This window comes from Budorcas taxicolor, chromosome 11, assembly GCF_023091745.1.
Source record: "Budorcas taxicolor isolate Tak-1 chromosome 11, Takin1.1, whole genome shotgun sequence".
In the NCBI taxonomy this organism is placed as follows: domain Eukaryota; kingdom Metazoa; phylum Chordata; class Mammalia; order Artiodactyla; family Bovidae; genus Budorcas; species Budorcas taxicolor.
The window spans coordinates 127,176,361-127,283,784 of NC_068920.1; the positions used below are offsets into that span (position 1 = coordinate 127,176,361).

The 107,424-nt window shown below is 38.2% G+C and overlaps 2 protein-coding genes across 2 annotated transcripts; both read right to left on the minus strand.

Annotated features, from left to right (window-relative positions):
• Window positions 1–6,187: 6,187 nt before the first annotated feature.
• Window positions 6,188–66,592, minus strand: GFPT1 (glutamine--fructose-6-phosphate transaminase 1). Its single transcript, XM_052648438.1, has 20 exons — window positions 66,503–66,592; window positions 56,031–56,138; window positions 53,693–53,800; window positions 48,194–48,319; window positions 40,544–40,602; window positions 39,459–39,593; window positions 37,956–38,017; window positions 36,378–36,457; window positions 36,125–36,178; window positions 33,174–33,279; window positions 31,102–31,265; window positions 29,963–30,058; window positions 23,957–24,054; window positions 21,879–21,999; window positions 19,274–19,431; window positions 11,071–11,185; window positions 9,745–9,872; window positions 9,004–9,171; window positions 7,468–7,629; window positions 6,188–6,314 (listed from the first exon to the last, which is right to left on the minus strand). Exons 1-20 carry the CDS (start codon window positions 66,507–66,509, stop codon window positions 6,270–6,272), a joined length of 2,100 nt encoding a protein of 699 aa, XP_052504398.1. The 5' UTR covers window positions 66,510–66,592; the 3' UTR covers window positions 6,188–6,269.
• Window positions 66,593–77,709: 11,117 nt separating this feature from the next.
• On the minus strand, window positions 77,710–106,225 carry NFU1 (NFU1 iron-sulfur cluster scaffold). Its single transcript, XM_052648895.1, has 8 exons — window positions 106,093–106,225; window positions 103,992–104,092; window positions 99,493–99,628; window positions 92,893–92,959; window positions 90,947–91,061; window positions 88,482–88,542; window positions 83,673–83,847; window positions 77,710–78,358 (listed from the first exon to the last, which is right to left on the minus strand). Exons 1-8 carry the CDS (start codon window positions 106,152–106,154, stop codon window positions 78,314–78,316), a joined length of 762 nt encoding a protein of 253 aa, XP_052504855.1. The 5' UTR covers window positions 106,155–106,225; the 3' UTR covers window positions 77,710–78,313.
• Window positions 106,226–107,424: the final 1,199 nt, after the last annotated feature.

Sequence of the window (107,424 nt, forward strand, 5' to 3'; positions counted from 1 at the left end):
TCCTTGGTTTTTCCACAGCAGCAGTAAAAGTAAATTAAGAATAAAATCAATATTGGATTTACAATTTTATTCAAAGAATGAATACAAAACAAAGAGATAAAATTCAAAGCAAACATACTCAATATTTCAGAACAGTTCTACACACAAAGCAAATAGGGGGAAAAAAACCCCACCAAAAGCCCCCATAAATCACACTAGCTAGATACATTTAAGTCTAACACAGAAAGAAACTTGAATTTAATGCAATTTTGCTTACCTAGAAACAAAGTTTTTATTGTCTCAGACTATTTTCCATCCCAGTGTGGGGCATTCTTTGAAGACAAAGTTTTCTAATGAGTCCATCTCACACTGAACTTGCCACAGTAAAACATCCTTGGCTGTTGCCACACTTGTCCTAATGCCAACAACAGTGTCACCTCATGGGGGCTGTTTGCAGAAACAAACTGTAGAGATGCTGACAGATCCAGGCCTTTGAAGCTTGGCTACGGCATGACAATCTAAAATTAACGGAAACCAACCTTTGGGTCTTACAAATTAGGAATACATTAGCTAAGAACACGTGATCATTTGCCTTTTAGGTACAATGGATCTAGAACTCTCAATGAGTGTTTACTTATATTACAAGCTTTGGGAATTCTAGCCATTTTCCTTCTAAGACCACACAGTATTTATCTCCATTTCAAAACATACAAAGCTGAGTGACAGAGGCAAAAATTAACCCCTAAAGATCCCCGGGGTGTACAACTGCTGTGAGTTCCACAATATAACTTACTTGCATTGTTGGAAATAATGCAATACTCACTATACTACTGCAATTAAAAACATATGAAACTATGCCAATTGCTTTCCTCCTAACAGTAAAAGTTTTTTACTTTTTACAAACATATATAAAGGCAGATTGATAAATGAATGGGAAGGAAATAGTTACAATTTTATCCAGACAGCACTTCTCCAATTGCTTACAAGCTCCACTTTTTATTTCATATTTCAATTACATATCCATGCTCCATATTCAAATATTTTTTGAAATATGGAAAAGGAAATCTGGCTGCATTAACAGCATTCTTTATGAAAAAATACATGTGTGAACTCTGGTGTTTTAGTCAATGAATCATGTTAATACGAAGATCACAAACATGTCTTTTCAACTGTGGGAATAATCTCCTGTATACATACTAACCAAAAAGACAGTAATAAATTTTGTTTGGTCAAATGACCCATAACCTGGCAACTTTTCTTTTATTATTACAAGATTAGTTTTGATCTCTGGGATGCTTGTTAAAGCTAGCCAATTAAGCTTCTACATCATTTTTTGAAAATGAGATAGAACAGTTTAACCATGGATAATGAGAGAAACTTAATAAAGACTTCTTTCACTCATCCAAAAAATTAAAGATTTTATTTTCCTTAAATCCACTCCAACGAAAAGTGGCCTCTTAATTTCTAGGGAAATTATTTCTTGGCCTTTAAAAGTACTCAGTAAATACTTACTGATAGTGAATTGAAGAGGATTTAAAGAAAACTTTTCACTAGAAGTACAGCTGAATTTTATGTAAATAATGTGGCCTGTGGAAAAAATGATTCATGCTGGTGTGGCAGCCCTGAGCTTTGCTGCAGAGCAACACAGAGCAAAAGAGAGATGAGAGATTGGGCTCAATTCTATGGAAAGGCAACACAGCACATCCATTCATTCAAACCACGCTGGGCATAACTCTGTCTCCTGCAAAACACAGCAAGTGCTGTAAGCATTAGGGATAGAGATTTTTAGCTTGCTGTTTATAAAAGGATCCTGTAAAAGGACTCTTTGTTCTGCAATTAACAGACTGCCAGATAGGACAGAAACTTTAGATTTGGAGTATATGCTATTTTACTATTCACCCATCCTAAACACCCTTCTTTTGCAACTATCAACAACTTACAGTTGCTGATCACTGTATACCCTGTAAATGCGCTAGAAACAACAAGTCTAAAAGACTTAAGTATAATATTTACAGAGCATAACATCAGAAAAAGTAGAGCCTTTGTTTTATCTAATGATCCTTTTTAAAGTAACTGGGAAGTTGGAGTGAAGACATGACTTTTGAATATAAATGTAATATTTCTTCTTTTTAAAAGCAACAGTAATGAATAAACTTTTAGCATCAAAAATGTTTACTGACAACTAAACATCGGCTACAATCTTAGTACAATACAATCTTTAACACAACGACAAACATGTATACACTTCAAATATTGGCAAACTGCTTAAAAATGTAATTCGCAGCAAGATTTGGGTAACTTATTCACAGTTCGGAAATACAGTCATTAGACTGAGAAGACATGAGGAAGAAATGACTAAGTGGCTCAGTAAACTAAACATTCATCTTAAAGAACAGAAAACTGAAAAAAAGCCAGGATGATTCTAAAATTTCCAGCTCAAAAGAAATATAACTTAAACGAATATGAAAAGTTTTATTTAAGCAAAAAAAAAAAAATTTCTACTGCAGAACAGTTTTAAAAGGCTAACAGAATCATTTCTATGTTCATTCTGAAAATTAGTATAGTAAGAAAGGTAATTTGAGATTTCTTAAAAAGTTCTCATGAGCCATTATTTATCATATTTTCCATAACATTGATATCAAGTTATTACAGACTCACAAGTTAATATGGCATAACTTGACAGTTTTTCTAGTTAACTATGATTTTTATTTTAACCGTGGATACTAGCAGTTCAAAGCTAGTACTATCCATCCTATTAGTTATCATCACAGATCTAAAGAGAGTTAAATTCATCAAGCTAGAGAAACACTGACATATTAACAATCTTTAAATATTGTGGGAAAAAATGATTTAATTGTTACAATTTTTAACTTGAGGCTCTAACACAAGAAAACAAAGTAATCTGAAATACATTTTCACAGGTAAAACACTACCTGGTATTCTGATATAAAAAATCTATTAAATATGTGGATATAACACTTCTTTTTTCTATTTTTACCATTCCCTTTAATTTCTTTGGCCTTCATTAATTCAATGTGAGCTGTGAATTCTTTTTAAATAAACATTTTCAATGACATTGTTCTCTTTAGAAAAATCACTTAAGCTATAGCGTATAATAATTAACCTTGTCCTTCCCTTTTACTGCTGTAGTATACAGCCTAGTTAAAAAGAGAGGGAGAGACAAAGGAAACTGACCCCAAAGGACTTCTTAAAATATGTTTGCTAAAGTCAACATTTCAGATAGTTTTCCCTCTTTCAAGAGTTACTAGAAATATGTCAAAGGAATATAATCAAGACGCTAAAGGGGTTCCTTTCCTCTCATCCTCATAATTAACTCAGGTCAAGAGATCTGAATTCAAAAGGTTAAGACAGTATCATCTCAGAAATATCTTTCTAAGAACCTTAAAGAAAATCTTTACTAGCTCTCTAACCAACAGTCTCACCTACATGTCACCTGTGTCAGTTCCCTTTTAGTTGTGATGCTTATTTTCACCTTGTATCTAACAACTGCTGTTCCTTACAGTACTACAGACACATGGATTTACAGCCTGTGATAACAGTTAACTCTGCAAAATGCACTTCACCTCTGAGAAACATGATATACACCAAAACCTGAACCATCATTTAAATGAACAAATTCACTCCCAACATTTAAAAGCTCAGCTCCATTTTTCCACTCTCTCACCCTGCACCTTCCAATGATCTAGTCTCCAGGAGCGGTCAGTACACTGGGAGACAAGTGGACTTTAAACAGGACATGTTTTTCAGTTTCTGGCACAGTGACTTTCACATAATATGCTGTTGACAGAGTTATAACAAGCCAAAAACAGTTAACATTAACTTTCCTCCAACTATTTATTCCCATAGCACAGGTGATTTAAAAAGACAGAAAAGTTGACTGATGCCAAAGAAACAATCATTTACTGGGCCATGTGTTAGATGCTAACATGACCCTTGGCCTAAAAAGGATTCATGACCTGGGTAAAGAGTACTAAGTTATACACAAGTGAATTTAAATTTTAAATGTACTATAAGAAAGAATTTCTTATATGAAGGACTCCTTCTGTAGAGTATCTTTCTCAAAAAATGATTTTCTTATACTTATTACATTGGTTTTATCTGAGCATCCACACTTAAAAGCAGTTTGCCTCATTACAGTATTTTGTGTTCATAATTCATAAAAGCATCTAAAAATCACTATATTAAACAGTGTAGGGAGCAAGAAAAAGGGGTAGGGAAGAAAAACGATGTTTATTTGGAAAATACCACTTCTTTTTTCTTACTATTGGTTTTTGAGATTTGATTTAGAACTTATCCTAGCTTGAAGTGTATCTGTGTGTGTGTGTCTGAGAGTGAGAGAAAGACACACACACACACACACACACACACACACACACACACACACACAGAGGGAGAAGAAACAGACTGAAACTAATGACTGACTTCACATATCAGTTTCACTTAGAAAGCTAATCTGAACTTCAGAAATGCTACAAATCCATACAAATCATGTGCATAAAAATGCTGAAATAACATAGTTAAGGATGACACTACACACATACTAAAACTAGCAGCCCTACACAAAATAATATTACAAACAATTGAAATAGATAAATGTATACCTGCAGCAGCTATATAATGACATGAATAGTAATCCTATTTTAAAAACAGGTCTGTAGTCTCAATCTAACAGTCTTTCTGAATTACCTCAAAATATGCCAATTCTTTCTCTAACGCTAACACAAGGCAGAATTCTATGCTTCTCATACAACAGCTACCAGAAGTTCAAACACAGAAAATGGAAAAGGCTCAGCTAACTTTATTAGGCTAAATATCTTACCTTCGCAATTTAAAAATGAAAACTTTTGAAGGAAAAGGACTTAACCAAAACATAAACACACTGCCCTGTAATGCCCAAGATGTTGCTAGAAAGCTCCATGAAGAAATTATTATTCACAACTTTTTGGGTGTCAAACTAGTGTTCTACTCTAAATTTTTTAATCTAAGTTGTTAAGTTTCCATTTCTGACACTAGCCAGCTGAAGGCACCTCAATATCACTTTTATACTTATATTTTCTTCATTCCTAAGTATATTTCAGGGGTAAAGCACAGAATATTCAGAAAGAAAAATACCTAAAAAGTAATAATAAAAATTTTATATAATCCTTCACTAATATCAGTGTAAAGCAGATAGCTTTTTCTAATTTTAGCCCATCATATACGTTTAGCCAAATTTTAGTCAAAAGACTTGCAAATCTTCCAAACAACTGCACGGAGTTTCCAAATGGGCATGAAGGTACTAGGGTTTGATTCAACAAAGCAGTAAAGGGAAGTTAAAATTAACTGTAAGGAATTCTCTGGGACAAAACTGAAGAGAATTCTGAACATCAGTATTGATTTGACATTTGATAGCAACTCTCTGTGGTGATTTCAAAGAACAAGACAGAATGTCCTTCAGCAGTAATTTTTTAAAAGAAACTACAGATAACAAGGAAACCAAAACCACTTTTAAGAGATTAAAAAAAAAAACAAGAAGTAGGATATCCAACTTATCTGTATCCCATCTTCAAATTTAAAATTGTATTGTCAGCTGTTCAAAGCAGCTCAGATTTAAAGTCTGGGCTATGAAATTGCACAAGCATTCTCTGTTAAGGGCTGGATAAAACCAATGCACTACTATACTTCTTAGCTTCCTAAGAAACCTTGATCTACAGATAACAGGCAATAAATCCAAGAGACTAAGAAAATAGAAATCCCATGAAGAAGTTTTCAGTTTTTAAGTTTCATAGACTGATTTAAAAACAAAACAATAAATTTCAAAATAATCACGGCATTTTCTCTTTATAACTTAGCAAAACCTTAATGAAATATCCAAGTACACTGTCACTGGCATTAAATATTCCAATTAAACACACTTTCCAATTAAACACACTTTCATTGGCCTGAATGAAATATGAATGTATGCTGAAACAAATGCCAATTATTTTAATAACATACAATCCTTTCAGTTTGAAGTGGAGGGTCCCAAAATCCAACATTCAGCATCCTTCAAAGAAAATGAGAGCTAAATCTGATACCAATACCAACATAGATTCCACTATTCAAACTCCCCCACAAATCAATGGAAAAATATGAGGTAATTTCACAAAAATCACAAATTGAATGGAATAATTATAACTGATATATAAATAAGGATTTACTAAAAAAGGCTTAAAGGGGTGATATCTTAAATCAAGTTTTAAATACAAAAGGTGTCTTGTGTTGCTTAATCGCCCAGTTTCAGATGCTCCTTATTCTACGGTTACAGATTTGGCAAGATTCCGAGGGAAATCAACCTGCAAAATAAAGGAGTAAGATTTGAGAGATGATACTAACTGGGGTGGCGGTTGCTATCCGCAAATTATTTTTGCTTATACAAACATAAAAACAGGAACTGTCCTGGTGGTCCAGGGGCTAAGACTCTGCACTCCCAATGTAGGGGGCCTGGGTTCGATCCCTGCTCGGGGAACTAGATCCTGCAAGCCAACTGAGAGTTCACATGCTGCAACTAAAGATCCTGCATGCCACAACTAAGAGCTGGTACAGCCAAATAAAGAACCAAAGAAACCCCCTAAAAATAGAAAACGGCTTGTTCCTTAACCGTCTTTACTGGAGACTACAAAGAATTCGATTAGAAATATAGTGATATAATGCATCTTAAAACAACCCGAAATCAATTCAGAACAAGAATTCCAAAGCAGCCAGTTCAGCACATGGAAAACTCCTGTGGTCCTCTATAAGCTGGCATCCCTCTCCCGGGACACCAGAAATGTGTAAGAGTGGGATGTTTTTGTTTGTTTTTCAGCATTCACTGTCTGTGTATTTTTTTATACAAACTACAACAGAAGGATACATTTTAGTAAATTTTTAGCTGTATATGACTTTGGAATAGATTCTTTAGATTAACCAAAAGTTGAGCAGAAGGAGCCTTTTTGACTTGAATCTATATTAAAATTTTTTAAACACAGATTAATCCATTTCTCTGCCCTCAGAAAATGTGGAACGGTAAGTACAATTGAACCCTCAAGATTAAAGCTCAGAGGCAGTGATGCAGTCCTCCTAATAGAAAAATAATAGTGACTGCCACAGAGACGGTTAAGAGTAGAATGTTTTGATTGTCACTGTAGTTGTCACAATGAATGAGGGACCAGGAATGCTGAGAGTCCTTCAATGTGTGAGGAAGTCCCAAAGAATTTCCAATAGCTACCCCACTGAGAAACACAGAAAGAAAACAGGTGGAGAGTCCCCAAGGAGGTAATCTCCACTGATGGAGCTAATGTCGAAGATTCTTTCAGGTTCGATGGGTGTGAAAATGTCAGGATGCAACCGACAAAACTGGGCCATGGAACTACAACAGGTGACAGATGTCTGTATGATGGAATTATCAAATCCTATTGCTAAAAACTTGGAAGGAAACTATCTAAATTTCCACAGTGGTCCAACACTTACATCATAACCTCTCAGGACAGCCAGGTGGAAGGCCAGCAGCTGTAAGGGGATCACGCTGAGAATGCCCTGCAGGCAGTCCACTGAGTGGGGCACCTTGATTGTTCTTTTTGTGTTCTTAATGGTCTCAGTGTCTTCCTTGTCACAGATCACCACGGGCCGTCCCTGGGAAAGAGATCACATGCACGATCACTGGTTAAGCAAAGGCAGGGCTGTAACACGTGAACATGCACATTTTGCACTGCACAATTCAATGTGGCCTCACTGACGTCAGTTCAGTCGCTCAGTCGTGTCTGACTCTTTGCGACCCCATGGACTGCAGCAGGCCAGGCCTCTCTGTCCATCATCAACTCCCAGAGTTTACTCAGACTCATGTCCATTGAGTCAGTGACACCATCCAACCATCTCATCCTCTGTCGTCCCCCTCTCCTCCCGCCTTCAATCTTTCCCAGCATCAGGGTCTTTTCAAATGAGTCAGTTCTTCACACCAGGTGGCCAAAGTATTGGAGTTTCAGCTTCAACATCAGTCCTTCCAATGAATATTCAGGACAGATTTCCTTTAGATGGACTGGTTGGATCTCCTTGCAGTCCAAGGGACTCTAAAGAGACTTCTCCAAAACCACAGTTCAAAAGCATCAATGCTTCAGCACTGAAGATTTCTTTATAGTCCGATTTTCAAATCCATAAATGACTACTGCAAAAACCATAGCCTTGACTAGATGGACCTTTGTTGGCAAAGTAATGCCTCTCCTTTTTAATATGCTGTCTAGGTTGGTCATAACTTTTCTTCCAAGGAGCAAGCATCTTTTAATTTCATGGCTGCAGTCACCATCTGCAGTGATTTTGGAACCCCTCAAAAATAGTCCGTCACTGTTTCCCCATCTATCTGCCATGAAGTGATGGGACTGGATGCCATGATCTTAGTTTTCTGAATGTTGAGCTTTAGGCCAACTTTTTCACTTTCCTCTTTCACTTTCATCAAGAGGCTCTTTAGTTCTTCTTCACTTTCTGCCATAAGGGTAGTGTCATCTGCATATCTGAAGTTATTGACATTTCTCCCGGCAATCTTGATTCCAGCTTGTGCTTCATCCAGCCCAGCATTTCTCATGATGTACTCTGCATATAAGTTAAATAAGCAGGGTGACAATGTACAGCCTTGACGTACTCCTTTCCCGATTTGGAACCAGTCTGTTGTTCCACGTCCAGTTCTAACTGTTGCTTCCTGACCTGCATACAGATTTCTCAAGATGCAGGTCAGGTGGTCTGGTATTCCCATCTCTTTAAGAATTTTCCACACTGGTATAGGAAAACTCACAATCCCATGTGGTAAGTCTCATGCATAAGTCAAGGAAATAGAAGCTCTGTGGCAGTGGTTCCCAATCTTTTTGGCACCATGGACTAGTTTTGTGGAAGACAATTTTTCCACAGACCTGGGTGGGTGGGGGGAGGGATGGGATGATTTCAGGATGATTCTAATAATTATGCAACCAAGATCCCTTGCATGTGCAGCCTGTGTCCTCACAGTAACCCCTGACTTACCTGCCTAGCAACCACTTGCTGTAGAGCATTCTGACACTTGGCATAGGTGTGATCTCTCATGATGATCATGATGACAGGCATCAACTTATCCACCAAAGCCAGAGGGCCATGTTTCAACTCACCAGCAAGGATACCTTCAGAGTGCATGTAAGTGATTTCTTTGATTTTCTAAGAGGAAAGAACTAGATTAGTCTTCAGTCTGTTTTTCAAAAACCCATTCTTAAATAAATATTACACAAGATATCTGCTGTTGGAAATCCCTGTCTTATTTTTCAGACAGTATTAAAGGATCTGTGACGTACAAATAGAACTAATATGTTTACTGATCATTATTTCTATAATGTCAACAAGTAACTGGGAGTTTTAGAACTCCAAAAGGACTTTTTGAAGATTTTAGACTATCACGAGTGTACTCATGTTTCTTTGTAACAGTTTTCCTAATTGTTTCATATTTCACCTCAAATCTCACACCTAGAGAATATATTATTTTTTTATTCACATGTGGACAAAACATTAACCCAAGTTACTTTCTAAACCCAAGTTCTCATGCTGAAGTGTACTTCCTTGATTTTCAATTTCTGAATTAAGTATTCTGTTATACTTTCTCAAGGTAAACCAATCAGAATGCGTAAATATAAAGGCACTTTTGTAAAAGTTCCACCTATTTCATTCAATCTGAAAATATGACTATCTGCCAGGTTTATGAGTCAACAGACTACAACTGGAAATGAGAAGACTTACCAGGGCCCCTTCCAGACAAGTAGCATAATGATAGCCACGGCCCATTATCAAGACTGACTTCTGGTGATAAAGTTCTGTTGCCAGTTTCTGAATTTCATCATCCATGCTCAAAACTTCCTTAATCAAATCTGTTAAGAAGTAATGTTAGCAAAATCTATGAAAAAAGGACAATATACCAAACAATATAATACTAACATATGGTCAGTTCAGTCGTTCAGTCGTGTCCGACTTTGCGACCCCATGAATTGCAGCATGCCAGGCCTCCCTGTCCATCACCAACTCCCAAAGTTCACCCAGACTCACGTCCATCAAGTTGGTGATGCCATCCAACATCTCATCCTCTGTCATCCCCTTCTCCTACTGCCCCCAATCCCTCCCAGCATCAGAGTCTTTTCCAATGACAACTTTTTGCATGAGGTGCCGAAAGTACTGGAGTTTCAGCTTTAGCATCATTCCTTCCAAAGAACACCCAGGGCTGATCTCCTTTAGAATGGACTGCTTGGATCTCCTTGCAGTCCAAGGGACTCTCAAGAGTCTTCTCCAACACCACACTTCAGAAGCATCAATTCTTTGGCACTCAGCTTTCTTCACAGTCCAACTTTCACATCCATACATGACCACAGGAAAAACCACAGCCTTGACTAGACGGACCTTTGTTGGCAAAGTAATGTCTCTGCTTTTCAATATGCTATCTAGGTTGGTCATAACTTTTCTTCCAAGGAGTAAGCGTCTTTTAATTTCATAGCTGCAGTCACCATCTGCAGTGATTTTGGAGCCCCCAAAAATAAAGTCTGACACTGTTTCCATTGTTTCCCCATCTATTTCCTATGAAGTGATGGAACCAGATGCCATAATCTAAGTTTTCTGAATGTTGAGCTTTAAGCCAACATTTTCACTCTCCTCTTTCACTTTCATCAAGAGGCTTTTTAGTTCCTCTTCATGCATTGGAGAAGGAAATGGCAACCCACTCCAGTGTTCTTGCCTGGAGAATCCCAGGGACAGGGGAGCCTGGTGGAGAGCTGTCTATGGGGTCGCACAGAGTCGGACACAACTGAAGCAACTTAGCAGCAGCAGCAGCAGCATATCTGAGGTTATTGATATTTCTCCCAGCAATCTTGATTCTACCTTGTGCTTCTTCCAGCCCATATGGATAACAACCGATAAAACATCAATGTTTCTAATCTTCTGTGCTATCAGTGCGGGGTTTTTAAATGAACAGGTACAAAAAGTAAAGAGATACTACTAACTAAATAGGTACAAGCCATAGCTTCACCCATCCCCCACTCCCTCAGACAATAACTACTGTGTGTGTAAGGGTCTTCATACCGGGCAGCCGCTTCAATCCAAGCATGATCTCTTTGCGTCTCTCCTGCATGGAGATCCTGTCATCACACATCATAAGAGCAAACATCACAAGAGATACAAACTGGCTGGTGTATGCCTGAAAGAGCACAAGAATGCACAGAATTAGCTGCACTGCATTTTAAGAACTTGGAACTTTTAACTTAAAAAAAAAGATGAAAATAAACAAAAAATTTCCACCGAGGTTACAGAATTGTGAATATCTTAAAGACCTGCAATTACACTGCCCAGACCATCTCCATTCCTGTTAGCTGTGCATGAATATGAGATATGCCTATTTTACCACATTCCTTGCAATGTGGAGAATTATCCTTTCAACAAACTTTTACCAGACAGCTGGACAACAGACTCTCACTACGTCATCATACAGCCCTTGAATTCAAAAAATATTATTTTTCATGTTTTTCAGTCATTTTGTTTTATCTATTGAAAATTAATTTCATTATTCTTCACTTGCTTTTATTTTTTGACTTGGGTTTGTTTTCTTTTCAGTTGGTCTTGAAAGATCTCTCTTGTTAAATTTCAAATACATTTTCCCAGTTTAGGTTAAACTTTTACAATAGTGTTTATTGACACAAAAGCTTTAATTTTTTAACTTTAGGTCATACTTTCTAGCATAAACAGTCCTTCTACCCTAACATTGGTTAAGTATTATTAAATATTCTTAATTCTGTTGGTTCCATTGTCCCTTTCTGCTTTTTTCCCTAGACACTTCCTGTAGCCTAAGTTCTCTGATATACTAGAGCTATGTCACAGAATACAGATCCTGCCTCACATTTTTAGTTTATTTACAAAACAATCATCCCATCCAGAAACATGGTTTCTATCAATTTGTTAGGAATTTAAAAGTCTAGAAAGTTATATGTTGTAACTCCACCCATGGCAAAGGTCATGAGGAAGGAGGCTTGGCATACGCAAAGGCGTGATCAAGCCTCAGGAAACCCCCTGTTCCCGAGCATCTAACCCCAAAACCAGAGTCTGTTTTATGCTCTCACCTACACCTCTGACTTTACGGGGGGCTCTCCCCCATAACCGTCTCTCTCGGAGAAGGAGTAAACGTGCAGCTCCAAGGCAATAAAAATTCCTGGGCGTGACAAGAGTGTTTCAGCTTACGGACTCCTCTGAAGGTTATCTAGCCCACCTGTATAGGTTCGTCCGGCCACATGTGATTGTTTACAGCCTCCCAATCTGAGAGGCACGAGATGTTTTAGACTTACTAAAGGCAAATTCTTTTGGGGAGTTAGAAATTATTAGTATAGTGGGTTGGTTAGGAATTATATTGGTGAAGGGTTTTTCATTTGTTGTGTCAATAATTGCTGCTAATTCCCTGCTCTGGGTGGGACAAGGATGTTTCAGGTCAAACCTCTCTGCTGACAGACTAGCTTGTGTGACAGGATTATCCATACTCCTGCCACTACGCACATGATTGTTTACTACCTCTCAACCATAAACAGCACAGAGAGTTTTGGAGTATTTTGAGAGTCTTAATTAGCACAGGGCTTTTTCTTCTTGTTGAGTCAATGATTGCCGCCAGGCCTCCATATCCTTAGGCACCTGGGAATATATTAATCAATGTATTTGGAATATAGAAAAGGAAATATGGTAGTTTTTGATGTTAGCAATACTAGAGTTTTTGAGTTAATGGATTTTCTCTTTTGTAATAGATCACTGTGCTTTGTTATAAATCGCTGTGTCCTTGTTATGTAAAAATGTAACTTTATCACTATCTTAAGACTAAACAGATCTTAAGGGGAGCATTGGTGAAAGGATTTTCATTTGTTGGGCTGATGTCTGCTGCTAAATCTCCATGTTCCCTACCCTTATAATGAATATAACTAGCATACAGGAAGAAGTAAGTATTAACCTTTAAGCATATAGGAGAAATAAGTATTAACCTTTAAGATTAATCATGTTAACCTTGGGTTAAATAAATTCCTTTCTTGATTGTAACTCACTACACCCTCACCCTATAGGAATGTAACTTTATTTGGAGGGTGGTGCCTGGTTTAAGAAAAAACACCTTTGGAAGAAATAAGTTTTTTGGTTATCAGAAAGAAAGGATCATAAAATCCCTAAGACCTTTTTATGTGAGGCACCTGATTTTGATAAAGGTCAGGACTGCTGACCCCCCCGTGACTCTGTATTCATCCCTATGTGTAACAAAAGGTATATAAGCAAACCCAAAAATAAAGAAATCGGATCAGTTTCCGGAAAGACTGATTCCCCCATGTCGCTTCCTTCTTGCTCCTGTTTCTCTGGCTGAATTCCCATCTGGATTCAGCCTCCTTTTCTCCACTACACTATCTCCTACTACACTATCCGTTTCTAATCTCTCTCTATATCTGTAATTAAATATGTATTTTTCCAAAGATGCCGACGCCGTCCCCACCTTCGAATTCCCTGGATCCACCGGGGCTGGACCCCGGCAATGTCTGACTTTTGCAACCCTGGGGACTGTAGCCCACACCAAAGCTTCTCTGTCCATGGGATTACCCAGGCAAGAATACTGGAGTGGGTTGCCATTTCCTACTCCAGGGGATCTTCCCGACCCAAGGATCAAACTCGCATCTCCTGCACTGGCAGGTGGATTCTTCACCACTGAGCCACAGCAAAGCCCATTAAAAAAAAAAAAAGTTATATAGTTTTCATCTGTTTGACAAATATTTATGAATATCTTACACATTTCTTGGTAGAGTTATTTTTAAGTATTTTTATAGCTTCCCTGATGACTCAGATGGTAAAGAATCTGCATGCAACGCAGGAAACCCGGCTTTGATCCCTGGGTTGGAAAGAGCCCCTGGAGAAGGAAATGGCAACCCACTCCAGTACTCTTGCCTGGAGAATCCCATGGACAGAGGAACCTAGCAGGCAACAGTCCATGGGGTCACAAAGAGTCAGACATGACTGAGTGACTAACACATAGTTATTAAAAAATAGAACCTCTTCTCCAAACACACACACCCATACATTTCTAAATAGCCACTGTCAGCTTACAGAAAAAAGATTTCTGTATATTTTAAAACTTATTTTTATTGAAGTAATACTTAATGTATCATCTTACATAAGCTACAGGAGTACAAAATAGTGATTCATAATTTTTCAAGATTATACTTGATTTACAGTTATTATAAAATACTGGATATAGTTCCTATATTATGCTTTGTAGCATATTTTACACATAATAGCTTGCACCTTTTCATCCTCTACCTCTATATTGCTCCTCTCCTCTTCCCTGTTCCCACTAGTAACTACTAGATCTCTAAATCTGTCACTCTGCTTCATTTTTTTTATACTCACTAGTTTGCTGTATTTTTTAGATTCCACATATAGGTGACACAATATAGTATTTATCTTTTATTTATTTCATTTAGCATATTATCCTCCAAGTCCACTCATGTTACTGCAAATGGCAAAATTTCATTCGTTTTTAATGATTGAGAAGTATCCCACTGTGTGTGTAGGTGTATGTGTGTATATGTGTGTGTGTACAGGTGAATGGATAAAAAAGAAGTGATTTATATACATATCTGTTTTATCCATTCATCTGTTGATGGACACTTACGTTGCTTTCATAAGTTGGCAACTGTAAATAATGCTGTTATGAACACTGGGGTGCATGTATTTTTTCAAATTAGTATTTTTTATTTTCTTTGGATATACACTCAGAAGAGAAATTGCTGGATCATCTGATAATTGTTTTCAATTTTTTGAAGATTCTCCATACTGTTTTCCACAGTGGCTTTATCAATTTACATTCCTACCAACAATGCACGAGGATTCTCTTTTTCTATAGCCTCATCAACATTGGTTATTTGTGCCCTTTTTGATGATAGCCATTCTGATAAGTGTGAGCTGATTATCACACTGTAGTTTTCATTTGCATTTTCCTGTATGGATGTGAGGGTTGGACTGTGAAGAAAGCTGGGCGCCGAAGAATTGATGCTTTGAACTATGGTGTTGGAGAAGACTCTTGAGAGTCCCTTGGACTGCAAGGAAATCCAACCAGTCCATTCTGAAGGAGATCAGCCTGGGATTTCTTTGGAAGGATTGATGCTAAAGCTGAAACTCCTGTACTTTGGCCACCTCATGCGAAGAGGTGACTCATTGGAAAAGACTCTGATGCTGGGAGGGATTGGGGGCAGGAGGAGAAGGGGACGACCAAGGATGAGATGGCTGGATGGCATCACTGACTCGATGGACGTGAGTCTGAGTGAACTCCAGGAGTTGGTGATGGACAGGGAGGCCTGGTGTGCTGTGATTCATGGGGTCGCAAAGAGTCGGACACGACTGAGCAACTGAACTGAACTGAACTGAACGGAATGATTAGGGGTGCTGAACATCTTTTAGCGCATTTGTTGACCACTACATGTACTCTTTGGAGAAAGGTCTATTCAGGTGTTTGGCCAATTTTTTCATCAGGTATTTTTTTATGCTGAGTTGTATGAGCTGTTTATATATATAATTTTTGATATTAGTCCTTCATTGGTCATATCATTTGCAAATATTTTTCCCATTAAGCAGGTTGTCTTTTTGTTTTGCTGATGGTTTCCTTTGCTGCGCAAAAGCTTTTAAGCATAATTAGGTCCCATTTATTTACTTTTGCTTTTGTTTCTATTATTTTAGAAGGATACAAAAAAAAGTTACTGCAATATAAGTCAAAGAGTGTTCTAACTAGGTTTGCATCTAGAAATTTTATGATTTCTGGTCTCACATTTAAGTCTTTCTTTAATCCACTTTTAGTTTAGTTTTGTATATGGTGTTAGAGAACATTCTAACTCCATTCTTTTGCATGTAACTGTCTTGTTTCCCCATTACCACTTATTGAAGAGATTGACTTTATTGTATATTCTTGCTTCTTTGTCATAGATTAATTGAACTTAAGTGCATGGGTTTATTTCTGGGCTCGCTATTCCATTCCATTGATCTAAGCATCTGTTTTTGTACCAGTACCATATTGTTTTGATTACTATAGCTTTGTAGCATAGTTTGATGTCAGGGAGCATGAGTCCTCCAGTTCTGTTCTTTCTCAAGACTGTTTCATCTATTCAAGGTCTTTCATGTTTTTACACAAATTTTTAAATTACTTGCTCTAGTTCTACGAAAAATAGCATTAGTATTTTGAAAGGCATTGCATTCAATCTGTAGATTGCCTTGGGCAGTTGTTCATTTTAGCAATATTAATTCTTCTAATCCAAGAACACAATGTATTTCCATCCACTTGCGTAATCTTCAATTTTTTTCATCACTGTGTTATAGTTTTCAGAGTACAGGTCTTTTCCCCTCCTTAGGTGCACTTATTTCTAGGCATCTTATTCTTTCTGAAGCAATGGCAAATGGGATTATTTCCTTAATTTCTTTTCCTGATAGCTCATAGTTAGTGTTTGGAAATGCAACAGATTTCTGTGTATTAGTTTTGCACTCTGCAACTTTGCTAAATTCACTGATGAGCTCTAGCGGTTTTCTAGTGATATCCTTAGGATATTCTATGTATAGTATTATGTCATCTGCAAACAGTGACGGTCTTACTTCTTTCCAATTTACAGTCCTTTTATTTCTTTTTCTGGTTTGATTGCTATGACTAGGGCTTCAATACTGTGATGAATAAAAATGGTAATAGTGGGCATCTTTGTCTCTTCCTGATCTTGGAGGAAATGCCTTCAGTTTTGCACCACTGAGTATGCTGTTATCTATGGGTTTCTCACATATGATCTTTACTATGTTGAGGTGGAGAAGGAAATGGCAACCCACTCCAGTGTTCTTGCCTGGAGAATCCCAGGGACGGCAGAGCCTGGTGGGCTGCCGTCTATGGGGTCGCACCGAGTCGGACATGACTAAAACAACTTAGCAGCAGCAGCAGAGTCTGTCTATGCCCACTTTCCAGAGAGCATTTTCATAAATGGATACTGAATTTCATCAAAAGCTTTTTTTGCATCTACTGAGATGATCATATGGTTTTTATTCTTCAATTTGTTAATGTGGTGTATCACACTGATTGACTTGTAGATACTGAAAAATCCTTGCCTCCTTGGGGTAAATCCAAACTGATCCTGGTGTATGATTCTTTTAAAGTATTATTGAATTTGCTTAGCTAGTATCTTGTTGAAGATTTTTTTGTCTATGTTCTTCAGTGATAATTGGCCTGCAGCTTTTAGTGAATCTAAGAAAAATTAGACTAAACTGTCATAATACTATGTTTTCAGGGAGTCATTTTTTTTTTTAAAGAAATTGAAGTATATACTAAAAGGAAATGCTTATTTTCCTATACAAGGTTCAACTACTGGGGGGAACTGGGTGAAAAGTATCTGGACTTCTCTATTATCTTTGCAACTTCCTATAAATCTATAGTTATTTCAAAACAAAAAGATTTTAGAAAATGACTTGCCAAAAAAAAAACCTACTGACATTAAAAAAAAACATGAATAAATCTTAAAGCCTCACATTAAATGCAAGAAGCCAGATACAAGAGACATGTATTATTACAATCTCATTTTTAAGAAATTTCTAGAAAATTAAATATGAAATAATATAGCAAGAGAAAGTATTACTTGCCTGAAGCTAAGGCTGACGGGTAGAAGTGGAAATTGACTAGGCACAAAGGAACTTTTTCAAGAAATTAAGTCTTTTAAAATTGGCTATGGTGATAAACAGCCACATTTACTAAAAGTATAACTTAAAATTTGTGAATACTATATGAAAATTATACCTCAGTAAAGTTGTAGAAAAAAAGTTGACAGCAGAATCTAAGTGATGGGTATAGAGGTGTTAAATGTAAAATTCTTTAAATTCTGCTAATAAGTTTGAAAATTATAATAAAATACTGAGGAAAATTATCTTTTCATGAATGACAGAATTAGAAATCCAAAAAAAATCCATTTCTCCTGGCAGTTCATAGTTAACAAAGATTCAATAAAAAGATAAATCAACAGCCCCTGTTCACTGCTATGATCCCACGTCCCAAACATGCCATGCTGAAGCCCTTGCTTCAAATGTGTTTGAATGAAGGGTCTGGGATTCTAACCCGTGATCAAAAGCTGTCTGTCTGGACACTTTCCAAGAATCCAAAAACTGCTGCTGAGGGAGGCTGTTTATTCATTCAGGCACAGAACGGAAACCCAAGAACAAATATCTTACATGTTTTAATTACCATATGGAGAAAATTCAGGCTTCAGTTTTCTGTAAACTATAGTGTTAGTAATATCGAAGTAACTAAGAAACAAAAACCTCACTTGGAGTTTTTACTTGAAAATTTTAACTTTTCCACAAAAAAACTCTCCATGGGGTTCTTTAAATGAAAAAAAGAATCCAAATGTTATTTGTATATGTTAACATCTTTAACATACTACACACATCGTTAACATAAACCCACCAATACCTAAGCATCTTATTCAACAATCAGCAATAAATATTAGATTTAAGCAGAACAACAGATAAGAAACTGAAATTTTGAAATCACAAAGAATAATACATGTGTGGAGAACATTTCCTCCATTTATACAACTTCCTAAGATTCATATTTTTATTACTAGTACTAAATTTACACATATCCTAATTTCAAAGAACAAAGTAGTCTCCCTAGGCCTCCACAAAAATAAAGGTGCTTATAAATCTCCACAGATGTATGGTATATTTAAAGAAAAAACAGATAGTGTTATATAATACTCTTTTTTTAATATCACCAAGCTTTATACTAAAAGTGTATTTCTCTTTACAAACCTTCAAAGGTAGTGTGCATATTTTGGCACATTTATTAGGACAGTATAAATACGTAAATAAAGATGTCAAAAATTATTAGAATTAAACTGGATGTTTCTGTTATTTTTCTAATTCCCTACTATACTCAAAGAAGAAGCTGTTATACTTACCACAGATCCTACCCCGCCAGGGCAGGAGTGATATAAATGCTGAATGGAGAGAGCCAGCAGAGACTGAAGCAAAATGAACTTACATTATATACCTTTGTCCCTTTTAAGCTCTTAAGATGAGCATGAGGAAGGGAGATGACAAGTGTTTTTACCTATTTTTGACCCTTAAGTCTTAGGATAATTACAATGACTAGTTAACTATATGAACTGTACAAGTGCTAAGAAATGAAATAGAAGATACAGATTAGTCTATTTCACCAACACTATGATTAAATTATCACATGAGAATTAAGTCAAGAACTTACTTTTGTGCTGGCCACACCAATCTCAGGCCCAGCATTGATATGAACTCCACAGTCTGTCTCTCTCGATATGGAACTGCCGACTGTGTTTGTGATCCCCACAGTTAAAGCTCCTCTCTCCTTACAGTACCGAAGTCCCATCAAGGTATCTGCTGTCTCTCCTGGATAAAAAAGAAGACAATAGTAACAGACAGAGCAGTGAACATTTGCTCTTCCACAGATGCAAAAACAGAAAACTGACGACTCTTTCAACAATATCATTTGCTTTATTATTTTTTAATTGAAGTATAGTTGATTTACAATGTTTCAGGCATACACCAAAGTGATTCAGTTCTATATATGTTTTTCAGATTTTTGTTCATTATGGGTTATTATAAGATATTGATATTGAATATAGCTCCCTGAGCTTGGTTATCTATTTTATATATAGTAGTATATATCTGTTAATCCCCAATTTCCTCCCCTGCCTTCCCCATCTGTTTTAAATAAAACACGTACTTAAAATGATAAAATTATAAAGCTTTTAATAACAGGATCCTACTTCTTAGGATCTCCTTTTATTCTTTGTCTTTAAAACTTCAGCTCTTTTGAGTGTAAAATGTGTTGCCTTTATTAACTCATTAAGAATTCTATAATATAAAAATAAATCTATATTTGTCAAGTTACCAGCAAATAACTGGAATGCAAAGAATAGTAAGAAGAGATAAGAAAGCCTTCCTCAGCGATCAATGCAAAGAAATAGAGGAAAACAATAGAATGGGAAAGACTAGAGCTCTCATCAAGAAAATTAGAGATACCAAGGGAACATTTCATGCAAGGATGGGCTCGATAAAGGACAGAAATGGTATGGACCTAACAGAAGCAGAAGATATTAAGAAGAGGTGGCAAGAATACACAGAAGAACTGTACAAAAAAGATCTTCACGACCAAGATAATCACGATGGTGTGATCACTCACCTAGAGCCAGACATCATGGAATGTGAAGTCAAGTGGGCCTTAGAAAGCATCACTACAAACAAAGCTAGTGGAGGTGATGGAATTCCAGTTGAGCTATTTCGAACCCTGAAAGATGATGCTGTGAAAGTGCTGCACTCAATATGCCAGCAAATTTGGAAAACTCAGCAGTGGCCACAGGACTGGAAAAGGTCAGTTTTCATTCCAATCCCAAAGAAAGGCAATGCCAAAGAATGCTCAAACTACCGCACAATTGCACTCATCTCACATGCTAGTAAAGTAATGCTCCAAATTCTATAAGCCAGGCTTCAGCAATACGTGAACTGTGAATTTCCAGATGTTCAAGCTGGTTTTAGAAAAGGCAGAGGAACCAGAAATCAAATTGCCAACATCCTCTGGATCATCAAAAAAGCAAGAGAGTTCCAGAAAAACATCTACTTCTGCTTTATTGACTATGCCAAAGCCTTTGACTGTGTGGATCACAATAAACTGTGGAAAATTCTGAAAGAGATGGGAATACCAGACCACCTGACCTACCTCTTGAGAAACCTATATGCAGGTCAGGAAGCAACAGTTAGAACTGGACATGGAACAACAGACTGGTTCCAAATAGGAAAAGGAGTACGTCAAGGCTGCATATTGTCACCCTGCTTATTTCACTTCTATGCAGAGTACATCATGAGAAACGCTGGGCTGGAAGAAGCACAAGCTGGAATCAAGATTGCCGGGAGAAATAACAATTACCTCAGATATGCAGATGACACTACCCTTAGGGCAAAAAGTGAAGGAACTAAAAAGCCTCTTGATGAAAGTGAAAGTGGAGAGTGAAAAAGTTGGCTTAAAGCTAAACATTCAGAAGACTAAGATCACGGCGTCTTCATGAGAAGATGAAGATGCCATCATTTCACGGGAAATGGATGGGGAAACAGTGGAAACAGTGTCAGACTTTAGTTTTGGGGGCTCCAAAATCACTGCAGATGGTGACTGCAGCCACGAAATTAAAAGACGCTTACTCTTTGGAAGGAAAGTTATGACCAACCTAGACAGCATATTCAAAAGCAGAGACATTACTTTGCCAACAAAGGTCCGTCTAGTCAAGGCTATGGTTTTTCCAGTAGTCATGTATGGATGTGACAGTTGGACTGTGAAGAAAGCTGAGTGCGGAAGAATTGATGCTTTTGAACTGTGGTTTTGGAGAAGTCTCTTGAGAGTCCCTTGGGCTGCAAGGAGATCCAACCAGCCCATTCTAGAGGAGATCGGCCCTGGGATTTCTTTGGAAGGAATGATGCTAAAGCTGAAAAACTCTAGTACTTAGGGCACCTCATGCAAAGAGTTGACTCATTGGAAAAGACTCTAATGCTGGGAGGGATTGGGGGCAGGAGGAGAAGGGGATGACAGAGGATGAGATGGCTGGATGGCAACACTGACTCAATGGACGTGAGTCTGGGTGAACTCCGGGAGTTGGTGATGGACAGGGAGGCCCGGCGTGCTGCGATTCATGGGGCTGCAAAGAGTGGGACACGACTGAGCGACTGAACTGAATTGACTGACTCACCAGCAAATACTAGTTCATCTTTAAGTATCAGTTTTGCAGATATATGCTGTAGTTGTTAGAAAGAACGACTTTCCTTTTAAGTCTTTAAAATTAGCATACCTGACTGACTAATGAAAAAGCAAACATCATCTCGAAAAACTGGGGTGTTTCTATCCAGGAAGTCACTGGCAAGCTCCACCATAACAGGCAACTCAGTCAGCTCTTCCAGAACTTGACGTGTCTACAGAGAAAACAGATGCCTTGGTCAGACAACTGTATTTCAAATACTCTTTTTCACTGGAATATCTTAGACTCAATGTATAGTTTTCACTTTTTCTGATTATAAAAATGATATGTAAGCAATGTTAGAAAATACAAACAACACAGATTAAAGCATTAAAAAAAATACGAAATCCCACCACCCAGGAGATAAGCACTGTTAACATTTCAGCACAAGTCTCTTTAGACAATATAAATGCATGTGTTCTTATAAGCAAATAGACCCACACATATAAAATGTTTTGAGTAGTGGAAAAAGCACTGTTCTGAGTTAGCTTGCATATTAACTCTACCTTCCCAAGGTAGAGTTTTAAATGACAATTCTAAGTTTTAAATGACAATTCATATAATACCAGATCAGTAAGAGATTTCAAATGAAGACAACAGATGCAGAAATACCAAATGAAAAATTAAACACTTCAAAATACTATGTATTAAAAAAAAAATACTATGTATTCATTAAGAATGTGTTTTCTCAAAAAGAGTCAATACACTTCAGAAATCTTATTTAAGAATGGTCACTATTTTCAAACTCTGCAGTATGGAGGGTAGACTAGGGGGGATAACTAGATAGGATCAATTCAATGACACTTTTGTATCCTAAACCACACTGGAATTACTTTTTTTTTGCAGGGGGGAGGGGGCTGCAGTGGTGCAGCATGTGGGATCTTCATGCTCTGACCAGGGATCAAACTTGTGCCCCCTGCAGTGGAAGCCTAGAGTAATAACCAATGAACTACCAAGGAAGTCCCACCACACGAGATTTTTAATATTTGTTAATATTGTAGTCTCCAAAAAAACCAAACAAATCAAAAGAAGACCCTACATCTTTTCAAATCAGAGAATTCTAACACAGCATATATATGATTTATGCCCCACAATACAGGCTAAGCATTAGATGAAACAATTAATTAATTTTTAATTTCTGAATAGAGGGTTCATTCAATAACAGATCTAAGCCACCACTAAATTAACCAATCCTTTAACTTACACTAATGTCTTTAGTTCATTCTTTTTATTTCTAATGCTCAAAACAATTACTTTCTTACAACTCATCCCTTCAAAACTGCACAGATTTTCCTTTTTAGGACCACGTAATTTGGGGAAAGTGGGGAAGGAGGGAGAAGAGGGTGCTTTAGAGAAGAACAAAGCCTACTGAGAGGCAAGGGTTGGGTTTTACTCACTCATCAAATGAATGGTTCCCACAATTGTAGATAAGTAATATTTACACCCCAGCAAATTAAAAAATTACTGTCATGAACTTTGGAAATCAATCCTAAAACAGAACTGAGTGTGTAAAGGTTTTCTGTACTTATAGAAATTGATATCAACAGCACACAACCTGTCTCTTTACAGTGTAACTACATGTGGATCTGATTTATTGGACTGAAAGACTGTTAAAAGTCCTATACTTCCATACTGACAGCCAACACACATCTCTGATACAGAATTTCAGCTTCCAAAATCAACAGTCAAGTCTATCAAAAAAGAAGATGTCCTTTCTCTGCAGAAATGTGCTTACTAGGCAAAATCCTATTAAGGTTCACTTGCCCCATCCCCCTGTCTGAGGTAAGTGAACAATGACACACAAAACCCAGGAACTGCTCTAACAGAAGCAGGCATGTGGTGTGAACCACAAGGCCAGGAGGGCACAAGAACTTGCCACTCTTTGCCTTTTGTTAAGTCAGTTGCAGGCGGTCCACCTGTATATCTAAGCAGATGATCCATTGATAAGTAATTCCAAGTAGCTATTAAAATTCCTTTCCTCAACCTTCTTGATTTTTGTCATCAAAACATGATGTTTTAACAATAAAAACAAAAAAATAGTTTTACATGCTATGTTACTGGAGGTACTATTTGTCTGCAGGTATTTTCTAATAACCAAAATAACACAACTAAAATTTTAAGAAGCCACTTACTGCTACACCAGCATGGTAACTTGTTCCACAAGCAATAAGAATCAAACGCCGACACCTCTGGATCTCCTTAATGTGATCCTTCAAACCGCCCAAATTCACTGAAAAGAAAGTTTGTGCATATAATTATTTAGGAAAGAACCATATGAAACAGGTAATCACTTTTCAGGAGTGTCCACTGCCTCTCTGGGAAAACAACACTGCTGTTTTAAAGCATTCATATTTCTCTTAGGAAACACAGTTCTCTCTAGTTTTGAAAGTAAATTAAATAAGTCAGAACCTAACTGATCACCCCAAACTTGTAATAAACCTTCCTCACTCCACAAACATGCCTACACAACTACAGTTATTTACCACAACCTACCCTGATTGGTCATTTTTACATTCCTCTCTTCAGATTAGAAGTTCTCTTAAAGGCAAAATGGTAAGAACACAGACAATAAATCAGTAGATATTGGTGCCTGGAGATGTGGAAAGGGCTGACTAAAAGGGCCATGGGGAAATTTTTAAGAAGGATCTGTGCTAACTCTTGACTGTTGTACAGGTTGTTTAGGACTATGACCATGTTGTAAGAGGCTGTGAAAACTCACTGAATTATACATTAAGAACAGTCAAGTTTTATTATACCTAATTATCTCTAAGTCTGCCTGGAAAAAAAATTATCTTATGTTCATTTCTACTAGGTGCCCAGAACAGTGCTCTGAACACAATATACACCACACTCCCCTCAGTCTTTCGCATCTCAGTAAATGCCAACCACTCACCTAACGTCGGGGTCATCCTTGGGTGCTCCACAACCACTGCACAAGCAAGTCCTGAGAGCCCTGTTTTCAAACTGGCCCTCTAATGTCATCCCCGAGTTCAACATCTCTACCCTGGACCACATTCCCCAACCTCTTCTCCGCCTCCTAAAGTCTTTCTCCACACACAGCCAGAATGATCTTTTAGAGGAATTCTTTAGAAACAAATCTGATATCAAAACCCTGCAATGAGTCTGTCTCTATAGCCACGTATGTGTCCTTCTAAGGGTGCCTTGTCTATGGATTCTTCTATATATGGTTACATAGCTAGTTTTCTACTTGTGAGAAAGTTTCATCCAACATTTATTCAATCATTCAACTAATATTCTGAGCACCTACCAAGTGAACCCACTGTCCAGGACACTGTGTGGCTACCAGACAGTTCAGCATGTGACCTTGAGAGTGGTGAGCAGGCCTGTGAGCAGACTCCTTCTCCGTCTGACCCACCACCAGTCTGTATACTCTGCCCCTGTCCTTTGTCCCCTCCACTCTTTTTTCTACCTTAACTAGTTATAAATTGGAAGCAAGATATAGGTTTTTGAATATTTTTGAATAACTTTATATTCTTCCTTCTAAATTTCAATACTGAGAGGGCACACTGTATTTCTCTATTTTAAGAAATGAGTAAAGCAAAATATAAAACAATAATGAAAAGCCTCAATGGGTTCCCAAATAACTTTGGAATAAAGTCCAAATTCCTTATTATGGCTTTCAGGAGGCAGACACCCTGTTTCTTGCTTCACTTTGACCTTATCTCCTGGCATCTGCCCTCTCACCGAGGCCACTCCAGCCAGACTGGCCTTGCTATTCCTTTACGTATAGCTCTGTCTCTGGCACTTTTCCACAGACTTCAGCATGTACCGAAAAGATGTAAGCAGGGGGAGAGTAAACAACTTTAAGAGTCTAGGTATGGGGTCGTGCAAAAGCAAATGAGTCTGGAGATGACTAAACGTAAAGCAGACAGACTATCGGAGAGACCTGTATTTCAGATGATGACCAAGAAGGACAGTAAGGCTGGACCATGAGGTTAGCTGGTCATTAAATGTTTCCTTAAAAGGCAGAGGAACCAGAGATCAAATTGCCAACATCTGCTGGATCATCGAAAAAGCAAGAGAGTTCCAGAAAAACATCTATTTCTGCTTAATTGACTATGCAAAAGCCTTTGACTGTGTGGATCACAAGAAACTGTGGAAGATTCTGAGAGAGATGCCTCTTGAGAAATTTGTATGCAGGTCAGGAAGCAACAGTTAGAACTGGACATGGAACAACACACTGGTTCCAAATAGGAAAAGGAGTATGTCAAGGCTGTATATTGTCACCCTGCTTATTTCACTTATATGCAGAGTACATCATGAGAAACACTGGGCTGGAAGAAACACAAGCTGGAATCAAGATTGCTGGGAGAATTATCAATAACCTCAGATATGCAGATGACACCACCCTTACGGCAGAAAGTGAAGAGGAACTAAAAAGCCTCTTGACGAAAGTGAAAGAGGAGAGTGAAAAAGTTGACTTAAAGCTCAACATTCAGAAAACGAAGATCATGGCATCCGGTCCCATCACTTCATGGGAAATAGATGGGGAAACAGTGGAAACAGTGTCAGACTTTATTTGGGGGGGCTCCAAAATCACTGCAGATGGTGACTGCAGCTATGAAATTAAAAGACGCTTACTCCTTGGAAGAAAAGTTATGACCAACCTAGATAGCACATTGAAGAGCAAAGACATTACTTTGCCAACAAAGGTCCGTCTAGTCAAGGCTATGGTTTTTCCTGTGGTCATGTATGGATGTGAGAGTTGGACTGTGAAGAAGGCTGAGCGCCGAAGAATTGATGCTTCTGAAGTGTGGTGTTGGAGAAGACTCTTGAGAGTCCCTTGGACTGCAAGGAGATCCAACCAGTCCCTTCTGAAGGAGATCAGCCCTGGGATTTCTTTGGAGGGAATGATGCTGAAGCTGAAACTCCAGTACTTTAGCCACCTCAAGCGAAGAGTTGACTCATTGGAAAAGACTCTGATGCTGGGAGGGATTGGGGGCAAGAGGAAAAGGGGATGACAGAGGATGAGATGGCTGGATGGCATCACTGACTCGATGGACGTGAGTCTGAGTGAACTCCGGGAGTTGGTGATAGACAGGGAGGCCTGGGGTGCTGTGATTCATGGGGTCGCAAAGAGTCGGACACGACTGAGCAACTGAACTGAACTGAACTGAAATGTTTCCTTAAAATTGTCTGTGTGTTAGTTGCTCAGTCATGTCCAACTCCATGCAAACCCATGGCCTATAGCACACCAGGCTCCTCTGTCCATGAGGTTTTCCAGGCAAGAACACTGGAGTGGGTTGCCATTCCCTGCTGGCTGAAGGGTGTCTGGGAGAGTTCTGGAAGGAGTCGCCCATGGTCTGAATGGATGCTTTGGAGAGACTCCTACTCCTGGTAAGGGAGACCATGACTGTGGCAGGAGCGCCTGGAGGTGGGCTGGAGGAGTGGGAACCACTGAACGCTGGAGGCCCGACTGACTCCATAAGTGACCAGCCGTGTGACCTCTGGCAAGACTTCAAACTGACAGAGCCTCAACTTCCTTATCTTAACAACAAAGAAAGATAACAGTCATCCTGTTTATATTACGGAACTTTTATGAGGAACACATACCATAGATAAAAGTGCTTTTTAAAATCATGACTTCTCAAAGTTTATCTTGTTCTCTTCCTTTATAAAACAATGCTTTTTCCTAATCTTACTTCCCTTCCATGCTGTAACAGTATTTACTTACTGCTACTCTCCCAGTTCTTTCAGTTCAACCACCTTCCACAACTCCCTCGCCCCACACAAGCAGATGCAGGTTCTGGTTTGCAATGCTCCTGTTTCTCTCCTAGCCTCCGCTTTACCCCAGATGGGACAACACTGCAACTGGTGACTGCATCTCAGCCTCTCGTTCCTCCAGTGCACACTGAGACTGGTAGTCCGGTCACATCAGTGAAGCTAGGATCACTCCCAAGCCTCTCCTCAGTCTCCTAAAAGCTCTGTAATTTCTACAAAGGAGGCACCCTTCATACACAATAGAAGGCATTCAAGGCCCTCCTTGACAGATCCTCTCACCTTCCTGCCTAGACTTACTGCTCCCTACCCCTCTTCATGTGCAAGACAGGGCAGGCAAACTGGACTACATATTATCTCACAAATAAACGTCTAATGGTTTTCCACTGTCTCCCCTTAGCTAACACATTCTACCCAGCTGCAAAGCTCCCAATTCCCCGTCACATATTCCAACCTTCCAAATCCTTTACAACTATATCTGCCTACATCATGGAACCTGGCCTGGCCCCCTGTCCAAACAGATTCATTCTCTCTCAATTCAACATTAAACATTTCAACACTAAACTGTGGGTCTAATGTCATTTATCATATTTTACCTTTCTTTAAATAGTGAATTATGTAAAATTATGCAAATCCCCCCCTTCTAAAAACCTAGAGACCACAGCAGAGAGAACTTTCCCACAGCTCCTGATGCATTCAGCATGGTGCTCCTCCCACAGATGTCACTTATAACTCAGCCACTGACAAATCTCTCTAGCTGAGAAAGAGTATGATGCTTCTCAGACAATAAAGTATACAAAAACCACACTTATTCAGAGAAATAATTCTCTATCAATTAGCAGGACATCACAAAAAGAAGGCACGTATTATTTAACACACAAATTCAGGAAAAGACTTCTGTGTGCTAGATATAATCTCTCAAAAACTGATTCCTAACACTGAGAAGTTTAGCCCAAAGCTTGTTTATGAAACTGGTCACAAGGAATGTTCTGAAAACCTGATTTTCTGTGACCACAGAAAGTCAATCTCAAACTCATTTTACCAAGTGCAAAAAATCCTGTGACACAAGGTCTAGAGAATTTTCAGAAATAAGACCAGAGCTGCACTATCATCCCACCTTACACACACAGGAAGGCAAAATACCACAAAAGGCATTAGGCAAACACTTGAAAACCTCTGGGAAGTTCACATCTCACTCACTTTTAAACTGAGAGAAAAAAACCTAGGTTGAACAGATACAAGTAAGCTTCCCAATAAGAGGACCACATCTCATTCTTCTGAGAATTCAGTGTTCAGAACAGCCCCTGGTAATAGCAAGTGCTCAATAAAAGGTCTCTGAACTGAAAACGGGTTAAATGTTTCTAATGGTACACTGAAGGACTTTTCCCTGCCCCAGGAAGATCACCCTAATATTCCCATGAAAGTGAAAGTGTTAGTCACTAAATCGTGTCCAACTCTTTGCAACGCTCCACAGACTGTAGCCATGGAATTCTCCAGACAAGAAAACTGAAGTGGGTAGCCATTCCTTTCTCCAGGGGATCTTCCTGACCCAGGGATCAAACCTAGGTTTCCTGTATTGCAGGCAGATTCTTTACTGTCTGAGCCACCAGGGAAGCCCAAATACTCCCATAACGGACAATTTTAAAATGTGACTCTCAAAAAAAAAAAAAAATGTGACTCTCTACCCATCTTATACATTTTTCATAACCACTTTAGATATGCTACCATTTACCATAAAATTCACCTTTTCAGACTGTATGATTAGTGGTATTTAGTATTTCAGAGTTGTACAGCCATCACCTCCATCTAATTTTATATTTCCATCACCTCCAAAAAACCTATATCCGTTAACAGTCATTCACCATTCCCCAACCCCATGCCTTCAGCTCCTGGCAACCATCACTTATTACTCCCTCATTTCTACTGTGGTGAAATACAGAACATAAGGATTACTGTTTAATGGTCTGTAAGTGTACAATCTAGTGGCATTAAGCACATTCACACGGTTGTACAATCATCACAATCATCCATCTCAGGACTTTTCATCATCCCAAACTGAAGTTCTGCATCCATTAAACACTAAATCCCACTCTCTCTGCTCCTCAGCCCCTGCTAACCACTAGTCTACCTTCTGTCTCTACAAATCTACCTTAGATATAAATCCACTAAACACTAAATCCCCATTCCCTCCTCTCCTCAGCCCCTAAGGATAACTTAGATATAACCTCGTTATCAGTGGAATCACACACTGAAGGACTTTTAAAAGAGGACTGGGCTCCACTGATAGCTGGCAGCCACAGTTATTCTGTAAGGCTATAAAGGACAATGAACTCTAATAAGGCTGTCAATGTCAACCCCCATGAGACTTTGAAATAATAACATAGTTCATATGTAATTACCAGTATAGTCATCAAAGTTGACTCTTCCTCTCATTGTGTTCACAACTGACTCTGGCTGTTCAAAAATTTCCTTCTGCATAAAGGAACTGAAGTTGCCTAAAGTAATATAAATTGTATCATTAAAACAAAAACTAACAAGCCAAAGGATAGGAAATTTATATTCAACTAAAAGTCTATCTCGTTCAATATAACCTTAGTAAATGAAATTAAACAAAAGGTCATGCAGTAGAGAACAATATTCATTTATGACACTTTACCCTATGGGAAGAAAAATAAGCAAGTATGGAGAAAAAAATGCTTTGATTAACTTTATACCTAAAATATGCAACTACAGCAAAACAGGGGAGTGGCACAAGCTTAAGGTTTAGAGTCAGATCTAGATTCAAATAATGGTTCTATTGTTATTATCTGCAATTCATGGGGTTGCAAAGAGTCGGACACAACTAAGCGACTGAACTGAACTGAAGAGGCTCTGGGAAACTCCTTAACCAGTTAAATCTATTCTAGCAGCTACTTCATAGTGTGGTAGTGTGGGTTAATATAGTAAAGACTTGACATATATAGCCATTATGCAATAAACTTCAGCTTATTTTTAACTACAACCCCATCAGAAAGGACTATAAAAACCACTATCACCATAATCCCAATAGTTAATAGTAACAAACATTATGTAGAGCTCACTAAGCATGTCAGGCACTGTCGTCAGGGCTAATCCCCAAAACAACCTCAGTGAGGTAAGTCCTATGATCTCCACTTCATATATGAGAAAACTGAAGCACAAAGAGAAGAGAGGAATAAAGAAGAGAACACAAACTATACTTATAAAGAATCTTAAAAATATCAGTTCAGTTCAGTCGCTCAGTCATGTCTGATCTTTGTGACCCCATGGACTGTAGCATGCCAGGCTTCCCTGTACTATTTAAATGATTGAATTCTTTTTTAATGTGAGAAACAACAAACCATGAGTTAGTTGGTACCAAATATGGTCAAAAGAGCAGATACTTTCTCCAAAGAATCATCCCCCTTTCTGGTGTGAGCCCTTCACTATCCTGTGTTATCAGATTCCTACACCAGGACAGGAAGGAGGATGTATCCTTTCCATCGAGGACACTGAGCTATAACAGGACAAAAACGTTCACCCTTCATGATCTGCTGGAGTTCCATCTGGAGGGTCTGCACAGCTCGTCCAGGGTGATCTCCCGCGGTCCGTTTAATTCGATGGATAGAAAGACGGCCATCTACCACGGCGGCGACATCGTCATCCTCAAGAAAGATGACGCGATTGGTGTGTTCGATGACAGCACTACGAAATGTTCCAGGAGACAGAACAATCAATAATCTAGGATGATTACTATAAATATAACTATCATTAGAACAAAAGGACCAAGGTTAAATACAAAGTTGCATCTGGCAGTATCTCTGATACATTTCCGGTTATCAATGCTATTCCTTACAGAGAAATGAAGGAGGGGGTGGTCAATGCAGACAATGAAAAAAAACCTCGGTCTAACAACCAAAGCCAAATTTGATAAGATCAGATCAGAAGGCATGGTTATTTCCTTCTCATCCTACCCATCACCAAGTCCTCCAATTTTAACTCCTAAATATTTCCCAGAGTTTCTCTGTGTGCACCACCACAAACCAGTTCAAGCTACCACCAGCCCTCACAGGACTACTGCAGGAACCTCCTAGCTTCCACCCCTGTTCCCTCTAACCTCCCTCCATCCACTCTCCATTTCTGCCAAAACGTGTATCAAAGGTCAATTCTAATCAAGATTTCTCCCTCACCCAATAAACCAGCTGACACCTTCCCTTTAGTTCTCAGGAAAATATCAAAATGCCTTTACCACGCCCCCTACCTCTTTCTCTGGCCTCATCTCCCACCAAACTTCCTCTCTCTACTCGACACACTGACACCCGTTCTAGCTCCCACAGGCTGATCCATCTGCAGAGAATGAATGTTCTTCCCCTCCACCTCTTCACTGAGTTAACTCCTAGTATCTCCTTAAGTTTCAGTTCAAACATCACTCTCTTAAAGAAATGTACCAGTAGGAAAGTTAAATCACTCTATCACAAGCATTCTGTAGCTCTTGTCACAACTGGAATTCTATACTTGGTGACTATTGACTAAAATCTGTCTCTCCTCATTAAGGAAGAGATCCTTAAGGACAAGTAATATTTTTATTTTTACTCATCGTTGTCTCCTGAGCCCAGTACATTACTTTGCTGGAGTGTTCAATATGAATGTATGAGTGAAAGAAAAAATGTTGAAATGCTCTCATAACTTCCAGCCCAAACTGTCAACTCTGTAACAAGCCTACTTAATGACAGCAATGACACATCTCAGCACTGACTACATACCCTATACACCTGTAAAATTCAGAAAATAGTGAAGCTTGCTTTCCCACTGAGATAATACACCCTTTGCAGTCCTAACCTGCATGAATATTCATTTTCAGATCCCCTTACTTTCAGGCACAATGAATGACTCAAACACCTGCTGGCAATTTGGGTGATTCCATTTTATACTCATTACTATTTAAATTTCATTTATAAATGCCTCCAAGCATCCTACTGCATTTTCTCTCAAAATGTCTCAGTCTAGTACTATTTCCTATATAAGTGATTTTGCTGCCAGTTATTTTTCAATCAAAGAGATGTGTCCACACTGGATTAAAACTACAATCTGGGTAAGCAAGTATACTATCATTGGTATGATGCTAAGCCATTCTACTCTCCAACCTAAAAATCTCTCCTCCCAGGGGAAGTTTGGGAGAGGACTGATACATATGTGACTGAGTTCCTTCACTATTCACCTGAAACTATCACAAAATTGCTAATCGGCTATACCACAACACAAAATAAAAAGTAAAAAAAAAAAAAAAAAAAAGTAAAAATAAATAAATAAAATCTCTCCTCCCTATAAAACCTGGGTTATAGCTCTAAAAGAAGAGACCAAAAAATACACAAGCTCAAAGTAAATATATCAGAACAAGTCTCAATGACCATTATCTCTTCTTTGTAGATGGACCTACATACTCTGAATTGACAGAAAAGACATTCTAGGACCCCAGAATGGTCACCTTCACAATCTTAATTAGCAAAGTTCTCCTATACAGCATGACTAGATTTATACAAAATGACTTTTTGGTTTCCTGCAGCCTAAGAAGCTTTACTAAAAATTCTCTCTGTATCAACCAGTGACGCTCACCTTGCATCAGAAGCAAAGTAATATTCCACTGCCTTTTCTTCAACAGGGAAAAGGCAAGTTGTGCTGTCCACACGGGAGAGATTGCAGCTTCCTTTCTTATCTTTGCCTAGAGCATGGAGTTCAGGAATTAGCAAACACACAGAAAACCATGGCTGATTTATAAATATACAAAACTTTCTACAAAATTAACAAAAAACCATAGCAATGCAAAATAATTCCAGCAACTTTTCAATGCCAGGTAGATCACCCTATTTCCATGCAATAAGCCAACAAGAACAAAGGGCACAGAGTGAAAGAGCAACCATCAGACAGCGTGGCATATACAGTGCTATGTTATGCATTTTTTAATGTAATATTTCTTTTCCAAGTGAAAGGCAAATGATGTCACTAACTTTTTAAATGTATGTATAGCCTTATTTTAACTTTAAACAAAACTTAATGGAATACATAAAAATTTGTGCACTTAAACATTAAAATTACATTAAAAATATGAAAATTATGCAATGAAAAATAAAATGAAGGCTAGTGGCATATTTTTATTACCTCCAAATAAAACTTCTCTAGATTTTAAAGGTAAGTAACAAATCAAAGTTCAGGCTATACTAATTCTGATTTAAAAACAAAACAATGATACTAACTATGGTATACCATACAAGGCAGCTACTGTTAAGGACCGGAACTATAAACCCAGAACCTCTCCTTTCTTAAAACTGGATTTTCTTACATTTCTTTTAAGTCAGGATAAAGTGTACTCCTTTTGTAAGGGTAACATCTTTTAATTCTAGCACTTTAGAATTCTGGCATCTCTACTTAACTTGTTAAGCTGCTGATGAAGAATTTCTTTTTCCTCTTTGACTAAAGTCAAAACTGGAAGGTAAGTTTGACCAATCAGTCAAATACAGAAAATACTATTAACTTTAGACTATATATATAAATTCTCAGAGACAAAAAAGCACCTTTCTCAAAGAGCTGGACACAGCAGACCTTATAACCAATGGACACAATGGCCCAAGAATACTATAAATACACTTGTAAGAACTCATACTGTGTCCATCCTCTAAAATCAATGTGTACAAAAACTTGGTAGTAACTATTCTTAGTAACATATATCCAAAGTTCTCCACAGTCCATGATTATTTGATGTGATTTAGGCATGAAAACAAAACAGCTCTTCCCATCCATACCCAACAGTAGAAATGACACGATGCTTTTAAAAAATAAGTATAAGAAGACATCTCAGAGAAGACAACACTACAGAAAGATAAAGCAGGTCAGTGTTTGCCAGAGGCTGGACACAGGGACAAGGGTTGACTACAGAGAGTCAGCTGAAGGAACTTTATAGAGGATGAACTGCTCTTTATCTCGACTGCGGAGGTGGTTATATAACTGACTGTGTTTGACAGAACTCATGAAATTGGACATCAGAAAGAATGAACTTTATTGTACGTGAAAAACTAAATTTAAAAATAGGCAAAAGGATAGGCTAGCACCTACATTTTTTACATAAAAACAACTAGCTTTGCTTATAAAATATCCTGCTGGGGTTGAGTTTCACCATATTCTTTCTTCCAATACTGGTTATCTCATTCTTCAAGTAACAAGGCATACTTAATTACAATATATAGAAGAAGTAAAGGTATCACTGCCTATTTAAATAAACACTGCTTACATACATCTATATGACTCTTACAATCTGTAAAACGTCTTCCATCTATTGATTATTTCACCTGATTTAAGTGGAAAACAATTATTATCATCCTACTTTATTTGGTCAGTGGTTACACCTGGAGAAAAAGCAATGCCTGAAAGCCACTCCCATGTTTTCCCCTGTACACAGCCTCTTCAACAAGAGGCTGTACTTCAAACACTTTTTACCTACTAAGAGCTAGAAAAATCATGATTACTATAACACAACCCCTGATCTCAAAAATATCTGTCTCATTATAAAGTTTTCTTCCAGCCTCTTAAGATCTTAGCCAATATTTTTCTATTGCTTCTAAAAGCAGCCTAAGACAATGTACAATGCTAACATGTAAGTAATAAATATATGCAAGCAGAATCATTAAAAGAAACCTGGAACTCTGGATCCAAAATTTATACTGGTAGACTAGCTTTACTTCCAAAGAGAGTTGGAGGGGAAGAGGAAAATAAATTCTAACACCTCAGGATTTGAAGGTTATTTAAGGAAATAACTGTCTGCTCTAGATAAAATAGTGAAAGCAGCCACTATCTAAGGATGGATAGGTTTAGAGTACTTTGTTAAATCTTTTTTAAGAAGCCAAGAATTATGCATCAATAATATGGGTTTCAATCTCCTGAATTTACCACTCCCTGTGTCTTTTACCTGGAAAGTGTTTAGTAAAAAGGTAAACTAAAAGAACACATCATTTTTTGCTAATTATATCAATAAAATGATCCAGTTTGTATGGCTGAAAAGATAAATTTCAAACATAAATTTTTAAAAAATTCCAAATTCAAACAAACCCAATCAAGATATTGAATGTAAATCGAAAAGTAAAATGTCATGCATAAAACAAAATCCATTTAAACATATTTCAGCTAAATTATTCAAATAACTACCATGGAGTTCACTCTATAACAGCCTAACACACAATGCTCTTTTCCTAATCTTAGCATCTTATTTATAATAATATATCCTATATGATTTTAATTTAAAACAAAGAGAAAAAAAGTTACAATTTCAACCATTTTCTCAAATCTCAGAGATCTTAAAGAAACAAATTATTAAAAGCAGTTTTCTCAATGGCAAAAGCAGACAGACAAAATATACTCTGCAAATTAGAAAAATAAGGTCAAAATATGTTTCCCCATAAAATAAGCACATTTTTAGAGGCCCAGCACATTCATTCACTCCAAGAACAAAGAATTAGTAAAGAATGAACAAAAGAGGATAAAGGTTCCTCCCCATCCATGCAGAGTGCATTTCCCACCTCTTTCTCCCTGTGATCCCCACCGTGTGAATTTTGATCCAATCTGAGTCCTAGCTAAGGATATACAACAGAAAAAAATTCTACTCGTCAGAGAAATTACAAAAACAAATCCTTTTCATGTCTAGACAGAACTATATATATGAGTGGATCTGATCAAATGGGCATTTAATCAATTTATGGAAAACAAGTCTTTATATCTACTGCACTCAATTTATACATTTTCCTCATGCCATAATATACGAATAGTTTTTACCTGTTCTGTAGAGAATCGGAATGTGGTCAGTAGACAGTTTATGCTCACTTCGTACACCAATCAACAGAGGGCTTCCTCGTCTGTTAGTACAAAATTAAACAGAATTAAACCATTTTTTAAATAATGCAGTAATGATACAAAATGTAAATATGACAAAGGAATGCTATTCAAATAATGCTTAAATTCTCCCTCTGAGGTCGACTTCAGATGTAACAAAAGAATGAGTTTTTTAAAAATATTCAAAGGTCAGCAAACTATGACCCACAGCCAGGTTTGTCTACTTTTACTGGAACACGGCCATGCCCATTCTTCTACTTGTTTCTACGGCTGCTTTCACACTACAACAGCAAACTGAGTGGCTGCCACAGAAGCGACATGACATGGCCAAGAAAGCCTAAAATATTTACTATCTGGCCTGTTACAGAAAGGGCTACCCAGGTGGTTCAGTGGGTAAAGAATCTGCCTGCAATGCAGGAGGTGCAGGTTCCATCCCTGGGTCGGTAAGATTCCCTGGATGAGGGAACAGCAACCTACTCCAGTATTCTGCCTGGAGAATTCCATGGACAGAGAAGCCTAGGAGGCTACTGTCCACAGGGTCACTAAGAGTTGGACACAACTGAAGCAACTGAGCACGCTTGCAGTATTACAGAAAAGGTTTGCAGACCCCTGTTCTATGATGATGCGTTAAAAAGTTTCTCATTTTTAACATTAAATGGAAACTTTCTTTTGATAGATGAACAATATATGAACATTCAACACTTTATCCTTAGTTCCTCTGACTTTTTAAAGACTCCTCTCCTTATCAAGTCTTAGGCCTCCACACTGTTCTCAAAAGGACTTAATGCTTAGGCTTGAATATCCCAGCAAAAGCAATAATCATACAATCATTGAGGACTCTATCTAGAATATTTAGTTCCAAAAACTATGGATATTGTATAGAATACCCAACCTCCAAATTCACAAAGTAACAATGGTGCCCCACTGCAGACAAAAGGCCAATTACAAATGCCAGAATGGTTCTGCTTTGTTAAGCGATTCCATCACATAGAAGAATAGTAAAACAACAGATAAGACACGTGAAAAAAAAAATACAGTCGACCTCCATATGCATGGGCTCCACGTCTGCAGATTCAACCAACTGTGGATTGAAAATATTCAGGGAAAAAAAAATTCGAGAAAGTTCCAAGAAAGCGAAACTTGAATTTGCCACACACTGGCAACATTTTTACACACTGGTAGTATATACATTGGATTTACAATTATGTACATAAGATTTGCATCATATTAGGTATGTAAGTTATCTAGAGATGCTTTTAAGTGTACAGGATATGTGTACAGATTATACGCAAATGCCATACCATTTTATACAGGGGACTTGAGCATCCATGGGTTTTGGTATTCACAAGGGTTTTTAGAACCAGTCCCTCATGGATACCAAGGGATGATTCTCACAAATATCTCTAGAAAAGGCAGAGCCATTGTAGTGAAGGATCATTTTATAGTGTAAAGAGAATACGCTTATAATTCAAAAGTTTCAAAATACATATAAATATTAGTCATGATTAAATTTATATATACCTTGTGCCAACTGCTTGGCCAGGAAAATGGACACTTTTAAATACAAGTGCAAAAGCACCTTCCTATAGAGGGGAAAAAAAGTGCATCAGCAATATGTATTATAATCAACTCTTAAATGAGAAATGCCTAAAATATACTGGCTTCAGCACAGAAATTTTCAGTTCACACACTGCTCTTTTGCACTACTTTATAAATTAGCCTAAATTTCAGGCAGACACTTATTCCAGCTTTGATGTATCCAATATTCACTTTTTAAACAAGCCCACTCTTAAAACAGGATTAACAGATAATAGTTCCAAAACAGAGCATTATAAAAGTCACCTTTGTACGTGCTACCAACACTTCTCCTGTGTCCCATACTATGCATTAGTAAAGGAAGGGCAGAGTCAGAAAAGATACTAAGCTCCGTATTCAAAACTCATTCTCTAGCCCAGAAATTTTACATCACTGTTAACTTTCATTCTTTTTGAACTTGATGTGCTGTGTGTGCTGTGCTAAGTCGCTTCAGTCATGTCTGACTCTCTGCGACCCTTGATATTGAGACATAAGCACACACAATCATAATTATTAACATGTACACCATACCACCCCCTCAACCCAAACTCCTCAGAGACAGGGTCTAAGGAAATCAAGAATGAATAAAGGAGGAACACAAGGTAGGAGAGGGAAGGAACAGAACAATCTGGGTTATACAATGAGTAGAAACAAAAAAAAGGCTGGGAAAGCACAACACTCTGCCTTGAGTAAAGGGAAGGAACAGTCTTCTACCTTCTCTATCTTCCTCATTCCTTTTGCTGCAGACACCATAAGATTTGGGTGGAGATGGGAGGAAGGGTTGGACCTTTACAGAGAAGTAAAGAGCTTTCAAATGGGAAAGCTAGAGTTGTGGGGATAGAAGGGTGGAATGGAAGTCACTATGTATTTGGACCTTTGTGTATCTTTGATATCTTTAAAGTAGGACAATTGGGATGAAAAAAAAAATACCACTTTTCTCTTGGGCTGGGAAATATTTTTCTGAAAAGGTACAGTGCCAAGTAAAAGTCCCCATAAGGAAAAATTAATTGACTGTACTGGCTCAAAGACATGCAGACATTATCTCAGAATAATAAGTGTGTATTTCACCAAAGCTACCTTTTGCTAAGTTATTGACTGGGAAGAACACTTTAATGAGCAGGAAGTGAGAAAGTGATGAATCCCCAACTTACGTACTGTATACATGCTTGTGTGTGGTATGTATGGGTTTGTGTATGAGTATGCAGTTTTTCGACAAACTCTTTACATTTAGACTATTTTTCATTCCCATGACACTAAATTATAGTGAAAGAAGTAAAATCATTAAAGCAGCAGTCTCAAAATTATTCAAATTGAATAGTTTTGCATATATGGAGGAATAAAAGCAAAAAATACTTGAAAAATTAGCTAGTTCCTACTTATCATATTTTAAGTGTTTGTTTGTTGTGATTAACATTGGCAATAACTATCTTTAAAACTGTGGTTTAATACCAATTGTTGGATGACTCTCTCCACCAAGGTAGTAAAACTTGTATCTTGACTTTCCCGATTGTCGTACATGTACTTAACAAGCTTGGCAATTGTCTCTGTGTCTGTTTCAGACTCAAAGTCATAGCCTTTACTTTCCTATAATTAGAAAGGAAAAAAAGTTGATACATTTAAGGAAATATTCATAGTATCTAAATCTTCTACATAATTTTTTTCCTTGACAATCTCATTAGCCAACTTCTAGTCTTTTTTTGACCACCATACAGCCAATTATACCTACTGTTCAAAATTAAGGTCACCATCTAATTATGTGGAACCCAAAATAGTAAGGTATTCCCTGTGAACAAATATAATACTTATAATTATACAAATCTGTATATGCCATATATGAATTAAATAAATTTTAAAATAATTAAAATATAATGAAATACATAACATTCACAAAACATTAATTTCATTATGAACATAATGATTCTTTCTTTAATGGTGATATTTCACTATCCAATCCAATGGCCATTAGCTATATGTGGCTGTTTAAATTTACAGTGAAATAAAATTTCAAATTTAGTTCCTCATTCATCCCAGCTCCACAGCCATACATGGACAGTGGCTACCATTCTGGGACAGTACATGTATAGAAAGTTTCCATCATTGCAGAGAAGTTGAACTGGACAGCTCTGCTCAATCACTAATAAAGGTCATCATCATTATCATGACTATGTAGTATATAGCTATTTAGGGCATAGAACCTCCATTCAATCTGTCTTAAGTCTTCTGATACTCTAGAAACTTTTAAAAATGACAAACAAGGCCTCTCACAATGCAAAAGAGACCCTTCCAAATTCTAATTTTATTGATGCTTTTGGGTCATTTATAATAAAGCCAAATAATTATTTCCTTTTCATGTAAGAAACAAAAAAGTTCCACTGTCAACAAAGAAAAGTCCAATAAACCACCACACCCTGTAACTGTCGTAGGAATTATTTAATCATACCTAGATAGGATTTACTGCACATCCCAAACAACCTAAATGCTCTCATTAGAAATATTCTCAAAGACTGGTGGTCTTTTTAGGTCACTTTACTTACCAGAAACTTTTTCAAGTCCTTGTAGTTGGTGATGATTCCATTGTGAATAACAATAAATTCTAAAAAGAGATAAAATCACTGATGACCAAAAAACTTATAGGTCTAATAAACAAAATAAATTACCATTACTATTAATAGATTTTTTTCTCATGTCAAAAAATTTGTAACATACTGTACTTCCAGGTGTAATCAAGTATTATCCAGTTTTCATCATCAGACTACCTTCAGGTAGATCAGCAGCATAGTCCACATGTAAAAGCACACAGTGCTTAGAAGTGGGCATAGCAAATTAATAGGATAAACTGGAGTTTAGAGGCATCAACTTCAGCTGTGGCTAAACTACCAGTCCAATGTCATCACGCAAAAGCAGCATGCTCCCTGGGCCAGTTTCTTCCATTTGCAAAATGAAAGGGTTGAACTAACTGTATTCTCACTTCTTTGTTCATTCATTCTTATACATAAAACAACCCAAAGTTTAAAGAGAAAGGCTTTATCCAGTTTACACTAAATGAATTCAAAACTAAGGTTATAGAACTTAGCAAGAAAAAAAGTCATTCAGTTCTATAGTTTATTTACCTGAGGTCCAGAAAATTCCAAGATCAAATACAGATGATAGTGGGATAATTTTTATTCATATTTTTGATTAAATAACTTTCAAAAATGTTAAAAATGTGATATCAAGAGTTGACAACATTTTTAGCCTCTTAAGAGTGTATGTAAAGACTACTACTGTGGATTTATTATTCAAAGTTCACATAAGTCAGGAGAGAAATTACTACTAAATTCACTTTTATATCCAATTATCAAAATTTTATTTTGATAACATTTGATAACTATCAAAATATATTTAAAGATCTAATATTCTGGTCTTACATTAAGTGAGCTTGAACTTAATGAACTATAAACCAAATGATAAAATAAACATGTCACTTAAAAAAAAAAAAAAAGGTCACTAGAATAAGATACCACAAAACACTATAAAAACTTTTTAAAAATTTTAATGCTAGAACACAGAGAATCATAAATAGCCGATATAAATCCTGAAGTTAAAGCCAAATTCTCAAAATATAATTATGGATATACATTTTCAGGAATCTTTTATAAAGATTGTCAGTGTTAAAAATTTCAGTAGTTTGCTTTCTAATCCAATCCAGTAATTTTGTGAAGTATGAAAAACCTAAAAAAGGTGGCTTCTGAATTAAATTACAAAATCTTACCTCAAAGGGATACATACACACAAATACATATGCATATTTATACATATATACATATGTATGTATTCACTTATTTTTAAAAACCATGAAAGAAGAGAAACTAAAAATTTTGTTAAATGCTTATATACAGGAAGAGATGAAATAAGGAGGAGGAAATAAGATAGAAGCTAGACTTATTTTAGTATGTCTTTTTTATAAGTGTGACCTCAGAGAACTATGCAAATATTTTAAATAAAAACTGTTTAAGAAAATCAATCCCTAAAATTCAAAATAAAATACATTAACAGAATGCTGTACCCAGCTAGCAGCAAAACCAAGTACAGAAGGATTAGTCCAAGTGATTCCAAAATACAGTAATTTGATTATACATCCCTAGAGAGATATCCCTTAAGTACATAAGAAATTAACAAAAAACAATAAATATACTGTTGTGGCAATGTTGGCAGTATGATTCTGTTGTACATGTATCATTTGATAGATCATATAAGTATGTTGCTGGTGTTAAGAACTAAGTTTTAAAGTGTTATTGACAGGAAACATATAAATCAATGAGGTAAAATAAAAACTGTATGGCCCTGGATTTGAATTGGAAGCATTAGTGTAAAATGATCTGTATTTTCTCTTTAAATTTGTGCGTGCGTGCGTGCGTGTGTGTCTTTTAGCTCTGCCCACTGAAAAGGCCTAGGTGCAATAAGCACTTCCCTGGTTTATAGACTATTTTTTTTTTTGAGCACAAATATATAAAAACACGGTGTTAGTAGCTTGAACTAACAGAAGTTTTAAAAGGTGCCCATTTACTATCAAGAAGCCTCATAACAGAAATGTATCTCAGGTTTCCAAGACTGCAGAAAATAAGCAGGATGGGATGGAGATTATTTCTTGTGTTTAACAGAAAATTCGGGTACAAAAAAGATTTTCACGACCAAGATAATCACAATGGTGTGATCACTCACCTAGAGCCAGACATCCTGAAATGTGAAGTCAAGTGGGCTTTAGAAAGCATCACTACGAACAAAGCTAGTGGAGGTGATGGAATTCCAGTTGACTTACTTCAAATCCTGAAAGATGATGCTGTGAAAGTGCTGCACTCAATATGCCAGCAAATTTGGAAAACTCAGCAGTGGCCACAGGACTGGAAATGGTCAGTTTTCATTCCAATCCCAAAGAAAGGCAATGCCAAAGAATGCTCAAACTACCGCACAACTGCACTCATCTCAAACGCTAGTGAAGTAGTGCTCAAAATTCTCCAAGCCAGGCTTCAGCAATACATGAACCGTGAACTTCCTGATGTTCAAGCTGGTTTTAGAAAAGGCAGAGGAACCAGAGATCAAATTGCCAGCATCCGCTGGATCATCGAAAAAGCAAGAGAGTTCCAGAAAAACATCTACTTCTGCTTTATTGACTATGCCAAAGCCTTTGACTGTGTGGATCACAATAAACTGTAGAAAATTCTGAAGGAGATGGGAATATCAGACCACCTGACCTGCATCTTGAGAAACCTATATGTAGGTCAGGAAGCAACAGTTAGAACTGGACATGGAACAGACTGGTTCCTAATAGGAAAAGGAGTACGTCAAGGCTGTATATTGTCACCCTGCTTATTTAACTTCTATGCAGAGTACATCATGAGAAACACTGGGCTGGAGGAAGGACAAGCTGGAATCAAGATTGCCGGGAGAAATATCAATAACCTCAGATATGCACATGACACCATCCTTATGGCAGAAAGTGAAGAACTAAAAAAAGCTTCTTGATGAAAGTGAGAGAGGAGAGTGAAAAAGTTGGCTTAAAGCTCAACATTCAGAAGACTAAGATCATGGCATCTGGTCCTGTCACTTCATGGGAAATAGATGGGGAAACAGTGGAAACAGTGTCAGACTTTATTTTGGGGGGCTCCAAAATCACTGCAGATGGTGACTGCAGCCATGAAATTAAAAGACCTTTACTCCTTGGAAAGAAAGTTATGACCAACCTAGATAGCATATTCAAAAGCAGAGACATTATTTTGCCAACAAAGGTCCGTCTAGTCAAGGCTATGGTGTTTCCAATAGTCATGTATGGATGTGAGTCGGACTGTGAAGAAAGCAGAGTGCCGAAGAATTGATGCTTTGAACTATGGCGTTGGAGAAGACTCTTGAGAGTCCCTTGGACTGCAAGGAGATCCAACCAGTCCATTCTAAAGGAGATCAGTCCTGGGTGTGCTTTGGAAGGAATGATGCTAAAGCTGAAACTCCAATACTTTGGCCACCTCATGCGAAAAGTTGACTCATTGGAAAAGACTCTGATGCTGAGAGGAGTTGGGGGCAGTAGGAGAAGGGGATAACAGAGGATGAGGTGGCTGGATGGCATCACCGACTCGATGGATGTGAGTCTGAGTGAACTCCGGGAGTTGGTGATGGACAGGGAGGTCTGGCATGCTGCAATTCATGGGGTCGCAAAGAGTTGGACACGACTGAGTGACTGAACTGAACTGATCGGAAAATTCAAAAGAATAAATTTTAAAATTTAAAGAAATAATCGCTAGCCTAGTGCTTTATAAAACTGCACTCATTTGGGGAAAAAACTATGTTGTTTCGGTGATGGTTTTATCTTTCATTTCTTTCAGCTGGGTAGGAAATTTTAAAAAATGTGTTTTCTTGAGTTTTCCACATTCTTGTTAATACACGTTTCAGTAGGCTGCCGTCCATTAAGCCTGCAGGGGTCCTCCTGGGTATTTCTGAATTGTGTTGTGTACACGTGTGTCTCAGAGTTCAGACAGCTTGTCTTCTTACAGTACTTAGTTGTTTGCTTTTTTGTTAGATAAAACATTAGCAATGTATTCTTTCCATACTCCCTGCCATCAAACCCATTAAGATTTAAAATCTTTGTCAAACAGATGATTTTAGAACTTGGGAGGTGGTAGTTAAAAAAAAAAATTCTTACACAAACCACCTACTCCATAAGCAGAGGCCTGTGAACCCTTCTCTCACAACTCTACATTTCTACTTCAAGTAACCAACCTTTCAACCCTACCCATTTAGAGGAACAAACCAACCATGAAAAAGGGGTATGTAGTTTACCCTCATCTTCTACCTTTAGTTCCGTCACATGAAAAAATCTCATTCTGCCCCCGTATCCTTCTCAAATCTTCACAGGGAAAGTTCTCTTCTAGAACTATCCATGCTCCTCAGATCTGCTGTGTATGTGGTGCAGACTCACAGTGGAGAGGAGAGAGAGTGGCAGGAGGACTCAGGTAGACTCTATGGCACTTTCCTCCACATACAAGGGCAGGCTGTCCCCTCAGCCCTCTCCTGAGCAGGTGACTCAACCCATCCTGGCTCCTCATTGAGACAGTTTGTCACTGAGGAAGACGACTCACAGATGCCTGAATTTATTTAAACCTGGGTGGCTCTCTAATATGACTATATGACACAGGAACAATCCATCTCTAAATAACACTTTCTTCTAGAGATGACTCTGCCCATCTGTTTCTATGCTGCATCCATTTTTCCAGGTTCAGTGGTAGAATGTGGCCCTCTACTTCCTGCTGGGGCTTACTTGAAGCAGAAAGTGAATCCTTTTCCAATAATTTCACAGTACTTGTGATTTCAGACATCAGTTGAGATAGCTTACACTTTGTCAGCCTTCACCAATACCTTAATTCATTTTTAGATTTTGTTGTTGTTTTTAATTTTCTGGCTGAGCTGGGTTTTCATTGTTGCTCAGGCTTTTCTGTAGTTGCAGCGAGAGTGGGGCTACTCTCTGGTTGCAGTCCAGAGGGTTCTCCTTGCAGCATCTTCTCTTACTGTGGAGCATGGGCCCTAGAGCACACGCGTTCAGCAGTTGTGGCGCACAGGCTTAGCTGCCCTGTAACATGTGAGATCTTCCCAGACTAGGGATCAAACCTGTAACCCCTGCACTGCAAGGTGAATTCTTAACCACCAGACTACCAGGGAGGCCCATGCCTTAATTCTTGACACTACAAGGTGGAACTATCAATGAGATCACATAAGCTACTGTTGGGACAAATTTGTAAGACAAAAATTCATTATATTTCTCGACTGTCAGAACTGAGCAGTGTGATATAGGTAGGCTCTGGAGGAATAATGGTAACAAGTTATCTGGGTATCCAAGTGTCTGAAAGACCTCTCTGGAAATACAAATATATAATATAGAGAGAAGACAGTTATCAGGGAGGGTGCTTATTACATAGTTTAATTTGGATTGATTATTCTCCTACTGCAGAGGAAAGAGTACTTTCAACATAACATCTGCATACTAAGAGGTAGTATAGCAATTAATCTCAGTGCAAAACTAAATCAAGCTTTCTATCTTCTGGAAAAAAACTTAGTGTTTTTTTTGTTTTTTTTTTTTTTAGAAACTAGATACTCTTTTCTATCTAGTTTGCTGTGCTGTGCTTAAGTCACTTCAGTCATGTCTGACTCTTTGCGACCCCAAGAATTGTGGCCCACCAGGCTCCTCTGTCCATGGAATTCTTCAGGCAAGAATACTAGAATGGGTTGCCACGCCCTCCTCCAGGGATCTTCCCCATCCAGGGATCGAACCCCTGTGTCTTACATCTATCTGCACTGGCAGGTGGGTTCTTTACCACTAGCGCCACCTGGGAAGCACTCCCTTTTCTAGTGTACTGAATTTTAAAAATTGAAGCTCTCATACTTTTTAAAGGCCTTTTTTACATAAAGTAGAATTTCTAACCTACAGGTCTATGTAGAAACCAATCTGAACTGGACAAACTATGGATTCAACATGCAGATGAGATTTCCTCCTATGGTTACCCTGATACACACACTCAAAAGCACCCTATAAAAAACTGCTTCAAAATCTTTCTGAAATCATAATAGTGCAGCAAAACCACAAGTAAACAACTGCCTGCTGCTGCTGCTGCTGCTAAGTCGCTTCAGTCGTGTCCGACTCTGTGCGACCCCAGACAGCAGCAGGGACTGGGGATTCTCCAGGCAAGAACACTGGAGTGGGTTGCCATTTCCTTCTCCAATGCATGAAAGTGAAAAGTGAAAGTGATGTCGCTCAGCCATGTCCAACTCTTAGCGACCCCTATTAACCTGTTATTTCAAATACTGATTGAAAACCCAAGAACCATTTTTTGCGCAACTTTTTAAAACATTATAAGGTGAAATATCAAACATGCACAGAACTGTTCCTTCACGGAAGGCAAGAAACTGCCAGCACATCACATGGGAAGCCATTCTCAGCGCTGTTGGCTATGAAAGTGGGCCTCCTCCAGGGTCTGGCTGATGTGGAAGTAAGGGCCTTGGCACAGCATGACTGCTCGGCACAGGCTGGGGATGCTGTGGGCTGGACTGGCGATGAGGTGGTTTGAGCTGCTTTCCAGCCCACTGGCCCTGTCTAGGTTACTGATGCTGTTGCTATTGCTGCTCCCACCACTAACACTGTTGGAAGACTATGTGTCCCAGGAGTAATGAAAGACAGGGTTTCTACTACTCCTTTGGTGGTTTTCTTCAATGCTTTCCTTCTCCTTTTCCTGCAGCAAAGGTACTCACCCACCGCAGCTGGCAGAGGGGAGTAACAAGGCCTCAGGAGAAGAGGGAACAGACAGTGCTGTGTTCAGTGGTTGCCACGCCCGCTCCCTCTGGCCACAGCTCTCACTGTATGCAGTACCCCTCTCGCTGTAAGTGGTACCCTTACTTGAGCATCTGCTCCACATCCACCACCACAGCCACTGTGATACCCAGGCTTAGAGTCTTTATTGTTTCCACTGAAAGGAACTAGGGTTCCTTAGAGAACTGGCTGATTTCAAGTTTGGGGCAGGATTAGAAAAACCTGCACCATCTTCAACTACCAAAATAACAAAGACTACTGGACCTACTCGGATCACATCAAAAGTACTCAGGAGTCAACCTGAAGAAGCTCCCAGTGACTAAAGATGTGAAATTTTGTGCATCAATATAGATAACTACTTCAGTGTTTTGAAACAAAATATTTTAAATCCATGAATTTATAATAACAATGAAAAAATCTGTTCATCTTGGACCATTAGAACCACTTCATTTGAAAAATGGTAAATAAAGGGGGAAAAATTAAACATTTATCCTGCCTTTCCTAGACAATCTGTACATCTGGGCAATCAATCTGTTAACATGGAGAAGCTTCTCCTTATCGAAGTATTTAGACATAGAGAAGCATGAATCATGTGAAATGACACCACAGGATGCATGCCGTTAGCAAGGGACTGTAGGAAACTCAACAGTACAAATAACAGAGTAAGCTGCAAGGAGGAAAGGAGAGGAAAGGAGAAGTCTCTTAGGAGACACATCAATCTGCTAGGTACTTACTTTTTAGAAGCACACACTTACATAATTACAGATTAATTGCTATGATATCCAGTTATCTGTGATATATGTATCCATGTGCTACCCACTGGCTTCCAAAATACAAAGTGTGTACAATCCGTCCATACCATTATTTTTATCAGACCGCTGGGGATGGCTATTGACAGGATTCGGTTCACCATGTGTTGCCCAACGGGTATGAGCTATTCCAAGGTGTACATCAAATTCTATATCCAAATCCATATCTTGTTGTTCTGAAGAAGATAAAATAAAAAATTCCAATATTAAATCAAACTGTAGGGATAATGCCATAAGCTGTATTTAAATTATTATAGTCTTATACCTGGAATATACAATTATTATAACTGAAGATCAGGCTTATTCAAACAGTAATTAAAAGACTTAGAGGAGTTAATGCAGCTGAAATATTTAGGGTAAATGGTTCCAATAATGACCCCAAAAGTGTGTACAAAGAGATAAAGCAAATATGACAAAATGTTGACAACTGGTAATAATAGATGAAGTATATGGATGACTAATGTACTATTCTTTCAATTTTTCTACAAATTTGAAATTTTTCAAACTTATGGTCAAAAAGAGTTAATGTGATCTTTAAAAATCTTATTTAATCCTTTCTTTGAAAAAAAATTAGTATCATTTTTTAAAAATTCACTTTCTCAGTGCCACACAACCTTATGACCACAATGTCTTTGGTCCCCAGTGAATGGCCTGTATCTCACACCATAAACTGCAATTATGAAGTTTCCCAAATCAAAGAACAGTCCTTGAGAACAAAGCAATACTAAGAAAGCATGAGGTTACAGGCTGCTGTTCCTCTGTTTTAAAAAGCAGGTACTCTAATTCCTTCTCCCTATGAACTCTTTTTGCTTCTTCCAGGGGAAAGAAAGAAAAAAAAAAAAAAAAGTTCTAGTATATATTAAGAATGTCCCCTTTTAATTGCCTACATACAAAATTCATTTGGCTAAGGAAGCAGATAACAAAGCTTATCAAATTAGGTGGAAATTAAGAGCAAACTGCTGAGAAGTGTGAACAGGAAAGTCCATGCAGTTTAATATACAGTCTTTGTGGGTTTTATCCTGGCTAATCAAAGGTCATTCTAAAATACAAATCTGATCAAGAAACAATGCTTAAAATCCTTGAATAGACTTCCAGTTACTTAAAATGTGGTTTGTATCCCTAGTTACCCATATGAATCATCCTAAACCTGGTCAGGGATTTATGCGTAGATTCTCAAATTCTAACACACAACTCAAAAACTATTTTCTCACAAGCTAAAGCCCCAACACCTTTTCACGATATACAAGGCCCTTCGCCATTTGGCCCCCACCTAACTTTCCATCCCCTCTCCATCCTCATCTCCCAACCCTCTCCAGTCACTCCTCAAAGCTCTCAATGCACCTGTTACAAATAACAACAGCTAACATTTATGGAGAGCTTACCCTGTGAGAGGTACTACAGACACCTCCTCACTCCATTCCTATCACTCAGACCATCATCTCTACGCTGGGCTACTAAACAGAATCCTAACTGGCGGCCCTGTGTCCAGTCTTCCTTCTGTACAATCTAGCCAAAGTGATCCATTCAAAGCAGAAGTCAGATCACGTTACTTCCTATGCAAAATGTTCCAATGGCTTCCCAACAAACAGCAAAATCCATTGTTCTGAAGACCCTCTGTGCCCTCTTCTAGCCTCCTCTCCTGCACTCTACTCCTCACTTACTGAGCTCTAGCCCCACTGACTTCCAGCTGCAAGCAGGCCAAGCCCACACACAATCTATGCACTTGGTGTTCCCTCTGCCTAGAATTCCCTCTTACAGACAATCACATGATCTCTGCTCAAATGTCACCTCTACCATACTTGTCCTTTATAGCACTGATCCCTACCTGATATGTATTTATTTGTTGTCTGGCTCTCTCACTAGATAGTAAGCTCCACCTGGGCAGGGACTTTGCTTATCTTGTTCTCTGTCTTCCAGGCCTAGAACAATGGCTGGTATAGAACAGGTACTCAATAGATACTCATTCTATTACTGAATCCTCACAATACAATTACATACTATTAGGTATAACTGTCCCCATTTTATAGATGAAGAAACAGGCTCACAAGGTCACAAAACCTGCCCTAGGTCATGGCTATAGGAAGCAGAGATAGAATTTGAAGCCAAGACTGGCTGCTTCCAGAGCCTAAGATTAAAACCACAGCGTACACTCTGCTATACTATTACAACATTTGACATGTTGTCAACCTGGCTTCTACCAGAATTTAAGTTCTACAAAAAGAAGGAGCTTGTCTTATTATCTTTGAATCCTAAGCACTAAGCTATATAGAGCAGATACTCAAATTTTTGTTGGTTAGCTCAATCAATCAATGGAGAAAAATCATCAATGTCTTTTCTGATTTAACGGTGTTCTAAATAATTAAGGCAACCTGATAAATGACCTCCAGAAAAGTAAGGATCACCGTTTATTACTACTTAACAGGCCAATACAAGCAATGAAAACACGTAACTAGCTTTTTTGGATTAAGGTTACCTGTAATTGAAAGCAGTATGTCCCCCCACATACTGGCAGGAGAGAGTACATCAGAGAAAGTAACAGGAGTCTATAAAATGAACCCATTTCAAATTCAAGGTAATTACCATATCTAGTACACTGTTGCCAAAGGAACTTTAGTTAAGGTCTAATAAGAAAAAATCATTGCTACAACAATACACAAATTCCCCACAAGTAGTATTTCAGGTTTTATAGATGAATCATGGCTCCAATCCTGACTGTTTCTATTCACTGTTACTCCACTCTAAAGCCATGTACCCATGTTCCTTATTAATTAAACTGAGAGCTCATTCAATTCCCCAACAGTTTATGACATCTTTTATACTCTAAGACTCAATTCTATGTAGTCCCTCAATCTCTACCTTACTCAGCTTTCTTTCACCTCATAACTGTTTAAATCAGCTTTTCTTTTGCCCTTAACCCCTACGAAGGCTAACTCCCTACCTATGCCCACCTTTCTGAGCTGGAATGCCTCAATCACTTCCTTTCTTGCATCTTCTCTCTTCCCCCTACATTCACTCCCAAGGCTCTTTGTCCTCTGTGTACCTTTACTCAGATGTCATCTTTCTTTTTTTCAATAGTCCAAACATATTTAATTTGCTGGTAATAATGAAATACCTAAACACCTACACCCAGAGAACAAATGTTAACATATTAATATAATCATTTGTGTTTTACAGCTTCAAGATATAAAATACGAAAAAAATCTTTAGTTGTCACGATCTAGGATAGCAATCCTCTTCTGCCTTTCCTCTGCTCCCAAACCTCACTGCCTTTACTGTTAACACCATCTAAAGTCAGTACCTGCTCCTCTGAGCTTCAATTTCCTCATCTGCAAATGAGGAAGATAATTTTACCTACTCCACAGTTACAGTGAGGACTATACAGAAGGCATTCAGTCAAGCGCCTGGGACACAGAAAGCAACAAATGTCAGCAAGTATTATCAAAGTTAGAAGCTACCAATAACCAGTCTAATGACCTTTTTTGAGATGTCTTCCTTCCCTTTTGTGTTAAGAGGTTAAACACTAACACTTGCTGGCAATAACAAAATAAACACCACAAATATCCAAACAACACACTCCAAATTAACAAATGTTAATTTCTAGCCATTTATGCTTTAAATCTATTTAAGTCCTGAAATGTAAAAAATAATAATAATAATAATACTGCAATTGGTACCTCCTTTATACTCTACTTCATTCCTTTCCTCCCCAAAGGAGTCACAAGAACTTTCCCACCTGTGCCTTCAAACTTCTATTGTGCTAATACAGCTATAAATTATAGTGTTTTTTTTAATAGCACAATACTGTACATATCCTTCCACAGGTTTTGTGTTTTTTTTTTTCACTCCAATATTAGGTTCTCAGAAAGCACAGCCAGATCTGGTACACGCCTTCCAAAAGCTAAATATGGTAATTCACTGTCACATACAACTTATTCTCCTACTCCCTTGCTGGTGGACACTGAAGTTGCTTCTAAACTTTGCTGCAATGCCATCTTATTGTCATGTCTCCTTGTCACAGTGTTTCTTTCGAGTACACGCCCACAAGTGGAAGTGCCTGGCCATCAGGGATAAGCATCTCCCATTTAGACAGTGCCAGACTGCTCTCTCAAGGGACTCATCAAGTACAAATTTACCAGCTCTGTCTGCAAGTGACCATTCCAGAAAAGGGATCACTTTCCTGCAGGAGGGAACATGTTTCAATATGATGACATTCAGAGATGGTGATTCTGGTCACTATCTTCCTTTCCAGCCTCCCATACTCACTGACCAACAGTGCAGCTTTAAAAGTATCTACCATTCCATCAAACTTGCCTTCCCTATTCTTACTTTGACCCAAGCTAATCTACTCAGAAGGTCCTCCCTTCTCACCTTCACTGCCCAAATATAATTAGCAGCCAATCCTTACATATACTTCCCCAACTTGTGGGAACTAGCTCTCCTCTGAATCTTAAACTAATCTGCTTGTTCTCTCCTATAAAACCTACTATATCCAACCTGGTAAACAGGATGCAGTGCACACAGTAGACCAAATAGTTATAACCAAGTTTTTCAAGTGCAGCTGTTTGGGTGTCTGCTTTATTCCAAGCTAATCTTATCCACAATAGATTCAAAATAAATACTGTCATAATTTGTTGAACAAGTACAGCTGACCCTTGAACAACACAGGGGGTTAGGGGTGCTGACTCACTGAGCAGTCAAAAACCTACATGTAACTTATAGCCAGCTTCTGGATCCAAGGTTCCACCTCCACAGATTTAATCAACCATGGATGGTGTAGCACTGTAGTATTTATCACTGGAGGGAAAAAAAAAATCTCCATATAAATGAACCTGCACAGTTCACACCCACGTTGTTCAAGCATCAATTGCACCATGAAGCTCAATGTGTGGCTTATGCAAAAATTAAAGATGACTAAATCCATTGTTCTTCTCTTTCACCCATACCCCTTTACAGTGATAACGATGGCATCCATATGAGCAGGTATATAATAAACAACCTACTGTTTCCTGTGTTTTGTGGAGGATTTTTTTATATGTTTTTTCAATCAATTTACTTCAAACTACTTGCTTTGTTTTCAAGTTCTCTGTGAAAAATAAAATGTATAAGCATAAAATAATGAATAAATACTGTAAAGTATACCCTGCATGATGGAACATATATCTCTGGCAACTACTTTATGCTCGGGGAATCACGAGGTAAAAATATGATAGTTACCTGATTATATCAGACCTACTAAAAGGTGCAACATCCAGACTGATGATGTATCCAAACTCAGCATTTTAGTCCAAAGTGAAGACAAGCACCAAGTGAAGCCACATGAATAAGGGCATTACTGAAAATATTTCCCTCCCCAGTTAATACCATTTCTGAAACAAAGGTACATTAAAATCAGTACAAACAGTATCAAAACTACTTTTCTTCCTTCCCTTCAACTTTAAGAATCACTATTCTTAAAATGGGCCCCAAAATATGGGAAGAAAAATAATTTGGTAAGGAAGGGAGAAGGAAGAAAAGAGGAGGGGGGACAAAAAACAAACTAAGTACATTACTGTGAACTTCTTCATCCAGTGCCTTAACTTTTCCTTTCTTCTTAATGAGCTGGATTTTGCAGGCATTGGCTTCCCAATCTTTATCATTGCCTCCGTCAATTCCCACACCTGAATCATCCAGAGGTAGAAAAGCAAGATTTAGAAATTGGCTACGACTTAGAAACCATGACCATAAGGCAGAACTTATAAGTGAAAAATACATTTTTTTTTCAGCTAACTAATTCATTATCAATTCAAAATTTACTGAAAACGTACTATATGTCAAGGACCATGATAGCCACTAGGGACAAAAATGAAGAAAATTCAGCTCCTGTTCTCAAATTTCTCAATGGTCTATCGAGAAGACAGACAAGGAAAAAATAATTACCATACAGAGTGGTTTTAATATAATAAAAGTTCTGAGGCTATAATAAAAGTACTACAGGTTGCAACTGCAGCACAATGGAGATACACAGAAGACCAGCGCCACCCCAGAAAGCAGGGTAAGGAAGGGATGTCAGGACACACAGCTCTCAAGATTCTACTAAAGTTCCTACAGAATTTGAAAAAGTTATTCTAGAGGTAATGGAAAACCACTGAGTTGTTTCAAGCAGAGAAATGACACAGCAAACAAGTTTAGCAAACTCTTCGAAAACAGTGCAAAAACTAGAGGAGAGAAACAGGGAAGACGAAACCTGCTGTCAGAGGTCACAGCTATAGCAAAGCAAAAATGAGGAAGGCCTGAGCTACACAATGGTCATGAAGTGATGGGTGTACTGAAAAGCAGGACTGACTGAAGGTAACGAGAGAAAGCACCTCCCAGGCTCAAAGGACTTGCTGAGTGACTGGCTGTTGGTAAAAGGAAGAGAGAAAGGATAGAGTGAGACACGGATGAGAACTGGAATGTATTCAGTTCAATTCTGAACATGCAAAGTTTACAATATCGTGGTTTGTCCAGGGAAAAATTTCTAGGAAGTAGCCAGAAAAACAGGTGTGCAACATGGGAAGTACATACGGATTGTAAGTCACCAACATACAGGAGGCTGATGAAGTCAGAGCTCATGCACAAAGATACAAAATAAGACAAGAGGACTCAGGAAAACACTGAGTAAGCCAAAAAGTTCATTCAGGTTTTTCCACGGGATGTTATGGAAAAACCCAAATGAACTTTTTGGCCAACCCAATATCTTGAGGAACATTAAAATAAGTAATAGGTGAAAGAAAAGCAGCCTCCAAAGCAGACAAAAAAGAAATAATCAGCAAATTAGGAAGAGAATGAGAAGATATATTGTCAGAGGTGAAGGAAAGAGAGAATTTGAAGAACAAAGGAGTTGAGGAATTGACTTTCCATTAGTTGAGGAAGAGTCAGGAAGATTAATGCCCATTACATAGGGCAATGTTGAGCGTACAGTAAAGAGTTAATATTGCAGGCCCAAGACTGCTATCTTAGAAAGGCCTGCTTGCAAAGCTGGCCCTTGGCTGGCATCTGTGAACCTGAATTTCAAGAGGGTTCCCACCACGTTAACTGATTAAGAACGGCTTACTGCACCTATACCGCTGGAGCAAACAATGTGGCTTATGCTGAACATCCACTTCCCTTCTAAGAGCCTGAAACATTGGTACATGTTAGGCACCAGGTATCTACATGATCACAAGATTGACAGTGACAATCTTGAGCACAGAGTTAGTAATAAGCTTCCCTGGTACACATTTTACACATGTTGTCCAACTCGCTGGGGGAATCAAGCACGTGTGGGGACTCCACAGGAAGAGAATTCTGAAGCTTATGCCTGGCTTCCTCCAGACTTCGCCCGATGCACCTTTTCTCTTTGTTAATTTTGCTTTTTATTCTTTTGCTATACTAAACTATAGCCATGAGTACAACTATATGCTGAATGCTCCGAGGGAATCACTGAAACTGGAGATGGTCTTGGGGACCCCAATATGATTAAGGGAAGGAGTTGGAGTAGAACATAAAGTTGACAAAAAGTTATTTTTCTTTGCTTTGTCATTTATGTGAGAGAGAATCTTGGGCAAGATCACACGCCAGAAGCAAGGCCTTCAAAAACTTTGTTCTATAATGAAAATGCCCCCGGTAACTTGTTTTTACAGTAACATTCTTATTCTTAGCACAAGAAGAGACCCATAAGAAGCAATACTCTACATAAATGGTAATGTTGTTGAAATTGAATGAACAAACCCTTTAAATATGATAAAAAACAAAAATTCTTCAGATTTTAGATTTACCAGAAACCACAAAATGGATATTATAAAAAGTCTGGGAACCAAAAACAAAAAAACTCTTTTTATTGAGAGTCAAGAATCATGCAACACCCATAATATTTTTTAAAGGAAATACCAGCAGAATCGTATCCTCTGTACTCCAGTCGCTGAAGGCCTTTGATTAGCGTCTCCAAAATTTCTCGTCTTGTGCGAGGAACATGGTAGTTTAAGTAAGCAAATATACCTGCAAATAAACAAATTTAATTAACAGAAAATTCTGACTAGAGAATCAAAATTGGCATAGTTATGACCAAAACCCTAATCTGCATACTAATGAATAAGATGTGCAAAAAAGGTGAAGCTTGAGTCCATCTTTGAAAACAAAAGAAATCTTCACTTCAAACTGTTCAAGGCAGTGAAATTTTTTCAAAGGGGAAATTCTTATACATATAAAAAAGACTGAAGCAAATATGTCAAAACAAATGTTTACTTTTTCAAAGAAGTTTATAAGACTGGTGACTTACCTTCATCATTGACATTTTAACAACTAAAATTTATTTTTCAAAATTAAGCAACAAATTTGGGATTTATGTTCTATACACTGACCATTATTTTTAAAGGAAAACATTTTCTGAACTAAATATTTTAAGCAACATATGTACCCTACAAAACTTACATAGACAGAATAATTTTTCTTACTTTCAATGACCATGCTATCAACACATTTAGGAATAAATAACTTATAAACAGCAATGATGCGAAGAATACTCACAATCTAAATCATTTAATCATAGAGAAAAATGGGCTAAAAAAATATGTAATCATCATAGAAGCAATGGTTTCTCACTTGTTCACCAGATTCTAGTAAAGGACAAATAACTATAATATATATGAATAACTTGAGAATTCTCACTCTTGAGAACCAATCAAGACAGCATATTAAAAAGCAGAGACATTACTTTGCCAACAAAGGTCCATCTAGTCAAAGCTATGGTTTTTCCAGTAGTCATGTATGGATGTGAGAGTTGGTTGGACTATAAAGAAAGCTGAGCACCAAAGAATTGATGCTTTTGAACTGTGGTGTTGGAGAAGACGCTTGAGAGTCCCTTGGACTGCAGGGAGATCCAACCAGTTCATCCTAAAGGAAATCAGCCCTGAATATTCGATGGACATGATTTTGAGCAGGCTTCAGGAGATGGTGATGGACAGGGAAGCCTAGCGTGCTGTAGTCCATGGGGTCACAAAGAGTCGGACACGACTGAGTGACTGAACCTGAACTGAGAATTCGTAGAAAAGGAGCAATCATTTGGAAAAGCAAAACTATAAATAAAGGGACTTGTACAACGTAAACTGATCCAGTAAAGTAAAGTGGCAACAGAACACAGATAAAGGAAATCCACATTTTAGGAACAGCCGCACGGAAATATTCTGAGGTCTTCCATGATTGTGCTTTGGTCAGCAAGAATATAGCTTAAATGTATAAAAACTGAAAATCAAACTATAAGGAAATATAAATTCAAGTAGCTTACTTATGAAAGAACTTTCCTTTTTCTTAACTATCTTACACTATAATGCCACTGATTCTTAAGGGGATTGATTCTGTGGGGCAGAACTCGGGAATGACCAGCTTTTATTTCATTTGAAAAGCTATGTTTCTTTAAGAGTTTGGTCTTATCAAAGCATTTCAGAATACAAAAATATTACATTGTTAATATTTGACCCAAAAAAACCATCATAACATGTATACCGAACATCATGATGAGTACAGTGCAAATTTCTCTAACAAACTACCATGCCCCTCAAAAAAACAGGAAAATCACATTTTAAAACTAAACTCCAAAACAACATGAAACAACTATCTGAGCTTTTCTAAAAAACATAGCGGAAGGCCACAGTCTTAAAGAAATTCTATACTCATTCATATTTTGAAAAATTATAATTGTGAACATCTATTAATTTATCAGGCACTGTACAAGCATCTCACACGCACAGCACCACAACACCACATTAGGTCTGGGAGTTTTGTTGTTACTGCTGTTTCTTTATAAAGTATCTGGAATATGAACAAACTAAAATAATAACCCAACTGTAAATCAAACTTTTATAGGTTCTACCCTTATACCCCCATGGGTCACTGGCCTTTGATAAAGATTAAACACACACAGAAAACTATCATTCCCAAATAAGTATCTGTGTTATCTCATTAATGGACAATATACAAAATATAAATATTTTCCCAAAATAAAACTTTAATATAAATGTGCTAACAGCACACATTCTCAACTAGCCTACTCTCCACCACTGTGATTCAGCTCAGTTCAGTTGCTCAGTCGTGTCCAACTTTTTGCGACCCCATGAATTGCAACACGCCAGGCCTCCCTGTCCATCACCAACTCCCGGACTGTGATTAGCATCAGCTAAATAATCTGTTAAAGGAGGATACAATCTAATCCAGTTAAAAATCATTAACTAATATGACATATTATACTGTCAAAACTTCTTTGCAGGCTGAGGGCTCTGGAAAGCCTTAAAGAAGTCCAAATCCCAATAATGCAGCACATTCAGAAAAATTCACCACTAAATCAGCTCTCCCTTAAGAAATGAAATTTCTTCCCTGGCGTTCCAGTGATTAAGACTCTGCACTTCTAATGCAGGATGTGCGGGTTCGATCCATGGCTGGGGAACTAAGATCCTATGTGTGGTGAAACATGGCCAAAATTTTTTTTACAAATAAAAATAAAAGAAATGTAATTCCTTTTTTCCTGAGATTTATTTTTTTATTGAGGTAATATTGAGGCATTTCTTCAATATAATTTATGAGGTATTTATTTTTTTATTGAGGTAATAAGTTGCATGTATATAACATTATCAGAGAAGGAAATGGCAACCACTCCAGTACTCTTGCCTGGAAAATTCCATGGATGGAGGAGTCTGGTAGGCTACAGTCCATGGGGTCACAGAGAGTCGGACATGACTGAGCCACATCACTTTCTTTCTTTCTATAGTTCCTTTTGGAGAAGGAAATGGCAACCCACCCCATTGTTCTTGCCTGGAGAATCCCATGGACGGAGGGGCCTGGTAGGCTGCAGTCTATGGGGTTGCAAAGAGTTGGACATGACTGAGCAACTAATACACACACACACACACAACATTATGTTTCTACTTCTGTATACCTTATATACTCTGTTCTGTGTTTCTACATTCTTGTTTTTGTTTGTTCACTTAAAGAAATGTAATTCTGATGGTAAAAAAATAATACATTCATAGAATTAAAGATGAAATATAATAACCAAATACCAATTTTTAAAACAATTTAAATGTTAATGACAAAAACATTGTTTTTAAGACAAGTTATAGGGAGACTCAATACATATTTTAAAAGAAAATTCACAGTGATGTCATATTAAAGTCACTAATTTCAACACATGTAATTCAACAACATTCAACTGATATTTTTCCTAACTTCAGTCTCCCTGGTTTACATTGGTTCATTGTGTGGATCCTGAGATCCTGAGTACAATTTCATAGGAAGAGAAATATTCTCTAAACCAATATCCCTCTCCAAACAAACTTAAGGTTTTTATTTATTTGGCTGCGCCAGGTCTTAGTTGCAGCACACAGGATCTCTGACCTTCACTGCACATTACAGGATCTTAGTTACCCAACCTGGGATAAAACCTGCGCACCCGGCAATGGAAGCACAGAGCGTTAACTACTGGACTGCCAGGGAAGTTTCATGTAAGTATGTATGTTTTTTATATTTGTCTGTTGATTCCCTATTAGCAATACTAAGATTCATCGCAGCTTTACGGTAAAGACAACTATATCGCTTAGCCTGTGATACTCTGAAAGTATTCTCATAATAATTTCTAGGCCTTTAGATACTGACAACACTGATTTCAAGACATTCATATTTTCTTTCTTTGTGGTCCATATAAAAATGGTACATTTCCCAATAAGTGGCATCTTATATTCAATGAAATACCATATATCAATTCCAATTCAAAACCTGCCTTTCTCTCAAGAGAGGAAGCACTACTATTACCAATAATCATTACTGTCATTGTTTTGGTTCACTATTGGAAGAAAGAAAAAGAGAAGAGGTAGAATAGAGGAAGTAGTAGGAGCAATATTTCTCCTTGCATAACTAGGCAGAAACTAAGAGGATTAAAAGGATGACACGCATAGAGAAACTCTCTAAGATCAAAGTATCAGAGCTGGGAGAAGAAAGTTATCCAGCATTAGGAAAACGAAAGATAGAGAGGATAAATCTGTTGATTTACACAACAGCCCCTTGAGAGCACAGCTGGTCCACTTGTTTGGGTTAGGGGGTTATCTGTAATCTTGGGGAAAACAGAACCGCAAACAACTGCCAATTGGGCACACAGAGCATATTTACAGCCGTTTACAGGGTAGGTATTCACAACTCAAAATGACAGAGTAGCAAACCCTACTTCAGGTCTTTGATATCTGTCTTGTCAAACCTCACAATAAACGCTTCTGCTTAAGGTAACTACAAAAGCCTAAAAACCAACTCTTCACAGCTCTTCAGTAATTGTTTCAATGCCACAAACAGTAGTAGCTGAAGGGAGCACAGGAGATTTTCTACTGCCAAGTTGGCTTGTATTTCCAAAGTGAAAATTTCTTATTAATGTAATATACCTGGAATAAATATATCCCTAACTGAAGCAAGAGGCTGCACCTACAAGCATCATTCTCAGAAAAATGGCAACTTAAATTCAGTGACATAAAAGCACTTATAAGCACCTTGCTTAGCAAGATATTCAGACATGACCTAGATCATAGACTTGACACACCTGGTTAAAAGCAATCTAGCTATAGGCAAAGACTGTTCAACTGTACTGAAATGAAAACAATGCAATTTAGCTGACCAATCAAATTATTAAAGCTTCTACGTCTGGTTTAATTTAGGTTCTTCTGAACAAAAAATTTTACTTTGTATGAGGTATAATTGACTTGCAATATTATATTAGTTTCAGGAAGAAATTCTGCTCTTCCGTATTTTCTGATGAGAACCTAGACATTGGAGTTTATTAAGAGTTCAAATTCCTTCTCCAAATTTTATATTTTCTGAAACAATCCATCCACAGTGTCATTTGTTTCCTTTTTAAAATTCTTCTTATAACAACTTACAAATTATCACTAAAGATTCAAATTACACGAATCCTACAGAATGAATTGTGAAAAATCTCTTTTATACCTCCATACAGGAGATAACTACCATTAATCCCATATACATTGCGCCAAACCTTCAGGTATGAATTTTTCTACATATATAAACTCAGATGTATACGGTCTTAGAGGTTTTTTTAAAAGCATATGAATGTGATAATACACATATTGTTCTGTATTTTTCTCTTAAGATGTTGGAGATCTTTTTATGTCAGTACAACACATCTACCCCAGTCTATTTAATGGCTGCATAATAATAATAGTTCATAATAGATTTCTCATTTTTTACCCAGCCACTTACCTATTTATTGAGGCTTTCCTAACTCTTTGTAATTATAAACAATTCTGCAATTAAAGTTATACACACCAACTAGACATTTGCCATAAAACACAGTCAATACTATAATTATGGAGGCACATTCTATAGGTAAGATTCCTCTAAAAGATGAAATATTTGAGAGAACATTTTCTGCAACCCCAAAAACACAAAGAAACATTATATGGAGTGACACAAGAGAAATTTCAATTTTTTGTTTGTTAACTGTTCAAAATCTTTTCCCTAGTTACAAAATGCTGGTTGAACTGTCCCCTACTTTGTTGTAAATACTTGTGGCCACTGGACGGAGCTCCAAAACACCTCTTGGAACTCAAAGCCGTGTTTAAACCCTGACATCGCTAATTATACACTCCCTCACAGTCTACCTTTGTCATCATCTTTCCTGAGAAAAAGCATGCATTCCTTGCTTACACACCTTCCAACATTCTGTCTCTCCTGCTTCTCTCTCTGATCAATCAAATCAGACCACAGTTTTTCATCATCTTGCCAAGTCAGCCCCTCTGGGCCCATTATGCTCTCACCTGTGTCCCTGAGCACTCCTACAGTGAAATCCATCCATTTCAGGTCATCCATCCATATGAGGTCTACTTTCCTAGCGACCCTCCCAACTGCTGACCAGTTCTGCTAATTCACTGTTTGTCTAACTTTCAAATCACCCCCAGATATTACGCTAAAGTCTAGAATCTAGACTAACTCTTAAATCCTCATTTCTCTCTTCCCAGCTTCTTTCTCATTTCTGGTAGATTCTTTGTAGAACTGAAGCCTTCCTCTTCATCTTAAGGGTATAATACTCTATAAACTCTCTTATCCTTCCTTATAAACTCAAAATAGCGAAAGATATTCTACACACTATTCCATGAACCAACCTCTCCTACTTGAACAAACCTCTCCTACTTGTAAGTCTTGATAAGTGAGTCCTTGATTTTGTAAATACAGAACTTTTTGTTAACATCAAAATATTAACAGGATCCTACACAACAGTTCAGTTCAGTAGCTCAGTTGTGTCTGACTCTTTGCAACCCCATGAACTACAGCACACCAGGCATCCCTGTGCTACTCAACAGTGGGTTGAATTTTCATTATCTAGTGATCTAGCTCAACTTTCAGTCAATTTAGAGACAATGCTTAGGGTATGAATCAACCAGTTAACACCTGGTTTTAACTTCACAGCTTACATGTTGGAAATCAACTTTTCAACTCTACCAGGGACTTCAGTTTCACAATATTGTCTCTTTTGTTGGTATACATGCTCTCTTCCTGAACACAAACTTGAATTCTTCTACCTTCCTATGTGTAACTTCTCTAATGATTTCTTTATAGCCAAATGCAATTAATCTCTCTCTGCAGTATTAAACACGAATGACCTTTTTCTACTCTTACAGACTTTCTACTAAAGCAATATACCACTTTGGAATGTTTGCGTCTCTAACTACTATTTTTTGGCCTCTTTTCCTGATACTTCAATCTCTTCTTTCAAACCTACTGGTAGTGGTTCTTAATTTATTATTTCTGACTTCATACACTGTTCGGTAAAATGTATCATCAGTGGCGTCTCTCACAATGCACTAGTTCTTTACCAGCTGGCAGCAGTCCTCACCAAGAGTCCTATCCTGTCATCTGGAACATTCCTGGCCTAACCAGTCTCTGAATTTCTATTCATTTCACTTGCAATCTAAAACATGGCAATGAACAAGGACTGTGTTTTTATCATCCACACCTGTTGCACGTGTATTTACTGTTCCTTTCGATCAGACAGCAATTCCTTGAAGGCAATTCCCTTGTTCTAGTCCTCTCTCCTAAGGACAGAGTGCCAAGTACAAAGAGATCACTTCAAATTTCTTTTCTTTTCCCAATATTCTGTTCTTGAAGTATAGTTGCTTTTTAATGGTGTGTTAATTTCTGATGTACATCAAAGTGACTCAGTTATACATACATATTAAATACATTCTAGTACTTTCTAGGCACCTAAAATGTACGGTCAAAAATTCTCAAACCACAGAAAGAGAACACTATATTGCAGGATGCTAAGTAGGCATACAGTAAAAGAAAGTCTCCATCATTAAAGGTTTAAGAAATACTGAGTTAAAGTTAACAGGTTTATTTGTAGAACTTCCTAAAAACTTTAAACTTGCTAATTGAGAGTCTCCAAAAGCAGAATTACCCAAACTTATGTGTTACAAAACTCATTCCCACCTTATACTGCTCATTACCAGAACCTGTTAACTTTTCCTTTTCCAGAGAACACAACTGAGAAAATGCTCATTAAGCAATAATTCTTTTCTTTCACATCTACTTCATACTCAGTATGTTTAAGAATATGGCAATATCACTAATTTTATGATTTATGATAGAAGCCAGTCTCAGTATCACTTAAATAGCCCCAAAGCCATTACACAGTATAACTACAAAACAGTTTTTAAGGATTCATTTCAGAATATTTTTTAATTGCAGCTCTCTAACTGCTTTTAAATATGATCTCATTTACGAAAATGTCACCTATATATACCACTGGAGCAAAAAGGTATAATCCCATATTTATTGAAAAAAAAAAAAAAAACAACAGCAAAATCTGTTAAGAGCTGTGTGAAGTTTAAGTGAATTTACTCTCTCAATGAAGCCAAAAGTAAAACAGATAAGGACAAAGTGCATTCCAAAGAATCAAGAATAAGAGGAAGACAAAATAAATTTCGAACACAGATACACTATTTTTCTCTGGAAGGTTCTTAATGCTTATTAGCACAAGAAATGTTCCAATAAATCCTGCAATTAAAAAACTAAAAAAAAACTTTAAAAGCCCAGTTCAACATTGTTTAAATTTGCTTCTCAAGTTTATTTGACCATAAAATCTTTTTTCCCCCTCAGTCAGTAACACTTACTAACATCCCAATACAATCTAATAAATAACAGTTTTACCAGTATTTCTGATTGGAAAAAGCTATCAAAAAAGAATTGTTACCCTCATTCTTCTGTTTCAACATTCTGCAATATTGAAATCAAATAATCTTTTAGAAAACCTTTAACAAGCAGCAGGTATTCACAAAGTAAACCTCTAAATTTTCCCATCTAATCTCATCCCCACTCAGTTCCTCTGCCTAGAAATTTTATTTCAATAATTAATATGTGGGAAGAAAACAAAGACAAATCTTAACAGTTAACTTTCAGAACCATACACCAAAGAGGAGATAAATTCTGGATATTCCTGGAATCCTGTAAAACTCTGATCCAGGTTAAAAGCAGGACCTTCAAAATGCCTCAAATACTAGTTTTTTTTTTCTTGCTCTGTCACCTGTTTCCTCAGTAGTAAAACACTGTGGAATGGGGATGCTGGCTGTGTGAAAATGTCTTAACATTTAATCGCCACCCTAAAATCTGAACCTCCACTCTTATCTGAACCTTTTCTATACCAGATCTTATGTTTTATTTTATAGCGCTCTATTTTTTACTTCCTTTTTCCTGGAACAAGAAATGATCTGCAACCAGAAAGCCAGGTACTTGACTAGGTGAATGCTTCATCACTCAGTAACACTTAATTACCAAACGAAGCACACTGGGGGCCTGCAAATTCATTACCCCACAGCTCCAAACTAAATTATGTCTTTCGGAAAACCATTCTGCTACCCTGAGACATAGCAAAAGTATAACTGATTCTGAAGTCTGCTCTCCCAAATAATTTCAGCAAGCTATTTATAGTTGTTTGTTTTTTGTGCAGTTTTAGTCTACTCTAAATTTAAACCTGCTCTTCATTTTAGAAGCTGAAATTAGCATTAAGTTAAATACAAGAAAAAGAGACACTAATCAGCCCAAGCTACCTCCTTCTCAGTTCTTGAAAAGGGCTACAAAGAGTAACTTTCCCAGGTAGCTTCAATTATATTGCAATCATAATTCCCTTAAAAGGTGTTTATCTTCCAGGGGTAAGGTCGTTGTAAATTTCAATAAGGAAGTTAAGAATTCTTTTTACTTACAATAGCCAAGTTAGTGCCAATTTTAGAGCATATCAGTCATTTCAGATGTAATTCCTTTTGAACTCACTGTGCGTGCGTGCTAAGTCACTTCAGTCGTCTCAGTCGTCTCCGACTCTTCGCGACCCTATAAACCGTAGCCCGCCAGGCTCCTCTGTCCTTTGGATTCTCCAGGCAAGAATACTAGAATAGGTTGCCATACCCTCCTCCTGGGGAATCTTCCCGACCCAGGGTACGAACCTGCGTCTCCTTACATCTCATCTCCTGCACTGGCCGGTCGTTTCTTTACCTCTAGCGCCACCTGGGAAGCCCCTTTTAACTCACACCACTTTCAGGTTACTGTTAAAATGACTAAGTCTCAAATCATGTAACAGAAGGGCCTAACTTTAGGTTTTAGCTGTTCTAGGTAAAACATTCATTAAATGTAGGCCAATATTTCTCATAAGGAAGTGTTTCAAATGGAAGCACACTCAAGTGTAAATGAAGTACGATCTCTCTCCACGGTCACTTCCGGGCGCATTCGCCAAGGTATTGATCAGCATTGGGTTCTGTTGAGACGGGGGCGGGGCGGGGGGGGGCGGCGAGGGCAGGGGGCGGGAGGCAGGAAGTAAGATCATGCGTAATGTCATTATCGTAGTTCTAGTTATAGTTCTATTTTCTGCTGGGCGTGCCCGAAAGAAAGCAACTAAAATTAAGTATTTTTAAAAGGATAAATCCTAGAAACATGCGAGATAAATTCAAGAGACCTCACCTGATGTTCCACAGGTTGCCTCACTCACCTGGACTCTTTTGAATTCACTCCCCCCCCCCCCCCCCGCCTTTTCCAATACAGACATTGCTTTTCCCTCCTGGTTCTCTTCTTGGCGCAAAGCCCCCATTCGGACCCCCCGACCCCCTCTAGGGCCCGCCCTCCTCTCAGGTGCCCTCCTAGGTCCACCCCCCCACACTCCAGCTCCCCTACCCCTAAGGAGCCTCAGCCACCCCGGGACGCCCCCGGCCCAACACCCAGATTTCGCACCCTCCACACTCCCGCTCCCGCCGGCGCCACCGGCCTCAGCGGCGCCCGCACGGCACCCCAGCACCGCCCCGCAACACGCCCCCCGCCCGCGGCCCTCTTACCACACATGCTGCAGGAGGCACGGTTGGCAAGGCGAATGGCGAGCGGCTGGCGAGTCCGGGAGCTTACACGAGCCTGTAGGGCAACCCGCGAGCTTGGGGACCAAGGGGGAGCCTACACGACTCCCTCAGGGGATGCGACGGCGGAGGCAACGACAGCGGTCTCGGCCTCCCGGGCTGGCCAGCAACTGCCGCCGGGCCCCGCCCCCCGGCGCACACCGCGCCGCCGCCGCCACCGCCCGCAGGTCCCATTGGGCCGCGCCCACGCCGCTCAGGCGCAGGTCCCGCCTCCTCGCGCCGCCCCGCCCCGCCCCGCCCCCGAGCCCACGCAGGCCCTGGCCTGCTGGCGGCGGAGACGTGGCACCGGTTCGTGGCCGTATCCGCTTGAGGTTCCTGGAGACGCCCGCCCGGGGGAGAGCAGCGCGAGGCACTACCCTGCGGGGAATAGGGAACACGGCGGCTGGCAGGGAACGACGAAAGGATCAGTAAAGAGGATGGACTTGTTAGCAAAGCAAATAGCGTGCGTCATCCGCCTCGTGTAGCCCAAGGCCCCAAGCCCCAGCACCCCATCGAGCGGAGAAGGAGGAGGAACAGAACAGGAGGCTTTATCCTGGGGGACCAACAAGTCAGGGAGGGAAAAGGACAGAAGACTGATGAGAAATTGCAAAGGATTGAGTGAGGGGAGGGGAGAAAGGCAGTCTTTAGGTTCGGTCAGTCTTTCTGGTGACAGGAGATTCAGGTCCCAGCTTAAGCTCTAAGTCATATGCGTGGCCTCTAAAACCTCTGCTCCCCATCCCCACCACATAACCCTCGTTTTTTGCAGAGGTGGAGGGGCTGACTGTGAGGTTCCACTATCCAATACTATGCGCTCGGGCTTAAGAAACTCTGCGGGCCCAGACTTCGGATGGCCAACGGGAGAGGAGGAGTGTAGGAACTGCCTAGATTTGACAGCCTTAGCTTGGGCTCATGAATGATTAATTTTATGAATTAATGCACCATTCCTGCCAAGAGAGACTTAATCAGACAGAGATGATGTTTCTGAAAATTTACTACCTGAGCATTTGCTTTAAGATTTAAATGCTATTTTTAATCAAATGTAGAGCGCTATCATAACTCAATTAATGGCCCAAGACTAGAATCAAGTAAAATTTGTGTTATATACAGAATACCGCATGATCTTCTGACCCCACGTCTCTCACACGACTGATGTCTTACTACTCTACCTTTCAGTCCTTTACTCTCAGAACAGGTAGTTTCTCAACTGGGCAGTTTCTCAACATCCTCAATCTTTTGCATGTATTAGTTAACCTTCAGGGAATCCCCAGCCCATCTCTGCCTAAGTACTGCTTCTTGGGGAAAACCCTTTTTGTCTTCCCAGAGAGACTTAAGCCTATTTATTAACCTCTCATTCTTTGAGCTGCCGCCTTTAAAGCAATATGCGTCTATATTTTATGATTTTTTGTATATTTCCCTGCAAAGCTAAGTTTCTTGAGAGTAGAACAAGTCTTTGCATGCCCAGCACCTAGTATACCCTAGCACAAAATAATAGACCAAAAATCTCTCTGAATGAGTGGGGAAAGTCCTATGTTCTTAGCAGAATTGACTTTCTATGGTTGGTTATCTAATCAAGTGCAAAGGGCTTTCCAGTTTTTCTTAGAGGAAAAAAGATGTCCTTTTAGCATGTATCTGTAAAAGATGAAAACACTAATTCAAAAAGATACAGTGCACTCCAGTGTTTAGCACTATTTACAGTAGTCAAAGTATGCAAGCAATCTAAATGTCTATCAACAGATGCATGGATAAAGAAGGTGCATTATATTCCATTACATATTATATATATATATATGATGGAATTTTATTCAGCCATAAAAAGAATGAAATAATGCCATTTGCAGCAACATAGATGGTCCTAGAGATTATCAAACTAAGTGAAGTAAATCAGACAAATATCACAGGATATCAGTTATATGTGGAATCTAAAAAATTATACAAATGAACTTATTTAAAAAACTGAAATAGACTCACAGACATAGAAAACAAACTTATGGTTACCAAAAAGGAAAGGGGGGAGGGATAAATTAGAATTTGGGGGTTAACATCTACACACTACTATATATAAAATAGATAACCAACAAGGACATATTGTATGGCACAGGAAACTTAATACATTCAACATTTTGTAATAACCTATAATAGAAAAGAATGTGAAAAAGAATATGTAACTGAATATATATATATATAACTGAATAACTTTGCTATACACCTGAAACTAACCCAACACTGTAAATCATCTATACTTCAATAAAAAGTTGTTTTCAAAAAAGGAAAAAGATGCCCTTTTATCACTGTTCTCAAAGGAAGACAGGAAAATGTCACATTTAACTAATTAAAGTACTTCTCACCTGAAAGCTGTTTAATATTTCAGGCCCTGAAATAGGTTCCTTAAATACCCATAGCAAAGTTAAAACATAGTGAGCTGTTTGCTGTTTGTTAATAGACTACACATTTTTTAACTCAAGAGGCAAAAAGTCTCTATGAATGTACATATTAGCCTCAGAACCATCATCTAAGAGGTTCTGGCAGAATCTTGGTGATATTGCCAAGGAGTGATGATTGAAGGTATGATTCCAAAGTTTGAACATTACTTTTGTGCATCACCAGAAAACCTGTTGATGCCACAAAGAAAATGTTACCCAGTGTCACCAAAGTTCTCATGCTCAAACTAATTATCTATCAGACCCTGGCTTTCCTTGTTTGCTTGCTCATCTATCATGACTATCAATTTGTCTTGTCTGTTCTACAGCTATTTTGGAAGATGCTTTGCACCAGTTGCCAGGAAGAAACTTTGAAGGTCAATATTTTCCCAGCCCAACCTTGAACAAGCTCACCCACCCACTGCAACAAAGAGCCTTTGTAACCATCAGTCAAAAGACACTGATACAGAAGAACTTTGTCTGACCCCCAACTCTACAGAGCTTTGCCATAGCTGGACCTTTGGGGATAAGGGCTGGAGGAGAAGAAAATAAATGATCTATGAAAGAAACAGGACATCTGGGTCTAATTCAAACATCTGAGGAAATGGAAAAGATTTTCTTTCCTGAACGAAAGTTCTGAACTAACTGAACTCAAAAAAAAAAAAAGTAATGATGGTAACAAGGTGTAATTCATCTTCTTTTTATGTAAATCCATTTCCCTGATCCTGTTGAATATGATGGTTCTCCACCTTCTCCTTGCCATGCTAACTGATGGGCTGAAGGCCATTAGAGATTTCATTGTCTTTGCTAATGAAACAAAGAACCATAATTGAAATGGCTTTATATGATTTTTAAATGCCCCCATGTTTGTGATTTTTATTATCCCTCATCTGGATTATAACAATAAGTAGCAATAAATTACTAAAATTAAAAAGACCTGGGTACAAAATTCTAGTTATAAGATAAATAAGTCCTGGGGATGCAGTGTACAGGATGGTGACTATAATTAATGAGACCATATTGTATATTTGAAAGTGGCTAAGATATTAAAAGTTCTCATCCCCAGGGACAAAAATTATAACTGTATGATGATGGATGTTACCTAGGCTTATTGTGCTGATCATTTGTAATAAGTACAAATCAATAACTTTATACACCTGAAACTAATATATGTCAATTATGTCCCAATATTTTTAATTAATTAACTTGTATTGTTGGCTGCACTGGATCTTTGTCGTTGCACACAAGCTTTCTTTAGTTGCAGCAAGCAGGGGCTACTCTTCACTGTGGTGCATGGACTTACTGCAGTGGCTTCTACTGTCGCAGAGCACAGGCTCGGTAACTGTGGCCCATGGGCTTATTGCTCCTCGGCATGTGGGATCTTCCTGGAACAGGGATGGAACATGTGTCCCCTGCATTGGCATGCAGATTGTTAACCACTGGACCACCAGAGAAGCCCCTATCTCAATATTTTAAAAGGTCTGTGCATTAAAAGAATACAGGAAGCAAGGACATGGATAGCCCATTTTTTCTGGAGTTATGTGGAGAAGTGTACTTCAGTGAACAGAGAAGATGGTAGCAAGTATCAAAGGAAAAAGAAGTAGGCTGAGCCACAAAGGCCTCTGAGAAGAAAGCAACAAACAAGAACAGAAGGCACCAGCTGTGGCCTCAGAAAGACCCTCTAGTGAACGCCTTTGGTTCCACCACTACCCCAGTTCATCCTATACACCTTCACACCAGAGTGATCTTTCAAAAATATAGATCGGATCCTGTTTCTCTCTGCTTCCAATTCAGTGGGAATCCTTCACCTGCAGGGTTAAGTCCAGACTCCTATGCATACACCATTTGTTATTCAGATCTCGCTCGTCAGTTTTATTAGCATCATCTCCCACCATTCTATTCAAGCATCTTATGGTCTAGCTATATTTAATCTATTGGCAATTCCCTAAAGAAAAATCCTAAACTTTTTCATCTTTGCATTTTCCCTTTTTAAAAAAGAAGCATTAAGAAGGTAACCAAATATTAAGTAGTTAGGACTTAACGCCTCTTGAGAAACCTATATGCAGGTCAGGAAGCAACAGTTAGAACTGGACATGGAACAACAGACTGGATCCAAATAGGAAAAGGAGTACATCAAGGCTGTATATTGTCACCCTGCTTATTTCACTTCTATGCAGAGTACATCATGAGAAACACTGGGCTGGAAGCACAAGCTGGAATCAAGATTGCCAGGAGAAATATCAATAACCTCAGATACGCAGATGACACCACCCTTATGGCAGAAAGTGAAGAGGAACTAAAAAGCCTCTTGATGAAAGTGAAAGAGGAGAGTGAAAAAGTTGGCTTAAAGCTCAACATTCAGAAAATGAAGATCATGGCATCTGGTCCCATCACTTCATGGCAAATAGATGGGGAAACAGTGTCAGACTTTATTTTTGGGGGCTCCAAAATCACTGCAGATGGTGATTGCAGCCATGAAATTAAAAGACGCTTACTCCTTGGAAGAAAAGTTATGACCAACCTAGATAGCATATTCAAAAGCAGAGACATTACTTTGCCAACCAAGGTCTGCCTAGTCAAGGCTATGGTTTTTCCAGTGGTCATGTATGGATGTGAGAGTTGGACTGTGAAGAAGGCTGAACGCCGAAGAATTGATGCTTTTGAACTGTGGTGTTGGAGAAGACTCTTGAGAGTCCCTTGGACTGCAAGGAGATCCAACCAGTCCATTCTGAAGGAGATCAGCCCTGGGATTTCTTTGGAAGGAATGATGCTGAAGCTGAAGCTCCAGTACTTTGGCCACCTTCATGCGAAGAGTTGACTCATTGGAAAAGACTCTGATGCTGGGAGGGATTGCGGGCAGGAGGAAGAGGGGACGACAGAGGATGAGATGGCTGGATGGCATCACCGACTCGATGGACATGGGTTTGGGTGAACTCCGGGAGTTGGTGATGGACAGGGAGGCCTGGCGTGCTGTGCTTCATGGGGTCGCAAAGTCGGACACGACTGAGCGACTGAACTGACTGAACTGATAGAGAACTAGACAATCACTCACAAATAAGATTATAAGGGAATCAGCAAGTTCCCTGTGCAAAATTACCTTCACTTCTTCCCTATCACATTTCCTGAACTCTACCTGTACATATATATTTGATGTGGAACACTACTCACTACTCCCTCCCCAAGGCGATCTACATTAAGTCATTATCATCCATTACACTTTAGAGTGAAAATATGGGATTATTTTCATTTGGATTCCAAGTATGAAAAAAGCCCCTGAGGAAATAAAAGTTATGATGGGGATAAAGTGAAGATAATTCTAAAATTAGAAGGAAGGCTGCTGCCGCTGCTAAGTCGCTTCAGTCGTGTCCGACTCTATGTGACCCCATAGATGGCAGCCCACCAGGCTCCCCCGTCCCTGGGATTCTCCAGGCAAGAACACCCAGACAAATTACCACACTGGGCAAGAAAGGGACAATATAAGGGCATGTGGAATTAGGTATGGTAATGCCAGAGAGAGGAGGCTGAGATATGGAAGAGGAATCAGAAAGAAGTTGGAGATGAAGGCAAACTTCATCCACCGTGATGGTTGATTTTATATGTCAATTTGGTTGCACTAGAGTGCCCTGATATTTGGTAAAATATTATATTCTGGATGTTTATATTCAGTGGACTTTGAGTAAAGCACATTGCCTTCCATTACGTAGATGGGCCTCATCCAGTTAGCTAAAAGTTTGAACAGAACAAACACTGACACTCCCGCCTCCAAGAGCTAGAAAGAATTCCCCAGTGGAACTGGAGTTGGATTGCAACTTCAGCTCTTCCCTGTCTCCAGCCTGGAACACATCCTGCATGCTTTGGACTCGCTAGCCTCCATGACTGCATGAGCCAGTTCCTTCAAATGAATTTCACTCTCTCTCCCTTCTTCCCTCTCTCACTTTCTCTCCTCCTATCGCGCCTATTAGTTGTTTCTCTCTTTTCCCCTCCGTCTCTCCCCTCTCACCCTCTCTCTCCCTGTCTGTCCTAATAGTTCTGTTTCTCTAGAGAACCCTAATACATCCAAGGTTGATCTTACTGATTTCCTCAGTGTGAATATATGTATTTATCTTAAATTTCTAGAGAAAACTCAAACTAGCTGAAGAAGGGGATTTATTGGCTAACGTAATTGGAAGGACAGAGATGCACAGTTTCGAGTACATCTATATCCAGGGACACAAACTATGTCAGAACTCTGTCTCTCTCTGTGACGTCGTGAAGGGAAAGACCCCCCACAGCTCTGAAATCACATATTTCCAGCTTGCAGTCCAAGGGGACAGAGGTTACTTCTCCATCCTCATTCTTTATATTCTAGGCAAGGGTTCTGATGGGTCTAGTGTGAGTCACACACCTCACTTCCATTGCAAAGAAGGCAGGACACGGTGATTGGACAGAGCCACATGGAGTCAGGAAGATGTAGAAGGTCTTAAAAGGAAAGGATGGAAAGAATGAGGGGACGCCAAAGACACAATCAAAAGATGTCCACTCCTCAGGCTTGAGGACAAACTTGAGGTACTGACTCCAACTAGAATGAACAATGAACACACTTCCCAATACTCCCCTCTAGCATGGCTCCAAATTTCCCCAGTAGGCAGAACCCGGGGCAAGTTTTCTACCTCTGCTAGAAAGAAACTCATTCTACTGCCAAGAAATTGTCAACAAACCGGACACCATGAGATTAACCAGGCCTGTCTACTATTTCTGTCCTCTAGGATGTGACCAGAGCCAAAATAAAAGTGGGCCATTCTAGGGAGCTGCCTAGAGCTGAAAGACAGCTAGACATGTACAGTGACGAAAAATACTGTTTTCTGGAGTTTCTTCCAAAAGTGGATTCTGCAGACTGTAAGCACCCTGTGGAATTGTCATTGATAATTCTGGGAAGCAGAGCATAAGGCTGAGAGTGTAAATTTATCCTCACAAAGGGATGTAAATTCCCACTGGACTGGAGAGCAGCTAGCTTCATATTCCTGCATTAAAAACTGTCCACCATATGCACTTCTTTGGCCCATAATGGTCTGGAGCAAATAACAGATGGAAAAGACGTTTATCCACTAGAAAGCAGCAGCTGGGGAGACGAGATGCTTTTTCCCTTCCCTGAGATAGGAATATTCAGGAAAGGTACATGGGTTCAATTCCCTAAAGGCAAAATAGTACAGTATTATGCAAAGGCTCTGCAACCAGAATGCCCAGGGGTCATGTTCCTGGCTTTTCCCCTTAAGTTCTATGGCAGTGGAATATGTACTTCTCTTCTCTGTGCCTCATGGAAACAATAATAGCTACCAGTCTCATACGATTAAATGACTTCATAAATACAAGGTGCTTACAACCATGTCACACAGTGAATGTGCAGTGGAAGTTTGCCACTTTTATGCTCATCATTCTGTTTAGGGCTTGTTGGGGCTCAAGGCAGGCACCTCAAAATATGCCTCAAAGACACATTATTTTGCATTCAAGTTACTTAAGAAATAGCCATTACAAGAGGGACTCTTTGACCCTCTCGTCTCCCTGAAAGCAGGAAATAAATCTTCCATGTGACAGGTACCCTTCCTATACTGGGAGGTAGGAAGACATCCTTATCTGTAGAGATAGGGAATTCAGACCAGGGGGTTATCTAAACAAACCTTGTCACTTCCTTTCTACCTTACTACCCAAGTCCAAACTTCTTCCTTACTAACTGAGCCTGTGTGCTCAGTCATGTCTGGTTCAATGCAATGCAATGGACTGCAGCCTGCCAGGCTCCTTTGTCCGTGAGACTTTACAGGCAAGGATACTGGGGTGAGTTGCCATTTCCTCCTCCAGGGAATCTTCCCAACTCAAGGACTGAATCCAATTTCCTGCATCTCCTGCATTGGCAGGCAAATTCTTTACATTGAGCCACCTGGGAAGACCTACTAATTAAGCACCCAAACTTAAATTTCTTTGTTCTGTATTTTGTCTGAAAATATAAAAGCTAACTGCTTTGGCCACTTCTTAGGTCGCATTGCTATGAGACTTCTATAAGAATTAAATTTTTTTCTTTTTCTCCAGCTAATCTATCTTGTATCAGTTTAATTATGTGTCCGCTCATAAGAACTCAAGAGAGGTGGAGGGGAAATTACTCCTTCCATGATAGGCTTCACCCTAATTTTGTTTAGCAAAAAATCCTCCAGGTGCTCTCTTTACTTTTGGCCAATAATCTCTGTCTCAAATACATACTGAAATGTACCATAAAGTGCTTTCAAGAATATTTCATGTAACAAAAATTTATACATTTTGAGGGGTTAATTTTTATTTTTGTTTTAGTGAAAAACAACTAACTAATGATTACTTTCTTTGGGGCTGTCTGGGAGGAGGAAATTAAATATAACTTAAACATTCAAAATGAAAAACTATCACCTGATTAATCTACACCTAAATTAATATTTGATTGAAAAAATATTTGAAAAAGTGGCTTAGTTAAAAATGTAAATTTGTTGTCATTTTAGGATCGACATTAGGGACTGTCTGCCACAAATAATTAAGTAGTAAAATTACTTACAAAGTTCTCCATGATTTACCAGGTTCTTTGTTAGAAGGCAACCAGCTTCAAATGAGAGAGTAACTGATAACAGCAGCTTTAACAAGAAAACCTTTTATCTCACATGATACTCTGAAAATGGGTGGTTCCTGGACTAGCTCAAAGGTCAGTAGAGTCCTCAGATATCCAGGTCTCCTTTTTTTTCCCGCTTCTTCTTTGCCATTCTTAGCAAACTGGCTTTTCATGATCACAAGCTGACTGTCAGAGCCTTGGACATCAAGTCTTCATATTACAGTGTACCTAGCAGGGAGGAATGGAATGGAGAGGCAAAGAGCCTTCTTTACATATAAACTTCCTTCTTTCTCAATCAAGGAAGACAATCTTTCCAGAACTTTCTAATAGACTTTCTCTTTCAGTTCACAGGCAGACTTGGGTCATGTATCCATACTTAAGAGGCTTCTCTGGTGGCTCAGCTGGTAAAGAATCCACCTGTAATGAGAGAGACCCGAGTTCAGTCCCTGGGTTGGGAAGACCCCCTGGAGAAGGGACTGGCTACCCACTCCAGTATTCTGGCCTGGAGAATTCCATGAACTGCATAGTCCATAGGGTCACAAAGAGTCAGACACGACTGTGTCCATACTTAGACTAATGACTGGCAAAGAAAAAAGGAGTTAAGATGTACTGAGTTAGACTAGTCATAATTTATCCCCTGGGACTGAGCTGAGACCTATCTTCCCTGGGCACAGGGCAAGCAAATGGTAACTGAGAAGACCTCTCAGTGAGAAGAAAGCCTCAGCATAAACTCTTTGGGTGAAAGAAGGGTGGGCAGCCAAGAACTTCTACAGCGTTGTCCACACAAAGCACTGCCTACCTCTGCCCCATTCCAGCTAAGGCCTTCCACTTCACATTCAAGTCCTACTTAGCCTCCTGCAGTTCCCAAATACATTTCACAGCTTCCAGATTCTGATTACAACACTTTGTGTGCTGAGAATGTTCTCCACCTTTCCTCCTTGTTCTTCATGGCTGTTCCGTTTTATAGAGAATCTTTCCGGTAACTTGGCCTCTCAGTTCTGAGTTCCTATATTCCAGTAACTGAATCTCCGACCCCCACTCAGCCACTTATTTTGTGGCCAGACCCAAGACTGATTAACTACATCTCCTCCACAATCTCAATTTCCTGTAGCTTCAGCGAAAGGGCAGGTTACTGTGCCTAGCTTACAAAGTAATTTCCAAAGTAAGTCTAACCTAAATTCATCTATAATGGCTCAGGAAACAAATTCTCGGAACAAAAATAAAAACTTGCCTTTCCAGCACTCACAACTGCTGGAGTTTTGTTTGTTTCCATCCCTATGTTAATTTCCATACTTTTGGGGGAGAAAGTTCCAAAGATCCAATGTACTTATGCTTCCTTTCCTGATACTGTCTATGAACTGCTGTCTCTGAATTCCTATAGAAAAATAAGAAGGTGAAAAAGTGAAAGTCACTCAGTCCTGTCTGTCTCTGCGACCCCATGGACTATAGTCTGCCAGGCTCCTCTGTCCATGGAATTCTCCAGGCAAGAATACTGGAGTGGGTAGCTGTTCCCTTCTCCAGGGCATCTTCCCAACTCAGGAATAAACCCAGGTCTCCCTCATTGCAGGCAGATTCTTTACCATCTGAGCCACCAGGGAAACACCATCAACAACAAGAGAGACGTGTCATTTGCTATTTGGGTCACCTGAAAAAAGTTACCCCTATGGTAGAAAGTTGTTGTTCAGTTGCTAAGTTGTGTCTGACTCATCGCAACCGACATGGACTGCAGCACACCAGGCATCCCTGTCCTTCACTATCTCCCGGAGTTTGCTCAAATTCATGTCCATTGAGTTGGTGATGCTGTCTAACCATCTCATCCTCTGCTGCCCCCTTCTCCTTTCACCTTCAATCCTTCCCAGCATCAGGGTCTTTTCCAATGAGTTGGCTCTTTGCATTATGTTAATAGAAAGATAACTGTCGAAATTTCTGGCATGGCACACTAAGGCAGTTTTTCTCAATTCAGCCTGCTCTCTTGTAATCAATAGAAATTTTGTCTACATTCTAGGACTTAGTTCTTTATCAGTTTTCAGCATTACGATTTTTTTTTTGGTCTTTCAGGGGGAAGTTACATGACACTACGTTGGGAGCTACTAGACAGATACCATTTTTTAAAAATATTTTATTTATTTGGCTGTATCGGGTCTTGGTCACAGGACTTGGGAACTTTCACTGTGGCATGCAGGCTCAAATGCTCTGTGGCAAGTGGGGTCTTAGTTCCCTGATCAGGTATCCAACTGCATCCCCTATGTTACAAGGTGGATTCTTAAGCACTGGACCACCAGGGGAGTCACTAGATATCATTTAAAAACTAACATTTTTTACTGTTTAACAAGGTAAAAGTTCAGTAAAAATAGTTTAAAACATCTCATAAAAAGTGAAACCATTTTAGAATATCTTAAGATTCTCCCTGTTTACTTCTGTATGTAAAGAGTAAATAAATCAGATTGGGGGTAGGGAATGTATTTTAAACTGCTTCACACATTATGCAAAGAAGGAACCATGAGAAATGAAGAACAAAAATAAAAATATCCCTGGATAAAATCCACGTGTACAGAAGATGATTCAGGATGTTATAAATAACTCATATGAGGTAAAGCAAACATGCAATATTTATATATCATTCTCTGAAGAAAGGACATATTTTATTAATCCTCAAGTTGCTTAGCAGATTAATAATAAAAGCTTAGTACATATTATCAACAAGTACAACTGCAGGGCCCACAGAAAACTCAAATGAGTTTAAGGTGAGTTTGCTTCTTTTTCATCTGATTCATCATCCATAACCTAAAAGAAACAAACAAAAAAAAGAGAATACAGAATTAAGGAGCAGAAATTGCTATTTTCATGATTTTAATATTACTTGCTTACCTAAAATGCTCTGCAACAATGCATACCAATACAGTAAGAATACATCTATCAACAGCCCCAAAGCACAAGATTTACATCAAAATCTGATATTCTAGCAACATAAAAGCAAACTGAATATTGGGTTCAGTTCAGTCGCTCAGTCGTGTCCAACTCTTTCCAACCCCATGAACCGCAATATGCCACGCCTCCTTGTCCATCACCAACTGCCGGAATCTACCCAAACCCATGTCCACTGAGTCGGTGATGTCATCCAACCATCTCATCCTCTGTTGTCCCCTTCTCCCGCCCTCAATCTTTCCTACTATCAGGATCTTTTTAAATGAGTCAGCTCTTCGCATCAGGTGGCCAAAGTATTGGAGTTTCAGCTTCAACATCAGTCCTTCCAATGAACATCTAGGACTGGTCTCCTTTAGGATAGACTGGTTGGATCTCCTTGCAGTCCAAGGGACTCTCAAGAGTCTTCTCCAACACCACAGTTCAAAAGCATCAATTCGTTGGCACTCAGCTTTCTTCACAGTCCAAATCTCACATCCACACATGACCACTGGAAAACCAATGCCTTGACTAGACGGACCTTTGTTGACAGAGTAGTGCCTCTGCTTTTGAATATGCTATCTAGGTGGGTCATAACTTTTCTTCCAAGGAGTAAGCGTCTTCTAATTTCATGGCTGCAATCACCATCTGCAGGGATTTGGGAGCCCCCCAAAATAAAGTCAGGCACTGTTTCCACGGTTTCCCCATCTATTTCCCATGAAGTGACAGGACTGGGTGCCATGATCTTAGTCTTCTGAATGTTGAGCTTTAAGCCGACTTTTTCACTCTCCACTTTCACTTTCATCAAGAGGCTCTTTAGTTCTTCACTTTTCGCCATAAGGGTGGTGTCATGTGCATATCTGAGGTTATTGATATTTCTTCTGGCAATCTTGATTCCAGCTTGTCCTTCCTCCAGCCCAGCGTTCCTCATGATGTACTCTGCATAGAAGTTAAATAAGCAGGGTGACAATATACAGCCTTGACACACTCCTTTTCCTATGTGGAACCGGTCTGTTGTTCCATGTCCAGTTCTAACTGTTGCTTCCTGACCTGCATACAGGTTTCTCAAGAGGCAGGTCAGGTGGTCTGGTATTCCCATCTCTTTCAGAATTTTCCACAGTTTATTGTGATCCACACAGTCAAAGGCTTTGGCATAGTCAATAAAGCAGAAATAGATGTTTTTCTGGAACTCTCTTGCTTTTTCAATGATCCAGCGGATGTTGGCAATTTGATCTCTGGTTCCTCTGCCTTTTCTAAAACCAGCTTGAACATCTGGAAGTTCACGCTTCACGTATTGTTGAAGCCTGGCTTGGACAATTTTGAGCATTACTTTACTAGCATGTGAGATGAGTGCAATTGTGCGGTAGTTTGAGCATTTTTTGGCATTGCCTTTCTTTGGGATTGGAATGAAAACTGACCTTTTCCAGTCCTGTGGCCAGTGCTGAGTTTTCCAAATTTGCTGGCATATTGAGTATAACACTTTCACGGCACCATCTTTCAGGATTTGAAATAGCTCAACTGGAATTCCATCACCTCCACTAGCTTTGTTTGTAGTGATGCTTCCTAAAGCCCACTTGACTTCACATTCCAGGATGTCTGGCTCTAGGTGAGTGTTGAGTGATCACACCATTGTGATTATCTTGGTCGTGAAGATCTTTTTTGTACAGTTCTGTGTATTCTTGCCACCTCTTCTTAATATCTTCTGCTTCTGTTAGGTCCATACCATTTCTGTCCTTTTTGAGCTCATCTTTGCATGAAATGTTCCCTTGGTATCTCTAATTTTCTTGAAGAGATCACTAGTCTTCCCATTCTATTGTTTTCTTCTATTTCTTTGCATTGATCACTGAGGAAGACTTTCTTACCTCTCCTTGCTATTCTTTGGAACTCTGCATTCAAATGGGTATATCTTTACTTTTCTCCTTTGCTTTTCACTTCTCTTCTCACAGCTATCTGTAAGGCCTCCTGAGACAGCCATTTTGCTTTTTTGCATTTCTTTTTCTTGGGGATGGTCTTGATTCTTGTCTCCTGTACAATGTCAGGAACCTCTGTCCATAGTTGATCAGGCACTCTGTCTATCAGATCTAGTCCCTTAAATCTATTTCTCACTTCCACTGTATAGTCATAAGGAATTTGATTTAGGTCATATCTGAATGGTCTAGTGGTTTTTCCTACTTTCTTCAATTTAAGTCTGAATTTGGAGTTCATGATCTGAGCCACAGTCAGCTCCCAGTCTTATTTTTGCTGACTGTTAGAGCTTCTCCATCTTTGGCTGCAAAGAATATAATCTATCTGATTTCGGTGTTGACCATCTGTTGATGTCCATGTAAACAGTCTTCTCTTGTGTTGTTGGAAAAGGGCGTTTGCTATGACCTCTGCATTCTCTTGGCAAAACTCTATTAGTCTTTGCCCTGCTTCATTCTGTACTCCAAGGCCAAACTTGCCTGCTACTCCAGGTATTCCTTGACTTCCTACTTTTGCATTCCAGTCCCCTAAATGAAAAGGACATCGTTTTTGGGTGTTAGTTCTAAAAGGTCTTGTAGGTCTTCATAAAACCATTCAACTTCAGCTTCTTCAGTGTTACTGGTCAGGGCATAGACTTGGATTACCATGTTATTGAATGGTTTGCCTTGTAAACAAACAGAAATCATTCTGTCATTTTTGACATTACATCCAAGTACTATATTTCAGACTCTTTTGTTGACTATGATGGCTACTCCATTTCTTCTAAGGGATTCCCGCCCACAGTAGTAGATATGGTCATCTAAGTTAAATTCACCCATTCCAGTCCACTTTAGTTTGCTGATTCCTAGAATGTTTATATTCACTCTTGCCATCTCCTGTTTGACCAATTCCAATTTGCCTGGATTCATGGACCTAACATTCCAGGTTCCTATGCAATATTGTTCTTTATAGCATCGGACCTTGCTTCTATCACCAGTCCCATCCACAACTGGGTCTTGTTTTTGCTTTAACTCCATCCCTTCATTCTTTCTGGAGTTATTTCTCCACTGATCTCCAGTAGCATATTGGGCAGCAAGTTAATTAAAACATTAGTCTCTGTTCCTTGCTCCAAAGGAGGTTTCCAAAAGCAGAGTCTCAGGTGGACATAGAGGACTATCATGATGAACTGGTATTTCCTAGCTCTATGACTAATATATAGAATTGACTTTTTTTGTTTTTATTTCGAAAGCATCTTATTTCCTTAAGCATAGTCCTAGGAAATATACCAAATTGTTATTGCAAAAATATGTATTAGAAAAATGAATCCCTAAAAAAGGTAAAGAAACTATACCTTTGTAGTTGCTAGAAAATATACTAGCAATTAATTACGTTGGTCTTACTCAGATAAAAGTTCATTTTAAACCTTAGAAAAATATGAAGATTTCATTTCAAGTAAGTTAGTAATGAATACTCGAAGGAAAAAATGAAAGGATTAGTATCTTTTCATGAGTTAATGTATTACTCAGATAATAAAAACCAACTCCTCTGGAAAAGAAAAGGGTTATATAAACCTAAGACTATTTTTTCTCTTAACCACACCTACTATAATTACAACCAACTCAGGTTTATAATCCTACTGCCAATTCATCACCCAACCCTGGACAAGTGAATAAAAACCTTCCTTTGTCAATCTAGCAAAGTGTTAACTATTTTTTTTAAAGGCATACAGAGGATAATGGGGCCAAAATTAATTTTTTTTAAATCTAGATGAATCTGGTTCTGATCTGAGACAATCAATTCCCTCATAGTTTCTTTTGGGCTGAATAAAAAATGGATATTTACTTTCAAGGAACTGATATTTTTATACCCAATCTCAGCAACATCCAATCAAAAAAATTTTGTCAATCAACTTCTATTTTAGGGAAAATATTCCTAAATTTGGAATAATGTTTCTAAATATTTAATGATGTAAACAACATGTACAACACACAAGGCTAAGTGTTACAGAAGAACACAGAGACCTAGGTATGATTATAACTCTCTGAAGGAACTTATCCATTACCAGAAAGCTGAAACAGACACACAGAAGCTTTGCACCAAAGAAGAGCTTAACTCCAACCGAAGAACTAATATGAACTTCAAAGGGGAGATGGCATGTGTTGTACCACGGGACAGGTTTAAGTACTGCCCAGAAAAGAGTGAGTCTCACAGGAGCTGAGAGATGATGCCCTCTCCTTAAAGGCACAGAATTACCTGAAGCATTTTTTCAAATTTTTAATTTCCATATACTCTTTCCTTCCTTGATAATCGCTCTCCAGAAGGCCTTGCCTCTTGGTTGAGAATTACTGAAGTAAAGGTCACTATTACTGCTGAGAAAAATACTGGTACTATATTCCTTAGATATCTTTGGGCAGGATAAAAATGTCAACATCAGGCTATAAATAAAGCTCTAAAACTCTATCTATAATTGTACCTTGTACAACAAAGTATGATTCTTTGAAGGGCTTCTTGCCTGCATGTTTAAGAACAAGAAGTATTTAAATGTGAAATAGTGGAGGGGCTCCCCTCGTGGTACAGTGGATGAGAATCCACCTGCCAGTGCAGGAGACACAGGTTCAATCCCTGGCCCGCGAGGATCACACATGCAGTGAAGCAACTACATCTGTGTGCCGCAACTACTGAGCCTGTGCTCTGGAGCCTACGAGCTGCAACTACTGCAGCTTGCATGCCCAAGAGCCCATGCTTTGCGACAAGAGAAGCCACCGCAATGAGAAGCCCTGTGCACCAAAATGAAGAGTAGCCCTTGCTCATTTCAACTAGAGAAAGCCCGCACACAGCAACAAAGACTCAGTGCAACCAAATATTAATCAATCAATTAAAAAGAAATGAAGTAGTAGAGCTCTTCCACTAAAGACTTGTAAATGTCACCTATAAAATTCCATGATGTTTCCCTTTCATAATTTTTCTACAGCCAGAACAGCAATATGCCCTCTATTTCCCAAGTACAAAATGAAAGTGACTTATTTAATGTTAACAAACTGTATTGTTAGAAAATAAATGAGGCAATATTTGGAAAACTGCTGAGCACATAGCAGGGAATTATTAACACTAAAGATAATTCTCAAAGAAGGAGCCTGATAATAATGGTAACACAATGATATAGCAGTTGAAGAAAATGTCAGGTCATGAATTTCTTTTCTTTCCAAAAAAATTCATTTTAATATTAAATCTAAACTGTCATACAATATTGGCATACCTGTTCTACGCCTTCTACTTCTGGAATATAAAACTGTAGCATGTTCTGAATTCCATTTTTCAGAGTAATGATTGAACTGGGGCAGCTGGTACAAGAACCTTGGAGTTTCAGCTGTACGATGCCATCTTCAAAGCCTTTATAGATTACATCTCCTCCATCTTCCTGCACAGTTGGCCTGTAGACACAGAATATTTGCTATATATTTAAAATAAAATAAGTTTTTATTGAAAAAACTTAATACAACATAGAGCTTAGATTTTATATTAATAAATTCACAAAGTTAGAGCCACTTTTATAAACAAGAATAACAACAGTTAGTAGCTAGTCTCATTTGTAACTTTCAGATAAAATGCCAATACATTCATACAAGAACTTTATCTGCTTATTGCATTTTAATCTTGTTCATCATTTACGATTTCAAATTTCCTAATAATTATACTGATTACCTAAGATATACTCATTCACTTCTTTTAAGTAAATGGAGGGAGACCAACATGTGCTGGCTTTTTTTTTTTTCCAGTTAAAACTTTTCATTGAAATATAAATAATTCAAAAAAATGCATAAATCACATATGATCAATTCAGTGTATTTTAACAAACTGAACATATATATGTTCTAGACCAAGAAACAGAACACTGGAGCCCCAGAAGTCCACCCTATTCTTCCTTTTTACCACTCCTCCCAACCAAAGGGAGCCATTATCCCAACTGCTATCACCACTGACAAATTCTGCCTGCTGTTTAACTTTATAAACATAAATTCCATTTAAAAAGCACAAAGTATTAACTTTTTAAATCTGGCTTCTTATTCTCTTTGCAAGATTCATCCACATTGTGGCATATAGTAATAGTTAATTCAATCTCACTGCTGCAGAGTATTCCGTTAAGTGAATATGCCAGAATTTATCCATTCTTTTTTTAATATCAATTTTTTACTTATTTATCTCTTTGGCTGTTCTGGATCTTAGCTGTAGCATGTAGGATCTAGTTCCCTGACCAGGGATTGAACCTGGGCCCCCTGCATTGTAAGTATGGAGCTTAGCCACTGGACCACCAGAGGACTCATTCTATTGCTGATCGACATCTGGGTTAATACCAGCTTTTGGCTTTTACAAATAGTACAGCTATGGAGATTCTTGCAAATGTCCTATGGCATACTGCTGCTGCTGCTAAGCTGTTTCAGTCGTGTCCGACTCGGTGCGACCCCAGAGACGGCAGCCCGCCAGGCTCCCCCATCCCTGGGATTCTCCAGGCAAGAACACTGGAGTGGGTTGCCATTTCCTTCTCCAGTGCATGAAAGTGAAAAGTGAAAGTGAAGTCGCTCAGTTGTGTCCAACTCCTAGTGACCCCATGGACTGCAGCCTATCAGGCTTCTCCGTCCATGGGATTTGCCAGGCAAGAGTACTAGAGCGGGTTGCCATTGCCTTCTCCATACACCATACTAATAAACTACAACTGAGAATGTACCCAAGAGTGAAACTGCTCATCAAGAATATGTTTATGTCCAGATTTAGTAGCTACTGCCAAACAGTTTCCCAAAGTTATTTAAACTTATATTCCCACCAGCAGTACACGAGAGTTCCTGTTGCCCCACAAACTTGCCAACAATTGGTGTTGTCAGTTTTAATTATTTTTAATCATTCCAGTGGATCTGCAGTGATATTTCATTACAGTTTTAATCTGAATATCTATAATGAGGTTGAGTACTTTTTCATGTTTACTGTCATTTATTTGGTTATTTTCTTTCTCATGAATTGCTACTCCAGTGCTTTTCAGAAGAGACTGCTCCAGTCTCTATTTGATTGTCTTTTTCTTAACATTCTGTAACAGATTTTAAATATATTCTGACATACATATTATAAATGTCTTCTAATCTGTGCTTTGCTTCTTCATGGTAAGTGATATCTTTTGATGGAGAAGTCTTATTTTTATTATAGGCTACTTTATATGTCTTTCTCTTAAGTTTTCTTATGTCTCGTAAAAAAAATTTTGCCTATCCAAAGGTCAGGCAAATATTCTTTTAAATTTCCTTTGTGATTTCTTTGTCGACCATTAGCGTTTTTGAAGAGCACTGTTTAGTTTCCAAATATATATAGATTGCATGGATACCTTTTGGTAATTGACATCTAGCTTAATCTAACTATAGAAAATAATATTTTCAATGATTTCAATCCAAAAAATTTGTTCAAGGTTGCTTTATGATTTAGAATATAGTCCCGTTTAGTAAATCTTCCATGTACACTTGAAAAAAATTAAGGACTTTGTTCTTGTTGGGTTAATGTTGCATGTGTGTCAATTTAGTCAGGTTTGTTAAACATGTGTATAAAATTCTCGTATCTTTACTCATCACTGTGTTTGCTTTACTTGTTACCGAGAGAGATGTGTTGGGTCTTCCACCGTAATTGTGGATTATCTATTTCTCATTTTAGTTCTTTCAAATATTCTTCATCTATTCTGAAGCTTTTATTAGATGTATATGTTTAAAATTAGTGTATATTCCTCACAGAAATTACCCTTTTATTATTATGAAAGATTTCTCTTTATTGCTAGTAATGTCTTTAGCTATAAAGTATATTTTGTCTGACATCTGTACAACTATACCAGTTTTCTCTTATCCATTCTTTGCATGCTATGTATTTCTCCATCCTTCTACTTTAAACCTTTGTTTGTCCTTATAGTTAAGGTATGTATCTCCTATAGGCAGTATATATAGCTTTTTTTCAACAGGCAATCTGACAATTTTATTTCTTGTTAATTAACCTATATACATTAAAATATAATTCCTAATATATTTGGGTTTATACAACCATCTTATTTTTTATCATTTTGCATTATTTTCAATTAAACAAGTATTACTTTATTATTATTCTACTTTCTCCCTCTATTGAATTTTGGTTATGTGGTCTTTACTATTGATTGCTTATAAGATACCTATTTCTTAATTTCTTTTTTTTTTTAATTTCTTAATTTCTTAGACTCTAATATAGATTAGTGCAGACTTCCCAGGTGGCTCAGTGGTAAAAAAATTCGCCTGCCAACGCAGATGCGAGTTTGATCCTGGGTTGAGATGATCCACTGGAGAAGGAAATGGCAACTCAATTCAGTATTCTTTGCCAGGGAAATCCCATGGATAGAGGAGCCTGGTGGACTACAGTCCACAGGGTCTCAAAGAGTCGGACGCAACTGGGCACACATAGTACAGCAAAATAAATTATACTTTTATTAATTCCCAGATAATGCCAAGAATGAAGAACACTTACTCTTCTACTTAGCACCTTAAACATTTTTGTCACTTATTTAAATTCTACATATATTAAAAACTCTACAGGATATTGTGAGACTTTTTTGGTCACATATTCTATGTCTATCTTTTTTTTTTTTTTTTTGGCTGTATTTTCCATTCTCTTTTCTGTGCTTTAGCTGGGTATTTTCTACTGCTCTATTAAAACATTCCAGTACATTAATCTTTTCTCCAACAGTATCCAATGTGACATTCAACTAACCTAATGAGTTCTTAAGTTTAGCTATTGTATATTTTAGTTTCAGAATTACTTTTTCTTATAGATTCCAGTCTTCTGATGAAATTCATCTGACTTTCTGTTTTCTCCAACGTTTTATTCACAATCATTTTAAAGATCATGTCTGATAACTCTCACATCTAGGTTATCAATGGGTTTGTTTTATTTTCTGTTGGTTCAGTTTCCAGATTCTATGCCTAGTAATTTTGGGGGCAATAAATGATGGACAACATACATGAAGAAGTAAAGTGACTTGAGATTATATTATACTAGAAAGGGTTCACACTATCTTGTGGCAGCAGCTTAACCCTCTGTGGAACTAAGTTCATTCAATACTGGCCTATAGTTTCATAAGGCGTGGTCTACCTCTGGCTTCTCTCTTTCAAGGGTATAGTCCTCTAGAGAACCCAGCTAAGAGCCTGGATGTTCTTTGAGGCCCCACCCTCCTTGACAGATCCTAAACTCCAACTTTTATCACTCCCAGCACCATAAAACTGCCAAAATTCTGCTCAGGTTTTCAACTGTCTTTTGTTTTACTTCTTAGTCTCTTTCCTTCCACAGCTAAAAACAAGTAAGTGCCTTGTGGGGAGAAGCTCTGAGTGCTAAGGCTTACATTTTTCTTTCCTCTGGGGTCTTGCTCCTTAAAGTCAAAGCTTCATTCTCCAAATTCTCAACAAATTTGCTGAAAGTTAACACAGTTTCTCTGTTTCTCAATGGCTGCTCTTCGCCCACCTTCTCATATTCTAACCTCACACCAAGAATGAGTAAGTACCCCAAGAGAAGCTTCAGTGTGCTTTCCCTCTCTACAGAATCTTATTTGCTTTGGCAGCTATATCATACTGTCCAACAACAAACTTTTTGTGTATTTTACCTAGATTTTTTTGGAACTCTCAGCAGGACCATTGGTTTACTATAAGCAAAAGTGGGGAGGCAGCCTGAAAAGAGGTACTCCTTCTCTCCTCACAGTTCTCCCAAACACTGTTAAGTCATTTTCTTCTTTCTAAGAAATCTGGCATTATAATAATATCAAATCCAAACAGTGACTATGAAAGATAAATTACATAAATTACTGACTATATTTAGACAGAGTGTTATAAATTTTGGAGGGACCTTTCCTGGTGGCTCAGATGGTAAAGAAACTGCAGACTTTAAAATTCAATTTCTATGGTTACCTATTTTGTTTACATTAACTTATACTTGTTTTGGAACTCTACTACAACCTCAGAGACAACCAAAAATTTATTGCTACACTGTAGTATATCTGATCTCAGGTAGAAAGACGAACACATACCGTATTCTAGTATCTAACAATTCCTTAATCATTGCCACAACTTCATCATCATCTTCAGATCCTACAAACAATTACAAATAAAACACATCAACAAAAGAAATTTTATACCCATGCAAGTACAAATATTAAAATAAAGTGATTTTAACTTAATGTCTCATTAAAAAAATAAAAGCATAGAACATGTAACTTGGTATAGTGAAATAAGTGATATGGAGGAAATGGAAGGATCATTCATTTGATTCTCTGAAGAAAAACTAAGGTGCACTGATCAACATTTGGTGATAACTGTGAATATACTGAAATAACGTGATCTACTAATGATGTTAGGGTTTTAATTTTTTGGCCAATATATTTGTAAACTTTTATCCTTCTCAAGGATTGAAAAGGGGCAAAGAAAAGACAGTGCTTGGATCCTGATGAAAACTTTGAGACAAAAAGGTACTTTTTAAGTTTTTTTTAACTGCTTTTAAGTTAAATTTTTAACCCCTCAATTTAGTGGTTTTCATGATGACAATCATACTAAGTACAGATATAAGCCTAATGGAAATTCTAAAATGTTCTACAAATCTGAACAAAAACCTGGTTTTTTCATTTTGTTTCATTTTTTTCTTTTTAAAAAAATGTGTCTATTGAATTTTTTAGTTTTAGCTACACTGGGTCTTCATTGCTGCACGTGGGCTTTCTCTGGTTGCAGGCAGCAGGCGCTACTATCCAGTTGTGCTGCACGAGTTTCTCATTGCCGTGGCTTCTCTTGTTTTGGAGCGCGGCCTTTAGCGTGCATGGGCTCAGTAGCTGTGGTGCAGGGGCTTAGCTGCTCTAAGATGTGGAATCTTCCCAGTCCAGTGATCAAACCCACATCTCCTGCATTGGCAGGCTGATTCTTAACCACTGGACCACCAGGAAAGTCCATTTTTGTTTTCCTTTTTACTTTGTAAGATTATATACAGATCTTCACATATGTCTTTTTTTTTATGGGTTTTACATTTATTTGGAAAAAAATCTCTTTATCATTGGGAAAACTAAAAATGCAGCTAATTCAAACTACATTATGACAAACACTAGGATTCTGGCAACAATATAAATACCAACATATTAATATTAAATTATATCAACTTTGATTTTTTAAATAAAATAAACAGAATATAATTAAGATTCTCTTACATCAGCAAACCTAAGTTCCTTTTGCCATCATCACTTCTACAGGCAACCACTATCACTAGTTTAGTATATATCCTCCTTCTAGTACATGTCTACATTTACATGTCTATATTCACATTCACTGTTACATATCTTGCTTTTTTCTATTTAATATAGACCTAAAAGGTTTTTCCATATCAGCATATAAAGATGTGGCTCAATTTTCAAAATAAGTGCATAGTAATTTTTGTATGAATTTGTCTTCTTTTGGCTAGTTTTTAAATCATTTGTTTCCAGTTTGCTGCTATTTCTAACAATCCTGCTACTTATGTGTGTAAAGTATTCATCAGTGTACTTTTGAAAATATATCTATGAGGTAAATTTCCAGTGCCGGGTCAACAGCCTTGTGTATTTTTACATTTTGGCAGAGGTAGTCTCAAAATGAGTTTTACATATATATCTTACCAAGAACACATGTAACTATTCCATGTATTATTTAAAATTTGCATAAATGGTATATTTGTAAGAATCTGTAAATAAACACTTCAGTCTCCTTTTACCACTTAATATTTTTTATATCTTTTCACATCGGTATCTCCTAATCAAGCTCACTCCTTTTAACTGCTAATATAGTTTTTAAATATTTCAATGAACACGTTAAAATATGTTTGAAATATGTTGAAATATGCTTCCACGTGTTGTCTTATGTACATTTATCAGACTCATTTAGAGTATATATCTAGAAGTTAAACTGTATCATTTAAAGGTCATTACACAAATGTTTGTGTCTATGTGTAGACATATGTGCACACGTGCATGCTTAAGTCACTCAGTCGTGTCCGACTCTTTGCAGCTCCATGGACTGCAACCCCCCAGGCTCCTCTGTCCACGGGATTCTCCAGGCAAGAAAACTGGAATAGTTATTATCTTTAATAGTGTGTTTAAAAATAATTCTAAATTGAGGCTGAAAATTAACTTCTGTTAAATCTGAGAGAAGGGCAAACTGGTGAGCATTATATTATTTTGAAAACAATATATATACTATAACATACTATACTATTATAAATATTATAACAAATAATAGTAGTTTGAAATTTTTATAGTTGAAATTTTTAGTTTTTTATAATATATTCCATGTAAACACACGTTTTATAAAATGATAGGTAAAACTAGTATACATGAGGTTTTATCCCCTCTGGAACTGGTTCCAGAGTTCAATAAAGTATAATGACAAAAATCAGTTTCCCATGCTTTCAGAAATCAAGACAAATGTGAAGAAACCAGAACAATTTTTTTTAAAAGCTAAATATTAATTCCCAACACATTACCTGCTTCTCCTGAAGGTGTTTCCTCAGTAACTAAAGGTAAGCCAGATGCAAAGAAATCCATAATTGTAGCATAGATATCTGGTTTCAGTAAATTCCAGTCTAATTCTTCATTCTCCTGTAAATATTTGAAGGAAAACATTACATTTTCATCCAAGAGCAAAGACAAATACAAAACAATAATTTGACTCTTTTAGGACTCTTTCCCTATTTCTATTCTATACCACGCAATAGCACTCATTTCTAGAAAACATGTCAGTTACTATTGAGGAGCTGACTTATAATGACTTTTAGAAGATACAATCTTAGAACATATCCCATTCAATCATTCATCAAACCTATATTAAGTGTGGTGTGTGTATATGCTCCGTAGAGGGTATATCAAAATGACTAAATGATACTCTTTCATAAGGTAAAAAGAGTTGGATCCTATGTTTTGAGTGGATAATAAACAGACTTCCCATTCTTTTAATAAAATAGGATATAACTCCTTGATGAACTATACAGGATATCCTATGACTATTTAAAAAATTCAACCTATGTATATTACTTAAGAGCATTGAAGACATAACTGTTGATCCCAAACTATAACATGTCTCATTTATGGCTATTGTGCTAGAGGACTTGTGAACTGTCAACAAGACTGGTATCCTTCAGAAATAATCCATAGCCTTCCCTGGTGCACAGTGGATGAAATCTGCCTGCCAGTGCAGGGGACATTGGTTTGACCCTGGTCCAGGAAGATTCCATATGCCTTGCAGCAACTAAACCCATGAGCCACAAACTACTGAGCCTGTGCTCTAGAGTCCCCGAGCTGTAACTACTGAACTCATGTACTGCAACTACTGAAGCCCACACACCACAAGGAAGAGTGGCCGCCACTCGCTGCAACTAGAGAAAGCCCACACAAACCAACGAAGACCCAGTACAGTAAAAAATAAAACTAAGTAAGTCAATAAGAGTAATCCTTCCAAACTGCTTAAGAGGAGTTCACTGAATACTTTTGATTTTGATGTAAAAAAAGAGATTAAGTTCAGCGCATATATATCAATTATAGATTTAAAAGAATATGCAGTTTAAATTTAAGTAATTCATTTCTCATTAATCTAGTACACTTGAAAGTCTTTTGTAGCAAATATGATCTCAGATATTGGATGGATATAGCATATTTAGCTTGATTTTTTGACATTAAGAGATTAGCCAACTGTTGCAGAAGTATACAACCCACTGCTCTCATCTGTGAAGCTCTACAGTGTCATTGTGGGATGGCAGGCTGACACAAAAATATGTCAGGTGCCATTTTATAAATGCTCACTGTGAAAGAAGACAAATATTCAATCATTCTGTTGGTCATATATATATATTTGATATATATATTAATACATATATATTTGATCATTTATTTGCTTCTCTTTGTACTCTATCAACGTAAGCTAAAAATTAGTAAAAACAATACTTGGAAGCCTAAATTTTAGTCCTGCCAAGGTGGTGGCTCAGACGGTAAAGTGTCTGCCTGCAATGCGGGAGACCCGGGCTCAATTCCTGGGTCGGGAAGATCCCCGGGAGAAGGAAATGGCAATCCACTCTAGCACTCTTGCCTGGAAAATCCCATGGATGGAGGAGCCTGACAGGCTACGGTCCATGGGGTCGCAAAGAGTCGGACACGACAGAGCAACTTCACTTTCACTTTCTTTCAAGGTTGAGTCCTGGACACTGCATTTAACTCTCTGAAGCTTGTTTTTCTTTCTTGAAAAACAAGGAATCTGGAAGTTGATTTCAACTTGAGAATTCTATTAAATAATTATCTTGAGAAATATGAGAAGTAAACTTGAGATTTTTAATAACAGTATATATAAAACACATTAAGCATGGATATTCTGGACAGCACCACTGGACTCAGAAAAAACCCGAAGTATATCACATCTTGTTTTATTTAATTCTATGCTTACCTTTGTGACAGTGATGAAATCTGGTCCAAAAAAGACACTTTTTACTCCCTCAATCCTAAATAACTGCCTGTGAAAAAATAAAAATGGAGAGATAATAACTTAGTTGTGTCTGATACTTATGCAACCCCATGGATTGCAGCCCGCCAGGTTTCTCTGTCCATGGGATTTCCCAGGCAAGCATACTGGAGTGGCTTGTCGTTTCCTTCTCCAAGGGCTCTCCCCAACCCAAAAATGTAACCCACTCTCCCGCATTGCAGGTGGATTCTTTACCACTGAGCCACTGGGGAAGCCCTGGGGAATGACAAAACAGATTGGGAATAAGCACACAGTGCATCAGATCTTCCCCAGTGTCTCAGCAGCAAAGAATTCACTTGCAATGCAGGAGACGCAGGAGACGTGGGAAAATCCCCTGGAGGAGAAAACGGCACTCCAATGGCACTCCAATATTCTTGCCTGGGAAATCCCATGGACAGTCTGGCCCAGGGTTATAGTCCAAAGGGCAGCAAAGAGTCGACAGGACTGAGTAAATGAGCACACACATACTTTGTATCAACAGTATTACTTGGCAGTAAGGAGAAGTGAACTACAGATCCCTACAAGAACAAGGATGACTCTCAAAATCATCATACTAAATGAAAGAAGCCAAACACAAAAGACTACATGGTTCCATTTATATGAAACTCTAGAAAAGGCAAAATGGTAGTAGATGGTTAGGTAGCATCACCGATTTAATGGACATGAACATGGGCAAACTCCTTAATGGACATGAACATGGGCAAACTCCAGGAGATAAGTGAGGGACAGGGAGGCCTGGTGTGCTGCAGTCCATGAGGTTGCAAAGAGTTGGACAGAAGTTAGCAATTGAACAAAAATAGGGTAAGAAGATCAACAGTTACCAGGGTGAGAGATGTATCAACTATCATTTCTGTGGTAAACATTTCACAATGTGTATTTGTATCAAATCATCACACTGTATACCTTAAACTTATACAATGTTTTATGACAATTACATCTCACAGAAGCTAGAAAAAACATTGTTATTGGATTAACTGATCATTTTTTATTTGGTTTTATCTTTTTTTAATGGGATAATTGTTTTACAAAGTTGTGGTTTCTGCTATACAACAATATGAATCAGCTGTAAGTGTACATATTTATCTTCCCTCCTGGAAAAAACATTTTTTAATACAATCTTAAAAATTAAGTCATGTCATAAAAAAAAAAAAAGTTACCAGGGAGGTGAAGCAAGAGGAGAATGAAAACAAAAGGGAAATGAGGGATCTTTTGCTGTGATAAAAATGTTTTATATTTGTATTTTTTTGGTGGATACACAATTGTATATAGTTATCAAAACTCAGAGGAACCAGAGATCAAACTGCCAACATCCGCTGGATCATTGAAAAAGCAAGAGAGCTCCAGAAAAACATCTATCTCTGCCTTATTGACTATGCCAAAGCCTTTGACTGTGTGGATCACAATAAACTGTGGAAAATTCTGAAAGAGATAGGAATACCAGACCACCTGACCTGCCTCTTGAGAAACCTGTATGCAGGTCAGGAAGCAGCAGTTAGAACTGGACATGGAACAACAGACTGGTTCCAAATAGGAAAAGGAGTACGTCAAGGCTGCATATTGTCACCCTGCTTATTTCACTTCTATGCAGAGTACATCATGAGAAACGCTGGGCTGGAAGAAGCACAAGCTGGAATCAAGATTGCAGGGAGAAATATCAGTAACCTCAGATATGCAGATGACACCACCCTTATGGCAGAAAGTGAAAGAGGAACTAAAAAGCCTCTTGATGAAAGTGAAAGTGGAGAATGAAAAAGTTGGCTTAAAGCTTAACATTCAGAAAATGAAGATCATGGCATCTGGTCCCATCACTTCACGGGAAATAGATGGGGAAACAGTGGAAACAGTGTCAGACTTTATTTTTTTGGGCTCCAAAATCACTGCAGATGGTGACTGCAGTCATGAAATTAAAAGACGCTTACTCCTTGGGAGAAAAGTTATGACCAACCTAGATAGCAGGTTGAAAAGCAGAGACATTACTTTGCCAACAAGGTCCATCTAGTCAAGGCTATGGTTTTTCCAGTGGTCATGTATAGATGTGAGAGTTGGACTGTGAAGAAGGCTGAACGCCGAAGAATTGATGCTTTTGAACTGTGGTGTTGGAGAAGACTCTTGAGAGTCCCTTGGACTGCAAGAAGATCCAACCAGTCCATTCTCAAAGAGATCAGCCCTGGGATTTCTTTGGAGGGAATGATGCTGAAGCTGAAACTCCAGTACTTTGGCCACCTCATGCAAAGAGTTGACTCATTGGAAGACTCTGATACTGGGAGGGACTGGGGGCAGGAGGAGAAGGTGATGACAGAGGATGAGATGGCCAGATGGCATCACTGACTCGACGGACATGAGTCTGAGTGAATTCCGGGAGTTGGTGATGGACAGGGAGGCCTGGCGTGCTGCGATTCATGGGGTCACAAAGAGTCAGACACGACTGAGCGACTGAATGAATTGAGTATCAAAACTCAATAAACTGTACATTTGAAATTGGTGAATTTTATTGTACGTAAATTATACTTCAGTAAAGCTAATTTTTGAGAGAAAGAGGGGCAGATTATAATTTGAAAAACCCTTCAAAGGATTTTGAAATACAGCCTCCCTCCCAAATCACTGATACATGTACCATACTTAGCAGACACTAGAGCAGTATCCTTTTCCCCCAACTTTAGGAATAAAAGCTGACATTACTCCAAGGGAGGTCACAGTTCTCCTTTTGTCTACCATTGCAAGAATGTTATCAAAATTAATGCTTTGAAATTATTTAGGAATTTTTCTGAAACAATGTCAGCTGGGTCCTTTACACAACCACTTAATGTTAAATCTGCAAGTCATCACAAAGTTTTTGGTTGCAGCTTATGATCCAATAAATCAAAACACAGACCTCTAAGTAGGACCCTAGATTAGTACTATTAGCAAAGCTTTTTTTCCCCCCAAATGAAAGCACATTGCAAAAGAAGACACCTGATCTACGTCAGGGGATGCAATGGTAAAGAATCAGTTTGCCAATACAGGAGACGCAAGAGGTGGGGGTTCAGTGCCTGGGTTGGCAAGAGTTTCTCTGGTTTCCTAGAGTAGGAAATGGCAACTCACTCCAGTATTCTTCCCTAGAGAATCCCAAGGACAGGCGAGCCTGGCAGGCTATACAGTCCATGGGGCTGCAAAGAGTCAGGCATGACTGAGCAACTGAGCGCACACATGGGTCATATCATAGAGACTGCTTGGAGGAAAGAGTTCAGAAGTTCTGTCCCTAAAAGAAAGAAAAAGCTGAAACAGGAGTTTCAAGCATTATTATACATGCTTTGTCATTTAGGTTATTTTCCTTGGGACAATTTCAATGCATCAATGTCCAAAACAAAATATGATACCTAGAACTAAACATACTCTCCCAAAGGCAGTCTAACTTGTTCTGAATACAGAAACTATTACTTCTCTTATGCTGAATACTAGGACTCTTTGACTGACTTTTTAAAGCATATTTCTAATGTAATTGAGAGGTCAGATTCTTCTATCCCATAACTGTGCTAGGCATTTAAAAAATTTAAGCACACAGCTTAATATTTATTCTTACTAGATTTTATCTTATTTGCTTTAACCTATCAGTCCAACCTAATAAAACTTTTTAAAATGTCTCTGAATTTTGTCATCCAACAGATAAGCAAATCCTATCATCTGAAAAACTGATAATTATATCTTATTAATGTTGCTGGTTTTAAAAATGTCCTGAATAAACAGGCCACTACAGACATTCAGAGCCCTTTCACATGTTCTTAGAGGTAGGCCTACCCTCTGCTTGTATTTCTTCATCTTCTCTACAAAGGTAGGAAAAAACAAGTCAAATGCCTCCCTAAAGTCAGACATATTACTGTTTACTCATTCATTCAACTAATATTTGAATACAGAGTAACAGACACCGTTCTAAGCATTAGGGACACAATGACCAGTAGGACAGACTGGTTTCCGTCCTCATGTTTACAGCAAAAATATTCTCTGTTAAACAAAAATAAGATTGAAGATAACGAATTCTGTAAACCCAAGAAATGGGTGACTTCTAAAAGATTAATTTGAAAAGGGTTTTGGCCAATTGAACATCTGACAGAAATCATCTCCAACCAATTTATAACTGAATCAATTTGGGCTTTTTTATTTTTACATTTTTAAAAATACTAAATATGTGAGCTCATATTTGATGTACACATTTCAAACTATTGGGCTTTCCTAATAGCTCAGCTGGTAAAGAATCACCTGCAATGCAGGAGACCCTGGTTCTATTCCTGGGGCGGGAAGACTCCCTGCAGAAGCCAACGGCTACCCACTCCAGTATTCTGGCCTGGAGAACTCTCTGTTATCAGTCTGATACACATTCTTCCATACCTTTTTTGTCAGTGCATTTCTGTGTTTTGTTTCCATACACATAATAATGCATAATGTATTCACTGTTTTGCAACTTGCTTTCTTCATTAACAGTGTGTCTTAGATGTCACTCTATAACAGTAAGCATGGTTCCTCCTCATCCTTTTCAATATCTGTGGGCTATGGATGGACAAAGTTTATCCAACTATCCATACTGATGGATATTTAGATTGTTTCCAACTTACTACCATTATCAACAAGGCTACAATGAACACCACCGCACACACCGTATGTATATACGTGGTAATTCTTTCAGGCAGTGTTTTTCAAACCCACCAGTAAGTTGTAAAATCAATTATGTAGTAACCAGGATTTTATTCAATAAAATAAAACAGAACAGAATAATATAAAAAGCACAAGAAAGGAAATATAACCAAGTTTCCTACCTTATAAAGGCAAAAACTGCCCCATCAAACACTTGTTTCATATATATATATATATATATACACACACACACACACATACACATGTATGTGATTCATATGTATACACATACATATACACAGATATAGGTATATCTTTGTATGTATTTGTGTGTCTGTGTATAGTGCATCATAATAAAAAATATTTCTTACTGTGGCTTGTATTAAAAAGCACAAAAAACAAATGCTCTAAGATATCTTCCAAGAAGTAGCACGTTTAGGTCAAAGGAAATTTGCACGTTGATTAACTAGAAACTTTAAAAACCATTCCTGAGATAAGCTTATTTCTGGCTCCCCTAAATGAGACACATAAAATGGCTGTGTGTATACAGAAACAGTTATTTAAGTTTATTTTCTCAATATCCTTGGCAATCAGTATCAGACTTAGGTTACCCAAAATTTCAATTGATGTGACTGATTTTAACATATTTTAAATGATTTCTCTAGCTATCAGTTTAAAAGGGGTTTTATAATTTTATCCTTTGTGGCTTATCATCTGACATACATTTAATATGTCTTTATCTAGTGAATTTAAAAACTGTCACCACCGAATGTAAATTGGTACAGCCAGTACGGAAAACAGCAAGGCAGTTCCTTAAAGAACTAAAAATAGAGCTGGCATATGATTCAACAATCCCACTGCTGGATATATATCCAGAAAAAAAATGAAAACTCTAATTCCAAAAGATACATGCACGCCAGGATTCACAGCAGCACTATTTACAATAGTCAAGACATAGAAACAACCCAAGTGGCCATCAACAGATAACTGGCTTAAGATGTGGTACAATGAAATATTACTCAATGATAAAAAAGAACGAAATGATGCCATTTACAGCAATACGGATGGACCTAGAGAATATTATACTTAGTGAAGCAAGTCAGAGGAAGACAAATACTGTATGATATCACTTAAATGTGCAACCTCAAAAATAATACACATGAATCTATACACAAAACAGAAGCAGATTCAAAGACATAGAAAACAAACTTATGGTTATCAACGGGGAAAGGAAGGGAGCAACAGATTAGAAGGATGGGATTAATGATAAAGACTACTACACATAAAGTAGATAAGCAACACATATATACTACGTAGCACAGGGAATTACATTCAGTATCTTTTAATAATCTATAATAGAATATAATCCAAAAAGAAAAATGAAAAAATCACTTTGCTATCCACCTGAAACTAACACAATATTGTACATCAACCATACTTCAATAAAAATGAATAAAAACTGTCACCACTCAATAGTTTATTGAAAATTCATGCCACATCTAATAATTATCATCATTTAGAATTCTGAGAGGAATATTTTAGAAACTACTCCATTTTGAAGCATCTAGAAATTCAGCTATCCTTGAGAATAAAATGAGCACATTTTTATGTTTTTTTAAAAACAGCGTTTTAAAGATTTAGAATGGATATCTGCCACATTACCATTTTGATAGATTTTTTTAAAAGTAAAAATATAAATTCTATTTAGTCATGCTACAGATCTCTTAAGTATATCAATTTGCAAGAGAAGAGTTTCTTAATATCAAATCTTGTTTTTCTTTATTGTTTACCTGAAAATAAAACAACCTTTATACTGAAGAGATGCAACGCACATGAAAGTGCAATAGCTAAGGCTGCCTTAACTCCTGAAGTCAGTTACTTATGTTTCTCGGTTAAAGCAAATAAAAAATAATACTATACCTAGCCAGAGGGGAGCGAAACGCTGTAGCTGGGGTGGGAAAATCCATGGTCCTTGTCTCAAGAACTGGTTTTCCTGGAATAAACTTTAAACTGTTGGGATTTGGGGTATCTTGTGTTTGAATAAACATGTATCTCACTAAAAGAGAAAAAAGAAAAAGGAATGTTATTCTAGGAAAAATATTAGTTAACAAGCTTATGGACTATGAAGTATTCATTTTCAGAGAACCATAACATATAAGAAAAATTAGAAAACAAAAAAAATAAAGCTTTCTTGCCCAAGCTTACAAAAGAATTGTTAAAGATAAGAAACAAATTTATCAAAACATTTAGGATAATTACATTGAATTTTATATTAATATTGATTATTTGTACAGTTTTGTTACTCAACAGACTCTAGCAAAATCGTATACCTAAGTAAGAAGGCATATCATAATTCAGCAGTCTCTGATGTATTCTCTTTGGTAACTCAATACCAAATTGGCTATAATTACAAATCATCATCACTTCCCAAAGTACTAACATTTTTAAAAAACAAACAAATTTATCATAGTATTTATTTTATGCTTACTCATTACATGTCAGAGACAGGGTTGAGTGCTTTAAATATATTTAAGCCTTTAACAATCCTATAAAGAAGGTATTATTGTTCCTACTTTACAAAAGAAGAAACTGAGACTTAGAAATTACTTGTTAAGTCCAGTCACTCAGTCGTGTCTGACTCTTTGCAACCCCATGAATCGCACCACACCAGGCCTCCCTGTCCATCACCAACTCCCAGAGTTCACTCAGACTCACGTTCATTGAGTCAGTGATGCCATTCAGCCATCTCATCCTCTGTCGTCCCCTTGTCCTCCTGCCCTCAATCCCTCCCAGCATCAGAGTCTTTTCCAATGAGTCAACTCTTCGCATGAGGTGGCCAAAGTACCGGAGTTTCAGCTTCAGCATCATTCCTTCCAAAGAAATCCCAGGGCTAATCTCCTTTAGAATGGACTGGTTGGAACTCCTTGCAGTCCAAGGGACTCTCAAGAGTCTTCTCCAACACCACAGTTCAAAAGCATCAATTCTTCGGCGTTCAGCCTTCTTCACAGTCCAACTCTCACATCCATACATGACCACAGGAAAAACCATAGCCTTGACTAGACGGACCTTTATAGTGACATTATAAATCATCATATAAGTGAGACTCCATGTGAATTACTTTTCAGGATATTTTAAAATTATCTTCAGAAATTCTTCTGTTTCTTCTCAGGCCATGATTAGATTGAGAATAACAGAATCTTGAATTGCCTACCTTGCTATTATGATAACAGCTTGCAGGACAAAAAGATAATACTGAGGTCTTAATAGTTTACAACTATTAAACAGGTTCTGGTTGTTTATGATGAAAATAAACTTTCTTACTTTAAAAAAAAAAAACACCCAATTCTCCCCTTAGAGCAGTACATGGAAATAGGTTAATTTATTGAGTAATTATCATGTGTTGCATATGGTGCTAAGCACTTTATGTGAATTATATCATTTAATCCTTACATCCTGCCAAGGAAGCACTGTTTTTATCCTAATTTATAAATGACTACACTAAACCTCAAAGTCACTCACCTAGTTAAGTGACAGAGCCTCGATTCAAGCCTGGCCAATTCTGTAGCACTTGTTTAACCACTGTGCATAGTGCCACTTCATACTTATTAGGGCCAAGCATAAAAGAAAAATATATTTAAGATCAGTCTTCCTATCCTGTCATAATCCTCACATCACCTATCTTAAGAAAGATTAGAAAATGATAAAATTTGGCAAAACATATGGTTGGTATAAAAATACTTCTTTTAACTATTACAAAAGAACATTCTAATTTGACAGCTGAGATTCTTTCTGCACCTCTCCAGACAATTCCAGCTAACTGATGATGAGTCATTTCCTTGGTAAAGTAGAACAAAACTCCCATACATTTTGCTTAAGTCACTGTCTTGTAAAGATATTGGTTGGTGACTTGGGTGACCAGGCAAATCCTATAAAGGAGAAAAATTTTAAATGATAACCTCAACATTGAAGCACTGGGTTGGCCTGAAAGTTCCTTTAGTTTTAAAATAAAAAAATCTAAAGCTGTTAACAGTTTTTGCCTGGTCATCAAAGAAACATGTGGTCTTGTGTTATTCTGATGGAAGATTATGCATTTTCTGTTGACTAATTCCAGACACTTTTCCTTGACTGCTGCTTTCAGTTGGTCTAATTAGGAGAAGTACTTGTTGGAATTGTTTGGTTTTCCAGACGGAGCTCATACTAGATGACTCCCTTCCATTCCACCTTTGGATAGTGACCGCCCTTTGGTGTGTTGGTGGTGGTTTTCTTAGCTTACCCCACAATCTCTTCTGTTCCACATTACTGAACGGTACCCACTTTTAATCGCCTGTCCAGTTTGTTTTAAAAATGGAACATCTGCATTATATTTAAGTAGAGAATCGTGTGCCAAAATACAGTCAAGAAGGGCTTTTTTTGCTTAACTTACGTAGAACCCAAATATCAAAGTGAGTAACATAACCAACTGGGTGCAAATGATTTTCAATTCTTGATTTGGATATATTGAGTGTGTCAGCTATCTCCAACATGGTATAAAACTGACTGTTCTCAATTAATGTCTCTATTTGGTTGCTACCAACTTCAACTGGTCTATCTGATCATGGAGCATCATCCAGTGAGAAATCTCCAGTGTGAAACTTTGCAAACCACTTGGACATATTTGGTCAATCATACTACCTTTTCCATACACAACGTAAATCTTTTTATGCATTTCAGATGCATTTAAACCTTTCTTGAAATAATAAAGTATAATATGCTGAAAATGTTCCTTTTTTTCCCTCCATCTTCGATATTACAGTAACTCTAAAACTTCAAATTCGATAAGCTTTTTAAAAAATGCATGCTGATATGGCAGCTGTAGAATACAATCTAACAAAATTGTTTTGAATGAAGTTAAAAAGAACTAAGCGCTGTTAAAGCCATCTTATGGAAAGAAAACAAACATACATTTTGGCCAACCTAATACTTGATTTAAAATATTTATACTTCCAAGCAATAAATTCCTCTGACAAGGGAACAATTTTTCAGACGGAACATTATAGAAAAAGCTGCTGCCACTTTCTGTAAATACACAGAAAATAAGGTTCTTTTAACCCTGTTTCTGACTAATCATTCCTGGGGCCTTTCTTAACAATTTATTGGTAGCCAAAATCTCTGCACATATTAGGCACTCTGCCAATATTCAAAGAATTAAATCTGGCTTTATTCTGCTTACTCCATTTGTGTGTAAACCTATACATGCAGAAAGAAAAACTTTAGACACACTTGAAGAACTATAAGTGTAAAAAATATTTTAAAAGAATATAATGTAAATATGTCTGAAGTAGACAACATGACCTTATATGATATTACTACATAAATTTTAACAATGAACAAAGGTACTTCAAAAAGAGCAATCTGACTAGGCGTTAACAAAATCACTCCAGTTACAGTCTAAATTAGACTTAATTAGGTATTTTAAAAATGACTCTCAGCTCCATCATCCAGAAAGATCCCCTGAAAGTGTCACAAGGGTTACAAGAGAGAAAGACTGCTGTAAAATCTTTCCTATTGTGCTTGGTATAATAGGTAACAGATAAAAAGGTAGACATAATCTCCCCCAAAAATACAGATTAATGGTTCCTGACATCAATATCAAAGACTAAAATAAGCAGGTTTCCAATTTGAAGGCCTAGATGACTACATAATTCAGTTCCACAAAATTCAAGTCTAATTAAAGTAGCTTAAGGTGAATTACTATTTATGCCCAAATTGCTCTGTGATTCAAAGAAAGAGTCAAGGAAGGCAATCCTATTTTTGCCCCAGGATACAGGGGAGGTAAGGTCTCTACCCTGATCCAACTCATGCCATAAGATAGAGTTGGCCACCCTCCAGAGAATGGCCATAAGCAGTTCAAGACAGCAATGGAAATGGAGATGGGCCAAGAGCTGACTCCAAACTCTTACAGCAAGACAGCAGTGGAAATAGAGATGAGCCAAGAGCTGACTCCAAACTCTTACGGCTCCAAAAGCACATCTAGACAGGCATTCACTCACAGACAGACAGACACACATACCCTTGCCCCAAGGTTCCCTAACCACATGACAGTGGTCACATTGCAAAAATGTTCAAATCCTATCTTCATACCCATTTGTAGCTTCTTTTTATATCTCCATTTCAGAAATTACTTATTGAGCAACTCCTATGTTCCAGAACATGTGTTACACAACATGCTAAGATTTCACAGATTTACTGGACACCACACTCAGGATTCTTGAAATTTAATGCCAAATGATACGTGTAAGCAAATATTTAAAGTGTGATTTATGATAGAAAAAATGCTATATTCTTTTCATAACCATCTGAATAGAAAATTTACAAATTCTTATTGTTTATGAACTACAAAATTTCATTCCAGCAGTTTGCTCTAAAAGATGAAATTTTACCTGTGTTACATAACATTGCAGGGAGTGGGAAAAGCGGTCTTTGGACAAACTGATGCAGAAGCTGTTTCTTAACGGTATATGGATTCGTAACATGACAGAATCTATATTTAAAAACAAAAATGACATTTTAGGAGATAAGCTCAAGTTTCTACTTCTCATATATAAAAAAACCATAATGAAAATAATAACCAAGATGAATTTTCATTTTCCATCAACATTATTTCCACTACCTTAGACAAGCAATATCTGCAAACAATTTAAAAACAAGAGCTCAAGGGGAAATGTACAGCCTTGAAAACTGAGTGTACACAGAATACTGTAATATTTGGTATAAAGAAACAGAAACGCATCTATATTAGTGATTTAAAATCTGGAGTTCCTGACTATTAGCTATGCATGAAGGAGGCAAAGCCACAAACTTTTTCCTTTTCAGATACAAAAACAACTAGGTAATAGAGTCACGTGGTTCAAAATTCAAAGGGAATAAAAGTAAATACAATGAAAAGCCTCCCTCCTTTTCGGTCTCTACCACGTTTCCCTGGAAAGAGATAACCTCTGCTATTTGTTTTGAAAGAAATTCCAAATGCCTCCAAAAGTCTAACAGAATGTATACTATTCTCCACCAAACTGCTAAAGAAGTCCACAGCCTATGTGCTTTTTGAATGGAAACATATTGACCCTGTTTTGTATTTCACCCTGAATATAATCAGAATGGAGTAACCAGAGTTACAAAATTTCCCAAGTGTTGACTGGTTATTCTTTTCATGACTATGACAACTTAAAAACAAAAGGAAAAGGGAAAAACAAATAGTACTGGAAAAGGAAACAAAGAGAGACATTAGTTGTGAAAATTTTAGAAATCTGATGTAATTACTTTAAAATCCAGCTTATTTTAAATATTAATACACCCATCCATTCCAATTTTTATTTCACTGAGGAATTTTAAGCATATTTATGATCATTTTTTGTTTTTTACATTTCTGATTCTTTTCACCTGCAAAAAGGAGGAGCTGTCTTCATTTCTGTTCCTAGCCACTAGCCTGATGACTTACCTCGGTTTCTCACTTCTAAGATGAAGTTAATATCCACAGCTACGCCATAAAGATTAAGGCAAAGATGGATCCAGATAATCGATGTAAAGTGATTAAAACAGTGCTAGGCCATGTAGTAAATCTAGTGCTAGGCCACTCCCTAAATCTTGGATACCTTGGACTATGGAAGGGTATCGAGGACAGAAAAGGCAGAAAGGACAAATAATCTGACAAGAAATGAGTTTAGAGTAATAAAATAGTAAAAGTGAGTTAAATTATTCCAGGAATAAGAGGGGGAGACAAGAGGTGACTAACAAAAAATCCTTCTGCAAAGCTAATTTTTTAGGAAATGCATTTCACCTTTAAGAGCATCATTAGCACTAAAATCCCCAACACTGAGGAGGTCAACCTTTGTTAGGCCCTTTGCTCCTTTTGTTCCATTCGAGAAATCAGGGTACGACAGCTACTTAAGCCCTCGGTGCCTTTCGTCTAATCAATTTTGACAGATGTCAAAGACAGTGCAAACAGAAAAAGGAAAGACAAGGAAACTAAGAGGGTTTAGTCGGTAGGAGTGGGCGGGGGAAATCTAGGGCTCTGGATGCACATGAGTTCCATCGCTGGGATGCTGTGTGACCTCAGATAGGTCACGTTCCCTTTCCGGGCTTCACTGAGAAAATGATGACATTTTGTCTGACATTCTGATTTTGTGTTTAAAAGGCAGAGGAAATGCACGTGGTAGAGGAGCTGGAGGAGCCACGATTTAAAAAGAGCTCCTCGGTGGGGTCCCTACAGTCCGCCTCTGCGAGTCTCCCCACCGCAGGGATTCAGGCCTCGGGTCTCGGAGCCTGGGACCAGGAATGGCACGGTCGGCCAGAACCCGGAACACAGAGCTGCCTCACCGAGAGCTGCCTGCCTCTAGATTCAAGTCTAACTCGGCGATGGGAGTGAACCTAAAAGCAAGGTCAGGGGCATTTCTCCCCACTCGGTTTAAGAGGGGGCGGACGGGACGACCACCGCTCAGATGGCTAAGCCCAGCGGCACCCCTATGCAGTTCCGGGATCACCACCTACCGCCTCCGCAGCCCCGCTGCAGCGGCAGCAACTCCCCAGCCTAGGCGGGCCGCCGCCGCCATCTTAGTCCGAGTGCGCAGGCGTAGGACAGGACGTTCGCCCAGCCCCCCGCCTCCCCCTGCCTACGAAGAGGTGCCGAAGCCCGGCGCAGGCGTGAGCGCAGGCGCAGATCAGTTGAGATCCGGCAAGGCACCGGGAATAGCGCACCCTACTGGCCGCTCGCGGCGCTGCTGCGGACTGGCCCGGCGGGCTTCAGTTCAGTTCAGTTCAGTTGCTCAGTCGTGTCCGACTTTTTGCGACCCCATGAATCGCAGCACGCCAGGCCCCCCTGTCCATTACCAACTCCCGGAGTTCACTCAGATTCAGGTCCATGGAGTCAGTGATGCCATCCAGCCATCTCATCCTCTGTCGTCCCCTTCTCCTCCTGCCATCAATCCCTCCCAGCATCAGAGTCTTTTCCAATGAGTCAACTCTTCGCATGAGGTGACCAAAGTACTAGAGTTTCAGCTTTAGCATCATTCCTTCCAAAGAAATCCCAGGCTGATCTCCTTCAGAATGGACTGGTTGGATCTCCTTGCAGTCCAAGGGACTCTCAGGAGTCTTCTCCAACACCACAGTTCAAAAGCATCAATTCTTCGGCGCTAGGCTTCTTCACAGTCCAACTCTCACATCCATACATGACCACAGGAAAAACCATAGCCTTGACTAGACGGACCTTAGTCCGCAAAGTAATGTCTCTGTTTTTGAATATGCTATCTAGGTTGGTCATAACTTTCTCCCAAGGAGTAAGCGTCTTTTAATTTCATGACTGCAGTCCCATCTGCAGTGATTTTGGAGCCCCCCAAAATAAAGTCTGACACTGTTTCCACTGTTTCCCCATCTATTTCCCATGAAGTGATGGGACCAGATGCCATGATCTTCATTTTCTGAATGTTGAGCTTTAAGCCAACTTTTTCGCTCTCCTCTTTCAGTTTCATCAAAAGGCTTTTGAGTTCCTCTTCACTTTCTGTCCTAAGGGTGGTGTCATCTGCATATCTGAGGTTATTGATATTTCTCCCTGCAAACTTGATTCCAGCTTGTGCTTCTTCCAGCCCAGCGTTTCTCATGATGTACTCTGCATAGAAGTGAAATAAGCAGGGTGACAATATACAGCCTTGACACACTTCTTTTCCTATGTGGAACCAGTCTGTTGTTCCATGTCCAGTTCTAACTGCTGCTTCCTGACCTGCATACAGATTTCTCAAGAGGCCGATCAGGTGGTCTGGTATTCCCATCTCTTTCAGAATTTTCCACAGTTTATTGTGATCCACATAGTCAAAGGCTTTGGCATAG

Excerpts from the sequence above, each read along its gene's own strand:
- GFPT1 (XM_052648438.1), bottom strand. Across the intron at positions 19,432-21,878 it reads CTTTTTCATTAGTCAGTCAG|GAGAGACAGCAGATACCTTG; the intron begins GTATGCTAATTT and ends TTTTTTATCCAG. Across the intron at positions 6,315-7,467 it reads CTGTCCTGAGAGGTTATGAT|GTTGATTTCCCTCGGAATCT; the intron begins GTAAGTGTTGGA and ends TTTATTTTGCAG.
- NFU1 (XM_052648895.1), bottom strand. The coding sequence starts at position 106,154 with ATGGCGGCGGCGGCCCGCCTAGGCTGGGGAGTTGCTGCCGCTGCAGCG. Across the intron at positions 92,960-99,492 it reads TTTCGCTCCCCTCTGGCTAG|GCAGTTATTTAGGATTGAGG; the intron begins GTATAGTATTAT and ends ATTTTTTCACAG. Across the intron at positions 78,359-83,672 it reads AAGTAGAAGGCGTAGAACAG|GTTATGGATGATGAATCAGA; the intron begins GTATGCCAATAT and ends TGTTTCTTTTAG.